The sequence below is a fragment of the Hesperophylax consimilis genome, chromosome 4 (genome assembly GCF_061612785.1).
Source record: "Hesperophylax consimilis isolate HC1 chromosome 4, BYU_Hcon_1.0, whole genome shotgun sequence".
Classification (NCBI taxonomy): domain Eukaryota; kingdom Metazoa; phylum Arthropoda; class Insecta; order Trichoptera; family Limnephilidae; genus Hesperophylax; species Hesperophylax consimilis.
The window spans coordinates 4,827,564-4,971,742 of NC_142839.1; the positions used below are offsets into that span (position 1 = coordinate 4,827,564).

General features: G+C 35.5%; 7 protein-coding genes across 9 annotated transcripts in view; 3 read left to right on the forward strand and 4 right to left on the reverse strand.

Annotated features, from left to right (window-relative positions):
- Positions 1 to 26,984: 26,984 nt before the first annotated feature.
- Positions 26,985 to 32,339, reverse strand: LOC149424067 (inactive peptidyl-prolyl cis-trans isomerase shutdown-like). The gene is made up of 4 exons (XM_089631150.1): positions 32,149 to 32,339; positions 31,746 to 32,076; positions 30,103 to 30,302; positions 26,985 to 28,571 (listed from the first exon to the last, which is right to left on the reverse strand). The coding sequence occupies exons 1-4, from the start codon at positions 32,211 to 32,213 to the stop codon at positions 27,803 to 27,805; spliced, it is 1,365 nt and encodes a 454-aa protein (XP_089487276.1). The 5' UTR covers positions 32,214 to 32,339; the 3' UTR covers positions 26,985 to 27,802.
- Positions 32,340 to 33,694: 1,355 nt separating this feature from the next.
- On the forward strand, positions 33,695 to 40,061 carry Phb1 (prohibitin 1). Its single transcript, XM_089631151.1, has 5 exons — positions 33,695 to 33,807; positions 34,417 to 34,514; positions 35,875 to 36,036; positions 37,863 to 38,044; positions 39,287 to 40,061. The coding sequence occupies exons 2-5, from the start codon at positions 34,427 to 34,429 to the stop codon at positions 39,677 to 39,679; spliced, it is 825 nt and encodes a 274-aa protein (XP_089487277.1). The 5' UTR covers positions 33,695 to 33,807; positions 34,417 to 34,426; the 3' UTR covers positions 39,680 to 40,061.
- Positions 40,062 to 44,427: 4,366 nt separating this feature from the next.
- On the forward strand, positions 44,428 to 54,838 carry LOC149424069 (uncharacterized). Its single transcript, XM_089651241.1, has 4 exons — positions 44,428 to 44,557; positions 49,955 to 52,737; positions 52,869 to 54,062; positions 54,384 to 54,838. The coding sequence occupies exons 1-4, from the start codon at positions 44,542 to 44,544 to the stop codon at positions 54,672 to 54,674; spliced, it is 4,284 nt and encodes a 1,427-aa protein (XP_089507367.1). The 5' UTR covers positions 44,428 to 44,541; the 3' UTR covers positions 54,675 to 54,838.
- Positions 54,839 to 54,993: 155 nt separating this feature from the next.
- Positions 54,994 to 81,247, reverse strand: LOC149424070 (myosin-VIIa-like). Its single transcript, XM_089651240.1, has 10 exons — positions 81,166 to 81,247; positions 77,138 to 77,398; positions 75,311 to 75,495; positions 73,773 to 75,222; positions 72,829 to 73,677; positions 72,343 to 72,678; positions 70,356 to 70,582; positions 67,947 to 70,270; positions 67,359 to 67,855; positions 54,994 to 56,076 (listed from the first exon to the last, which is right to left on the reverse strand). Exons 1-10 carry the CDS (start codon positions 81,187 to 81,189, stop codon positions 55,888 to 55,890), a joined length of 6,342 nt encoding a protein of 2,113 aa, XP_089507366.1. The 5' UTR covers positions 81,190 to 81,247; the 3' UTR covers positions 54,994 to 55,887.
- An 851-nt stretch (positions 81,248 to 82,098) lies between these two features.
- Positions 82,099 to 83,278, reverse strand: LOC149424071 (inosine triphosphate pyrophosphatase). The gene has a single exon (XM_089631153.1). The coding sequence runs from the start codon at positions 83,100 to 83,102 to the stop codon at positions 82,512 to 82,514; it is 591 nt and encodes a 196-aa protein (XP_089487279.1). The 5' UTR covers positions 83,103 to 83,278; the 3' UTR covers positions 82,099 to 82,511.
- Positions 83,279 to 93,937: 10,659 nt separating this feature from the next.
- Positions 93,938 to 95,870, forward strand: Rpn8 (regulatory particle non-ATPase 8). The gene is made up of 2 exons (XM_089651245.1): positions 93,938 to 94,211; positions 94,380 to 95,870. Exons 1-2 carry the CDS (start codon positions 94,037 to 94,039, stop codon positions 95,198 to 95,200), a joined length of 996 nt encoding a protein of 331 aa, XP_089507371.1. The 5' UTR covers positions 93,938 to 94,036; the 3' UTR covers positions 95,201 to 95,870.
- A 12-nt stretch (positions 95,871 to 95,882) lies between these two features.
- atk (artichoke) overlaps positions 95,883 to 144,179 on the reverse strand; it is a 63,329-nt gene continuing 15,032 nt past the window's right edge. The window contains exons 1-4 of one of the 3 annotated variants that reach the window (XM_089651242.1): positions 143,248 to 143,387; positions 104,840 to 105,089; positions 99,168 to 101,791; positions 95,883 to 97,801 (exon numbers count right to left, since the gene is read on the reverse strand). In XM_089651242.1, the coding sequence (XP_089507368.1) occupies positions 96,036 to 97,801; positions 99,168 to 101,791; positions 104,840 to 104,985 (4,536 nt within the window). In that variant the 5' untranslated portion in view covers positions 104,986 to 105,089; positions 143,248 to 143,387 and the 3' untranslated portion in view covers positions 95,883 to 96,035. Of the gene's footprint in view, positions 97,802 to 99,167; positions 101,792 to 104,839; positions 105,093 to 143,247; positions 143,388 to 144,179 lie in introns of those variants that run through there. The other 2 variants (XM_089651243.1, XM_089651244.1) reach the window with 2 other exon arrangements.

Sequence of the window (144,179 nt, forward strand, 5' to 3'; positions counted from 1 at the left end):
GAAATGATATTTATGGGTTCTTTCTAGGCTGCTCTTGGACGACTAATTTTTAAGCTTTGTATAAAAAAATAATGATATTGTTTTGATGTATCTTTTGTCAGAAGATTTTTCAATGTGGATGAGTGTTTCAGGCTAATAATTATTGCTTGTAAAAATAATTGTTACCCTTTGTGCTATGCATAAAAAATCTTGTCTTAAACATTAGTTTACCAATAAAAAAATAATAATAATTAATATTTGACAAGTTCTAGTGTCTTCACCAAAAAAATGTAGACAATTTGTCTCGACGCCATCTAGTGAGATAGTTAGCACTTACAATGCCTTTCTCATATAAAATAAAGTCGGCTGTTTTCAGGTGAAAAAATGTAGCAAGCAGTAATTGTTGAATGAAGCACTAGTATATATTGAATTATTTCGCGGATAAGAGATAAGCCGCCATAGCTCAGTGGTCAGAGCTGTCAACCGGAAATCGAAAGTCCCGTTGGCGTCATGTATCTTTTATCAGGAGATTTTTCAATGTGGATGAGTGTTTCAGGCTAATAATTATTGCTTCTAAAAATAATTGTTACATTTATATATGTAATTTTTTTATTTATTTTATACTAGGTATACATGAATGTACTTTAAATGTCCTGTTTGTGTCTCAAATAATAAAAAAATATCTATCTAATATTCCTAATACCCAATACTTCATCGATAAAACGTGTTGTGGTCGTGTCCGTGTGCCTAATTAGTATCAACTTCCCCTTAGTTCGGTTGAAACTGATCAAACATCTTCAAGTAACGAAATTCTTTCTTGAACCTATTATCAATTTCTTTAGCCTGTCGCCCCGGACAGGTCCCCAATTATGAAAGATCTTAACTTAAGAGGAAGCTACAAGACAAAAATGTTTATATTCTTGGTATTCCTTATATTGTAGGTAAAAGGCATTAAAATCGCTTGACAAACGGAGTCTAGAAGCGTTCGATTTCAAGCACAAAACTGGTTTTTATTTATTTTGTAAATAATTTTATAAGAAAACAAAAATTTTATTCAAGTGAAACTGTTAAAGATAATCTTAGCTGTAATAATGTATTTTTTTTAAGTTGTTTCCTTTACGCGTTCATACATTTATATTGAAAAAATATTTACAGATGTTTACATTTATATTTCTATAGTAATTTATTTTACGATATTTTTACGATAGGAAAACCTTCAATTTATCTAAAGTATATTTTTTGGTTTTCATAATGTACACCAATTTGTTATAAAGATGAATCAAAATAGTGATTTAGCACTAAGCTTCGCCTTAATTGGCGACAGTAATTTTCGTTAAAATTGACATACATCTCACTTCTGTTGTTTTATCTTTTCAGTGACTTCACCAAAAAAAATCAAAACATTACGGACAGGCGGATCTGAATTGGACCGTAATTTAAAAGTTGAGGAAATCATGATGTAACACCCATACAACAACCTACAGTCCGCCTGAAATCATTAAATATGAAAATACTTATAAAGCGAAACAGAAGACAAAATTTATTAAATTTGCCGATGGAAAATTCAGTGGTTTAGGAAAGGTTCATAATAAATATATGGGTAGATGTCAATTTAGGAGGCGGGTATAGGTACCTACGCCCGGGCAACCTTTAATGGATAACCAACACCTCCGCCATAGGCCACCCCAAGTGACTTAGCAGGGATGTCCGGGTTAGTTTGGTGAAGTTTGTCCCGGTCTTGGCGGTAGATAAACATGCCTGTCCACCAGCTGCGTGGTTTCATTCCCTTTTCCTTCCAGAACTTACTCTCCCTTCTTTCCTTAATACCTCGACTCCGGTGATGGGTCTGATTTGACCCAGTGTTTTTTAAATAAAAGATTTTGCCGCAAATATCTCGTTTAGGTTAATTTCCTTTTGTATATTTTTTCATCAAATATTTACCCACATTTCGACTCAAAAATGATTAAAATCGGACACGTTTTAAAAAAGTTATTAGAATAATTGTGTATAAAAACACGCGAAAATTCCATTTCTTCTCAGTTGAATTCGAGCAGCCGACGAAACAGCATATCTCTTGCTCTGTCCTTCCGTCTTTGTCTCTCACAGTCCCGCGCAGATGTTGTCAAATATTCGGGCACATTTCTAGTATTGTGATTTTTGTTTGTGACTTTGTTTAAAAGGCATTTTAATTTCATCATTTCAGCTGGGTCAATCTGGACCCACCATCGCCGCATGTGTTTTATTTTGAACCTCCGGGTATTACGTGTTAAAAAGGCCCGATAGAAAAAAATTTCTCCGTACCTCCTGTGTATGTCGATTTCATTTAAAAACAAGGTCAAACCACAATCTGACTGCTTTCCAGTAAAATCTTATTATATTCCCTCGTTCATCCTTCACTTCATATATTTTCTTCTGTCCATTATTTAATTTGAGGAGGAACGTCTTCCCCCTTGCATATATGGATGGTAATCACTAATCACATTATATATTACACTTCCTTCACAAAACTCGTTGCATTTTCACATACGCCACCTGCTTGAAAAAAACGTTTTTTTACAGAGTAATCCCCGCTTAGCGGCAAAGATCAGAGCACAGCATTCGCAACAAACAGAGAGATATTACCACAGCAAGCCAAACACTGTTTTGTGGTCCAGTGAGAGATCTGCCGCTATCAGCCATTGTTATCCGCAACTTAACAATAGATGACTGCACGAAGTTCAACCGGCACGCGCGAGAACACCTGTCGCGTTGCTTAATTTGATAAAAACTTGGTTGTTATTATTAAACGTTCTACAAAATTTACTTATAGTATGGAATATGGCCAACATATTGAACTGCCTTAAATTGAAATTTAAATATTTTAAATTGTTTTCCAGACTCTCAGACATGATAATTTAGTTACGACTTTGCAACAAATTCTTGTGTAGTTCAGTCAATCATTCAAACATTTTGATTATTGGTACAGCGACGATTTTGTGAATAGTCACATCAAGGGCGCTATAGAATTTATTTTCTAATGCTTTATTCTACTAGATGAAACTTGCAGCAGATTATATCAACCGCTCATCAGGCAATAACAAAAAAATATATTATGTGCGTACCTACATTTGCACAGTGTAGATACGTAAATGTTTTTGACTGTCTCCGTAGTCGAAAGGTAAGTAAAGGTCAAGTAAATTTTATTCGATTTATTTGTGTTACACCAGAATTTATTAATTTGAAATAATAAATAGTATATTTGCGGTAAGTTCTGGAGTGGAAGATACTCTCAGTAACGCCCTTGTGTTATACCACCATTCAGAGTTGAAACGTTGCTTTAAATGGCTTAAGAAGTGTTTGGTGATCATTTGGTGAATAACTAGATGCTTAGCCACCTTCCTTCCCCCGTACTCTTCACTTCTCCTTACCCTCCACCACCTTCAGCATCACAACATACCGCAATTGAGTATGCCACAGTCTCACTGGCTCCAGACGGTTATGATGTAGACACATATTTTTTATATTATTTACAGGTAGATAATAGTACTATACAAGCTTACATATCACTTTAGTATTTGTTACTTTCACTGTTTATTACAGAATTTTAGATTATAGTTTTGCACACAGAACACATAATATTGAAAACACTGCGCACTGCAATTTATTGGTGATTCTATTTTTTAATCCTTTTACAAAACCCCGTTTAATTTATTGGTGATTCTTATTTTTAATCCTTTTAGGAAACCACGTTTAATTTATTGGTGATTCTTATTTTTAATCCTTTTAGGAAACCACGTTTAATTTATTGGTGATTCTAATTTTTAATCCTTTTAGGAAACCACGTTTAATTTATTCGTGATTCTAATTTTCAATCCTTTTAGGAAACCACTTTTAATTTATTTGTGATTCTATTTTTTAATCCTTTTAGAAAACCACATTTAATTTTTTCGTGATTCTAATTTTCAATCCTTTTAGGAAACCTCGTTTAATTTATTGGTGATTCTATTTTTCAGTCGTTTTAGGAATGTACGGATGAAAATTGATTATTGCTGATTTATTAAAATACCTTTAAATTATCGGTAATCCGTTTAAAACGGGACTGCAGGCCGCTTCCTGATAAACTCTTATTAAATTCGTAATAATATCGGAAGACGTGTTCATTCACCTGAATTTACCTTAATAATATACAATGACGGAACGCGAAAACTTTAGGAAATTTATGAACACGTGTTCCGATATCGTGACAAAACATTGGTATTTTACTAAAATTTTATCCAGGATACCTACCAATTCATTCGTTAATGGCCTGAAATCCTATATTTAACCGGATTATTAATAATTTGAAGAGATTCTTAATAAATTAGCAATGTTTTTTATCAGGAGTTAATTTTAAAATTTTCATACTCGATGCGTTTACGTAATATACATAGGTATATGATATATTATTAGCTTCCAAAACAATTTAATAATCAAAGATTACATTTTTTAATTGCTTTATCGTACTAACATTCTCTAGATACTAATGACATCGAAATTCGCGATTCTTTTAAATATTGTCGAGTTTTCATAATATGTAAAACATAAATATTGATTTATAATATTTAATGACCATTAATTTATCATTTGATTGTTCATAGCAATTCCGGAAGTGATTCCGGGCAATCTGTCATAGGGTCAGGTGGTTAATTTTTTGTAAAAATAGTACGTCTGCGGTATTTCTACGACTTTCTAGAGACGAAATTATGAAAAACGCGGAAGCGAAAGCTCCGGAAATCAAAGTATTGTAGAAAATTACTGTGGACTTTCTCAACCCTTATTATGTGTGATGTTTACCTGGGATTCCAGACTGTTTCGAAACCTTTCGATTAGATACTAATTCATTGAAAGTGTATCAAAATTCAATGTTCCTTTATGCCCATCGTCACCTCGATAAGATAATAAAATAATGATGAAGAAAAAATATGATTTCATCACAAAATTATTATGATAAATTAAAATTTGAGTGGGTTAGAAAGAAACACCTCAACATCAAAACATGACTATGTTCTTATGGGCCCACGGTCTAACCGGGGGTCTATTCGGACCCCCACGAAGCCAGAGGCTATTTATTTATTTCCTATTGATTTGTTTCCTTCGGCGTCGCATCCAATAAAGAAGCCTTTTTGTTCTTTAATCGTAAATTACCCAAAAGGCGTCGAAACCCACGTTCAAATATTTAATTTATTTTAATTGTCCGTTTGACGATGTAACCTATACCTCTCATTAACAAATGTTTACAGGCGAGAACGGACCGGCGATAAATTACATTTTATTGGAGAGTGGTTATAACTCTCCGGGTGCCTATTGACTGTGGCCCATACTGCCTGTGGCCGGAAATATTACATTGAAAGTTATATTGCATTTCATTGATTTACCTATCATTTTAAGTCTATTTAACACATTGACGGACGCTTGCCGGAAAATGCCGAAAAACAGAGGTTCGTGAAATAAAACATTTTATCACAAGACACGTCATATAGGTATGCTGTACTTGTTCCACCGGTATTACAGTGGAAGATGCTCCGAGGAACTAGCGTCATTGATCCTTTCAGCAGCGCTGTATACTCGGGAAACAAACCAATCGCGTGCCTAACATATGTACACGGTTGATAATTGTCACATGAGAACGGATCGCATCTAAGACTCGTTCTTGAGTTCCACGAAATGATTTGCCGGCTTCTGTGTTTACGACACTGTCCTACAACATGAGTCTCTTCAAGACCCGTGTTCTTTCCTTCCTCTCCTCAAAAATATCCTCCACATGGTATAATTATTTTCCTCGGGGCACCTGTATAGAGATTATGTAAAATTAATTGTTTTGTGAAGTTGATGAAAATGTATTTATAAAAAGAAGATTGTCTGTGGCGGGCGGCGTTTATTTGATTTTATGCAAACCTAGTTTTATTCCGAGATTATATTAAATATTCTGTGTGCCTGGACAAAGCTGGGGACTTCGGCAGGTCAGTAATAAAAAAAATCGGCTTTTGGTGTTTTTTGACACTAATAGACAGGCAACAAACTATTGCAAAACAAAACTTGACTTTACGGTACGTTGTGACTTGTGACCATAGACATCTACAATTGTGATGTATCGCGTTCTTGATAAAAGACGTGTGTTCATTGCATTATATCACATCTCTATAACGACGTTAATAGACGTTGTGTCCATGAATGTGTTAATTATCACATTAAAAATATCCTATAGGTTGTTTGTTAATGGAAGTGTGCGCGTTGTTGACAAATTATTATCACACTCAATAAATGTACATAGGTAGGTACTATAAGATTTACTGTGTAACCTCTTGGGCGATTTTGAGAGATATTCTTCATAGACAAAAACACTCGTAGAGTCTTTCTGGTAGATTTACCTCCCAGCCTGACACTGTCTCATAAAAGTTATGCAATCTTATTTTGTATTATGGTGAGATATATGATTTAACAGTCTTAGAAAGAGAGAATACCACGCTTTCAGTTTGCATACAAAAATTTACCATAAACGCTCCCGAAATTTGTTAAATAATTCCATGTATGCATACCATGCATTTAAAAAATATTTGTCAAAGTTTTCAATTTTTTTTTTCAAATGAGCCGAACAAAAGTAAAGTGACAGTGAATTTTATAATACCTTACGTGTAAAGTGACAATTACAGTTTACATGATATAAACAATCATTACGAGATTTTAAAAACATTTTCTACGTTTGCATTCAAAATTTTTAATTTCATGCGACGGTTTGCAATACTTTTTTTTAAATTTCTTGCTAGAGCAATCCCGATGAGTTACAAAACTCATTGTAGGACGAGAGGAACTTACAAAACATATGTGGGAGTTAATAGGCACAATTTTACATTGGTATTTTTATATCAAAATTATATGTTTCACATACGAAACAGTACAAAAATAGAAAAATATCATAATTATACAATGTTACAATCTGTACCTATATCCTACTCACTTTTTTAAGTCGCAATGTCACGAGTGGAGTATATATATAAATATAGATATTTGTGGTGGTAGATGAAAATAAATATAAAAACCAAAAAATTACAAAACAAACAAAAAAATATCGTACGTTGGATTTATGGATTTGTATGGACTCAATTTACCTGGGAAAAAGTACGAAAGCTAGTTATTTATTATTATAAGCAATAATTATTAGCCTGAAACACAAATATAAATTGAAAAAACTTCCGGGAAAAGATAAATGCAGCTAACGGGAATTGAACCCGCAGCTTCTGATTGCCGGTCAGGTGCATGGAACCACTGAGCTACGCCGGCTTATTTTTAACCGCCAAATAATTCAGTAAATACTAGTATTTCATTCAACAATTATTGCTTTTGATTTTTTCAATCTGAAAACAAGATTTTTTCAATTTATATTTGTGTTTCAGGCTAATAATTATTGCTTATAATAATTTGTTATCCTTTGTGCTTTGCATAAATCCCTGTCTTGTAAACATATGTTTACATTTGATAAAAAAATAATAATACTATTTATTACTATCGTACCGTTATTTTTGTGAGGGGTGCCCAGTAAAGTACACTTGGTAAAATGATAGGTTAATATTGGTGTGGGACATGTCCGTTAACTGGAGGTCATGGGTCATCCAAAAAGGATCAGCACAAATTGATTTTTAAATTGGACTTTCCTCATTAAGTTTGGTGCACCTATACAGTGCTGTGCCATGGCAGAACTACAGACATATTTTCAGAATAAGGAGAAAGAATGTATACTAGCAGTTAAAAACCCGCTCCGCGGGTTTTTTTCTGCTAGGCCCTGCGGGCGGCACTTGATTGGGCTTCGCCCAGTTTAAGTGATACTAACAACAGTTACATTTAATAGGTAGATATTAGGTCATTCACAGAGAGAGGGTGAGTATATATTGTTAAAACACGGAACAGGAAGGCGTTTAGGCATAATAATAATGACAGTTGTTCGGGTAAAACTTTACCTTTCCCGAATAATTGCCTAAATGGCTAAAGGTAAATTAATATAGGTAAATATTCGGAATCGCTGGACACGGAAAATAGGAAATATTTTTAAATAATACCTTCTGATTTACCTTAATTACTATAAAAGGAATCGAACAGCATTTGGGAAAATTTTAATTTTAGCTTTTTAATTTTTAATTACGTAAAATGAAAATTCGCTTTCGCTGTATGGGATGACAGCCTGAATAATTTCTGTTGATAACATTTTCTTTTGTCGGTATTCCTGAAATGAGCGGCTAGAGACAATTGAAAAACGTAAATTAAAAAAATATAATGTAATACAATATTCCGGCAAAATAGTGCCTACTTAGCACAAATGATTTATTTGACTATTATTTTATTTAACCTCACCTATAATAACCTAACCTAACCTATAATAATCCAGCCTAACCTATAATAATCCAACCTAACCTAAAATAATCCAACCTAACCTATAATAATCTAACCTGACCTAAGCTTACCTCACCTATAATAATCCAACCTAACCTAACCTATATCCTAACCTAACCTATAATAATCCAATCTAGCCTAACCTAACCTAACCTAACCGAACCAATCCTAACCTAACCTATCCTAACCTAACCTAACCTATACAAATCCAACCTAACCTATAATAACCCAACCTAACCTAACCCATAATAACCCAAACTAACGTTACCTAACCTAACATAACCTGACTTATCCTAACCCATAATAATCCAACTTAATCTAACCTTACCTATAAACTAACTTGATAAATAATATAATAATAACATAGAATTTATATAGCGCAGTTTTGTGTTGTTTCACTTCAAGTGCGCTTAACTATAATAAACTTAAAAATAAAATTTCCTATTGTGTTCCTTTAAAAAAAAATTAATTACATAAAATGAAATAAAGAATAAACGGTTTACACAAAAAGAACTATACTAATCCAACCTAATCTAACCTAATCTAGCATAACCCAACCTAACCTATCCTAACCTATAATAACCTTTTTTTAAATATTTCCTTACTTGTAAAAGAAACCAAAATACCAAAATAATATTTGCATAGAGTAAATTATGGTAAAAATTCTAGACACTCATATCAGGAATACCAAAAAAAGAAAATGTCATCAATAGAAATTATTCCGGCTGTCATCCAATACAACGAAAGCAAATTTTAATTTTACGTGATTAAAAATTAAAATGCTAAAATTCAAAAATTCCCGAATGCATTCAGATTCCTTCTATATTAATTAAGGTAAATCCAAAGGTTTTACTTAAAAATATTTCGTATTATCCTTGTCCAGCGTTTCCGAATAATACCTTAATATATATTATATAAATATTTATACCTGGCAAAATGATTGTTTTATTATACATATAAGTACATGTCAGATAAGAGATTTGTTGGCTAATTTTACAATCAACGAAGCGTTTCTATCTTCCGATTGTCTTTCATGTTATTTTATTGGGTTGGCAGTGCCTATACTTTCGCGTATATCATATCGGTGTTCTGTCAAAATAATGCGAAATTATTATTTACGTAAATAATATTAAATATCAATATTTTTCAAAATCGTACATGCAAAGAGTTGTTGTTTATTGTCATTAAGTTGAATCAAATGTTTGTTTTAGAAACGATGACATTGCAAAGTTTAAATAAACTTCCAGAAGAAATCTTTTTATTTTGCATATTTAAATATTCGCGCCAGCCCCTTGGTTCGTTCTTTCACCGCCAGAGGAGCGCTCTGTCGGCTATCTTTGACGCGGTGGCCATGCGTATATATCGGCCATGTTGAATGAACGCGTGCTTTTTCGTCAAACGTCAAACGTAATCACGTAATTGTGGATAATTTTCACTGTAATGTAATTAATCCAATGGATCATGAACTATCTAAAACATATTTTCTTCGATATTATCCAAAAATTGTATGAGCAGAAACGATATATTTGAATAAATATCGTATTACATGTGGCGATTCTATTTCAGTATGAAATCGTGTCTTAATCTTTAAAGTCTTATTTAAACACAATTTGAATTTGACCAATCACAGGGCCTACATCGTCCAGACGCTGGGACAATAATACTATTAGATGACCGGTCAGTGGATGAATTGGTATCAGTTCTGATGTTCACGATCCATGGCGTCGTGAATTCAATTCCCATTCAATTCTCCATCACGACATAAGCACAATTTTTCGCTTAATGTGACGGTAGTAGGAGATTTTTAAATAATTGTCAGCTTATTCGCAACACGGGAATTTTGTTCTGTCTTTTTGAAAAACAACCAGAAAAATATTTTTATTGAATATGTCTATTTGAATTTTGATTTTGTTTTCTCAAGAAAATGGAATGAATTAATGAAATGGAATCTTGAAAGTAGATGTAATCCCACTTCCCGACATCCGATCGAGCTGAAACTCGACAGGTGGACTCGTTTTCGCTATCAACTTTTGGTGGCACTTACGCACAAACATGCGCACACATACGCATTTCTCTGACATCGCAAGAAATAAAAATGTACAACAGTTATACGGAGAAAACTTACAGGTACCTATAAAATATTGCTAATTTATTAAGAATCTCTTCAAAGTTTTCGTAATCCACTTAAAAACCGGATTGCAGGACCTTAAAGAATGAATTTAAAGGTTTCCTGATAAACATTTAGTATAATACGAATGTATTATCACGATGTCGGAACACGTGTTCATAAAAAATCGCATTAAAATTTTCTAATTACGTCATTGTAATAATATTATGAAGACAAATGTAAGTGCATGAATACGTGTTCCGATATATTAGAAACTTACTAAAAGTTACGGAAAACTTCCTGCAACTTCGTTTTTAACAGGATTATCAATAATTTGAAGAGATTTTTAATAAATTAACATCATGTCTTGGCCTATTTACAGCGGATCTTCAGATAAGCTTATCTAAGATATTTAATAAATTGGCAATATTCAATATTAGTAATTTTTCTCCGTGCAGGTTACAAATAAATTCTTTATAAATATATAATCATTCAAAAAGATAGCAGCCTGCATGGGAAAAATTAGTTGAAGATAATATTGTTAATAGATCGACAAAACTTACGTAAAATAATTAGGTCCCAATGGTCGAGTGGTTAGAGGCATTGTCCCTGTAAGACAGAGATCCTGGGTTCAATTCCCAGTTGAGAGAGTTGTTTTTTTTTTAATTTTTCTGTGTCTCGTTCTGTTTCATGTTTTGTTTAGAATTATCTTCTTCAATAATATTACTTGTGTTTGTTTATTAAAAAATCAATTTTATTTCTACCATGGCACGGCTTTGGTCAGAATGGCAGACGATAATAATTGAAGAATGATAATTGCGGGCGCAGACGGCATTAGTAATTAGTAATTATGAATGTGATTAAACTGGATATTAAAACAATGGTGGCCCGTGACGTGACCCGCGCTCGTGAGTGGTGCGTGGAGCGTGGTGCGTGGTGCTTGCTGCTAGCAGCGTGGGGCGGATAGTTTCATCTGGGTGCAGCATCCGAGTGGCAGATTTTACCAAGCTTTCTCAACCGCATACTGAAATATTCAGTAATTCAAAAGGGTTTTAATTTGGTTAGAAAATTAGAGAATAAAGAACCGCTGAACAGAAAGTGTGATCTATACCGATAAGAAAGAAAAATGATGTCTACAATTCACATAATCCCTCCATAACGCTTCCCCACAGATGACATGAAGTTTTTAAAATTAGAATTTTGACTCCTAGGCCCCAGACAGGTGAGTAAAATTGTTTGTTTTTTTTTAAGATTAAAAATAATGTTTTGATATTTTTTGCACCGGTGCCGTGATGCCAGTTCCTAGGAGCATCTTCCATTGAAATACCTGTAGAATAACGACAGATTTACACTTTCGTATGTGCTCCAAAGACTTCAATCTGATCAAAAGTTGATTGACTCTGCCCGGCTGTTTATGGGCAGAGTCAAGTTTGCAAATTAGATATGATAGAGCTCCAGACCAGAGGTGGCCGCCAAACTAAATAATACGTTATGAAGTATCTGACCCTTCTGATGTTGTCACTAAACAGAGCCATTTAAAGCATAGTTTCCATTTAAAATTATTATGATATCTTATCGGGGCAATTCTGCCGTGGTAACTAAAAAAACATTATCTTCCTTAAGAGTATCAAGGCAAACACTGCGTTTTTAGTTACCACAGCAGAATAGGTGTAAATATTCTGTAAATTTTGATTTCTTTCGAATCGATGATTTTAAACTCACTAATTCTCCAGATCCTGAGCTGAAGACAAAATCGCGGGGGTATTTAAATATACATAATACGCTTAAAAATAACACACAGTACAAGACAACATCCTAATATTAATTTATTTTATCATTGATGTTAATTTTTGTGTGAGAGATTCCTGTATAATTATTTGATATCTTAACTTTGCATATTATCCAATAAACCCATCCCACGAACAATCTTTTAAACACGTGTTTTAAGCTTTTAATTAACTTGTTCCTCGGTGGGTACCTACTCGTATCCGCCTAACCGCCGCGGTTGATGCGATGGGAGCGAATATTTATTAGCGGAGAACCGACCCCGCCCTCGGCTTCTCTGGCGACGAACGGCAGAACTTCTTCCCAGGGGCATACCAGGAACAAAGTTTTACCAATAAATATTTTTGGCCGTTTGTAAAGTACTAATTACATCTCATTCTAATAAAATAATATGTGTGTAGCATATTACAGTGATTTCTAGATATTTTTCATCCTATTCTACGCATATTTTTAAACAGGGAAGTGATACAAAAAATGTGATTTTTAGTGAAGTGTAACCTTTAAACATTTTTTTAATTTATTTTTACAGTACCTACTCTACTTTGGAATAATTAGTGATCTCACCACTATCTGACAATCGGCCAGGCTGAAAGAGGATCATTTTTAAGCATTTTGTTTTTTATTCTGGTTTTATTTCGTTGAAATGAAAATATTACGTACATCGTCTTCTTCTACTGCGTCTTCTAAAAATCTTCACTAGAATATAAATTTCGTACTCATGCATTTGTCGCACCTAATCGCGTGATCATAATTTTGGAGTTTTTTATTTGTGGTGACCCGATTTTTGATCCCCCTACAGTTGATCCCCTGGACACTTGATCCCTCTGACACTTGATCCCTTGGACACTTAATCCCTCGGACACTTGATCCCTCTGACACTTGATCCCTTGGACACTTAATCCCTCGGACACTTGATCCCTCTGACACTTGATCCCTTGGACACTTAATCCCTCGGACACTTGATCCCTCTGTCACTTGATCCCTTGGACACTTAATCCCTCGGACACTTGATCCCTCTGTCACTTGATCCCTTGGACACTTAATCCCTCGGACAGTTGATCCCTTGGACACTTAATCCCTCGGACACTTGATCCCTTGGACACTTAATCCCTCGGACACTTGATCCCTCTGACACTTGATCCCTTGGACACTTAATCCCTCGGACACTTGATCCCTCGGACACTTGATCCCTCTGACACTTGATCCCTCTGACACTTGATCCCTAGGACACTTGTAATACAATATATAAACAGTACGTAACGAATAGAAATGATTTGAGGTTTCCCATAACCTGCCTGACTAGGCTAGCAGCCAGCGGTTAGCCTATAATGAGGCAGTCATTTTACAAGTTAATAATACTATATATGAATATATATACAATTATATTACAATGATTTGTTAAATCAATAATTTCGAATTTGGGCGAGTGCACCGGTGCTCGTGATCCAAATTATTATATTTTTTAATGTTACAATTTAATGCTATCTGGAAGAATATTGTAGAATCTTGTCGCCGGGTAGGTACCAAGTTTCGTTGACCGAAAGTAGTCCGCATTACCAGAATTTAAAATAAATCTTTGTTCATTCGTTAGTTCCTCTTTTGGCCACATGCACAGACGATTTTTAAAGATTGGTACAAACTATTGACATGGACATCCCTCAGTCCTTGGCCGAGAAGGATAATCACTTACACGGCACGTATCATCTGATAGCGCCTCCAGATTGGTTTTACGCATTATTAATTATTGCCTACAAGTCCACACGACTAACTGACGATTAACAACTGCACCAGGTATCGCATGTACCCTGTACGGGGGTTAATTAATCAACCAATAAAAAATACTGTTTAAATTAAAATCTTGGAGGTCTTGATTATCCTTTCGATTTTAAATGTTCGGCGTATTTCTATCTTCTAACGATTTTATACCAGTTGTTCTGTGAACATTTGTTTTGTGAACTGTTGTTCTGTGAACATTTGTTCTGTGAACATTTGTTCTGTGAACATTTATTCTGAGAACATTTGTTCTGTGAACAGTAGATCTCGTGTCCAAAAAAAAGCCTCTTTCTAACATTCTCTTATTTAATAAATCAAAACAAAAAAATCATCTCAAATCGTAAGACTGTAATTGGGTTTTTAAATATCTTTGAAAAAGAAAATAACACGAATAAATCTAAATGAAACATTAAACAGAATAAGACACAGAAAAATAAAAATATAACGGTCTTAACTGGAAATCGAACCCAGGATGTCTATCTTGCCGGGACAACGTTCTTACTGGATTCGATTCCCAGTTGAGACCGTTATAGTTTTATTTTTTCTGTATCTTGTTCTGTTTCGTGTTTCGTTTAAATTTATTAGAATTATCTCCTTCTTCAATGATATATTACATAGACGAGTAAACAACGCCGGGTACACCTCAGCTATTGCAAATTATAATGAACCATGAACTAGATAAACTAATTTTATTGTGCCAAAGGCTGCGATGGGCTGGGCAGGTTTAAATAATGCTAGCTGTTCTATTTTCAACATTCTAGTTAGTTTTTAAAATAATGGTGGATATTACAGCCCCCCCAATGAACAAACACAAATTTCTATACCTACGTTGCGTACATTTTCCACTAAAGACTAAGGCGGTTTTCTTTGTTCACCACCACCAAGCGTGAGAATGATTGACGTCTCACGATTCTTGGCTTGCAAATTTGGGAAAAAAAAGTATAGTATTGCATTACAAAGTAGTACGCGTATTCTTCATACCCGTAAGATCCGGAAAAAATCACAATATTTATTTTAATTTAAGATAGATGTTTTCTTTTCTAAACGTAAGTCCGTCACTCCTGAACACACTGACCGTCAGATTCCTTACCCAACCCTCATACTTTTTTTCCTTTCCTGAACTTCCTCCCCTTTGTTTCCTAAAAAAACCCTCCACACAGCATCCCCAAAGATGACATAGGCCCTAAGGGGAATCATTTGGCCACCTGTGGTGGAGCTAAAATCAAAAATAAAAATAAAAGTGGCCTTAGAAGACAAAACCGGCACGCCTAATAATAATTACACAGCAGAACTTTTTTAACCTTTGAACGTTTTTTTTTAATTGAATAGTAAAATTATTGAATATATAAAAGAAAACCCTGAATTGAAATAAAATCCAAAAATAAAACAAAACATTTTTTTCTGAGAATATAAAATAGTTTTTTTTTTTTGCTTTTTTGTCTAGATTGAATAGTTGTCAATAAGCGAGGAAGCAAACTCGTTTGGAAAAAGGAAATCTTTAGAGAAATCTGTTAACATAACTGTAAGAATGTGACAGGTTAAATATTTACACAACTAGCGTGATCTCCACTTCCTTGCGGGAGTATACCGTTCAAGCCAAAATACATGAATGGAAAACATAATTAAACATGTTTACTTTCCCAGGGTGGACAATTCGGTTAAACAACAGTCTCGTTTTCACGGATACGAAAACTCCCGTTGCAGATAATAACACGATTCTCGCCACCGGATAACGATTCACTTCCTCTCCAGTCTCCGAAATTGGTCCATATCCTCTGGGACTGAATGGGTATAGACCGCAAGGAACCCTCGACAAAGAAGTAAATGCCGAATATCTGGACAGCCTCATTTTATGAATTACCGCTGCCTGGAACACACGCGAGCTTTGGACTTGTTCTAATTACCATCGAGAAACTACTTGGATCTACTTAGCGACCACTAACTGAACGGTACCAGGGGACACGCATGCTTGCTTAATGCTCCCGGCTAAACCTCTGCATAAACGATACACGCGACACGCAAGAGAAGATGAGAAGGGAGGAGAGGGAGGTCTGGCGACTAGTCTCTAATCTCAGCAGAATATTCAATCTGTGAAGTCTTTTGGAAAAAAATTATGGTTGATGTGATACCGCACAACAGTTCCAACTGCCAAGAAATTGTGGAATTATGGCACCTCCATTGTTATGAGAAATGCTGTTAGGCTGAAAATGGTAAAAGAAGGAGAAAATGAAAGGAAATGTCACCCAACATTACTGATGTCAGGTGCATGTTGTCATTCAGCGTAGCTAAAAATATTACAAATTTCAAGCAACGTTTCATTTCGGACTGTGGTTTCTCTCCAGAGCAATATTCAATTATTCAATAGATCTATATGCGAAGTAACCCACGTTATTACCTCTGGCCGTGTTTTGACCACGCAACTTTGAGTTCTCAGCCAAAGAGCAAAAAATTTACGAAACCTTACGAGTATAATTTTAAAAAACATTAAAAATATGTAAGTTTTTCTTGTAATTACAACGAATCCTAACAAGTATAATGTTAAATGAATAACCATCATTCGAAACCATAATATGCATAAATATGTTAGTCGATGTTTGAAACTCTTTTCTTCCACGTAATTTTAAGTAATTTTTCATGCGTCACTCTCCAGCCGTACCTACACTTAATGTGTCCATGAAACTAATAATTGTCAGCCTTATTTAACATGGCTTCCTTTGCCAGGACACGCACGGTGGAGTTTTTTTTTTTTGTTTTAGCCAGCATTCTGCCAATATTGACGGAAATGCTGAACTAGTTTAATTAATTTTCCAAATTGCAGTGAGAAATTGAGGTAGAAACTACCATTCAAATCCTGGTAAGCAAGACACTGTGTAAGTACATATTTAAGGTTATCGCAATAATAGAACATAGGTTACAGTTTATTTAGATCAAAGATTATGAATGTAACATATAAATGTTCGAGAGGGCCAAGAATTGATCCCTGCGGTACACCCAGAAGTCTAGAATATAGGAGATGAAAATAATATGTGTATGATGCCTAGTAAACATTATTTGTGTTCTATTATATTTAAACCCAGATTTAAAAATTTCATAGTGTTTTTTTGATAACCATAATTTTTGTTTTGTTAATTTCTTCTTGGCATCACATTAAAATTACTTTCTTGGTACGTAATTGACTGTTTCATTATTTGTCACGTGACCGAGTACCTTATAATGATCTTTTTCAAATCCTGTTAACTTTTAATGTACCTATAGTTTGCCGCAACAGTGAAATTCATCTCCCTTATCATATCTCTTGTGGTATGAAACTTATAACTCGTTAGGTACTCTCTTTAACTGAATGAAAAAATCTTTGGATATTAGTTTGCGAGTTGCCAGTTTGAAGCAACTGATCTAGTTCATCTGCTTTCCACTTTGCGTACTATTCAGATGCTTGGTTACATTGACATTATATTTGATTTCCTCGTGATGACAGCTTTGTGACGTCCGTTGGCCGTTGCACACGGCTGCTGAATACCAAGGTATTTTACTCTTGACCCTTGAGCCCTTGAACATGACCATGCAAGTCATTATTTTCTACTATGGTGAACTCGGCACCCAACATGCATTGCATTCCAACCATGGCAGTCTGAAAGTCGAATTCGAATGTTTTATCAACCGGAACGCCAATACCCTGATAAAGTTTTCAAGAGCAGTTTTAGGATATTAGGATATCAAAAACATAAAGCATTTTTTTTCTATCGTGTCAGAAATAGTCGCCATTGTCAGTCCCGGCCGTGAAGTTTGACGCATTTGACGCAAGTCTAAAATATAAGGTATTTACATGATATTACCGAAGAAACCAACAACCATTATCATCTTCTTTCTATTTTAAATTATTGTATCGTGTAGCTATCTAAATTTGCACTATGACTGCACAGTTTTTCCGCATTCGCTTTTTTTCTGCGTTGCATGGTTTCATACAGAATATTGGGTATATAGCTATTCTATCCTCGCTTGTGCAATCAATATAAATAGAAGGATTTGAGGCGTGTCCCCACCTAGGCTACTGTTGTCACCTCTTCAATTATTACCTCCATAGCGTAGCAATCAACGCATTTGAATTTCAGTAATTTGCTGGCTTATTGGCAATGTTCATCCCAATATGATCATAATCTTAGCTGACTAAATTCATGAATATGAGCGAAGTTCCAGTTAACTCCGGTCGCATTTGATTTTGAGATATTTAGCTCAAAGCGTGATCATAACATTACTGAATAATAACAGGAGCGTAGTTCCGGATTGCTCCGGTCAAATCAGTGCACTGGATTCCAAGAGACCCGCGTGATTCAAAAAGCGTTTCGCCAATATTGCTACAATTTACTAAGACAATTTATTTATACAATAAAATTGTTTGTTATCATTATTACGGGGTACTGGTTTCTACGGCGGATGTGACAGAGACACGTGGGAACTTTGGGAACACCGCTGTCACTCCCTTCAGCCGTAAAACAATGCTAGTTTCACTAAACGAAAGGTTCCGTAATAAATAAATATAATTATTGTGTGTACCTATTTTAATACAATAAAATTGAATCTTAAATGCATACTTACATACCTATTTCATTATTCATTCGTACGTGGGAGTACAATTTACCATAATATTATATTTATTGGAAAGTAGGTACTTACATTTCTTAACATATAAGATATTACCTATGTACTAAATGTCGAGTGAAAAATATAAATATTTCCGGGATATCTTTTTTCAGTTTCGATCTGCAAAATTGTCAGAATCGAGACGTTTTCACAGTTTCAAACTTAAAACCTATTATTTTTTAACTCCATAACGGAGTATCAGTTTTTGGCTTTATTTATCTCTCAGGCCTCTGGCACGTTCTGTCAGAAGGTCGGATTATTTTCGCTTTGCAATAAAATCCAAATAAATGAAATTCTGGACTTACCCGGAAACTAAATCTGATTTTGAAAGTTGATTCAAACGCATTGAAAATTTATTGTTGGAAATAAATCTGTAAATTATAAAATATCAAATATTTTAATACAAACATTAAATAAAGTTTAAGAATATTACTATATACGAGCTGTTCCTAAATGCGGACAAATTAGCTTGAGGGGTTTAAGAGGAAGCTACAAGCCAAAAATGTGTATATTCTTGGTATACCTTATATTGTAGGTAATAGGCATTAAAATCGCTTGATAAACGGAGTCTAGAATCGTTCGATTTCAAGCACAAAACTGTTTTTTATTTATTTTGTAAATAATATTATAAGAAAGCAAAAAACTTAATCAAGTGAAACTGTCACAGATAATCTTAGCTATAATACTGTATTTTTTAAAGTTGTTCCCTTTACGCGTTCATACATTTCTATCGAAAAAATATTTTTTAGTAGTTTATTTTTTTTTTATTGAGTAATTTTTATTTTATTTGTATTCTACTCAAGCGAAACTGTAGGAAAACCTTCAATTTATCTAAAGCATAATTTTTGGTATTCATAGTGTACACCAATTCGTTATAAAGATTAATAAAAATAGTGATTTAGCATTAAGCTTCGTCTTACGTAAAAAATAGTAGTAATCAGTACTTGCATAATATAATTTAGTGATTTCTGGTGAGAAAACATATTTAAGAAACGATTTTTTTAGCTTAATACAAAATAAGTGGTTATGTTATGGCAAAAATCTTTAAAAAATGTTTAACCAGACATGTTTGGTAGGTACATCCCAACCTTTCTCTCTCCCTTCCCCTTACTAGGAATTCTCTCATCTCAATTATTTTATTTGTTTACTAGTTGCACCCCGCCACGCATTACTGTGGTTCAGCCTGTCTGTCCAGATAGAGAAATAATCATATTTTATCTGTCACAGTTGACATAATAAGATAGGTAAAAAACACACACACGATTATTCGAATGCATCGTTGTGTCAAAATTTCAAAGCAATCGATGAAAAATTTTCGGAGATTTATAATTTTGAACAAACGAACATTTACATAGATAGATTTGGATAGCGCACAAGAGTAACAACTTTTCCCAACCATCTGGAGCCAGTGATACTATGGCATCCCAAATTGGGGTATGAGTGAGGCTGAAGGTTGTGGTGAGGAGAAGGGGATAGGGAAAAAGTACCTCACTATTCAGATCTGGTCACCAATAACGACTAAAGCCACTTCATGCAACGTTTCAATTCTGAATGGTGATCTTTCATCAGGACTACACTTAGAGTATGTATCTTTTTTTTTTTATTTGCTACAATATTTTTTACATTTCAAGTTTTCCAGTAATGTAGGCCTCACTGGGTGGCTTGCTAGTTTTTTTTACTTTGCAATGCGATATTCCGCTGTTTTCTGATACTGTAACTTGGGCAGATATTCACAAAAAATGTTTTAAAAAAGAATACTTTTTTCAGTTGTTTTTTTTCTAATGTATTGTTATTTTTATATAGGACTTACAAAACATAGAAATATTCAGTGGGCTTACAAGAAATCTTTAATTTGTTTAAGTACATATTTATTTGTTCAAATAATAGGTATTATCAGTAAGTTATTTAATTTAATTCCCACCAGTGAACCACTATAATTTAACATGATGTATCTTCGTAAAAATACCACATATTAACGATAACCACTTTATCAGAAAGGTAGGTACCTACCTACAACATAATTTACCAATCATTTCACTGATTGGGAAAGTACTTAACTTAGTGCTCTTCTTAATTCGTTAAAGGCTCGTTTTAGACTATGTTTCTAATTAGTGAGCACCTCCTTACGGCTGAAACGCGAGCGGACAAACACGCCACGTCCATTTGTTCCTTTTAATTCGTGATAATGATGATGCATTAAAAATCCCCCACCACGCGTACAGTCAATCACGGGCCCTTTGCCAAATTACGGCCAACAATGCCGAACGAATTGCGGCCAGAGAAGATCTTTCAGACTGACGACTGCACATATGAACAATGGATTGGAAGATGCCCATATTCTCTCACTGCCGCGGCGCAGCTTCCGCCTCTGAACAATAAAACAATCTGATCAATATTTGGGGGGCAGGACTGGAGCAAACTATTTTATCGCCTTTCCAGGAACCAAGAAAAATTGTACATTTGAGCATGACTGCTGATCTTCAACGAACAAACAACAGTTCGTAACGACTAAGTGTTCTCAATTTAGACGACGTGAACTGTTGTTTGTACATTAGAGATCTGCAGTCGTGCTCGGGAACGATGACAAGTTATCAACGTTATCGATAAATCCTTTATCGATCGACCGTGCTAGGTACCCTGGTGTAGATTATTTCCTATTCTTTCAACCGGCTATCTAGTAAGTAGTAAAGTTAGATTGAAGATTTACTGAATGTGTCCACAATAGACATGATTTCCTTTTCCTCCTTTTCTATCATAGCAGCATTAGAGTCCATCATCGGGGCAGAAACTTTGGCTGAAGAAGAAGGTAGCGCAACACAGCATGATACCCCAAAAACAAATCACTATAGTGTACCTATATTTTACGACAAACGGTTTTTTTAGGTTTAGACAACGCTGACAAGAGTATTTATTTATTTTAATATCAACGGTATAAAATATACCATATACAGTAAATTATAAACAGTGACATCAGAAAATATACATTATTTTTTTCTGGGCTTATAAAAAGACTTATCTAAAAACTACTTGATTATTTCAAAGGCCAAGATGTATTTTACTCGCAGTATTTAATTAAAGCACCTGAAACATTTCTAGGCGACCAAATTTTCAAACCAAAAACCACGTGATTTTGCATTACTACGTATGGCATCGCCTTAAAGCCTTTTTGTACCTAGCTAGATCCGCTACATCTGCGTACCTATTACTAATTTCATGTAATCTAGGTACAAGCGAGTGTTTGAAATGTTCAGTCTTAGAATTGTTACAATTAAAGAGGGTTTTAGAACGAGTAGCTCTTATGGGTACATGAAATTCAATTAGGTTAATTAAATCAAGGCTGTCTACACTACCATTTACAATTTTGAACATAAATATATAATTATATAATATATAATTCTTCGATCTGAGAGTTTTAATAAATTTAATTTTTTCATTAAGTAATTATAGTTTATACTTTCAATGGGAATACTGAGTTTAAAGTTAATGTGTCTTAGGAATTTGTGTTGAATTTTTTCTATTGAATTTGAATGTATTTTATAATGTGGGGACCAGATCGAGAAGTTATATTCGACTTGACTTCGAACTAAAGATGTATACAAAATTTTCACTGTTGAAATATTTTTGAAGCCTCTGGAGTTTCGAAGAATGAATCCAAGCATTTTCATTCCCTTATTGTGTTAATTGAGTTTATGTGAGATATAAAGTTTAGTAAAGTTTAGTAGTTACAGACCTCGGTGCGGGACCGTCAAATCACGATGTCGGTGCTGTCACTAATAATAATTAATAATAGCTATATATTTCTATATTGAAAAGACAATTAAAATTATTTTCTGCGGTTTGGCACAGCGGAGTCGGTGGAAGTTAAAGTAGGATTTTGTATAGTTAAATAAGGGTTGTTTTTTAAGTTGTTACAAACAAAATATGAGTAAAAAGAGGGATTCATTTTTTCTCTCTGATCCCTCCCTCTCGCGATATACATTTGGCAAGTCTCGGGTGCGTGCAGTGCGTTGTACGTCAGTTCCCATATTTACCAGGTAACTTGCCGCCACCCTTTGTCGGGCGGCCGACAAAATGAAATTTACGGCTAACAGCCCGACTAAACACCCCTAATGACGTCACGCTAGGCCCGGCCGATGGAGCCCGCGGCGAGGCAAAGGCCTGAACCTCTTACGCAAAGAATCATGTTATAAATCACTAATAAGCTCACGAATTACACGAAAACAGTGGCGTTTCTGACGCGTTAATGCGCTATTTCGGCTTGCAAATGCAATTCATTCCGATAAGTAGGTAATTGTGTGTAATAAGAAAGTAGTTAGTAGTTACTAGTGGGTGGTAGGTTCTTTAGGTGAATTACAATAATTTTACAGTTTGGGGTTATACCTATAATTTAGATATAATAGAATGGATCGGTTTCAATTCCTACAAAGATTGTAGGAAGTTTAGCATGGTTTCAAACCACCTCGATCCTAAACTTAAGATATAGGGTGTAGGTACCAACCTGCGCACTTACCATGTAACTTAAGAATGTATGTAGCTAGGTAGGTACTGCAATCTTTTTAACCATTCGAGCTATTTTTAGCATATGATCGCTTACCATAATGTGCCAAATTTATAGAACCTGAAAATATGGGATAAACTGTGAAATCTAGGTGGATTAATTGAATTTAAACCACAGTAAGGAGTTTCATATATGTATATATCCCTCACACATGAGATAATATTTTCCCTCAGGGCCTATTTCATCTTTGGGAATGCTGTATGGAGGGTCTTTTAAAGGAGAGGAAGTTCTGGGAAGGAAAAAAGTATGAGGGGTGGGTAGAATCTAGAGTTCGGTGTGTTCATGAGTGACGTAGGTATAAATATATCCCTCTCGCTGCGGCGCAAGGCGATAGGTCGCGAGACCAGTTTGAGAGGTCAAAGGGTTTTGAAAACGCGTTTTCTACACAACTCTACTGCAGAGATCTGGAAATTAATAAATAAAAACACGTCTCTTATTGGATAATTCATGATAATATTAATTAATCAAATAATAACCCTAAATCAATACTATTTTTTCTCGAACTGTTCAACGATCCATCCGATTTCATTTCGTGCACATTTCCCGCCAATAATTTGACAGATAAACATTCTCACAAATTTGCGGATAAATTATTGTTTTGGTGAGTTTAAATTATTGTTTTGGTGAGTTTAAATACATGTTTTATTTTTGTTGCCGATGGCTAAACCAGGAGGGCAACAACAGTTTGCCGCCATTTATTAAAAGATAAATCACGCCATCCTGCCTCAGGCAATATCCCTCATCAAAGATTCAATTATTGATATTTATTTCCGAAAAAATATCAAATTTGATTTGAGACTAGAAAACTAGACAGGCACCCACTTAAAATCAATTTTCTTCACTTTTTAATTTTTGTGATGTAGGAATTTAGGGTAGGTGATAATAATAGTAATAGTAGGACATCTTTTTTATATTTGCACCTTGGAGGTAAGTTTCCTACATGGTTTGCACTAAAGTAGGTAAGTACTTACTAAAATATTTTGTATTCATTGTTTCAATTTATATGCAATAAATAAACCAACCAATGCATAATGCAACGAGCGAAGTGATTTACCGCGTATTTCAATGGTTTTTCAATGTTGTTTAGCAGAATTTTGAGCAAGAAAGCTCGTGTCAATGTAGGGCCGGTTATCACTAGGCTTATGTTAACATGGCCCCTACCAAAGTGCAACTTGACAGATAAAAACATCTCTCTTAGCTGGCATAAAGAGCAAAACTGGTGTACTGGTAACCGTGGGTGGATTATTTAAGAACGAACCGTTGAAGTTACTGGTACGATATTAATGATAAGCAAAAATTATTAATTTAAACAATGTTTTTGTAGATTTATGCCGATTTTGAAATTATTCGTCGCTCTTAATGCAAAATGCTATTCCATATTTAGAATTTCTTTAAGGCTAGCTTTAGACTTGTAAGTTTTTTCGTAAATTTACGACTTCTAGCCAATGGGCATATTGGATTTTCAAAATGCAATATGCCCATTGGCTAGATGTCGTAAATTTACGAAAAAACTTACAAGTCTAAAGCTAGCCTAAGAGTGTCAAAAAACTTGTTTTCTTATCAGAATCTTTTACATTTTTTATATGTTCCGGTAAGGGGGTAAAAAATGCATAATTAAAACCCTGTTAGTGAAAGAGCAGTTCCCTCCGGGTGCCGACTTGCCAAGGCGCAGTTTGGCTCAGGCTGTAAGTCACTTAAGTATAAAAACTTTCTCAAAAGCAATGACCCTAGTGTTCTAATCTCCCAATCATACCACTGAATAATCCCCACATTCCAAATCCAAATTTTATTTGAAATGATAACGTTTAGGACGGGTTGTTTTGGAGAATTTGAACAATTCATCAAATTTCAACGTTCATTTTCAAGCTCTGTGAAAGATTTTTTCAAGTTCTGTTTTTATTTCAGTTTTGTCAAGCAACTAGCCTACAATGATATAGTAACAGAACTTGAATAGGACTTTCACAGAACCCGAAAATGAACGTTGAAATTTGATGAATTGTTCAAATTCTCCGAAACAACCCGTCCAATAATTAGTGAATAGATTTCAAGATTGATACTGCTTGGCTTAGTTCTTCATATTCTCCTACCCTAGCACAGTTCAGCCTCACAAAATTGAGACAGAGGCGAACATTGAGCATAAAATGTAACATGCTTTTATAGAAGAATTCCACTCTGCAGTCCACAGGTGTACCTTGTAGACATGTGAGCTCTGAGCCAATTTCAAAAAGAGAACCATGAAAAGGCTTTGAGTGCAATACAACAATGTTGTATGTAATAATGCAATACCATATGATGTTCGGACTTCCCAGGCACAGCAGTGACTCCTCGATGTTCACGGAAGGACGAGTTCCTGGGCAACTCTAATAAGAACCAGGTTGGCGAAGGATCAACAACTCTAGAAATGTCTCTAGAAATCGAAGAACAATGGAGAAAGATATTGTCCCCTACAATCATCGATCCAATTGACCAATAACGCCCATAAACAATCATTAAGTGATTTCATGTCATTATTAATATACACGTGCAAGGTGTAACAGCACGAACCTGGAGGATTTTAACCAGCGATTCCTGAGCATATTTGAAGTAAAAAACGTAGATTTCATTTTCCTCCCCAATTATTTTTTTCAATCAGAAATAAAAATTAATTTTTTCTGTCACACGTCGCCACTGATGACACTGCTTCGCATGGCGACGGGATCACGTGATACATTACCGTGCTGCTGGAACAAGACGAAGTACATATCACATGACCCATGCTGGCACTACTCAATTGCGACATACGATATAAAAAAATTAGTGTTTTAATTTTTTTTAAATCATAGGATAACAAAATGCCATCTACATTTTTTACTACAAATATGCTCGGGAATCGTGTATCTATATATATATATATTTTTTTTATTTGTTTATATTTACAATATTCCCATAATTATTCTCTTAAAATGCTACTTACTTTTCTTTGTTAAAATTGTTTTATTTTTATTCTTATTTATAAATATGTTATTAATCCCTGTATGTATATGTATATAGCTGTGTATTTAAGATAATCTCTATGGGATGTGTGGGATTGCACTTACTTCCTCACATTCTGAAATAAAAAGAAGAATAATCCCAAATCTGCCATAGTTCCACTCATTCTGGGCAGTTAGGACTATCGTGCAGCATCACTTCCTTTTTTAAATATTGCCCACCCAGCATCTTTTGTTAATGGTTTGTGTTAATAACTCCAAATCTTTTTTTGCCTTAAATCTTTTTCCATATGGGAGGAAAATAATTTCCCTCGGGGCCTATGTCATCTATGGGAATGCGGTGTGGAGGGTTTTGTCAGGGAAAGGAAGGAGAGGAACATTTGGAAAGGAAAAAGGTATGAGAGGTGGGTAGGAATCAGGGTCAGTATATCCAGTGGGATTTATAACACTCATGCACACTGCGGTGCAAGGCGATAGACTGAGTCCTGCTGGAGAAATCAAATGATCTCCATCAACCACACTCTCCCAATTCGGCCTACCCGCCAAGACCTAGACAAACCTCACCCCCGCTAAGACACCGAACCACCTGGAATGACCCAGAGGTGTTGGTTATCCTATACATAAATGGTTCTAATAAATAATTGATCATTCATTAAATGTTAAATGTATAAAATAATCACTAGATTACTGATCAAAATATTGTATTTAAAACATAACTTTTGGAACAAAAAATTAAACATTTTTTACAATAAAGTGCAGAATTCAGTCACAGATCTGTATTTCCCTAGATTTCAGAATGAGTTTGTATAAGGTACTCAAGTGCTCAATTTTCCTGAATATTTGTTTATATCATAGGGGTGGTTAGTTTTATGTTCTAAATAATTATAAGTTTCCTAAATTTTTTCCAAATTGACTTGAGAATTTTGACAACAAAATAAAAAAATTATAATTTTCCTAATTATATATTTTGCTTTTTCCCTTTTCCCTAAAAAAAGTTGCTTCCTAGATGTAGGGAAATTTCCCTAGACATAGCATCAACGTATGAGATGCTCACCACTCGAATGTCAGAATGTATGAGTGTGTGAATTCTGCACTTAATGAATTATTATCAAAAATATTTATAAACCTTAGAGGAATAATAATAATAATGATGTACAAAGTAACATTCAAAGGGATTTTTAAACAAAAATGGAAGGTGAGTCCTCAAACATCCATAAAACTGGTTCATAACCATTGGCTAGTGAAAACATTTTTCTAACAAAATATAATAATAAAAATAAAAACGTAAACACAAAAACAGGTTAAAAAAAAACATCTTAGTGATTACATATTTATTTGTAATGGGATTTTATGTGTTTGTGAAATTATTTTCTTTAATATAAATTGCGTGGATTTAATTTAATAGAATAAAAATATTAAAAAGTCTATTAAAGATGGTGATATACGTAGGAGGACTCGCGATTTGAGCATTGTTGAGGCAAAATTTCTGTTGAATAGTTGCAAAGTAGGATTGGAAACAATAATGGCCGTAAGGTCTGTACTATAAAACTTAAGGAATAGAGCGTCTTTTTTAATTGAATTATAAATAAAAAATTACTGATTGTCAATAACTTCCTCTTCTTCGGGGTCTTCCAACTTAATTTTTGAAAGGTAAGTAACAATGCTGTTTTCATCAAAGAACAATTGATGTTTTATAGCAACTCTTCTTACTTCTTCAGATTCTAGCTGGGTGAGGCCTTCAGGCAGACTCGCCTTCATTACATCTTCTTCATTCAAGAAAGAAGCGCAAAAATTTTCTATAGACTCTGTGAATTCTTTCGACAATGTTTCGACATTACGGCATTTTCTGTATTCCTTAAATGTGTGCTCGAATGTATTTCTAAGATTCTCTTCATTCTTAATGCGTAAATCCCATTTCTCTTGCAGCAGTGCCAACTCGGCCTTGATGTTGGGACAATTCCTGTCAAGTTTGGCCGCAGCTTGAAGTTTCCTTAAAGCTGCTTTATAATCTCCTATCATCATCAGCGCTCTGCCATTGTGAAAGAGCGCCTTACTATTACTATTCAACAAACTCAAATATTTCAAGTTATTGCACATGCAGCAGGCTTTGAGTGGCAATTTAGTCATATTATAACAAATAGCTAAATTTAAATATAATTTTCCGAGGAATTTAGTCTGCTTTTTTTCTTCCTCCTCGTCTCGTAATCTGCATACTTCTAAATAGTGAACGGCAGATTTAAAAGATCTTATCGCATAATTATATTGTTTTTTACCAAAGAACATTTTGCCAGTGAGATGGAGAGCAACGGCTTTCTCATATATGCCCTTAAAGCATGTGCTTTCTTCGTCTTTCAAGTCAGTTCTGAAATATTAAACACAAAAATTAAGAATAAAAATGCGTAAAACATAATACATGTAATAATAGATTGGTTGACTTGATTTTAGCTACTAGCTGACATGATTTGTTTAGAGCAAAGTTTTGAGGTTGTATTCTACTGTACCTGAAAACTGGGTGCATTTTTCCAGTGGAAATATATCATTTAAAGAATGGAAAAGTTAACTTCTTTAAAAAGGTACTTTTGTCCCCAACTTTTTCTACCATTCTCTTCCACGTCATACATCTCCTTACACCTCTTTCTTCGTCCATCACATATGCCTCACAAATAATGATTTGATTCATGTCTTTCTCGAGCCAACTCTTTCTACCATTCAAATCACTCTCTTAACACTCTCTGGCACTAATGAGAATGAACTTTGAAATTTTCAGTGAAATCGGTCCAATAGTTATGGGGGGGACACTCGGACAGTGCCTTTTATCTATATAGATAGAAGATAGATAAAGTTTTCCACACTCTGGAATTCACCACCGTTTATCTTCACCACCCACGGTGTCGAACAACGGCCTGGAGGATTCGCCACCGTTCATCTCCACCTCCCACGGTGTCGAGCATCTCACTGGTGGACAAGGATCGGTGATCTTCACCACCAGCTGACCACAAAATCACTGAACACAGATCCTGACGTGATGTGAACTCTTACTCTCTCTCGCGGATATGCATCCTAACATGGTAATATAATACTGTCTACGTAATAAACTCTCTACCTACCATAACTTATACCAAGTTTAATACTCCTTTATACCAAGCCCATATCGAAAGAATAGAAAGAATTCAAAAAAAAATTTTTAAACACATAACTTATAAACTAAACTTACACTTCTCAAATTATACCGAATCCATTAAATTTCATAATTTTAACTCTCTCCAAACACGACGTCTAATTTTTGATCATATCCTATTATTTAAAATCCTAAATAATGGTCTGGACTCACCAGAACTTACCAATTTTATAAATTTTCATATTCCGTCTAGATCAACCCGACAATCTGATTTATTTTATCTACCCTCGTGTAGAACAAACATTCGAAAAAATTCCCCAATTCCTCGCATATGTGCACAATATAATAAAAAATTTTACAGCATTGACATTTTTGGTAATAACCTAAAGAAATATCGATATGAAGTAATTCGTACGATCGATTATTAATATGAGAGTATGGAATGTATCGGCAGCATCTCCTATCCTCTTCCTATTTTCCTCTTCCTCTCCCCTTCCTTTAACACTAAATTAATTTTAAGAAACTAAAACTTCATTTCTAATGCACTTTAACATAAGAAACTTCTGTGGCTTGACTACAATTAACTTGTATATTTATATCTAGCACGGCATATTATATAAAAGCTGTTTGTTTCTTACAAAATAAATAAATAAATAACCCACAGTACTATGAATACCTCCTCAAAACGAGTGATCGCCGTTAAGTATAAAAGCTTCAATTCTTCTCATCAGTACTCATTGCCGCAATATAATAGTAATGTATTGAATAAGCTTGCCTATCTTCAACGGCGGGAACGACTTCCAGCACCAATATATTGAAGAGACAGTTGGCCCGGGCGGGTATGAGTGGTGGACATCCCAACTCCCCATACATGACTTTGTAGGAAAGTAAAAAGCGGGAATATTCTCCGATCCTCATGGTCTTCAGCGCCATGTCCAGGCCTTCCAGCTGACCGCCGTCGTCAATGTGTAAAACCTACAAACCATATTGTTATTCTTCAACTTGGCAAACTGATAAAAATTACAAATTATCTAACTATCTAAAAATCTAATTTTCAGAAAAGTAAAATATTTTTTTAAAAATTGAAAAAAAAAATTTTCACCACATTTGATCTACAACAACATCGCTATTTTTTAATCATTGACATTTGAACGGTCCCCCGTTAAATGCTGATAATCGATGAACTTCAACTTTTGGAAAATTGGAATCAGTTTACAAGAATGTAACAAAATTGTCGAAAATTCAAAATGGTGATGAATGAAAAATGAATTTGATGATTTGACGAATGAAATGTGAATTTGATGGACAAAAGTTTGAAACATTTAAACTAAAGTAGTTTGAGACTGTGAAATATAAGAATATTTATTAATCTCAACAAAGGAAACCCCCTATTATGATGCAAATACTGAAATAAACAAATGGGTATATCTGGTAATTGTTTCATACTGTCTTAAATATAAAATTTTGAGAAAACATCTTCATATTATTTTTAAAAAATGACTAAAGTTCCCTTACTCCATTTACTTGTTAATTCTAGGTACGCTTTTGGTAGAATATAATCTACAAAAACACAAACGAAACGAATATTCGGCGACTTGAAATATGTGCGAAGAGATCAACATGAAATAGAATACTAACAACTGACACTAAAAGACAGTGACCAATCAATGTACAGATCAAGTTTGAATGATATGCGATACCGAATGAAAGAGATTAGTACTATCATTTTGCAATGTGGAATGGGTGTGTTGTAAACTTGAGGTTGTAAACAAACTCAGCTCAGTAGCCCGAACAGTCACACTGGCGACGGAAGTCTTTGTATGTATAAATCATTATATTTCAAAAATTAAATTAGATACGTACCTGTTTTTTCACCATAGGAATCATTAAAAGCAAAAAAAATCAAATGAATACAATAAACTTCAAGCAAAATATGGTCACATTACATCAGGCGGAAGTCAAAAGGATGTCTACGGTCTTTTTAGTGTTAATATGCACAAATTATTTAAAACCACTTCGTTTCAACTTAATGAATACAAGATACAACTATTTATGTTGGAGGTGATGGTAAAAGATACATAAAAGTTCCTTTTTGTTTCAATTAAAGTTCAAAATTTCCCTGTCAAAAGATGATTTGCCGCCATGTTGGATTTACTTAGTAAATGTTTGCCGAAATGTTCTACTTCAATCAACATATATGCACAAATTATTTAAATAACTTAAAATGAGAACCTATTTTGCGCATATTTTTCCATCTCCCCGACATAAATAGTTGTTTATTGTACTAAATAAGTTGAAACGAAGTGTTAATATAATTTAGGCATATTTAGCAGTAAGCGGAGTAAGGAAACTTTACCATAAAATGTTGTAAGAAAAATATATAAAGGTATAGTTTTATTCTAAAAGTATTTAACTTACCATAAATTTCTTGTCAATAGTGCAAGTGAAAGGCTCATCAGATCCCTCACAAAACCCGCTGAGTCTCACTTTAATGGTGGCTTTGCTTTCCACCAATGGACCATCACTTGCGGTAATCACAGTTTTTCTCATGAGCTCCTTATTATCAATAGGGGTCATTTGAGACCATAACTTGCCAAACGACTCTTTTTTCCAATCATCTATGTCTTTGTAACCAAAAAATTGACATTCGTTTTCGTCACCTGAGAGTTCACATTCTTGAGTATCTAACTCAAGTTGGTGAAGAAATTCTGTGTCGGTTTCAAATGTCACCATACCCTTTTCCAATTTCCTACGAACAAAAGCAGTGTTAAGTGCTATTCTTTGCAAAAACATTTTCGAATTGTAGGTGTTAGTTACTTACTGCACGTCGATACCATCGATAAGAAGAACGCTAGGTTTAAAATCGAAATCATCGCCTGCTTTCATGGTAGATAAATTTAACACAATCAGGCAAGAAAGCTACAAAATATAAGTCAGCAACTGCGAAATGATAACAGATTACTTTTTCAAATTCAAAACATAAATAATCCACAACCATACGTCAAAAGAAACATAGACAAATTCAAATAAATAAAAAATGAAAACATTCTTCTGTGGTCTTTCGGTTATTGTAGGTTGTGGGTACTGTCCTTGCCACTGTTGGCAGGAAGAGCACTTATTTTGAGAACATTTAGGGCCGGCAATAGCTTGTTAGGCCTCCAACCATTTATTTATGGCTCCAACCAGACAAAAACTTGAACGTAAATATAGCTCATAGCTAGCATACACAATAATTGAAATTTCAGGCATTACAAATTTTATACTACGGTTTTATTAGCAAATATTTTTCATGCAAGGGGCAAGCGCAATCGAATACAAGTCTGTTAGAATAATGGAGCTTATTTTTCGCTTGTAGTTTATCATTATAACAATAGTCAAATAATTACAAATATAATAATTTTGTGGTCGCAAGATCAACTTCAGTGTTTAATCAACCATGAAAATGCCAATTTTTAACTTTTCAAAGTGTTCTCAGGGTTTAAAAAAAATGCTTGTAAATTATTTCAAAATTGAGTACCAATAAAGTAAAATTCTTTTAAAAAATATTGCTTCCGAAACGAATTTCACTATTTTTTCTTATTCAGAATTCACATTTTTTAAACCTTTATATTTCTTCTTAAAGAATCGCAAATTATATTAAATTTATTTTTCTACTTTTCCCAATTTTAATTTAAACTATTATTGTAAACACCAGCGTGCTGTCAAAACTGTTTAAAGATTTAAAAAATTATCTTCCGAAATATTTCATTATATTTCTCGAGTTGTCGCCATGAATTGTATTTGAGTACTAGAGTTGTAATTTTTTATCTCAGATTTCTGGGTTGTTGCGAAATTTTTTTTTACTGAAAATTAGGAATAATATAAAAAGTTGTTGAATAGCTAATTTGTTCAATGGAAAGCAAACTTGGTAAAAAAATGTAACTATTTACCCCGCACTTTTCATAGGCACAGAGTATGAAATTACATTCGTTTCAACCCAATTATTTTAAAAAACAACTGATAACGATTGGAGAGATGGTAAACGATGCATTAAAGTTACATTTTTACTATATCAAAGTTCAAAATTTTTTATTTAAAATGATCCCTTTGCCGCCATTTTGGATTTCTTTAAAATGGGAGTGACATTTGCGAAAGTTTCGTTCAATCTAAATAAAAATAAATTACAATGTACCCAAACTAACCTACTTTGTGCATGTAAATAGTTATTTCTTTTAGTAATTGTTGAAACGTAGTGTAATTTCCAAATTCTATAAACCTAAAAATGCGGCGGTCAAGTAAATAATTAGTACCAAAACAGGTGACCAATATATTTCTCTTTTGAATTAAGCGCGTCGGCGCAATTTGTACAATTACTCTGTGATATTACGCAATTTTATTGTTTATGCTTCCGCCATTTTACACATTCGCCGGGCGTGTGACGGATTTATAAGTTTCAAGATTATAAATTTACTTTCTTCCCCGTTTCAGTTGTTAATTAAAGGTACCAAATTTATGAAAATTAGATTCCATTTAAATTCTATTAGATAATTTAATTAATACATTTTAATAACTTGCCTGTAAATTAGTTTTTTAGGTTATGTCATGGTAGAGAAGCTATTTCTCGGCTTTTACACCAATAATAAACTTCTTATTTTTGTTAAAAAGTCGTGTTTCATTGCGAATAGTGTTAAAACGTCGTATATTTTGTCATTTAACGGCTATCCTAAGGACGTGTAGGCAACTTAACTAAAATATTGTGCAATATTTCCTAGATCTGTCAAAGGTTTTCTTTTGGTTTATAACTTATCGAACGTCTATTTTAGTACGTTTTCAACATATTGAGTATATAATATTAAAAATTTGAGCCTTTTAACAATAAATAGCCGTCGTTCAAGAAATAATTTGTTTGCTGTCCTTTGAACCACTTCCATACATAGTAATAGGTTTCAGTACATAGTTTGACCTATGAAACTGCACACACATTATTGCAGAATCCTTATCTTACTGAACACATAGAATCCGTAGTATTTAGAGAAAAAAAATAATGCAACAATCTATTACTTTTTACCGAGATAGTGGATGCAATTTATGTTGAATGTTTTCTTTTTAGGAAAAGGAAGATGACAACTCAATTCTTCAACCGAATCGGGCAGCTCGGCCTTGGAGTGGCTCTAGTTGGGGGTGTTATTAATTCTGCCCTATATAATGGTAAATATTGCTGTCTAACCGAATGTTGGTAATTATACAGAAAATAGGGACGCACTTAATGCGCATATTTTATTTTGAAAACACTTTATGAGAAGTAGGTATCTCAGTTTCCAGAAATGGAAAATAATGTATTTTAGTAGTTATTTTGTTAAAAACACGGATATTTTGATGTTTGTTCTTCACGCCATGTTTTGACATTATAATATTAAAATAGTTATATTTCTTAATTAAACCCAAACTAAGAACGTATTTTATTATCACAGGATCATGTTTTGGGTGAATAAGACAAGAAAAAAAAAAAACTTTCGCATAATAATAAGGGCCTGTGCCTAGTATTGTAGTTGAGAAAATGCACTAAAATTGTAATCTTTTAAAATATAAAAAAATAACAAGTCAAGGCCGCCAAGTGAACAATCCATTTTAATTTTGACGAAGTAACTATTAAAATGCATTATTTTCCATTTCCTGAAACTTACTTCTTATTATTATCTAACTACTGCAAACCGATTTTTATTTTTAAAAAACTATTAACACACTTCCAGCGGGAAGGGTAGTTTTACCTTTTACACCGGTCCTACTTGGATAGTGAAAAAGGCATTGCCTTTCAATAATTCTATATACATATTTTATATCAATCTCTTTGTAAAGGTCCCAACTACATGTTTATGTACTAAAAAATGCTAACCAAGTGTTCCCCTTCTTCAAATTCTTGTATTTTGTGTGGAAGGATATTTTATCAAAAGGAAACTATGTTTAAACCTGTTGAATGGGTAATACATCCTTACACTTATTGCACCAGAGATGCATTGTTTTTGTTTTCATTTATAATGATTCGAAAAAAAATAAATTTATACATACATTTTTCACAAATAAAACTTCACTAAATGGTCCAACACTGTCTTTAACTTCAGTTTATGGAGTCGTATTGCAATAGTAGGCTTTAATTTCAGACAATATATGCATTTGGTGTGTGTTGTGTAAAAAAATTCAGAAGATATATTTGAAACTAAATCCCTTTTCTCGAATGGTACCTTTGTTTTCACCCGCATATTGTAGTAGTCATAGAAAATAATATATTAGGTATAAGATGTAAAATTTTACAACTAAATAAAATATACATTAGAAAAATAAAAAATAAAAAAAGTGTGTTAAGCATGTCCCTTTTTTCTGTGTGTTAACTAAAAAAATAATTAAGTTCCTGAAATACGCTTACAATCCTTATTTTGTTCTTATACGCAAATACCTTTGTACATATTGGGATCTAATGTAACTGTAAATCGTAAAACTTGTTCAAGTTCAGACATATCACTTTGTGTTTATCAAAGAATTACCAATACTAATATTGTATTTGTGTTTGCAGTTGATGGAGGGCACAGAGCGGTAATCTTCGACAGATTTGCGGGAATCAAGCAAGAAGTCACAGGAGAAGGAACCCATTTCTTCATCCCGTGGGTTCAGAGACCTATCACATTCGATATCAGGTCCAGACCCAGAAATATTCCCGTCATCACCGGCAGCAAAGGTTAGAAATTCCTTTTCATAATCTCACTACTAATATATATTTTTTAAAACCCACTTTAATTTGATAAAATAGATGAGGATTTTTTTTAAATATCCTTTGTACCGAATATGGTTTATGTATACCTATCTAATCCATAGTACAAAAAATATATCACCAGAAGGGCCGTCCATACAAATTTGAAAGGAAACAAATGTTCCATTTAGCCCAACCTCCCAGTGTTCCATCTCACTTACACTCGCCTGAAATTTTAGATCTCCATTCCATTTGAATTTCGAAAACACAGTTAAATATATTTTATTTGCTGTGCAAGAAAAAGAAATATAGCTCGTCATTTTGTCAATATATTTGTTTTATCTGAAAAACACCTTGCAAAATTCCGTGTCAAATGTCGTAATTTCGATTTTCAAACGTCATATTACTGTATTATATGTTTACAGGAATGCCTCGTATATGACTTATTTTCACCACGAAGAACGCTTATTTAGCTGGAAAATACTATAATAAAACTTAAGAATGTTTTCGTACTTCTTCATTACATAAATATATATTTATTTATTTATTTATTTAGATTAGAGAGAAAAGTAAACATTTCTCTGAATAAGTAGCCATTCTGGGGAAACTATATAGAATAGATATTATAAAACAATTTTTATAAATATACATACACATTATCTGGTAAGACAAGGTACAATTTACAAAAGCCTAATTTTGCAAAAATGAGTTATTACTAAAATAGTGTCAGTCAGCGCACGGTGGGTCGCTCTGTATATGTATACATATATATTGTAGAGGTCAAAGAGTCTTCCAAAACCAACCTCTCTCGATCTGGCATGCCACCCAGTTAGTGGGAAGACGCATCCTGAACACACCTCACCCAATGAACCCGGGCACCCCTGTTAAATCACTAAACCTAGCGAACAACTTAGGGTGAACTAAAGTAAATAAAGTCAGTTTCAAAAAAACAAAGTTAAAGACAGAGAAAAAACGTAGCATGTAAAACTTGTATATACACATTTGTACAAGTGTGGAAAATTTCATCAATCAGAATAAAACTGTAGATTTGTATAAAAAACAAAACCACCCACCCACAAAAAGATCCTTCATACACAGAGATACTTACAATCCGTGTGACTGCAATGCAACCACAAGTCGCCTACTCTTCAATGCTGGTTTCAAGTTTTAAATTATACTGAATTTGATAATTCGTGGAGTTAAAACAATGTCAAGTGACTCTAGCGATGAAGACAAAATTGTTCTTCTTTATCTTTTTTAAAAACATTAAAAAAAGATTTTGGGTTCACCCATACTTCGAAATAAATATTAATTGTAGAGCAAACGCCAAGGAACTATTTGAAATTATGTCATATTGACTTTTTTCCAACCTCAATCCACATCTTCTCTGCTAAATCCTTTCTTACGTACTCCGATAAATTATAGTTATATAAACATGGCTATTTTCCCACTTCCAGAACAAATTTAACATTGATATCATGCTTGGATACCATTTCTGTCAAACGAGTAGTGTAAAAAAAAAAAGTTCGCTGTGTACGAACACTAAGTAAATAGTATGGTGTATACTCACGAGTGACGCGTATGCTATGCGTACAAAACTCAAGTAGCTTGTAAGTATCTCCGTATACGAATAGCCCAAGGGTTGTTATTTAATTATATTTTTTACGATTCTCGTGGCCTTTCTCTGTCCTTTCTCAATTTGTTCCTCCACACAATCTTTTCCTATCAATATTAGTTCTGCAATGAATCCAATGGTTTCAGCAGTAGAACATTAATTTTACAATATTTTAAAAATGACTTAATTTGATTTCCAGATCTCCAGAATGTGAACATCACCCTGCGTATCTTATTCCGACCCATCCCCGACCAGCTGCCGAGGATCTACACCATCCTCGGAGTGGACTACGATGAGAGAGTCCTCCCCTCCATCACCACCGAGGTCCTGAAGGCGGTGGTGGCACAGTTTGATGCCGGAGAACTTATCACGCAGAGAGAGGTACAAACCAATTCTTTTTTAAATTTAATCATGACACTAATTATTTATCTGATCCTGCAATGAACCGTGAAATCAGGAAAAGAAGAGAATTTATTCGATAATTTCTAAAAACCCAATGTTAATTTTTCTTATGTTTCAATAAATAATTCAAAATTTCTTATAATTTATGACTTTTTCTCCCTGAAGGCAGTTGAAATATAAAAAGTATTTGTCTTAAATTAAAATTCGGTGAGTAATCTATGCCCCATGATCAATTTCCAAATGTCGGATATGAAGATAAAATCTGAAATTATAAAGGTATTTTGAAACTTGTTTTCTGTGACCACTGTTTGCTGTCATGGCGCACTCTACATTTAAATTTTCAAAAGCATTAATTTATAAATATTCACAATTTTTGTAGCTGCCGTGAGCCAAATACTACATACTATAATGTTCAATAAATTTTCACAACTGGATTTAGTATTAACACAAAGAATATTCCTAGAAAATCCATTCATAATTTGATCCAGATTTGCATAATTTGATGGTAATCAATTAAATTGACTTTGAAATGTATTTGGGAGGCGGGTTTGGGTACCTCCGCCCTGGGAACTTTTTATTGGATAACCAACACATCTCCCATAGGTCACTCCAAGTGGTTCACTATGTGTGGTGATTTAGCAAAGGTGCCAGGGTTCATCGTGTGAGGTGTGTTCAGGATACGCCTGTGCAGCATCTGCATGTCGTGCCAAATCCCTTTGACCTCTCCAACTGGTCTGTCTTGATCCATCGTCTTGCGCTGCAGCGGGAGGGATAGATCATACGTCTGTCACTCCTGAACACACTGAACCCTAGATTCCTAGTGTTGGGTTAATTTAAAACAAACAAAAAATACTTCTTGATTTTTTCATGGCCATTCTGATAATGTGACTATGTGTCAGAAACTGTGGAGTTGAGAGCTGCAGTGCCACAAAAATATTTTACTTATATTAGTTTTATGTGGCAAAGTGTGAACAATACGAAAAAAATTGGACAAAGGTCAAAAGTCATTTGTTCATTCTGGAGTTCTACAAAGCCACTGCCGCACTTCACTTTCTACCTAATCGCACTACTGAGAAATAACAAAATACAATCGGGAAATGCGCAAGCAGCTCTAAACAAGTGTGCATTAACATGGCGTTGCAAGAATAACATCAAAAACAGTGGATTTGTCGCCAGTTTTTGACAGCAACATTCCAATAATACTTTATTATTTCCTTCCAGATCGTCTCCCAGAAAGTAAACGAAAGTTTAACAGAGAGAGCACAGCAATTCGGAGTCATCCTGGACGACATCTCCATCACGCATCTTACCTTTGGCAAGGAGTTCACACAGGCTGTAGAGCTGAAGCAGGTTGCGCAGCAGGATGCGGAAAAGGCCCGATTCCTTGTAGAGAAGGCTGAGCAGAGCAAGAAGGCCGCAATCATCACGGCAGAGGGAGACGCCCAGGCTGCTATCCTTCTCGCCAAGTCCTTTGGTATCGCTGGAGAGGGTCTGGTAGAACTCAGACGTATCGAAGCTGCCGAAGACATTGCTTACCAACTATCCAAGTCCAGGAATATCACATACCTCCCCAGTGGACAGAATGTTCTCCTGAACCTCCCGGCGCAGCAATAAACAGTGAACAGTGTTGTATATTATAAACAATATTTGAAGTGAAGCTCTATAAGAAAGTTGATAGCATTTATTTTTTGTCGATGGTTTACACTGTTGCGTACTGCGTGGCAAACAATATTACATAATAATTTAAGCATTTCATTAAATATTGATGCTTCATCGATGCAGGTCGTTTTACTTCTGTAAGTTTTTTTTACATGCACACATTTTTCAGTTTACTCTTAATTTTGGAACATTTGTACTACTGGAAAATACCGAATATGTATGCTGTTATGGAATCCACGGTCGAATGGTCTTTCTTAATTGAATAGATGTAGATTTTATGTTTTTTTTTTTTTTATTTACATTTATACTAGTCTGTTAATAAATATTATGGTTAAAACATGTTTTTTAATGATTCAATGTTAATTCTTTAATTAATTTTATTAAGAGCTAAAATCCGCACGACTTCGGTGCAAAGTTTAGACGATTTCTATTTTGTTTATCATAAAATATAATTAGGTTTTAAATAAATAATATGTTTTTCGATACCTCGGTGGTACCGTTTCGATAAACAAACAGTATTTCAATACATCAAAGGAATTCATGAAGAATTTCACTTAGTGAGTGGGTGTCAAGCCGAAAGGACATCTATTTTGTTCACAAAAACTTTACATGAACATGTAGGCACATCAGAAAAAATAATCATAAAAATTTAAAAAATGAGATTAAAGCAGAGTAGCACGGGAATCCATCGGATGTGGGAGCAAGTATCTTTCTCCAATGGTCTTCAATGCTCGATCCTGAAGTCAGACGGGATTCTATGATAAGAATATGTATTTCTGGAATGGTTTATCCTTCCCCTCAGTCCTGCAATCCTGGGACATGTCATCAAGATAATAATCTATTAAGATAGAGCTGTAAATCCTGGAACTCGCCCTTCTGTAAACATAGAGGAGGCACTGCAGGGCCTGGGGAGTCCGAACATCAATCGGTAAGCGTTGTTATATTGCACCCGAAGCATTTCCATTGTTCTTTTTTTGAAATTTCCAGAGCTCCCATGTGTACAGGGTGGTGCAAAAGGCTATGAAGAACGTCCTTTTCACTCGTGGACTACAGAGCCGAAATCTTCTACTGAGCATGTTGCATTTTATACTCAATACACTCCTCTGCCTGTCAATATCTTCATCATCCGTTAACTTATTGTTGATGACATGTCCTAGATATTTTGTGGTTTCTAATATTTTCAGAAGCTCACCATTCAAAAAGGCGGGGGGAATGTTTGAATAAGTAAACTGCCTTTGAAATGAAAAACAAACCCTAGACAAACCAGGCAACTACTCAATATGAACAGTACACTCACTGAGGGAACTGGTAGGACTAATAATGGGACAAGGCCACCTCAGGAGACACGTGCAGCTGTTGGGAGTGGTAAACACCAATACATCCATGCAGGAAATGTGAAAAGGATCTAGATACTTCAATTCACCTATGATGCCAATGTTCCGCCATGATGAGAACAAGGCTCAACTACCTGGGGTTGTGGGACAGAAAGGAACCGGGTTACTGTCATGCCTGAGAGCTCACGGGTACTGTAAACCATCTCCAATTGATTAAAAAAATATGAAATCAAATACTGCATCTTCACAATATTTGCGCAAACAAATTATCATATTCAAATTTGCACATCATTTGAGTTCTATAAAATATATTAACTGCGGGTCAATGGCTTATATAAAATGGGGTTGCGACCCGAAAGAAGTCGGTTACCACCAAACAAACAATAGAGGATTAAGTCAAACTTTTCAATGTTGTGTTGTTTTTGTTTTCTCGATTACTCGCTCTGCTGTCTGCCAACAATAAGATAAGAATAAAACAATAACAATATGCTTCAAGTTCAAGTTTGTGATTACTTTATTTTAGAAGCTGACATCAACCTTTGCAAATAATGTTGTTTATCCATTATTATTTTATTCCAGAAAGCGCTTTGTTGGATCTGTTGCAAGTGCAACACAACTTCTGGTAGTAATCACTGTTGATAGGTAACCTTTTGAAGACAAAATAAATATGTACATAAATATTTATTTATTAAAAGATAAGTGAAGATACATACTTTCATATTGACATATTATAAAGCACGGCGTTCTAAAAATACACCATAGACTCGCTCCAGTTAATATTTAAAATATATGTATATACATATAAATTTCCATTTTTAATTTATATCCGGAGAAGATAGGTTATTGTCGCTACTGATTTTTGAACCCTGGAATCTTCTGCTAACCGGGCGACTGCTCTAAACCTTCCCCTCCATCACATTCCCCTCCCTACTCCCTTCAGCCTTACTCCAGGGCCTCCTCCTTTGACGGCCGGCATAGTCCAGTGGTAACGCATTGGACTGCCATTCCGAAGGTCGCGGGTTCGAACCCGGCATGCGCAAATAAATTTTATTTGATTAATTTGTGTTATTTCACAATTAATTAATTAAAATAATTAATTAAAATAATATATAGTATATTTGCGGCACGTTCCAGAGTGGAAGATACTACCAGTATCGCCCTGGTGTAAGACCACCATTCAGAATTGAAACGTTGCTCCAAATGGCTTTAACCGTGTTTAGTGACTAGATCTGAATAGCCAGGTACTTCCCCACCTTCCTCTTTCCCTTCCCCACTTACCTTCAGCCTCACAACATCCCCCAATTGGGGATGCCATAGTCTCACTGGCTCCAGACGGGAGCAGTTGGGACTCTTGTGAGGTATTCACTATAAAAAAAAAAAAAAACAGTTTTAATAATTAAATGTTACAAAACTGTTTATATTTGAAGATCATAGTGAACCTGGTTGATTTCTTAGAGGCTAAAGCACTCGGGCTGTTTATAATGTCCTAATATTATTATTTTGCAAGTTTGTCTTATTTTCTCGTATTTTTAACTGGGGTTCACTGCACAAACGCACTTTAGAGAAAACCGCCACTGCTCTGCGGCACTCTGACACTCATTTACTATACCGCCGTCTAGTTTTGTCTTGCTGACCATTTTACCACTTTACATTAGGGTTCATTATTGTTGCTTTAGGACAAGGCTGCCCAACCTTTTTAACAGTTGGGCCAAATTGACGATTTTGAATCACTGGCGGGCCACTGAATACCTGACGGTTCCTATTTCCATGGGGGGGGGGTTGTTAGAGAATTTCTATAAAACATAATTCCTGAGTGCTCCCCACCAAATATTTGAAATCCATGGGGGGGGGGGGGTTGTTACGGAACTTCGCTGAGAAAAAATTATGTGATTCCCCACAACAATTTTTCGAATTCCATGGGGGGGGGGTGACTACAAGATTCTATTTCGGACGCAATAAATTATATCAAAACCGGTGTATTTTTGTATAAAAAGTAAGTTCAACAGGTTAGATTTTTTCGTCGCGGATTCTCGGTCTGAGTAGCCCAAATAGCGATAAATCGCCTGGCAACACTGGTGACCGCGCGCAAGCGGCATTGTTTGTTTTACCGCAGGCCCGCGACACTTTTTCAAATTGGCGGATTGGCGGGTTTTTTGAAAATGGTTCACGCGGGCCACTTATAATTCGTTCGCGGGCCACATTATGGCCCGCGGGCCTGGGGTTGGGCAGCCTTGCTTTAGGATATCTCAGTTACTCCTCTATACTATTGCACTATTATTTTTATGCCACTTTTAAAACTGATTTATTTATTTTTTATGTACATTTAAATGGAAAATTATGTGTACCAAGTGTAAATGTTAAGTTTTTGGTTATTTATTTTGCCGTTATTATCTTTTGTAGTTGTTTTAAAAATAAAAAACCTTCTGTTGTCGCTGTACTATGCAGTAAATCTTGTAAAATATGTTTCATGTAAAAGCCCATCAGGGCTTTTAAATTAATAAATAAAATAGAGTCTTCTCTCAAGCATAAACATAAAGCCTTAACTAACAAAAACAAAAAAATTCTAAAGATTGATAGTGGTGTTTGTTTTTATGAAATGTTTTAATTTTTGCATATTTTGTATGTGTGCACCGTAATCCACCGCAGTCACTGATTAACTGGTGACTTTGAAAAAGCATCATTGACCTCTTCGATGCCAGTGTAAAGTTAGACATGCTCTAATGCTGCGTATACATTTACTAACCGAAACGCGAGCCGAGCCTCAAATTATGGGAAAGGAATGAAGCAACCACAATTTGCTGTTTCGGTTCCAAATGTATACGCAACATAACATGACTAGTTGAGTCATGCCATGCTAATGCTGAATGTCTAGGCTTAGAAATTAAATATCTGTAAGCAAGGATTGCTTTAATACTCTTCATCTTCCCTCTTCTCCTAAAATGCCCTCCGCACAGCATTCCTAGAGAAGTCATTGCTTGCATACCATGTTTAGACACAATATGAGATACGACTTAAGATTTTTATGTGTATCCAATTATGTGTTATTAAATTATGTTATTTTTATAATATCCACTTGAACGATCTGAGAACCCATCGCTCTAGTGGATATACTCGTATGTACGCATTTTATTTTATACTAATATGTGCTGCTCTTTCTCTTCCTTCTTGAGCCAACGTTTCCAACATCAGGTCAGATAATAATCCATCTGCCCCAACGCTGCGGCTGTCATAAACTTTGCCTTAAGAAAGAAGAGGAAACACAGTATAACTAAATACCCCGAAATTCAAGCAGCTAAAAAATGCAATTTATTTTCATGCACTCCGATAGAATAATTCTTTTATTTTAGTTTTGAATATTATCGTATTGTTATCTTTTTTGATGAATATTTGCACCTCTAAGGTCATCAGTCATTTGATAATACCGAGACTTTAAAGAGAGGAATCAAGAGTGTAGCTTCAGTTGCAGCGTGGCTCCAGGTCACCATGGCTGTCTTATATGGTGAGTTTCTCTTTAACTTTTATTGCATTGTTTTTTATGTCCAACCTTTTGTTTATTATCTCCGCAACGGAATATCTTTATGCAGTTTTAAGCAAGGTTATTTTAAAGTTAATAATTCATCAACTTTGGTCTTTGGTCTAACTTAAATTCAGAATTAATAAATTGAATTCTCTTATAATACTGGAAACCGCAGCGGCAGACTGCTGACTTAAGACGAGACAATACCCTAAAATAAAGCCTGAAACTTAACGTATTAACTTAAGTGAGGCAGCCGTGCACAAAAAAGATGCAAGTCCCTGGTGTATTGGACAGACCTGCGGTTGAATTCGCCCTATCCAATCTCTAAAATAAAGTGGGAATCTTAACGTGATGAAGTCCTGTAAAAACAATAATTTACGCGCAGCCCGGCATTATGGAAAGATCTACGGTCTACTTTGCCCAAGCAGGGTTAGATAGAAAGGCGATCTTTCCGTGGGGTTTATTTTAATTATTTCTGATGAACGTATTACTAAAATCTCAAATGTTTCTAGAAGGATCCCTCGGGTAGTTACTAATTTATTGTCTAGAAAAATAAAATATGGTGCTTACCGCTAATTTTATATTTCAAACCATTTTACATAAAATATTTTAATGGTAAGGCCCTGTTTTTATTAATCTTAAAAATAAATAACTTACATATGTAGAGATCCCTCTAGAAACAGTTGAGATTTTAGTAATATGTTCATCAGAAATAATTAAAATGTCAGCATTGAGCACACCACAGATATTAAAGTCTTATGTCGCTAAATGTTTTAATTATCGGTGTTATTAGGATTATCGTAGGCGTAAAATAGGGGTATCAGTTTGTTTTTATGTATTACCTGAATTTTTTATTTTTTATTTATTATTGATTTTTTTTTAATCATACATGGATAGTTACATAAAATATTGAAAAACGTATAAAAAATATTGTAATAAATGTACATAATTTAAAAAAAATCCCATGAAGGCGAAGCCTGAGTGTGGGTATTATAAGTATTTTTATCTTATTTCAAATATAAATTTAAGTTATTTTAAAAGAGTTGTTACTGTAGAGATGCAATCAGAGATGTGCAAAATGGGTACGAGAGTGGTATATTTATGATGGGTACCCAAAACCATTTGAAATGCAAAATGGAAATGGGTCAAAACTTTTCCATTTGAAAATGCAAAATGCAAAATGGGTTTTAGAAAAGCATTTCAAATGCAAAATGCAAAATACCTATTTTCAAAATGGTTTCTCATGTCAAATAATTAAAATAATTATAGAATTTTTTGAACAGTTTTGTCATTTAATAATGGACATTAATGTAGAACAAACATATTACATGATGGTAAATCAAAAATGCCACGACTACGGATTATGAACCACAAAAAATTTGCGCGGGACAAATTTTGCCAAAGTAAAAACATAGAAACTGCTATCTAACATTTAATATTACAGCGTCATGGCCCCATGTTCAGTATTTGAATCAATGTTTTTTGTCAATTGCCAGGGCTCCTACCAGGGAGCAACTTGACAAATGTAAATTATCTCTCATAGCGAGGTTGAGGATCGACTGATATTTGGGGCTTATGAAAAAAAGATGAATGGAGATAGTAGGAAGAATATTGCAAAAAAGCATTTAAAATGGAAAATGCATTGAAAAAAGCATTTAAAATGCAAAATGGTTTTTAGAAAAGCATTTAAAATGCAAAATGGAAAATACCCATTTTGCATTTTGCATTTCCATTTGAAATGGATTTATTTGAAATAAAGTACATCTCTGGATGCAATACAAGAAACTAAATCATGAAATACAAACAAATACATACAAAAAATAAGGTAAATACTAGTTTTTAAAGAAGACATCTTAAAAAGTGAATTAGCAGACAAAGCATTACAAACAATAAAATATATCCGCTGTTTTGTATGTATGTGAAAAAATAAAAAATAATCTCTCCATGGATATAAATGTTACAGATAGCTTTTCTGAAACTTACAAGAAAAAAATATCTAGTTCAGTGTTTTTTAGCCAAGATTTGATGTACTTTTTAAAAAATTGAAGGTTTACACACGTGTCCCTTTTAAAGGTTGTATATAAAAGAATTATACATTTTTGGAGCAATAAAACTAATATGCCTTTGGGCCAACCTGGTTTTGCAGTGAGGCACAGCATAATCACAAGCGCCATGTCGTTGGCTGGCACGATTTGAATTTTTAATAAAGTTGTTTGGTCGCGTGTAAATAAATTTAAGACATTGAGCACCATAGGTCTGCTTAAGGTCCAAAATTTCAGTTTCTTGGAACAATTGTTTAGAGGGATAGGATTTAGTTTTTTGGTACATTATCTTAATAATTGATTTTTGGGCAATTTCTAGTGGTTTTACATGATTGTTGAAAGTTCCGCCCCAGCCAATTATTCCATAGGAAAGAGATGAATGAACTAGTGAGTCATAAACTAGTTTCATGGTTTTTATTACATTACTACATTACTCATTCTTTTAAAAATATATTTTAGGTATCTCAATTTGTTAACAGTTTTTTCAATATGGCTGGTCCATTTAAGTTGACAATCTATAGTTACACCTAAATACTTAATAAGTTCTCCAGATTTCATCTCCTCACAGTTACAGAATGTGTTTGGGTTACAATTTACGTTATGAAACTTCAAATTAAGATTGGTTTTAGGAGCCGACTTCTGTGTGTTATAGAAAGGAATACAAATAGTTTTATCATAATTTAGGGTAAGTAGGTTTCTATCCAGCCACTCTTTGACAATAGTAATACATTTGTTAGCTTCATTAGTAGTATCTTCCCATGATTTTCCTTGGACTGTTATTGCAGTATCGTCAGCAAATGAGAAAATTTTACCAGGTATATTAATATTACATAAGTCATTTATTATCTTTTCTGTATGCACTATTATCCGCCACTTTCACTAACTGGACACTACCGATTTTTAGGGAGGCAGATTAGTGACAGAGTATTGAATGTGCAATAAATAAATAATTGTATTCTACGCCTTTCTTCTCCCGGTGAGACAAACATATTAAAAACCATTGTAGACATCTAAATTGATAGACTTGCCCTAATATGCAATACGGGTTTCATTGCGACGAGCATTACGATTCGAGAATTTATGGCAAAAGTTTGCAGCACAGTACATTGTGGGACATTTCTACGCAGGATCTGAATGTTCATTTTTAAACAAACCGCCTGGCGTAGAGACGCTAAAAATGAGTGAGGTAGGTAAATTATACCACATTTTTTAAAGTATAACTGTCTTACTAATTAGATTCTTACACGCCCGTTCAACATTGGTGTGGTATAGCCGGCCTTGAGTCTGGTTTAAGACAGTTTTAACCAAACAAATGCCATGGTAATATGTCAAGTTTTTCACTGTTCTGACCTTACGCGCGGCATAATATTTACACTGCGTTTTTTAGTAAGGTCGTTACTAATTAATATAACAAAATATTTACTTTCATAAACAAGCTTGAACTTTAACCCGATTTGTGATTTGCAGTAAGTTTTTTACGCAACCAGCAATTTGCACGCCATTGTAAAAAGAACTAGTAGAGTGTAAGCAGATTTAACTGAATAGTGATATTAAAATGCGAGTTGCTTGTATACTGTCATATTTAGTTATTGACAAATCTCAGAAAGGGGGACGGTCACACCGCCTCCCGCGCTCCACGCACTTGGTTTTCCCCTTCCCCTGATTGGCTGGTCTATCAATTTGAATGTTTGTGGTTGCACCCTTTTTTTACATTTGCTATAAACCTTAAGATTTATTTATAGTACAGACCTATAAGAATAACTTGTGCAGAAAAAGGAAAGTCGTTTATGAATATAAATATTTATAAACAGGATTTTTTCAGTTCTGGAAAGATTTCAGGCATTCAATTAAATTTCATAAAGTATTAAAGTAGGTCTCCATCATTTATGAATTTGATGCAAATGTTAAATTACTATCTTTTTAAAAAGGTAAAATTGTTCACAATCCATATTTTATTTTGTTGAATTTAAATGTTATATAATTTTTTATCGCCAAGATTATTTCAAGTGTATCTTGTTTTTATTTTGTTTTATCTACTGACAATTACATTATATTTTATGTGCGAATATTAGCATGGTTGTTCTGTCATCACCAACATTCCTTCAAATTTGCGAGATTAATTTTATTTATGGTCTTTTTATCAGTACATTATCAGTACATTATTATTGCATAGTTTTTACCAAATTACTATGGTAATGTTGATATAGAACAGTATTTCCCAAAGTTTTTACCAAATTACTGTTACTATGGTAATGTTGATATAGAACAGTATTTCCCAAAGTTTTTACCAAATTACTGTTACTATTGTAATGTTGATATAGAACAGTATTTCCCAAAGTTTTATGGAGTGAGGTTTGTCCAGGTCTTGGCAGCGGATGCGTGGGAGGGATACATTCATACGTCTGTCACTCTTGGACACACTGACCCCCAGATTCACCCACCACTCATTACTTTTTCCTTCCCAGAAATTCCTCACTCGCGGCGTTTACTTGTGGTCCGCGTAGCATATGCACACTTTTTTTTCTTTTAGTGTAGGTACATAAAACCACCAAAAAAACATTCCAACGTTCGTAGTTCGTATCATATCTCGTATATGGAAATATCTCAGTACATTGATTCAACTATCCGTTTTGCTCGTCTTGCGAGGCTTTCGAGTATTGCATGTTTTGCGCTTCCTGCGAGTCTTCAATGTCTTTTGCGGCCCGTATACGCAATACTCGGCAACCGCAAGATGCTGAGAAGAATGTTCCTCTAACCGAAATACGGTTTATCCGCAAAGCAAATGCACTAGAAGACATGAAAAAAATGTGGAGAATTTTTTGACAGGGAATTCTCTAGTTACCCCTCCCCATAGATTTTTGAGAAAATCATTGCGGGGAATTACCCTTCACAGAAATTCTCTAATAACCCCCCATGGATTCGAAAAAATATTGTGGGGAATCCGAGTGAGCAATACCCCAAACAATAATTCTTTTCGGCATATCATTACTTGTTAAAATAAGTAGAAGTGCGAAATACTAGGGAACAGGTATTTGGACTAGGTATTTATTCATACTTTTACCAGTTGTTCCAAGTATCAAAACGAGCTAGTACGACTCACCTCTAGTACGGCCCGGTAAGAAATCTCATTTCTAAATTCTGGCCCGGCTGCTGAAAAGGTTGGCCAACCATGCTTTAAGCTATTACTTGGGCGAAGTTAATAAGAATGTGAGTTCAATTATATCAAAAAAATTGAACTTCGCCTTCCTAAATCGCAGAGTTAGCTATCGAGTATTTACCCAGTGTACTTCTGAAAATATTTTTAGATAATAACTGATTCTTGTTTTATGTTCAACAGCGTTGCTACTTGCACTATTAGCAGTGGCTCAGGCACAACTCTTCCAAAGCGGTCAAGAAATAGTCTACAGTTACCATGGACACGTTCGGAACTCCATAGAAGATCCTACACTCTTCACATCTGAGTACTTTATCAATGCTAATATTCACATCAAGGGATTCAACAATGGCAGTCTGTTTTCTCTGCAAGATCTAACATACTCCACATATCTTGGAAAGGGTAAACTTGTGGATGAGACAAACACTCATCCCATTCCTCCAGAGACTGAATGTCTCCAACTTCCTTTCTTCGTTCAGTACACCCTGGATGGGAAAGTACTCAATGTTCTTACAGATAAAGATGATCAACAATGGTCGATTAACATGAAGCAAGCCATAGCTTCCCTTCTTCAGCTCGACTACTTGCAAATGGACTTGACTAAAACAAAACCATACTCGTTCAACTCGGATGAACAATTAGTGTATGGTCATTGTAAAATTCAGTATGACATCGTACCACATAATAAGACCAGCAGCACAATAAAAAAATGGGTTTCCTCATGCAAGGATCATAAGTGGCAGATGAACTTCAATGTTGTGTCCCCAGGCCATTGTGAGGCTAGTTTCGATAACTCCATCCAGCAAAATAGCTATCGCACTTATGATGTAGAATGGACAAACAAAGCATTTATGATCAACCGCCTTGAGAGCGATGGAAGCACCCTTTTCTACCCGGTGAGCGGCAAGGGGGGGGCTCATTCTGTTCACGTTAAGCAGATTATGAAGAAACTGAATGTCTCACCTATGACTGATGTAGGCAGCTTCGAACATCTGTTGCCACATGGTGTTAGGATCCAACTCTACAAACCTAATGCTATTTCCGGCAGCTTCCCTGACATGACTTTAGGAAGGTCCAAGGTTGACCTCCAGGATGTGATGCCAAAAATGAGAATTTCTCTGCAAAAAGTAGTAGAATACCTGAAAACCAGCCATGTTACCTTGAAGGAACCGGATTGGACCAAGGGACAAACAATTCAAGAGCTTCTAATCTATCTCCGCCTTTTCGATGTTGAGAGTTTGAACCATTGTTACAGAATTATTTCTGGTACTACAGATAAAAATGACCAAGCGATGCTGGATGTGTTTTACCAAATCTTACCATTTGTTGGAACGCACGCCTCAAATATCTTCATCAGGGACATTATTAAAAGCAAAAGTGTCAACGGTGAAATAGCTGTAAAAATGCTACAGCAACTAGCCTTCCATACACAATTTCCTGATGAAGTATTACTGAAGGAACTGGTTGAATTTTCTACTTGGGGAAGTGATGTCAAACAGGAAGTAAGGGGTGCTGCCGTTCTCTGCTTCTCCACCTTGGTTTCCAGAGTTTTGAAGGCTCATCCAGACAATGCAGAAGTCAATGGTTACATTAATCATTTCATTGAAGAATTCAAAACAGCTAAAGACTACTATAACCAAATGTTGTATGTTAGCGCTTTACAGAATCTCGAGTCATTGAAAGTGACCAAATTCCTGGAACCGTTGATTATGAATCATAAAAGTGCAATTTACAAAGTAACACCACACTTACGTAACCTGGCTATATGGGCAGCCAAGAGTGTTCACCTAAAACATCCTGACATGGTTCACGGAATCTACTGGCCCATCCTCGTGAATGATAAAGAAACATTAGAGGTTCGCACAAGTGCTCTGTCTGTACTAATGGCCAATCCTTCCATGAATAGCCAAATGAAGATTTACTGGTTCATGATGACAGAAAGTGACAAACATCTTTACAATGTATATTATACTACTCTAAAAACTCTAGCTGCTTCTGTGAGCCCGTGCTACCAAGCGTCATCTTCGAACTCTAAGCGCATTCTGCACTACATTCGTAGACCGGCCAATGTTACAACTGAAAGTTCTGTTTACCAATATGATTATTATGACTCGGGATTTAACATGGGCTCCATGATAAGAGCTTCACAAGTGGGAAACCTCATGACACACCTGTCTACAGCTCTCTACTTCCAGTTATCATCGCATGTTTCAAATCTAATGGTCAATCGACATTCAACATACATAAAGCTGAGTATCAGCAAACATCTCCGAGAAATCGTGCAGTCCAAGATGAGTACCGGCTTTACAAGTAATAGTATTCCAAGTACTGACTTTTACACAGCCATCTTAGAACCAGACAGTCAGGTGACGGCTGGAGATTTCCACCTTGAATATATTACTCTGCACCGCAACCACGTTGTGTCTGTTGAATATTATAATGAGCCAGGAAAATTGAGAAAACTCCTTGACGATTTCTTTGATGCAGACAAAAACTCTATCAATTATGATATTGCCCAGGCGGTTGAAGGGAGAGTTCTGTTAGCCACAGATATTGGAATACCAACTTATATTTATGTCAGTACTCCAACAGTACAAAAATTAAGTTGGTTCTACAAGCCCGAGACCCTTAATAACATGCAGAATTTGAAAATTAGACTTGATATGGTTGAATGGAACTACCAAATGTATGGTATGAATGTATTTGATCCTATTACCAATAGTTGGCATGGCAGCAGGAGGTTCCTGACAGTTGACCAGTATCTTCCTATCTCGCTTGATATCAGTATCAACAATCAGCAGAAAACAGCTAAGATATCTTTCAACACCATTCCTAGCAAGGATATGGTGACTGATCATTTTGGGTTCCAAGCTTTTGTTCAATCGCAAGTTTACCAATATGACATGGACAAACTGAAGTTTATTCACTATGAAAGGGTCTCTGAAGGGATGGAACATCGCAAAGAGGTAATGCATGTTTACATTATTATAATAATGAAGACAAAATTGAATGAATTCATACATATTATACAGATTCATACAGATTATTATTATGTTGTTTTTTTGAACTATGTATTATTTAAACCGTGATATTTCAGCATGTTGTGATGGATAGGGAACTGGAAGACATAGGCCTCCATCTGAAAGTTGCAATCTTCGACTGTGAACGTCCAATAACACCCTCCAGGCTCATTCACCTGCAGAGGGAATTCTTAAGCAACTACAATAAGAATTGGGGCAACCTACCAATGTTGAAGATGCTCCTGGCACTAAGGCATTGGTGGGCTTACGTCACGTTGTCAGCTAATCCAGGGATGTGTGGAATGGGAATACGCTTTTCCCCGAGTATCGATTCTCCCGCAACTCATGCTGATCTCACTGTTCGCTTGGTAACGGAGAATGAGAATGTCAACACAACAACAATTAACATCAGATCTACATATAATTTGAAGAATGTTGACAAAGTTGTAAAGGGTTGGGATACTAATATAATTGCTGATTTGACTAAAAATCTAATAACAAACACTGCTATCACCGTGACTAGAATGAAGCCTGGTTTACCCGATTACAAGTTATGCATAAATGGACGCAATGAAAAGAACGAAGAATCAATGTCCAGCTTTTGGAACTTGCTGGGCGGAGATGCAGTCAATAATAAATGTCCTCACAATGAAATGAAGATGGATATAACTGCAAAGAATGAACTGTCATCAGAGCAGCTTCAACATTCCAAATTGCCCATTTACCCTCAATGTCGTCCTGATACCTATAACCCCCTCCAGTGTATGATGGTGCAATCCTCATTACGTCATTATGAGTACGATGCCAAGTATACCAATTTGCCCAAGGAGTATCTCCACGCATGGATCCACTTCAAGGACTGGCTAAGGGCAGAATACGGCCACCACTTTGTGCGTGTGTTTGATGAAGATAAAACAACCAAAGCTGGTAACATTAAAATGGTGCTTGATTATCCAGTGGCTACTGATGATCTAAACCTGGCCATATACACCCCTAACGGATGCCACAAGTACGAAGGTATTCCGCTCAGCAATTGGTTCTGGACTGGAATGGTTCACCCCTACAGTACACTGGTGCCAGACGTACACCCAATGCTCGAAGTCTTAGGAATGACGTTCATTTGCCAAATTACACCTAATTCTGTTGTGAATCAATTCGGTATACAAGTGGAGAACCATATTCCAAAGGAATGGACTCTTTTTGCTTCAGAAAGGAGCGACAATTCAAAGTGGAAAATTTATGTCAAGAAGGTGGATGAAACCTATCCATTGGTAAGATTTTATCATTAATTATTTAACATAAAATTATAATGACATTTATCAACAATTTTTGCCAAAAATTATCTGTTCAAAATTGGTTCACCTAACCATTTATAAATCAGCGTTCTCATTCCCAAAATTCCTATATTCTTTCAGAGTTACCGTCTGTATCTGAGTGATTAATTAAAAATATAAATGAATTACCAAAACTTCTCAGAAACGCATATTTCATTCTAGTTTTAATTACGTTCATGTCAGGTTAGGATTATAATTTGTTTTAATAAGGTTTCAACAATTTTTTTTGCTCAAATTCTAATACTATAACTTTTTTAGGCTCTACGTGTCGTGGCATTTAACGACCATCTTGACATTCACACCCACGGAGACTTCCAGTTCAGCCTCAATGACGAGAAGCTCCCAGCCCTGCAGTACGGGTACCGCTCCAACTCCTGGTTTGATTACAAAGTTCATCGTCAAGAACACAAGGTGACTCTCCTCCTGCGGGAAGTTGGAATAGGAATCAACCTGGAGTATGATGGAAACAAAGTTAATATCAATTTGATCAAGGGAAGGAAATTCATCGGTCTGTGCTACGTATCTCAAATTACCAATTCAGAAGTTTAAACATAGAATGTATTTTTGATTGGTCTTTTCCTTTTCTATCAGCCTTTCTTACTTTCACATTTAGACAAAGGCCATCCTAAGCAACTTTTTTGTAATAAAATAAGCGTATTCAAGTGAAGAAAAATAAATATATAAAAAAATAAGCAACCGTATTAAACTACAAATTTGTTTTATTGTTGTAATTCATATTTTGTGACTACCTAATACATATACAAATAAGATAATATTATTTACAAAAAATGTTATGCAGATATTACTCAAGTTATTAAATAAATCTGAGAGCGCACCATTGGTTTTAAACAGCGCAAAACCTTCAAATAAATATACATACATAATAATGATTTTAACGCTTTTGTTTGCTCTCTGACCTATACTTGTCAATTTAAAAACTTTGGACACATGTCTGTAACCGTCATTTTCCGACACCCAGAAGTGCCGCTACAATAATTAAAATGATTTTCAAAGGATAACGTCTTAAAAACTGTATTTTGTGTCAATTTAAGCCTGTCGTCCCATGGGTTGGTAAGCAATCGACATAAACCGAATGCTGCAAAACCCTGTGCAGAAAATTAAGTTCGCTATATCGGCAACGATCTGCAGTGCAGTTCAGTGTGAAACTTTTCTACGCAGGGTCTAACAGCATTTGGTTTATGACAATTTCTTACCGACCCGTTTGACGAAAGGTTTAATATCGTACTGTCACCACATAAATCACTAAAACATGCACAATCACAAACGCACTCAAGGGCTATTATTACGTATTCTGAAGAAGTTGTGCACAAGAGACATGTTCATTGTGACTTTGTGTCTATCATATTTTGTTGTATGGAGTTTTTGCATGCTGAAGAAAAATTGACTAATTAAGCTTATCTCACAGCTCAGGCATAAAAGATGATTGCACAATAAGTGTAGATAGATAGTTAGTTAAAGATAATTTTTTCAAATATTAGATCTTGTGGGTTCGGAAGACAGCGATTGGCTAGCCATGTAGAATGAATACCAAAAATCAATACTTGAAGTGACCCAGAGGAAAAGGTAGGTTGACTGTTGGAAAAATATTGGAACAGAATGGGAAGACTTGAGAATTGGAGGTAAATGGCGATTCGAAGGAGAACATTTATGGAGAAGGCCAAATCCCACCTTGGGACATAGCACCATGATGTTATCAATAAATACTTGAGATAATAGCTGTTCGAAAGACATTGGTTGTTCACTATTTCTTTTCGGCCGCAATCTTCATGTGATCAATGTATGAAGAAATGAGGTCATCCATCTTGTATCCGAGAGATGTTTCACAGAGTAGTTTGGATCCCCTCATGAAGTTGCCAAGCGTCATGTGGAAGTAGGTATTACCAGAAGACCAGTTGGCCAACTCCGAGAATGGATAAGTCACCAATATGTTCTGAAACAGGAAATTTCAAATTAACTATTATGGTCAACTTCAAATTATTCTAGTATATAAAATTAACTCCCAAGTAGGTTAACTAAATTATTGTGATTTGTAAATATGTACTATAATCTCTTATTTTTATCACCAAAAAAATCTGTACATCTCTGTTGAATAATATATAAATAATTTAGTCTTATCAAAAGTAAAGTTACGGTAAATGGCAAATGGATTGATTTCATCTCAATAAATAATTATCACAATCGATCGATTGCAATCTAATAAATTTGTCATTATGTTTGCATTCTTGATGCCAAATTAAGATTAATGATTTTTCAACCTACATATATCTGTATGTGAAAGGAAAAAGAGGATAAGTAAAAAGTACTCAAAATTTCGACCTTGTTGTGTTCTTCACTTATATCCTTTGGTTCAAGAAAATTCCATATTATTTTATATATAAAAAAAGAGTGTCTGTGGCGGGCGGCATATCTTAGCTTTTTATACAAATCTACTATTTAATGATTGACGAAATTTTGCACACTTTGCATTCAAAACAGGAGGAAGTTCACTGTCTACATGAAATTTCAAAAATCACCCCCACCGTTGACGTTCAAAATAAGAGGAAAATTACTGTCTACAGCAGATTTTGAAAAACTTAGTATAAAGTCCGGGCAACGCCGGGAACTACAGCTAGTTAACTGACAATATTTTACATCGCTAGAAACATAACTAAGGAGCGACTTTGCCTACTCAACTCAAAACTCTTTTTTTTGCCATTTACTGATTTACCTTATGCTACATGTATATATATTATTACAATAAAAAAAGTCTCAGCTGTCATTAGTGAAATAGTGAGTTCAAACCCGAAGAACTTAAAATTTACAGGCTTGGTAGTAAAATTTCAAACAAAACCAGGCCCACGAAAGTATAATTTGAAGACCCTAAGCTGGCAAAACTTATACTTTTTAATAAAAATATTTTGCCTAACGGAATAAAAATGAAACCGGATAGGACCAACAACAACCCTCCAATAAAGAGAACATTTAACTGACCTCTGGAAGGAAATGGAGGAGAGAAAAAAAAGGGTGATATTGATTTGCGAATCAAATATTTTAATGGAATTTCTATAATTATCAAAAGCCATGCAAAAAACTGATAAACAAACATAACATACTCTTAAAAATAAAAATGTTTTAGAAATGCGTACAAATTTTAAATTTTTTTTTTACATTAACCCCACATTAGGCCCTGGGGAAAATAATTTCCCTCAGGGCATATGTCATCTTTGCAGATGACATATACCCTGAGGGATGGAAGTTCAGGGTAGGAAAAAGATTCATACCTTTTTCCTTCCCTTAACTTGGGATGGGTAGGAATCTAGGGATCAGTATGTGCAGGAGTGACGTATAAATATATCCCTCTCACTGCAGCGCAAGGCGTATGGTCGAGAGATCAATTGGAGAGGTTAAAGGGTCCACCCAAACCAGCCCCTCTCAGACCACGTAGGTCACCACCACACATCCTGAACACACCTCACCCGATGAAACCGGGCACCCCTGCAAAATCACCAAACGTAGCGAACCACTTGGGGTGACCTATGGCAGAGGTGTTGGTTATCCAGTAAATGGTACCCGGGGCAGCAGTACCCAAACCCGCCTCACAAATTGCAGCAAGTTAAAATTAATTCACCCACCTTCTCATATGACATTTTATTATTAACTGACATGGTTATATGCGGATATCAGAATTAGGCCTAAATCAATATACCATAGGGTGCTTAGCGTAAAGATTAATTCTGTGCAATCTTATACATTTAAGGCCACAAGTGGGGTTCCTCAAGGGTCCCATCTCAGCCCAATATTTTTCGAATTATTCATCAATGACATTGTTGACCAATTTAAAGATGTTGAAGTCCTACTATTTGCAGACGACTTAAAAAATATATAAAAGAATACGAAATGTATACGATTGCCAAATTTTACAGACTAACTTAGATCAACTTCATCAAAGGTGTTAACAAAATGCTTTATTTTTTAACATACTGAAATTTCAAGTAATACTATTTCTAATTTAATATATATATATTTTTTTTCTTGTTTATTCCAGATCTCGGGGAGGAAGGTGCAATCCCACGAGCTCCATATTATACAAAGAATATATAAATTAAATATAAAAAATATTGTAAGGTACCACAGTAAACGAAAAAAAAACAAATAATAATACAAAAAAAAAACATAATGAGACTTAAGTTTTTTTTAAAAAGAAAAAATATTAAAAAAATATATATGTTTATATTTTTTTAATCTATGACTTCGGGAATTGGCTCCATCGCTTGTAAATAAGTCCCTCCCAGAAGTTCGCTTGTGGCTAGTGGCGTTCGAAAGCTGGTGATCCGTTGTTTCATTAGTGCTCGGAATCCGGGAGCACGTTCTACAAACATCTCAGTGGCACTGCAGTACCAGGAAAGCCCAAAAAGTATTCGGTAGGAATTGTTGTACTGTACTTCCATTCTTTTTAGAGATGTTTTGTTGAAGTTAGTCCACAGCTCCGAGGTATATAGGCTCGTGCAGTATGCGTTAAAAAGTTGCCTTTTTGCTTTTGGGCTACACTTATTAAATCGTCGAGAAATCATAATTGCTCTGAGGCACAGTGATCTTCTCTGTCGCCCAATATCCATATTATCATCGAGCTCCACTGTTACGATGTGTCCTAAGTATTTGATCTCCGGTTTTTCAGTTATTTTTGTGCCGTTTAGACTTACAGGTAGGTGCAGTATGCGTTAAAAAGTTGCCTTTTTGCTTTTGGGCTACACTTATTAAATCATCGAGAAATCATAATTGCTCTGAGGCACAGTGATCTTCTCTGTCGCCCAATATCCATATTATCATCGAGCTCCACTGTTACGATGTGTCCTAAGTATTTGATCTCCGGTTTTTCAGTTATTTTTGTGCCGTTTAGACTTACAGGTAGGTGCAGTATGCGTTAAAAAGTTGCCTTTTTGCTTTTGGGCTACACTTATTAAATCGTCGAGAAATCATAATTGCTCTGAGGCACAGTGATCTTCTCTGTCGCCCAATATCCATATTATCATCGAGCTCCACTGTTACGATGTGTCCTAAGTATTTGATCTCCGGTTTTTCAGTTATTTTTGTGCCGTTTAGGCATACGGGTAGTACTTTTGTAGGGCCTGCGCCCGACTTCAATACTAGTAACACAGATTTAGTTGGGTTGTAGACCATGCTATGTTCAGCGGCATATTCTTCGAATATCTTTAACAGCTTTCTCAATGCTTTAATGCTTGGAGACAAAATAACCATGTCATCTGCGTACGCAATGTTATTTATGCAAATGTTTCCCAGGTACAACCTACATTTGCCGAGGTGAGTTTATAGCTTAAATCATTCATATAGACGTTAAATAAAATCGGTGATCAGCTTCCACCTTATCTGACGCCGCATTCAGTTTTCACTGGTGCTGACATTTTATTTTTCCAGATAACTTGGTTTCTCTTGTTGGTGAATATGGGTGGATATCTGTGTTTTAGCTTTTAAAACATTGCCTGTATTTGCCAAAAATTCTCTGTTCTCAATTGCACCTGATATTTTGTCCATGCCAGACTACCAGAATGTTAATTATTGAACTGGGCATCTTCCTTCCTTTTAGTTTTTTCCAAAGCAGTGCATGAGATACTCGGTCGAAAGCTTTACTTAAGTCTAGAAAGCAAGCATACACTGTTGTTTTTCTTGCCTTGTAATATTCAATACTTTGTTTCAAACTGAATATTGCCAATCTGTTGACAATTTAGATTTAAAACCAAATTGATTGTCGGACGTAAATAACCTTAAACTTGTCTGGATTTAACTAACGGTACTATAATTGTACGTGAGAAGTTCCTTGGCATATGCATATGTTGAAGTATCTGTGTGAATAGCGTTGCTAGAAGCGTGTTTATTTTTTCACCAGCATTTTTTTTTATTTTTTTTTTTTTATTACATTTATTACATACAAGATATACAAATATAAAAGGAAGCTTTGACTGTCCAACTAGGAAGTTTCCCGTTTTAGGACAGTCAAATTGGCAGGTTGCGTGTACATAATTCCAGGTAGGTACATGTAAAATATAAAATAAAATTAAAATATAACATATAAATGTAAGAAAGAAAAATAGAAAGAAAATATTTTTTTAGGAAAATACAATTTAGCAGTAATGAACAATAAAATCCAGATAGGTACATGTAAAATATAAAATAAAAATATAATATATCAATGTAAGAAAGAAAAATAAAAAAAATATTTTTTAGGTAAATACAAAATACAAAATCGAGGAAATCAACTCAGACTACGTTTTTTAATAATTTTTCGGAATCTGTCCTACCTAAGTCTAATAACCATTTAGTAATTTTAGTACCGAAGGCTGATAATTCACATAGTTTAAATTGAGAGGGGATTTTGTTGTATATTTTTGGTCCCAGGTATGAGAAAACTTTTTGATAAGCCGCAGTATTGCTAGTTGGAATAGAAAGGTCGTTTCTGCTCTTACTTCTGGTGTGATGATTATGATCGACTGTTATCGTTTTGTTTTTGTTTTTGTGGACGCAGATTGTTATTTTTTTTATGTAACACTGTCGAACATCAAGCACATTAAACTCCTTGAAGAGAGCGTCGCTCGAGTATCTGAAGGGTTTCTTCATAATGACGCGTAGACGAATTATCCTTATCAAGTAAGAATTTATAATAACGCTCTTTACATTTGCGAATAACGGTTTTGCAAATATTACGGTAACGGTAATAGTTTTGCTGTTTAGTATCGTTCAATGGGTCTCGTTTAGCTATTTTATGAAGGTGATTTCTTTTGTGTATAGATTTAACAATGCCGTTGGTAATCCATGGTGTGAGATGTATTTTACTATATGGAATGCGTTTAGTTATTGTGTGTTTTGTTATGAATGTATTGATTTCATTAATAAAATAGTTTAGAGCATTGTTAACTTCAGTCTCTTTATAAACATATTCCCAATTTTTATTATTAAGATCATTTAATAAAGCCTCATAATCGATAATCTGTTTGTGATTAATTTTATGTTTTTTGGGTGTTGAGTTTGGGATACTGATTGCAGTGGTGTAATGATCAGTGATTGTATTATGTATTACAAATGCATTTGAATTTGTTATATTTCTGGTATATATATGATCCAAACATGAGCTAGAGCTACCTTGTACCCTAGTTGGAGAATTAATATTGGAAATAAAGTTACTTTCAGCCATAGCACATAAGTAGTCGTCGGACTGCCTATGCAATACTTCTCCTATAGTATTTATATTCATGTCCCCGATCAGTACATATTGTGCATAATCCTTAGTTTTTTTTGACTCACCAATAAGATTTTCCAGGAAATCTTGGATGTCATTGAACGATGGTGATCGGTAGATAGCTAGGATACCTAAAGTTTCATTAATGTTGATTTTTAAACAATTACACTGATTTATGTTTATTTCTTGTACTAAGGAATTTAATGTGTTGTCGATATATACTACTACTCCGCTATTTTGGTTAATATGCGATGTTGTATGGTATTCGTTATAGCCTGAAATTTGTTTGGCTATGTATGAATCATTTAACCTGCATTCAGTGAGAATTAGTACATGGAACTTTACCACAGCTTTTATTTTTTCCAAAAATATAAGAAAATCATCCAAGTTTCCCATCGTTCTAATATTTTGATGAACAATATTAATCCTATTAGATTCCCAATTAAATTGCATAATTTTGTTAATGTTTTCAAAAATTATTTCAGTATTTGGCACTAAGATACTATCGATTTCATGTTGAAGATCGTTTATTACCATTAGAATTCAAAAATTAATTGTTGTTTTCTGGGTAAAGTTATAAAACAGTATTTTATTATCATATAAATACTTGTAGTACGAAATATGTAGCGACAAAACTGTAAACAAAATGATGTAATTAGGAAAATTAAAATATATATGAGTAAGAAATAATATCTGAAATAAAATCCAGGAAATAAATAACGTATGTAGTTGGTGTGTGGCATTTTCTCTTTCAAAAGACAGTAAAAAGTAGTATAAGTATGAAAAATAAGTAATATCTGGGTTATATAAAATATGTTGATTAGAGTTCTCTTTTGCCGAATTATTAGTAATATTACTAATAAATCAAATAATAATCTTATAATAAGTGTAGTTACCATTCTAGAGAGAATAAAGATTAAAATTAAAGTTAAAATTAAAATTAGGATTAAAATTGTTCCAGTACAAATTGGAGTTATGCAAAAACCTAGGTGTTCATATAATATAGTGCTGTTATGTAATAGAGTATGAAATGGCGATATAAAGCGGTAGTCAGTAGTTTTATCACGATAATCAGAATAAAGAGCAGGTAGTCAGAGCTTCGGTATAGCTTGTTCTGAGTCTATTAATATAGGTCGAGAAGAGTCATCTTTTTTCATGTAGATTAGACCTGCTTTCGTCCAGACGAACCTATATTTACATTCCGTCGCACGTTGGCGAGCTAGATACCAAAGCCGTTTGCCTTTAGACGTGAGGAGTTCTGAGACGTATATGGGTGTAATTGGGCCAGACAATCCGATTGTTCCCGTGTTTAGTTTGTCCCCAATATTTTCGCAAGACCTATTATATTTTTTTATAGCATTAAGGAGTTCCTCTTTTAACGGTATTGAATTAAAGTTAATTACCACTGACCTAGGTTTAACTGTTGGAGGAATATTTTTGTTTCTTTGTGATACTCTATATATATTATAAATATCATTTGTATTTAGTTGGCAGTCTACTATTTTACTGGTGTTGAATATAATGTCTTTTAAGGTTTGTGATGTTTCCTCTTTGAATTCTGGAAGTCCTCGAAGTTCCAAACAAGTATTGTTGATTCGTCTGTTCCTGTTTTCTTGGTCAATCTCGATCGCTATTATTCTTTTTTCTAGGTCTTCATTTCGTTCAGTCAAGAGACAAATTTTTATTTCATTTTCTTTATTTTTTTCGCTTTTTTTTTCTAAGACCTCAAGTCTTGAATTTAAGGCTGAGTTTACTTGTTCATGTAGTTTTTCCAAATTATTTATTCGATATTTTAAATCTTCTTGCTGTTGAGATATGTTTTGAATGGTTTTTAATATTTCATTATTTTGGAGCAGGATTGCATCGTATTTTTTTCCAACAGATTCATTAACTGAGTCTTTGAAATTTGCGAATTCAGTTAAAAATAGATCGATTGTCAGATTACTAGTGCCATCTGTGGTTGTTGGTGGTAAGTTCACACTGGCGTATGATGAGGCGGCAATTGTAGATTTTGGTGTTGATGAAGGTTGTTTATTAGGTTTCTCGATAGATGTCAGTTCTAGATTTTTTTCAAACGTATTTTTTTTGGAGTTTTTTTGTGTTTTTGTGCAAAGTTTGCAGCGCCACTGTAAAATCTTAGTTCCTCGCCGTGAGGTCTCTGCGATATCGGCACAAATGAAGTGGTAATTATCGTCGCAGATACAACATGAGATGAAGTCTGACGGGGTGTCAATGTTTTTTTTACAGATGGAGCATAGTGTATTCATTTTAAAGGTAGTTTTTCAAAGTTTCACACAAAAAGAAAAAAACGACACAATGCTTGTTTCTTGTATGAGAGATGGCAGAGCCTTTGTGACGCTAAAAACGCCTTTGGGATAGGTTATTTGTGTTTATATAATGATCGAGTCACTTTTGCACTGAATTGTATTTTGTGGGACAAACACCAGAATAATGACGAGTATTCCGCCTTAGCGAGATAATTTGTGGGATAAAAAATTCACTGTCCCAACGCGCACTATCCTGATTAGACGAGTTAACCACTTTTTTAGTTTGATTTTCTAGTATTATGATTGTTAAAGCTAGGTAAGTTGAAGCAGCTGTCAAAATACGTCAACACTGGTAGACAATATGGCGGACGATTGACAATTTCTAACGTGTTTAATGCTCAGGCTATCATAACCGGGCGATTTTCCAGCTTTCATTGGTTTTACAGCTGTTTTGACCATATCTTTCGTAACGATTATGTTTTCGTCCTCATCTTTGCATGGTTTTTCTAAGATGGTGGGTTCGTTTCTTTCCGAAATTTTTGAAAAGTTGGTTATGAAAATATTAGCAATCTTTTCTGAGTCCGAGTCTCCTTCAATATGGGTGGATATCTGTGTTTTAGCTTTTAAAACGTTGCCTGTTTTTTGCCAAAATTTTTTAAAGTCTCTGTTCTCAATTGCACCTGATATTTTGTCCATTTTTATTTATTTCGCTGTTTTTTGACATTTTCTTAATTCACATTTAAACTTTCTTCTCAGTATTTTTCTATTTTCTGCCAAGGGACCCGACCGGGGTTTTCCATTTTCAATCCATTTCATAAGTGCATTTCGTGATGCTTCATAATGAATCGATACATTGTCATTCCATCCACGAATATGTTTGGATGTGGTTCTATTATGTTTGCGCCCACTTTCAAAGACGTTTTTAGCGGCAGTGCTCAGTGACTCTACAATCCTCCCATATAGTTCGTCGATGGCATCTTTATGAAAGTTATTTTTGCATTCTGACTTTTTACAGAGTTCGACCCCGCTGCTACATTTAATGCGGTTTGTTAAAAATGATGCTGTTGCAGAATAGGACATGATATTTGCTCTCCATTTTACTGGATCCAAAGCCATCGGGGAAATTTCCTCACTTGCGGTTGTACCTGTTGTTTCTAAGCAAATTGACATGGCCGGTGGTCTGTCCAGTCAACATCGTACTTTACAGAAATATTTATTGTCATCTTTTGAATTGTGGCCGTCCCTATGCAGTGATCTAACCAGCTCGTTGTGTTATGTGCATCACTAACATATGTGTAAGAATTTTCTGGCAGTTTTTCAATATCGATACAGTGATATTTGTTTTCTTTGCAGAATGAAAATAAATCTTCCCCAAATAATGTTCTTGGATCGGCATTAAAATCACCCATAATAAGGCAGTTCGTATATTGACGGTAGTTGTATCTATGGCAGATGTGCCCAAGCTTGAAAATTTTGGGTTTATTTCTGAAAGATAATTAATGTCAGTGGGTAATAGCCATGTTTCTTGTAATAAAATGACATCATATTCTTCACATATGTCGTGAATAAATTTCACCGTCCTTCTCACTGATCTGCAATTGGTAGTAATAATTTTAAGAGGATCCATTATGTGTATTGTTTGAACTTTTGTCTGAGCTGTGATTTATTTCTTTGAAGATTGGATACACTATTCCTTCGGGCCAAAAATCTTTCTCCATAAAAATACTGATTTTCTGCACGAGGATTGTTATTTTGAATGGGGTCGGTTTGAATGGTTTAATCCACTCTACGTCTATAAAAGATTGATTCTTGGAAGTAACATATTTTTTGAGGTCATCAGCACTCATTTCTGTTTGAATCTTGAGGCACAGATTGCCGTTCTTAGAGGAGCTGCCTTGATATTAGATATGGGCCCTGTTCCCTTGTCATTTTTATTTACTTTTCGTTTTTTCACAATCGTAAAACCGGTATTATCTTGTTTAAATAATTCTGAGATGTCCTTGTATCGGACCGCAGGCCGTTGTCTAACGGTTTCTGGGTTTCTAAGCTTGATTTATTAGCTAGTGCATTAGAATACGTCTTTTGTTTGGTGTGCGTACCAATACTGTCCTGCTCCGTGACCTTGACATTAACCAAGGGCATTTCTTCGATACGTTTAGAATTATCATTTTTTTTTATTAACATTTCTGCATATCATCTGCTCTCTTAGCTCTTCTACATCATTTTGTTTGCACATTTGTACCTTTATGGTAAAGAGCTCAGTTTTCAAAGACAAAATATCTTTTAAAAGTGAGGTTGTGTCAACTGAATCAAAACAAACTGGAGGTAATTTGTGCAGGTTTTTAGCCACAAAAGTTGGCTTATCGGTTTGCTCGGTTTCTTTTATTATTTTGATCAAATTGTAAAGGTTCTTTACCTTTTTTCCATCTCCCTTCCTGGTGATTCTTCTGTCGTCAACCTCTGAGTACAGAAGATCTTTCGATAGTTCCACCTCGTCTTCACTGAAGTGCGTGGAACAAATTTGTATGATTGACACTTCGTCTAACATATCTACTTTATTGAATAAAAACGTAAGAAGTTCATTAATAACGATTTTTTCACTTTTCTGTCATTGTGACGTTTCAACTGAACCATCCGTGATTGTTGTTGTTATCATTATAATATCTTACATGAATATGCATTAAATGATATTTAATTAATACCGGTGTCGGAAATTTGTGACTTGGTTGTAATATTCAATGAAAACTTGCCATTCATTGCACATATAAACAACATGACCAATAAGGCTTCAAAGATGCTTGGTTCCTTTGCAGAACTTTAATAGATTTTAAGTAATTAGATTGTATGAGAATGCTATATTCCATTAGTTAGAAGTCAAGTGGAATATAATTCACCTATTTGACCCCTTTGTATACAATTCACTCTAACAATATATGTAACGAGTTCAGCACAAATTTCTTAGGTAAATAAATTTTAAGCTCAAAATTATTCCAATTGAATACATTCATTATGTCAGTTTGATTAATCAATTACACCTAATAACGCTGTCTGACAGCACAATTATGTCAGACCTGGTTGTATTACACAGACTCATTAATAACTTAATTGACAGCCCTGCCATCGTCGTCACTATAAAATTCCATGTACCGACATGTAGAAACACAAGACAAAATGTAACATTCTTCTGTAATACATACGCAACCAACTCAGACACATTCACTAAACAATAGGATGCATCTTCTAGGCAACAAGTTTGGAGGTTCTATTGGTATATTTAATGACATCATTTATAGAACTAAGCGTAATCTATACCAGCACTTTGTTGAATCCTGCAAATTATGGTAGTTTTTGTAATGTAGTTTTAGTGATTTGTCTAATATGGAGTATTGTTCTAATTTCTATTTTATTTTATGTTACTGTTACGATTTACTATTATTGTTTCATCATTAGTTCATTATATTCTCATTTTACTTGTAATCACAATTTTATATTTGTGTATTCATAGATCTATTTTGTACCTGCTTTATAATGGATTACATCTAAATACTATTACATATTATTCTCTATATAATACAGATATTCTCCTATGTACACTGCATCATATATCATTTTTATGTAAAAGCCTTTTTAGGTGTATAAATAAATTATTTTCATAATATGTGCGTGTTACTAATATGAACGGTATTTGTTGAACCAGTAATAATTGATTAATCTTACCTTGTTTTGAGGGTGAATGATGCTGACTCCGTTCTTGTTGATGCCAATAATAACCACTTCAGGGTAGCTGGCATCTGTCGTCTGCTTGACTTCAAAGAAGGCCGTGCCAAATGTTGGCCATTGGTAAAGAATATTGAGGAAGGCTTCCTTGGCTTGCTCCGGAGTCTTTTCGCTATCCCTCATGTAGGCAGTTCCTATCTGCTTGCGCCACTCGGATTGCGGCTGCAGTTTCAAGAAGTCCACTGGCAAAAGGCTCTGCAGTTGGAAAGCAGCGCCGGCCATTTGGGAAATATCTTCTCCATATCTCGCCCGGTATATCAAAGCAGCCAGCATGACTGCATCAGATTTACCGCACTTGTGATATCCGCGCAGATACTTGGGCAACTCTTGAGGATAATAGAATATCTGATCGGCATTGACATCCTTCCCAGGGATAGTGTTAATCCACAGCTTCTTCATGAAGAATATCTGATATTGGAATTGTATTGGAGCACCAGCTGTAATAAATAAGTGAGTATTTATTAGGTACTCCTCATATGTACAAAAATAACTTTGACTAAGATACGAATTGATGTAAATATGACTTACTATTACGTCCCGGTCGCGATTGTTTAATCCAGTCTATGAGCTCGTGTATGAAGTCAAAGAAGAAGTAGTTCTCTGGTACTGAGAATACCTTGTCGGCAATCTTAACGAACAAATTGAATCCATCACTATTTCTGAGGTCCAGTCTCTCAGCTATTTGAAGGCATAAATCTCTAGCTTTTGTAGTGGAATCAACTTCGAAAGCCTCGTCAGTATCATCTGGGAAGTAAACCTTGTGGTAAATCTGCAAGCTGCGATGTTGTATGGCTTCCACTTCCACCAAGTATGGTGGATACTGTCGTTGTCCGCTCTTCTGAGACTTATATGACCGTTGGAGGCATTCCTTGGCAATAGGATGAGGACGTGTTTTCAAAAACTCTACCAATTCTTTGGCAAGGGTCTGACTGCACGAGAACAAACCGGTAGCTAGCCACATCAATTCCCAGCCACGCTCTTCACTCAACTGGATGCGATTGTTCGTCAACTGTTTCATGATTTGGCAATAAACTTCATCCTTGAGAACTTCATGTTTCAAAGCGGGACCAAATATCTCGTCTGTGTATTCCGAGGCGATACGCGGTCTGGGGGCGGGCATATCACCCATGTACTTCAGCACGCTGACGAATATGGAACAGGCTTCTTTACAAAGCATTGCGTTGCCTTGCAACTTTTGCAGAAGTGGCAGTTTGATTGGTTCTCGCCCGTGTCTCCACAACTCTTCCGATGCTCCCTTTCTAACTGTCATGATTGCCGAGGCTTTGGATATTGTGGCCGTGGCATTATAGTTTTCTCTGAAGTGTTCCTGGGCGTATTTCTGTAAGGTGTGCATTTTCTTGCGCTGCATTGTATTGTACTTGGATTTCTCTTGTTTATATTTGTCCATTGCACCATCTTTCTTAAACAGATTCAAAATATCTTGCGGAGGTTTACTCATTGTTGGTAATACATATACATGCTCTGTTGAAAATATTCCTGAGCGACCATTGCACTCTCCATTGCCAAAGGTTGACGTCATGATCGTATCACCCACATCATTTACCAAAGTAATCAGATCGCCCTTCTTGAACTCCAGGAAGGACGAAGTGTCTGCTGATTCCTTGACGTCTTTCTGGGCAATGACATACAGTGATCGCTTTTTGAGACCATCTATCAAGAAGATGACCAAGTTACTCAGATCTTCTGCGTCCAGACAATCAAATACGATTTCTTCTTTTTGAATAGTCATTAGCGTGAACTTACCGAATTTGGAGTTTTTGTCTCTATTGAAGCCGACATAAGTAATTTCCACAAACGAAAGTTCTAGAAGAATTTGCTCTTGGTCGTCAACAATATATATTCCTGTCCAATTGACGGCGATAATAACATTATCCTTTGTTACCGACGCTCCCTTTGTTCTGATTGCCTCGAAGAATCTGGAGAAGAGAATTGGCCAGTTGAGTTTAGCAAAGATAACCACGTCTTCTTTACAATGAATAGGATCAACACGTTGTTTAATGGAGCTACTGCTTTCAAAAGCAGTCTTAATCAAGGCTTCCCATTTAACAACAGCTTTGTCTCCAGCTTGCAAGAATTGGTTTGGAATATAATTGTTTACCACTTTTTGTAATACTACAGGATCCAGTTTATGACCATATTCTACGTAATATTGATGAGCGGCCAACACGGCTATATCATTCTCAGTTGTACATCTGTATTCGCCAAATTTAACACCTCTTGTTATTTGATGGTATATGAGATTAGTGGCGATGGGGTCTTCAACCGGGTTGTGCCACGGGGAGAAGAGTTCCTTGCGGAAGAATAATTTCCAGGGGGCATTCTTCTCCGTGCCTCCTTGTTCCTTGGCATACTGCTCACATTGGGAAACAGCGTCCATCACATGATCACCTTCGCTGCCCAGTGAAAGCACTTTATCAAACAGACTGATGAATAGTGAAAAGCCGAACATGTCTTTAAGGTCGATGGCCTCCGCAATTTGGTTCCCAACCTCTTCAGCTGTAGAAGCCGAGTCTGCTTGTACAGTTTTAGTAGTTCCATCCATAAAGGTGACAGTAAGCACAATGGGTGTTTTAGATTTGGTTGACTGGAGTTCTATCCAGCTAGGAGGCTGTGTTCGCGGGCCATTCTTGAGAGTCCTGTTAAGGCGACCATCACAGTAGGGTGCATATCCGGGAGGACCTTCCCGTATGAATGCGCGAAGGTAGTTGGCGAACCGCTCGCTGGGGGCGAAGCAGCCCACACAAAGAGACATCAAAATCCAACCCCTGGCGTGCGAAGCTTTAGTTGGATTATTGCAAAGTTGCTTGCACAACTGGCAGTAAATCTCATCACTAAAATCATACAGAAACATCAAATAAACAATAAAATACAAAAGTGTTCATAAAAGTTCAATTTAAATGTGTGAATTAAATTTACCTCAATTCCGGTCTTAGAATACCGTGACCGATAATGAAGTGAAGCTTTTCTAAGTTAGAAGTTCTTCCACTGAGCCACAATTCATAGAAGTCGTTTGTTTGCTTATCTTCTAAAAGTCCTCTGTGAAGTTCATCCCGTATTTTGGTTTGTCTTTTCAATGTCATGTTTATCATCTTTTTGCGTTGTTTTTCACTAGTGTATGCGCTCTCATTATTAGATATCACATTCTAAAACAAAACTAGGTTTAGAAAGTAGAAAGCACATTAGTACATAATGATAAAATTTATCAGTCTATGCATTTCTAGGCATAACCTAACTTTAATAATTTATTGTAATATTCAACCACCACATCCAAAAATTGTAAAAAACCAAAAAAAACACTAAATAAAGAAAAATTAAAAAAAAATTAATTTCATGTAAATTTTTCACTCTTTTTTGAGCAGTACAAGCAGGAAAAATAATTAACCGGATTACCAATAAATTGATTTTTTTTTTATAAATTTGCAATTTAACTCCTATGAGACGGGTTGAATTTTGTAAATATCTCAGAGCCAAATTTAATATTGAAAATTAGATTTGAAATAATAGAAAAGACTATATAAAATCAATTTTTTTACTTTGGTATTTTCATGCACAGTAATGAAATGCGTTAAAAACTCTAAAACACTGCAATGCACCAAGGTAATGCTAATTTCACAGTTAAGGTAGTTTTTAGGTAAAAAACGTTGAATTGTTTGTTTGGGATACAACACAGATAACCTTGCAAAAGTTGACAATCATTTCATAATCCTTTTTTTGTAAATTAATTTGTATTGATAGCAATGCTAAAAATTTTGTGTAAATCAAATTTAATAATTTTATTATTAAGTTCTGCAAGTATTTTAGTTTTTTATTATTGCGACAGATGTTAGCTGACTGGCCATGTTCAAACTGCAAATTGCCTACAATGTAGCATAGCTCAAAATACTGATAAAGCAACCTGTAAATTTATTATTATAAACCAAGCTATTTCTTTTACTTTTTTAGGAATTCAATTCAGCATATGACATATTGTGTGCACCTTGTATTATAGAAAAGCATTACTTTTTAGGAATTCAATTCAGCATGAATATGACATATTGTGTGCACCTTGTATTATAGAAAAGCATTACTTTTTAGGAATTCAATTCAGCATGAATATGACATATTGTGTGCACCTTGTATTATAGAAAAGCATTACTTTTTTAGGAATTCAATTATTTTTTTATTTATTTATTTATTTATATATACGCCTAAAAAGGCTTTTACAGCATGAATATGACAAATATTGTGTGCACCTTGTATTATAGAAAAGCATTACTTTTTTAGGAATTCAATTCAGCATGAATATGACATATTGTTTGCACCTTGTATAATAAAAAAGCATTACTTTTTGAGGAGCTCAATACCTACAGCATGAACATGACACATTGTTTGAGAATTTATTTTCGTTTTCCTCTTTTTTTGCCATAAGGGTTAAATAAATTAAACACATTTTAAAAGACAATAAATAGCTGACAGTCAGGGCTGGCATAGACTTGTCAAGGGCCAAGGAACCAAGGTTCCAAGGCGCTGATGATACCTAACACAGCGCCCTTGAAGTTTTTACTAGCGCCAGGCGCCGTTTGGCTCAGGGTCGACCCTTCTGATTCATTGAGTAAATTTTAATTTCAAACTTAATTTACTGGAAAACTAAAGCTCAAATCAAAGAAAGTTTTAACGCAATTTCGACTCCAAATGTAGGGTAGTTTCACCAATTTCTGGACACCATGTATTTCATCAGAAGAGTATGTATGCCTATAATGTAGCTGAATGAAAGATTTGCCTATCAGAAAATTGATATTTTAATCAGAAAGTTGATAAGATTGCTATTTACACCTACCTGATTGCAAAACCTTAGATTTGATACCAGAAATTTAAATTTAAACAAGATAAAAATTGTTACAGCATAAAATTTGAGGTTATGCACCTGATATTCTTCTGAATTCTGGAAAGCCCTGCCCAGGGTTTCCGTCAGTTTGCTCATGACCGGAATAGCATCTGCATCACCGGCATCTCTGGGCTCGGGTAGGTCTCCCATGAACCTCAGCAGGGCAACCCACAGGGCTCGGGCCGCGGCCCAGCCCTCGTCTCCGCACTCCAGCAGCGGGCGGCGGAGGGCGCGCCGGCTGTGCTGGTAGCTGCTGTTGCCCGTGAAGTACGTAGCTGCAAACTTCCTGAAGTCATAGGCGGACAGGTCTTCTTCGGGCTCCTCCACTTCCGGCATATCTATATCTGCCTGCTGGTGCTCACTCTGCTGTCGCACCTGGAATTTAATTACATTTACTTTAACTTTGATTTTATTACAAAGCAGAAATACACCCAAATTTTCCAACCTTCTGAAACCGTCTTTAAAAGGGGTCAACATAAATAATAATGGGTGATACAAATAATAAGAAAAAGAGAGTAGTATTACCATAACACTTCCCTTCAGTTGGTTGTCTGCAGAGCCATCTTGGAGGAACTCAAACATGTCATCAACATAGCTGTCATCGACGTGGGCATTCTTCTTGGTGGGTGTGATATTCTCACCAATCCTCTCTACCCAAATATTCTGGAACAGGGTGTTAACTCTCTTGTCAAGGGTATCATTCGCCTTTTGTTCATAGTTTTGTGTTCCCTTCTTCTTCATCTCTTCCAGCTCTTCATCCCTCTTCTTTCTCAGCAGGACGAGCTGTTGTTTGATATATTTACCCTTTTCTCTTACCACTTTTCTAACCATGAACCCTCTGGCAAGAGCTTGCCCTTGTATCATTGCCTTTCTTGTTCTGGTGTGCATGGCCGTTAGCTGGCGAGACATGATACACGCTTGTAAGCGTAGATATCCTCTGCGCATAGCCAAGTATCTCTGTCTGTACCCTCGTGCCCTCCAGTGCTTCTGAATAACCAGAGCTGCAGCCTTCATCTGCAAGAATCGCCTTCTCGCTATCCAGCGCCTTATGTTCCTTTGAAGCACCAGTATATACTTCTCCAATATCTTTTCTCGCATCTCTTCCAAGTACACATCGTGAGAGTCTTTCAGGAATACTTTGGTAGTTCCGAGTTGAAACTCAGTGTGCTCCGAGAGCACCTCCTTGCAGATTTTCCCGGCTGCTACTCGGCAATCAGTCTTGTGAGGCGGTGGGATGTTGTGAACGAGGAATCGATAACGGTTCACAAAGTCGAAGTAAGAATGGCGAATTGGGAATCCCGCACGTCGAATGCGAGCTGTTTCCATCAAACCTGCGTAGCGGAGCTGCCGAACAATGAGGCCGCGATCGAATATCTAATATGGCAGAAAAGGGTTAAAACCTATTTAGAGATAATAGAATTTATTTATAAAATATGTGAATATGTACGAACATGAAAAGTTCTCCTTACCAAGGGTTTCTTCAGCTCATTGGGTTTGATGCACCTGACGAAGAATGGATGGCACGAGTAAAGGGATTTCATCAGATTTTCCAGTGATGATCGGAACTGGATGGACAGGGTAATCTGTTTCCTTCCACCATCCATATCAGTTAAACTATCACCAAAGAGTCCCTTCAAGAAATTGTTGGTGGATTGCCTGACTAGCTCACGAACATCAGGACTGAATGTATCCCTGTTTTTATCCAGAAAACCTACAACTTCATATGACACGTTCCCAGCAAAATGTTGAACTCCGAAATGATGCATGTGATCAGATTTTGGCTTTAAGTAAATGGACTTTGATCCGTGCGTGGAATGCAGTTTTATCAACAAAGTCAGGTCCGTCCCTTTTGGAAACTTGGCTTCTTCATCAATTAGAGACATGATATTTAAACTTTTTATGCCGATCATTTCAAGAATATTTTGATTGTCAACGTAATTAATATTTTCCCATTTAATGCTTTCTTTTGCATACTCTTCTTGCTCCATTTTAAAAATATGTTTTACGAAGAACTGTTGCAGATTTTCATTAGCATAATTAATACACAACTGTTCAAAGCTGTTAACTGTAAAGTTTTCAAATCCGAAAATATCCAATACTCCAATGGAGTTCACACTATTGCTAGATGGTTTGAAAATTGTTTGGTTAATTTTTTCCACAATCATAACAAAGATTTGTCCATAAATAGCTTTGACGAAGGAATCCCTTGATTCCATGGCGCTTTGTTTGGAAATAGAAGAGACAACTCTGTCTCCCTGTATTTGTATTGTCTTTCTCGTTAAAGCGTCGCAAAGGGAAGACTTGTTCAGCCCTAACATGGAAGCCACTCTGCCTGCGTTTGCTCCATCAGTTATCTCGGAACCTTCCAGATTATTGACGATGGTAGATTTATACTTAAAATTTCCCATGTGCAAAATTGCAGCTAGTAATTTGAAGATGTTCCACATTTCTTCATCGGAGAAGTTGAGAACTTTCATGGCAGCTCGAATGTCAGCGAATTGCACGGCATCATTTCTCCCGTCGCAAGTCAGTGTCTTCCCTCCTTTTAAGTATTCGTAATTAGAGGCATCAGATAGTTCTAGCTTTTTCTTTTCCTCGCTGTTCAGTCCCGCTATCAAACTATAAAATATGTGATAATTGCGCTCTCCTTGGTTTTGTGACACGATACGGGACTTTTCTAATAAGTATTGTTCGATATTAGCGCCCTCAATGAATCCTTTAATATTAAAGTTAATGTGGATGTATTTTCCAAACCTAGATGAATTATCATTGCGCACAGTTTTAGCATTACCAAAAGCTTCCAAAATAGGATTAGTTTCTTGAATCTGTTGCTCTATCCAGGAGTGCTTTCCGCTGACTGCTGCCAGATATTGCAAAATCAGTTTGGTACTTTCTGTTTTTCCTGCTCCACTCTCACCACTAAAACAAAACTCAAATAGATAGAAAACAATACAGGTGTTAACATTCTGAAAACTTTCTAAAAAAGGTTTATAATGTATTATTTTACCTTATAACTATACACTGATCTTGAAGTTTCTCTTTCATCTCTCTATAGCAAGAATCTCCGACAGCAAATATGTGAGGTGGAATTTCACCAATTTTCTTTCCTCGGTAAAGAGCTATTTGCTCCCCAGTATAAATTGGTAGAATTTCATATGGATTTATAGCTATGAGCATGGAACCAGTGTATGTCTGTAACAAACAAGTACGTTATTGTACAATAAAGATAGATTGCCATTAAGTTCTGGTGCCTAGAGGTGGTGACTTGCAGCGTAACCATTTTATGAAATGCTGTAATTATTAAAACATTGTGCGACATTGTACAACAAAGAGTGATTGCCATTAAGTTCTGATGCCTAGAGGTGGTTACTTGCAGCATAACCATTTTGTGCGAGATTGTACAATAAAGATAGATTGCCATTAAGTTCTGGTGCCTAGAGGTGGTGACTTGCAGCGTAACCATTTTATGAAATGCTGTAATTATTAAAACATTGTGCGACATTGTACAACAAAGAGTGATTGCCATTAAGTTCTGATGCCTAGAGGTGGTTACTTGCAGCATAACCATTTTGTGTGAGATTGTACAATAAAGAGAGATTGCCATTAAGTTCTGGTGCCTAGAGGTGGTGACTTGCAGCGTAACCATTTTATGAAATGCTGTAATTATTAAAACATTGTACAACAAAGAGTGATTGCCATTAAGTTCTGATGCCTAGAGGTGGTTACTTGCAGCATAACCATTTTGTGCGAGATTGTACAATAAAGATAGATTGCCATTAAGTTCTGGTGCCTAGAGGTGGTGACTTGCAGCGTAACCATTTTATGAAATGCTGTAATTATTAAAACATTGTGCGACATTGTACAACAAAGAGTGATTGCCATTAAGTTCTGATGCCTAGAGGTGGTTACTTGTAGCATAACCATTTTGTGCGAGATTGTACAATAAAGAGAGATTGCCATTAAGTTCTGGTGCCTAGAGGTGGTAACTTACAGCATAACCATTTTATGAAATGCTGCAATTATTAAAACATTGTGCGACATTGTACAACAAAGAGTGATTGCCGTTAAGTTCTGATGCCTAGAGGTGGTTACTTGCAGCATAACCATTTTGTGCGAGATTGAACAATAAAGATAGATTGCCATTAAGTTCTGGTGCCTAGAGGTGGTAACTTACAGCATAACCATTTTATGAAATGCTGCAATTATTAAAACATTGTGCGACATTGTACAACAAAGAGTGATTGCCGTTAAGTTCTGATGCCTAGAGGTGGTTACTTGCAGCATAACCATTTTGTGCGAGATTGAACAATAAAGATAGATTGCCATTAAGTTCTGGTGCCTAGAGGTGGTAACTTACAGCATAACCATTTTATGAAATGCTGCAATTATTAAAACATTGTGCGACATTGTACAACAAAGAGTGATTGCCATTAAGTTCTGATGCCTAGAGGTGGTTACTTGCAGCATAACCATTTTGTGCGAGATTGTACAATAAAGAGAGATTGCCATTAAGTTCTGGTGCCTAGAGGTGGTGACTTACAGCATAACCATTTTATGAAATGCTGCAATTATTAAAACATTGTGTGAGATTGTACAATAAAGAGAGATTGCCATTAAGCTCTGGTACCTAGAGGTGGTGACTTGCAGCATAACCATTTTGTGCAAGATTGTACAATAAAGAGAGATTGCCATTAAGTTCTCAATAAAGTAGTATCCAAACAAAGTTATTCATTCTAATTATAAGTTGATGATAATTTTATATATTTAATGTGTACATACAGCTATTTTAAGATGATAATCAGATTAAAAAAAATTACACAAAAAAGTTACTCACATAAATAAGCTTATCCTTGTATCTCATATGTAGATTCTTGAGTATAGCATATTCCTGTAAGTCTCCGAGTGTGATCATGTCTTCGACTCCTCGCACGGAAGTGAGGTGCATAGACTTGAGCACCTGCTCAAAGGCCACGGAGAACTCCTTTCCATCATCATCTCGAGCCGTGATCTTCTTCCCCTCGGACTTAACGATCTTGCAGCCGATGGGGATCTCGAATTCCCCCTGACTGAATGGCTTAACCCAAATGTGGTCACCCTAGTAAAAAATATATAATCTTTATCAAAGTGCATCTATTTTAAATAGGCTACCATTTATAAACATGGATTCCATGACGATACAGAACATTGAAGAAAATATATATTATGTTTACCAAATTGCATATATTCTAAACAGGCTATCACCATTTATAAACATGGGTTCCTTGAAGATACAGAACATTGAAGAAAATATATATAATGTTTACCAAATTGCATATATTCTAAACAGGCTATCACCGTTTATAAACATGGGTTCCGTGAAGATACAGAACATTGAAGAAAATATATATATTATCTTTACCAAATTGCATCTATTCTAAAAAGGCTACATTTTATAAACATGGGTTCCACGAGGATATAGAACATTGAAGAAAATATATATTATCTTTACCAAATTGCATGTATTCTAAACAGGCTATCACCATTTATAAACATGGGTTCCTTGAAGATACAGAACATTGAAGAAAATATATATATTATCTTTACCAAATTGCATCTATTCTAAAAAGGTTACAATTTATAAACATGGGTTCCATGAGGATACAGAACATTGAAGAAAAAAGAATAAAAATAACAAACAAAGAACATACTTAATTCGTAGGCAGGTAGCGCCCCTGGGGTGATTTTTCACGAAAACGGCTGTATATAAATTAGCCAAATATTATTATGGGTACCGCTGCCCCAGGAAACACTAATTTGATAACAAATACCTCTGCCATAGGTCAATCCGTTTGGTGACCTTGCAAGGGTGGCCGGGTTCGGGGCTCTCTCAACCCAAGGCCTTACACCGATGGATTTATATGTCGTTACACACTACCTACCACTCATACCTTTTTCCTTTCCAGAACTTCTTCTCGTCCCTATCCTTAAAAATACCATCCACACAGCATCCATAAAGATGACATAGGTCCTGAGGGAAATTATTTTCCTGATGGCCTCCTACGTGGATAATGTAAAAAAAACTTAATCTAACCTATTATTTTTAAATGTTGTTTTGTCAGTGTTAATTTTATTTTTTACTGTCTGTTCAGTGACCATAAACAAGAAATACAGTGTTTTTTATACTGTGAAACTTGTTCTTAAATTATTCACCATAATCTAAGGACGGGTTGTTTCGGAGAATTTGAACAATTCATCAAATTTCAACGTTCATTTTCAAGTTCTGAAAAGATTTTTTCAAGTTCTGTTTTTATTTCAGTTTTGTCAAGCAACTAGCCTATAATGATATGATAACAGAACTTGAATAGGACTTTCACAGAACCCGAAAATGAACGTTGAAATTTGATGAATTGTTCAAATTCTCTGAAACAACCCGTCCTAAGAGAATGTGTGTCATTCATTTTACCTTCTTGCAAACAAGTCTATATGTATTGCTATACTTGTTTGCATCACACTTAAACCTTCTCAAGACAAGCAAAATTTATCAATAGAAGGTAAAAACACTAAATACTAAACAACTTTTAGACCGCCATTCAGAATCGAAATGTCGCTTGAAATGGCTTCAGCCGTGTTTAGCGACCAGATCTAAATAGCCAGGTACTTCCCAACCATCCCATTGCGGCAGTGCGTGGTATCAAAAGATTAAAAAAAATCATTTTTGCATCATAAATAAAAGTTAGGTTTTATTAAATATTATTCAAAATCAGATTAATTCTTTATTAAATATTATTCAAAATCAGATTAATTCTTGAATGTCTAGAAATTTTTACATAGTGAATGCCAAAGAAATACAAAAAACAGATTAATTTTGTCAAAGGATTAAATAAAAAATATGTATTTTAAAAATATACTAAAATAGATAGACTTCTTTATGGTAAATGTATGTTGAAAATAGTTTATATGCGAATCATTGGATAATTTCTGATAAAAGTCATAAAATTCAAGATAGGAAAATGGATTCCAACAACAAATCCACTGATAAAATATGGCCCATTCTTATAGCGAGATAACGGATTACTACGTTCATTATTTTTTGCTTCAGTTGATCTGACAGGAGATTAAGGCATGCAAATAAAAAAATTCTTGCCGATAACCTACCTTCTAAAAAGTAAAATCCGTTCCGACAAATAAAACAATAAGAGAGAAAAAAAGGAATTTCTAATAGTGCTCTGTAAGATGAAATAAAATCTTATCTTTATTTTAGACACACAAACATAAAAAAAACTAACATTCGTAACCTAACGTAGACAAAGATGGTGGATTGGCACATATTCCTCGCTTCATTCACATTCATGCATTGTCTCATTTATATCTGACTTCTTCTAACATCAATGCATCTAACACTTTCTATATATTATTTACAGAAACATATTGTTTAAATATCCTTTTAAAAAAAAATTATTACGTTCCAATAATAATTTAAGGTTTTCCTAATTTGTACCCACCATGAATACAAAAAAATTCATGAAAATGAAGGGGCAAGTCATGAAAAAATGATTTATTACATTAACTTGATAATTTCATATTTTCCCATTTTGTAACCAACCTGAATGCAAAGATAATTCATGAAAATCAAGGGCAAGTCATGAAAAAATTATTGGCAAAACAAATTATTTCTAATTTATATTTCAAGAATTCAACTAACTAACTAACTAACCATCACGCCGTTTCCCCGCAGGGGTAGGCAGAGAGGACGGACCGCCAAACAACTCGGTCTTGGCACACACTCCTTGCCTCATTCACATTCATACATCGTCTCATACATACTCTTCTATTATTCTGACTCTTGACATGGCCCGACTCGAGTATCTGATTCACTTGATCGTGCCATGTCTTCCTCGGGCGTCCCCGACTTCTGCTACCATTCACATTTGCATCATATATCCTCCTTACACTCCTATCTTCGCTCATTCGCTCTACATGCCCAAACCATCTAAGCGTCCCTTTCTTAATCTTACTCATTACGCTTACATCAGCCTTGCACTCTTTGCGGATCTCCACATTCCTCACACGATCAAACATGGTTTTACCACACATACGCCTCAGGGATCTCATTTCAACAGCATTTAATCTACTTTCATCCTTTCTTTGCCAGTTCCATGCCTCACTTCCATACATCAAGGTAGGTACCAGCACTCCGTTGTGGACTGCTAACTTCGCTTCTTTGGACAAGAATTCAAGGTTTTTTATATCCAAATTGATTTGAATTATCTATGAACCCAGAGTTGATTACAGATGGTTTGGAGTAAATTTTTGAGGTTGTGAATTCTAGAGTACCTCAAAACTGGGTATAGTTTTAAGGTGGAAATAATATTATTGTAAAGAATTGAAAAAGGTTAAGTTTTTAAATATTTATTTCACTTGATCGGGTCGTGTCTTCCTCGACTTATTCTACCATTCACTTCCACATTATGCTTTCTCCTTACACTCTTCTTCAATCATCATATACGCCACATTGTATAATACATAAGTATTTGATTCATTTGATTGTGTAAAGCCATTGCCTTTTATTTATATAGATAAAAGATTAAAAAATACTTTCACTGCCATCAAATTAAGCATTTAATATTTTTTGACTTGAGATGGAGGACTATCTCAAAGACAATCACCATGGAAATCTGGTGCTCTAGCATGGTGAGATCACTCTTTTACCTTTTGCACATTCTTTTCACTTTCATTTTTGTATATCCCATTTCTTCACAAAATGTCTTGCTTATCTAAATCTGTTAAAACCTACTTGAATAACCACTCGTCAATTCAATATTTTTGTTAAAATCAGCGTTTAGTGTTTATTTATTTTTTTAAATAATTAAATATTCTATTTACCAAAACCACTCTGGACTCCGCCATTTTTATTTTTGCAATTTAATCACATAAAGGTGAATTCTGTATATCGGACAGACAACACTCTCAATCAGTTAAATATTATGACTGTTAGAACATTCAATATGGTTACTTATCTGCCCCGCACTATCATTAGGAGATATGATAAAACGTGGCAGAAATTAATTTTACCCTATCTTGTGAGTCATACATAAGTATTTGTTTAATCTAGTGTAGAAATTAAAACAAGGTATTGTTTGTCATGTTAAAAATGAATAATCCTGATTCCCATTATTGAATTAAGTTACTTACTTGCTCTGTCCGTACAATTCTTTTTGTTTTTGCACTTGTGAAGACGTCATTCTGCTTTAAATGATTCAATGTTATTTTTGCTGCCAGCAATTCAATTCTCCCAGCCTCTGGAGGTCATAATCTGGTCATCCTGACCAGGATGTGTTAGTTTGGTCCATATTTCGCTGTAAGCAAAGGAATCAGAGTGACCCCATTGTCATGTAACTCTTATGTGCAAGCTCTGACCCAAAAGCGTCTCGGAAGATAATTATTTTTTTGCAAAAAAGTCTAATTCAAATTTCTAATGCCAAATCGCGCCATTTTTTTTTCATGACAAAGCATAAGAATGGCATATTCTTATGGTTTTGGGGATTTTCCTCGACACTGTGGCAGGCCAGTTCCAATAAGTGACATACTTGTTAACTCATGCTCAACTATCCAGCCAGGATGAATCGAACGACCCCACAGTATCTACATAAAAGAAAATAATATGCCTCGTCTACCCACAGCATCAACAGATTGTGATAGCTACAGACATGGATGATGTAAATGAAAAGTAAGGAAAGGAAACTTCGAAAAATCGTTGGAATTCAACCCAACTTTTAGGTTTCAAGGAAAAAATTATTTAAGCCAACTATAACATTTTATTTTTAATTAGATAAATTTTATATATAAAAATTTGAAAGGTAAACACAACAGGAAATGAAAAATCATTTGAGCGAACTATGACAGTTTATTTTTCAATAGATAAATTTTCAAATAAAGATTTGAAAGGTTAACACTAAATAGGAAAACAGTTAAATGATATTAAACAAGGAGAATATTATTATAGCTTCATGCCTTCCCCTGTAAGCTCGCTCACATTTTCTTCAATTTTTCAAACATCATTATAATAAACAAGTTTGGGTTGGAAACCTGCTTATTGATATTGAAACATCAATTAACTGCTGTACAATGTTGCATTCTATCATACGATCTTAGGTTTGATATTTTAGCACATTCTCAAATATGTGAAAATAAAAATATCACAAGTTTCAAGTAAACCTTCTGTCGAGAAATCAACTCTCATTTTTCAAGCCCTCCTTCAACAGAACAAGAGCTTTGTACCTGTGTGAGATAGTATTTTTAACTTCTTTCGGCAACTCAGCGTAAGTCTTATCATAACCATCGGGCTGAAAGCACGCATCCCATCCAAAATCCTGGGTTCCTCGTGGATAGACTATTTCACCTTTAGTTATTCCTTGAAACAATGTCACCTCTTGACCTGAACCTGGTGAGTAGGCAAAAGTGCAAACAGCTTCTGCAGTTTTATCTTCCCAGCCTGCTAGCAATTGGTGCAAGCCTTCGGGTTTTAGTTTATCGAGAAACCATTTGATATAAGGCCCAGGTAATCCTCCCAAGGCATTGAAACGTAAACATGTATCTTCGACTATAACGGGACAGTCAAGTCCATCGGGCGCAATGCTCTTCAGCTGTTTTGCTGCTTCCGCACACTTCATTTTGCAAATATCGTCCAGTTCTCCTTGCAACTCCGGCAGATCCAACATTTTGCTGATAATTTCTCTAGGAAAAGATTTTCCTAATATGGCTACTACTTCCTCTAGTTTCTTTGCATTGCCAGTCACAAACGTTATAGGCTTTAGCGACATTGTCGACGTTTTTTCCAATCTTTCAGTTTGGTTCAGTTTGAAATAAACCACATACAAATAATGGAAGAAATTTCGGAAACGTCAAAAAGTTAGCAATGTTACCATAGATTGCCATAGAGTTGCATAGAGTAAAAACAACCTATTTTATTTCCATATACCCCTTTAGAAACGACGATTTTAGTTTATCTACTCTCTGTTGAATGATACTTGAAAGCTAATCGACAAGGCGTTACAGCACCCTCTCAACAGAGTTGATCAAGCTTTTACTTGAGCGACTAAAGTTGAAAGCCCGTCTACTTTTACTGTTCAAGCTTGAGTCATCGTTCGAGTTTTATACCGAATCGACACGTCGAACACATGTTTCATGTGTTTCATGTGTTTCACGTGAGTGGTTCATTTATGACATGTTTCAAATCGCTCGCGATTTTTAGTTCCTTGTGAGTGGTTTATTTATGGTTCTTTGCGTCCTCTAGGGAAAGAAGACGTTTATAATATTTAGCAATATTTAGGAACATGGCATCTTCGCATTGACTAATTACTACTAGACACGGCCTATTCACCTAGAAATAACCCCAAAATATTTTGATTTGGTTCACGTGCACATGTATGAAAAGGCCCGCGCATTGTGTCGCAATGTGAAATGGACACTATGCATTGGGTTTTGCCTTTTGTTGGTCTAGAGTTAACCTATTTTGTTTCCCAGCTATGCTGGGCAAGTTAATTTTTTTAAGCACAAAAATAACCCAGTTTCAAATATTTTAGAGTGTATATATCGCGGACTTTATTTTAGAAAATTGCTGCCTTAGTGCTTTTATGTTCAACAGACCATTTAGAAAATTTTAGAGGAGACTTCTTTTTTTGTTTTTACAGGCAAATTCTAAAAAAATCTCGATTTTGGTCATTTCGTTTTATACATATGTGTAACAGGAAATGTTTAAAGATCATTTTTCGAAGAATAAAGCTATAATATGCCCATATTATGAATTTAAAGGTGGACGTTAAACATGGCTTGAAAATAATGAATGATTATTTTAGATATTGAACATATCGTCTGGAGATTCAACAATTCGGCTCCCATAAGTTTGAGGTATTATTCGTTCAATTAGCCAATTAGTGGTAAATTGAATTTACAGGGTGATTTTCAGATTTCAAACACTTTACTTTTAGTAGTAGTTGACTTAAAGTTTTACTTTCAAAGATATAAACAGTGTCCTTGAGTTGATTTTTCACAAAAACTGCTCTATATAAATCATCCAAATATTATGTAAGTTTGAAAATAACGTACAAGTACAAAGGTACCTACCGCTAATATACTACTATCGGTTGTTGGTGCGTGCGTGATGTGAAATATTCTTACATCGTACGTATTACGGCCTCCGTAGTCTAGGGGTAACGCTTTTGACTAGAGATCCGGAGGTCGCGGATTCAAATGACAGCGTGCATAAGTAAATTTTATTTGATAATTTTTTTTTTGTTTCGTTACCTACATTTGACAAATGTAATTTTTAAAGTTTACTTACATTAGAAAGATAATTTTCTTCTTTTGAAAGAGCTTATTTGCCGTGAGCTTATTATTTATGTTGATTATCGTGAGTAAAATATTATTTTTTAAATACTTTCAGCTCTTAAATTCCTAAAATTATAATATCCCGCGATTTGGGTATATACAGACTTGGTGGTACTCAATAATAGAACACGTGTTCGGATTTAATGTTTATTAACAATTTAGTACGGATTGACTACTTCCATCTTCTTAGCTGTCGATTGGGAAAAGAGAGCGAGCAGATGCATCCGTCATCTTTTATACCTCGATCTGTCATCTCGCTCTTACATATTCAAAAATCAGGCGTACCACCTAAAACCTTTCTTACATCCTCCCCTACTAAAATTGAATATCCCTAACTACATATAGTATACCCTATTTCTACATATTTCATATTACAATTTTATTTCATATATTTCATTTTCTAAAAAATTAACACAACAGTTTTTTTTAAATTAACTATCATATGCCGCGTTCTTTCTGCTTCCCTTCTCTTTGTCTCGTCGTCCGTCCACTCCTCCTCCTGGACTGCGAAGTACCCTCATCTTGGACGAAGTCTTCCCTGCCACGGGTTAGACCTGAAACATGAAGGAACAGTATTAGAGACACTTCTATTACGTAACATACCTGAGAGATTTACTTCATCCGTCGACAGTTCCATTGTGTCAGACGTACCGAATTCCGGCTTATCTCCCTCCTGCTATGAAACATGTAATTTTTTAATCTGGTCTAAATGTCTTTTCCACACCATATTAGACTTGTTAATTTTTATGAAATATATTTTGCTACCTTTTTTTTCAACAATAACCCCAGGGACCCATAACCTATTACCCTGAGCTCTGAAATCTCTAGTCATCACTTTCTGACCTACATTAAAATCTGACTTATTTCTACCCTTATATTGTCTTTTCTGATTGACTTGACTCTGAATAACCTTTTGCATTACTTCGTGTTGTCGAGTAGAACCTGAACTATTCGTTCTTTCATCAACCTTGCTAGGAATCAGAGAGTCAAATACTGTTCTAATTTTCCTTCCCAATAATAATACAGATGGTTCACACCCTGTTGTTGCATGAACGGTATTTCTATAGTCTGTTAAAAAGTTACCTAACTTTTCTTTATAATCTGAAGGAAATCTATTATTTTAACAATTTTTTTTAAGAAAATTTTTACAGGTTTTAACAGCATTCTCAGCTTGCCCATTGCTACTCGGGTGGTTAACTGGACTAGTGATATGTTCTATCCCATTTTTCTTACAAAAATTTTCAAAATCCTCAGAACAAAAACATGTACCATTATCACTAACTAGAGTTGCTGGAAAACCAAATTGTAAAAATAACCTATGAAGTACTTCAATATTTTCTTTTGAAGACAGACTGTTTACTTCCAGACACTCGATCCACTTCGAAGAAGAGTCTACCACAACTAAAAAGCTTTTATTATGTAAGCTACCATGATCAATATGCACCCTGAACCATACTTCAGGTTCATAAGGCCATACTGCTAATGAACTCTTTTGTGATTCTGGATTAATTTCTAAACAATCTCTACAATTTTCTGTTATTTTCTCCAAATCTTGATTAATTTTTGGCCACCAGACAAAGCTTTTTGCAATTCCTTTAGTCTTAAAAACCCCTAAATGAGATCTGTGTAACATCTTTAAAACTTCTTGTCTTAAAGACTCAGGAATAACAACTCTATGTTGATATAAAATACACCCATTTATCAATGACAATTCTAACCTTTTTTCCCAGAAAACTCTAATAAAATTACCATTTTGTGCCTTTTTTACTGATGCTGGCCAACCCTCGATAAGAAATTGTTTTACTTGACTTAACATTTCGTCCTTTTCGGTCTCACTTCTTATCACGTCTAAAGACAAATTAAACCCGTTATTTTCAAAATAATTAATGTAACCAGACTCTATATTATCTTCACAGCTAACCTTTTCAATCGGACACCTGCTCAGAAAGTCTGAACAATTATTTTTCGACTTTACGTATTCAATCGTAAAATTGAACGATCCTAACATAACTGCATAACGCTGTAATCTTGACGCAGCAATTTTAGGAATTTCTCTATTCTGACCGAAAATTCTGACCAAAGGCTGGTTATCTACAGCTAAAATAAATTCTCTGCCGTACAAATATTGATAAAACTTCTTAATCCCAAAAATTATAGCTGTTGCTTCAATATCCAAAATCGAATAATTCTTTTCCGCTTTATTTAACCCTTTCAGTACCCATGTCCATGATCGTGGACATCGACTTTCATCTTTAGTTATTACGCTATTTGCTAGGTTTTGATCATTACAACAACTTGTCCATGATCATGGACATTAGTAGAGCAGTGTGGTGCTGCCATCATACGGAGTTTCAAGAACTAAAATGATAAACAAGCCATGGAGAAAACAGACCATCCCTTGCCTGGTAAGACACACTACAATTTAATTAGTTTTCTTTATTATTTGTAGCAACTAATTTATCCGAGCATTTTTTTTCATGGAAATTAAATGTTTACGATGGTTCTTAAATGTTTAGTTACGAAGTTCTGTTGAGTTATATGATTACAAGTTACGTTTGAAAAGCGATGTCCATATTCATGGACAAATGCATTTGACGGTTGCGAAGAAATATGGTCAGGGGACCATTGTAACCATTTGTCCATGAACATGGACACTCTGTACAACAATAAACATAACAATTATCAAAAAAGTTTTCAAACAAAATATTTTTGAAATTATTTCATTAGTCTAGACACCAATTTTCAATTTTTTATGACTTACAAGGTTCAATATACAAAAGTACCATAATAAAATTTTATACCTTTGTAACCATTTGTCCATGAACATGGACACTCTGTACAACAATAAACATAACAATTATCAAAAAAGTTTTCAAACAAAATATTTTTGAAATTATTTCACACCAATTTTCAATTTTTTATGACTTGTGCCTGAAATTCAGTACTGAAAGGGTTAAAGTTCTGCTTGCGAACCCTATTGGTCTTTCTACGCCATTTTTAAAGACGTTGATTAACGTTGCTCCGACCCCATTCATACTTCCATCCGTGACAAGTTTCACAGGAATATTCTCGTCGAAATGCGTTAAAATCCTATCCGAAGTTAATATTTTTTGTATTATCGCAAAACTGTTTTCTTGTTCCGTACCCCATTGAAACTTAACATCTTTTTTAAGTAAATCGTATAATGGTGACAATATATTTGCCATGTTTGGAATAAAATTACGATAATAACTAACCATACCTAACAAACTTCTCAATTTATTTAAATCACTAGGCGCTGATGCGTTTAAAATGGCTTCTTTATTCCGCTGACACGGTTAAATCCCCTGTTCACTTATTTTATAACCTAAAAACTCAATAACTTTTAAATTGAATTCACACTTTTCACTATTCACCGTTAAATTACAACTTTTTAACCTCTCTAAAACGAGACACACGTTTTTTTCTAAGTCGACTTCATCTTTTCCTATCACAATAATATCATCCAAGTAGAACGTCATGTTCCGTAATCCTGATAAAGAATTTGCCATTGCTTTAGCAAAAACCGCTGGCGCTGGCGACAACCCGAACACTAACCGTTTATACTGAAATAACCCCAAGTGGGTATTGATTGTTGTGAAACGTCTACACTCCTTTTTCAAAACAAACTGGTTATTTGCGGATTTTATATCAATTTTATCAAAAACTTTGCCTCCATTCACTTTGATCAATAATTCTAGGTAACGGATACTTGTCAACTAATAACTGATTATTTACTGTCGATTTATAATCACCACATAACCTAATGGTACCATTTTTCTTGATCACCGGCACGATCGGACTCGCAAAATCACTATAATGAACTTGCTCTATAATACCGTTTGAAAGTAAATTATTTAATTCGTTTTCAACTTTTTCCTTCAAAGCGAACGGCATTATTCTGTGATTACGAAATATCGGAGTGGCAGAATCTTTTAACGTTAAATTCACTTCGTACTTAAACTTGCCTAATTTATCCGTAAAAACTTCTGGAATTTTTTTTACTAATCGCTCCTTTAATGTATTTTGTTTTACACAATTAACGATCCCAGTTATTCCCACGTTAAAGAGATTCATGAAATCACGTCCTAAAATAGAAAGAGACGAGCTACTGACGACAATAATTTTGATTCGGTGGCTTAAGCCGTTAAACTCTAGTATCGGTGTAAACGTACCTACCACACCAATGAGCGTATTGTCAAAACTCCGTAAGCTCACGTTTTCGTGCATTAACTCAATACTGTTGAATTTATTGAAATAACACTCTTCGGGAATTACGCTACAAGATGCTCCAGAATCTAACATGAATTTATTATTTATTCCATCGAGTGAAACTTCTATATAATATGGCTCAATACTTAGTACATCACCAACCTCTCCATCCGATAACACAGTATTTACGTTTTTACGTGTTGTCACATGCTTACATTGTTTTGCTAAATGACCCTTAGTACCACAAATTTTACATACATAATTTTGAATCTACATTCTACCGCCGTGTGGTTATGATATCCACAAACCGTACAATTACGTTTTGTAACTTGATGAGACGGTGAACGTGCCCGAATATTGCAACCGTTTCGCTTGAAACTATATCCATCTCTGTTTTTCACATGCGTATTAGGTGAGACACGACCTCCGCTGACTTTTACATTAGCTAAGACACTGTTATCAGTTGATTGAGATTGAGTTGAAGCTACAAGTTCAATACACTCTGCTACTTGCACACATTTTTCGAAAGTATATGACTCACTATCGAGAAATAATTTTTCTCTAATCTTACCGGGTTTACAACCTAATACAAAGAAATCCCTTAATTTCTCTGATAAACTATTCCCGAATTTGCAATTGTTAGAAAGAGATTTTAAACGAACAGCAAAATCGCGAACTGATTCGTCATTCCTTTGTTTAGCTGAATAGAACTGTGATCTTTCTTCAAAAAAACATTTTGTCGTACAACAATATTCATTGAGCTTAGATATCAAATCTTTTAAATCAACCTCTGTTACTTTTTTGGAATGCACAAATTTACCAGTAGAGAAAAACAATCATCTTGCAAAGCATTTAGGAAAATAGCTCTTTTTTATCATCCGATGCGTACTTATCATCATTCACAAGGAGGTACTGCTCGAGACGGACCTTGAAGTTCTCCCAGTTACCGTCACGCAAACTGGAGGACCCCAATCCTGACTCCATGCTTCCTCTGCCCAGATGGTACACACAAGACAAGAAAAGAAAAACAGAAAAAAACTTCCCAATGAGATTTCTCCGCTCTCCAATCTGCTCCCTGGACCCTCTCAGGAAACCGCTCCTTGACCCTTGTTGGCTGGATGGCTCTTCCCAGACCTCTCCTAAGACCTGGTAACACCGATCCTTGACCCTCGGTGCTGCTGATGGCTGCCCCAGACCACTCTTGTGGCCCGGACCCCTCCGATCCTTTGACCCTCGGAGATGCTGCCGCTTGACGCCCTGGACCCTCCCGTGCTTCCCCCTTCCGAGAAACTGGCTGGCTCCAGTGGCTTCTTCTTCTTCTTCACTCCTTCCAGTGAAGAACAATAATTTCGGTCCGGCCTTTTTTTACCGACCCGAACAATATGTTGCAATCCAATGTTTCCGACAGTATCGCGTATTTTTTTGTGCGAAATCTCGCTCGTCGATTCTTTTAATCGATGTTTTTACGATTTCCGTAGGCTGCGCCACTGTTGTATACAGACTTGGTGGTACTCAATAATAGAACGCGTGTTCGGATTTAATGTTTATTAACAATTTAGTACGGATTGACTACTTCTATCTTCTTAGCTGTCGATTGGGAAAAGAGAGCGAGCAGATGCATCCGTCATCTTTTATACCTCGATCTGTCATCTCGCTCTTACACATTCAAAAAACAGGCGTACCACCTAAAACCTTTCTTACAGGTCTGCGCTAGTATAACAATAAATTTATTATTGTTAGTCATGTGCCTAGTTGGTTTTATTGTAGTTCCTACATAAGAATTTATTTATTGTTTTTTATGTGACTACTCACAAGAGTGCTGCTTTCCGTACGGTGCACGCCTCAAAAAGGGGAACTATATCGCCACCCGGCTGGGCAACGTTGTGAGATGGGTTAAGGAGGGGGCTGTTTTGAGATTTGTTAATGCGAGCGTTGAAGAGGCCCGACTAAAATTAAGGAGAAAAGACGGATACCTTATCTTAGCTCGTTCCGCATACGATCAGACTTGGGTTTGCAAATCCAAATCATTACATTACATTCCTCAATCCCGCGGGATTTGAAGAATGTTCGGGATTTAAAAACCCTAGAGCCGACCTACATCATGATGCCAAAATAAATAGATTTTTTGTATTTATAATTAAGACAATTTAAAAAAAATATATTTTTACTAAAAGAAAAGTGAAAAGGGAAAAAACACAAAAGTAAACAAGCACATTTTATTTATTAGAGAAGTAACATTTAATTTGTTACCCTGTTGGACCTATATAATTAGGGAAAACTAAGTTACTTTTTTTGAAAATTAATTACTTATTATTTGTGGGTACTCTTTTTTTCTTCGTTTTTTATATCGCCTATTTTATTTTTCGAAATAGAATTGCTAGGAGGTTTAAGTTGAATATTGGACAAAATTTTGATAGAATTTTTTGGTCAAGTGTATCCCTTGAAGTAGGCTCTCCAGGAAAGCGTGTTTTATAAGAGATAATATTCCAAGAGCTTTTATTGTAATTTAGTTTTGGAGTAAGGAATTTGGGAAAAGGAAAATTTCATTGCTTCTTCGTGAAAAGACAAAAAATCGGAACCTTTTTATTGAATGAATTCAAAATTGAACGATTTGTTCGTTTTTATCAGCGATCTCAGCAGTGATAACGGACTAAATATGTGTCGTTAATGTCTTTCAATCAAACTATGAGGACAGTCAACTTCTTGCACATTTCCATGTCCTATATTTCTTGAATAAAAATAATGTTTAATGCACTAATATAATTTATTAAGACTTACTTAAGGTAAAAGCTCTAAAGGTGTAAATAAATAATTGAATAAATAAATAATAAATTTATTTTTTCTACTTCAAAAGAAAAACAAAGCATTTGACGGTGAAGGTCTGGGTGGGCGTCACCGAAGATCTAAAACTTATAATTTTGATATCAAAATACTGATATAAAATTTTACCCATTAACTCCCACCTACGTATTGTAAGTTCCTCTCGTCCTATAACTCATCGGGATTGCTCTAGCAAGAAAAAAAATAATAACCAAAAAAGGATTTGTGATTTATGATTATTTGGGATCCCATACATGCTGCAGATATATATTTATATATTTTATTATTATTATTATTTTATTATTTATTATATATTTTACGTAGATACCACGAATTTCAACACACCATGCAAATTATGCAATTCATTAACTAATGCCAAAAATAATGATAATTATAATTATCGTTTGAAATTTATATTTATAAAAATTGTCCGTGTGAAATCCAGAGATGTGCTTTATTTCAAATAAATCCATTTCAAATGGAAATGCAAAATGCAAAATGGGTATTTTCCATTTTGCATTTTAAATGCTTTTCTAAAAACCATTTTGCATTTTGCATTTTAAATGCTTTTCTCAATGCATTTTCCATTTTAAATGCTTTTTTGAAACATTCTTCCTACTATCTCCACTCATCTTTTTTTCATAAGCCCCAAATATCAGTCGGTCCTCAACCTCGCTATGAGAGATAATTTACATTTTTTGTCAAGTTGCTCCCTGGTAGGAGCCCTGGCAATTGAGTGATACCATTACAAAAAATACTGATTCAAATACTGAACATGGGGCCATGACGCTGTAATATCAAATGTTAGATAGCAGTTTCTATGTTTTTACGTTGGCAACATTAGTCCCGCGCAAATTTTTTGTGGTTTCATAATCTGTAGTTGTGGTGTTTTTGGATTTACCATCATATAATATGTTTGTTCTACATTGATGTCCATTATTAAATGACAAAATTGTTTAAAAATTCTATAATTATTTTAATTGTTTGACCTGAGAAACCATTTTGCATTTTCAATGCATTTTGAAAATAGGTATTTTGCATTTTACATTTGAAATGCTTTTCTAAAAACCATTTTGCATTTTGCATTTTCAAATGGAAAAGTTTTGACCCATTTCCATTTTGCATTTCAAATGGTTTTGGGTACCCATTTTGCACATCTCTGGTGAAATCAAACCACGTCACACTGTGCGATAATGGCGCGTAAATGAAATGTTTTGGTCTCTAGCTTCTCCCACTGGAAGGGCGTCAACTCTTAAAAACAATGGTCGGAAACGCCCATAACTGATATTTTTTTGAAGTCTTATTTCGCCTTAAGTTGAAATCAAATACAGTTATTTATATACAAATGTGTATTATGCGTGCAGCGGAATTCGGCAACTTCACCAAATTGTTCTCCTGAATATCATAAATGATTTCGATACCCTTCAGTATCTTTTTACTATGTGATGCTATCTCTCTCAAAATAGTATTACATACACCTAATTCAATTCTTCTTAGAATCCATTTTCTAACCCAATATGACGTTTTTGTGCTTTTTCAATGACATGTTCTCAAGTTCGTTCCGCAAAATGTCATAAATTATAGAGACACACGCACTAATAACTTCAATTGACGCCATCTCGATTATCAATATCGGTTCGAGTTAAACTGAAACGTCTGAAGTAAATCTTGTTTAATTTTTGTTGTTCAATAAAAGTCGTTCAACTAAAATCTAGTAAATCAATAAAACCTAGCATTATTTTTTGCAAGCTAAACGTGCAGCGGAATTTGACAACTTTACCCTAATGAAAAACTTTATTTAAAAAAAAAAACTAAATTTGAAATAACGTTGAGATATCTGACACTGGCATTTTCAGTTTCAAGTCTCCACCCTTTTTTGATTTCATTACTTTTTTATTATCTTATGTGAAGAAGAATTCGGTGATGACTCACAGTTGAACAGCAAAAGTAGACTGGTTTTCAATTTTAGTCGCTCAACAAAATACTTTATCAACTTTGTTGAAAGGGTGTTCACACGCCTTGTCGATTAGCTTTCAAGTGTTTTCAACAAAGAGTTGATCAACAAAAATCGCCACGTCTGAAATGGGCATTAACGAAATTACATAATTTTATGGTCATAAAGAAATGAGTGGTTGTAGTTGCCGGCAGTCGCTGATCGTGAGAACGAAAGGTTTGTTTATGGTGAGAACGCTTCGTGACGCATCTGTTTTGAATTTGTCTCTGTCATCCAACTCCAACTAAATCAAAATTGTCTATGGTGAATCTGGCTCGGTGACTTGACAAACTGAAACTAGAACTGGGAAAATATAAAACAAAAATGCCGACTCAAGATATAACTGCGACTAAAGTGGTGGTTCATCCACTTGTTTTATTGAGTGTGGTAGACCATTTCAATCGCATGGGGAAAATCGGTAATCAGAAACGTGTTGTTGGTGTTCTCCTCGGTTGCTGGCGTTCCAAAGGAGTTCTTGATGTTTCCAACAGTTTTGCAGGTACTGTTCGATCTATATTCTAAAAAATACTATAACATATTTTTAAACCCAAACTCTGATAATTATATCGTTGATAATTTTTTTGCTTTTGTCACTTCGGTCAAAAATTTCCAAGAAAAATTATATCCAATAGTATCACTAACTATAGTATGTGTTTTTATGTTTTAGTTCCTTTTGATGAGGATGACAAAGACAAGTCAGTTTGGTTCCTCGACCATGACTACTTGGAGAACATGTACGGAATGTTTAAGAAAGTGAATGCTCGCGAGAGAGTAGTGGGCTGGTACCACACGGGACCCAAACTTTACCAAAACGATATTGCGATCAATGAACTTGTCCGAAGGTATTGTCCAAATTCTGTCCTAGTCATCATCGATGCCAAACCTAAGGATCTCGGCCTTCCCACTGAGGCATATCAAGCTGTGGAGGAAGTCCACGATGATGGCTCCCCCACTTCAAAGACGTTCGATCATGTCCCTAGTGAAATTGGTGCGGAGGAAGCTGAGGAAGTAGGAGTAGAACATTTACTGAGAGACATCAAGGACACGACTGTGGGAAGTCTGTCACAACGGATCACCAATCAGCTCCTTGGCCTGCGTGGGCTCTACACGCAGTTGAGAGAGATACAAGACTACCTCTTCCAAGTGGCTCAAGGCAAGCTCCCCATCAACCACCAAATCGTGTACCAATGGCAAGACATATTCAACCTTCTGCCTGACATCACCCAGGACAACTTCACGGACAACCTGTACGTGAAGACCAACGACCAGATGCTGGTGGTGTATCTGGCCGCGCTAGTCCGCTCCATCATCGCCCTCCACAACCTTATCAACAATAAGCTCACTAACAAAGACGCCGAGGAAGGCAAGAAGGAAGAAGCTAAGGATAAGAAAGAAAAGGAAGATAAGAACAAGGAAGAGAAGGCGAAAGGAGACAAGAAAGACTCCTCGAAAGACAAAGACAGCAAGGAAGATAAGAAGAAGTCATAATCTTACTATACTTGCTTCTTTAAATAGAAATTTCATACGTCTCATAAGCCACTATTTTATAATATAAAAATAAAACATTGTGAAAATGTGTTTGTTCATCTTTAACCCGTTCGGTATCCAGAGTCCATGCTTTACTAAAACATAACTATACCGGGCTGGTGCTGCACTCTAACCTCAATTTCCAAATTCAGTGTTACGATTTTTTTGCTTTTACGTGTGAATATTTGTCCAGGACAAGGAGAGAACCCTATTAGTTGAGTATCATTTCATTCTGTATTTGGAAAATTTATAAATTATAATGTTTTCTCTCTGTGAGAACTGTTCTAGTTAAAGTAATACAAGCTCACTAAAGTGAAAATTGAAAAATTACATAAATTTTTATTTTTCAAAGTCATTTGTGGCGCTATGAGTGTGTATCAGTAATAATAGCCATATGTATCTAATAAACATTTGGTTTAATGTATTGGAATGGTCATTAGGCGTATGTGGCTACAACTGATCTACGCACAAACCGTTACTAAAGACACTATGCGAACAGTCCCTAAGTGGTTCCTTTGTGGATCTCCAGGTTTCCAAACCATTTTTGCAGAACTTAAATTCAGTGTTATGATATTTTTTGAATATACATAAATAATTATATTTATTAATAAAACATTTTTCTTTTACTGGAGACATTTTATTTTTATTTACAATATTATAATAAAATCTCCATGCTAAAATTATTAACAAAGCTTTCTATCTAACATGAATCAACAAACATTATAAATTACGGTTTCTTTATTATTTATAGTATGTTTAAAAAATTTTTTGCTGTCCTTTCCTTAAATCTTTAACTCTAATACATTGTCTTAAAAAATACAAGAAATACAGCACTAAACCCTAAAATATCACATCTCAAAATGCCTGCCCCGTTAGTGCCAAACATCTCCACTCCGGGGCCCACGTAGGGCTCCAGCCCACTCTGGTTATAGTTCTTATAATACCAACTGAGAGATGAATTGAACGGGTTAGATTTGGTTGTTGGCTCATTTTCTGAGTTGAAAGAGGTTTTGCCACCTCGACTGTTCACCCTGTAAGGTTCTATCGATGAAGGAATTTGCATATTGTCAGTGTGCGCATTGGGATGCTCCACTTTAGTGATTGTTGCCGACTTTCTTCCTATCGGTACATTGTACTGACTCTGGTTTCCTCCGGGAACAGCCAGAATGGCAGTGGGTGATGCTGAAGGCTCTTCGTAATCCTTGCCGTACAAGGACAGCTGATGATTTATATAAGCCGTTGGAAAAGTGACTGCTTCTTCAGTGCTACTCTCGTTCTTTTTTTCAGTTGGTTTATCTTTGAAAGCATTATTCATGAAACTTATCCTAGTAGAATTATTGATTCCAGGAGAAAAGAATGACGGGCTGTTTAGCGCACCTAATGAGAAAGTGCCCTTTATTGATTTATCAGGATTCAATAGAGGATTGATTATACTTTTCAAGCTTAGTCCTTCTTCTGATCCAGGTGAATCTCTATTTGTTATTGTTTCCCCGAAAGCCGGTGGGAATTGATCGTTTTTCACAGTTATCGATCTGTTAAAGAACATGGTGCGTTTCGGGAAGCCTGGACTCGCAAAAGCAAATGAATCTTTGAATCCGTCGATGCTGACACTTTCATTGAGGTTCGAATTAAGAGGAGAGTTGAACAGAGCTCCTTTATCGGATTCCCCTGCTGAAGGAGTGCCACCCAGGCCAGGATCTAATAGAATCTTATCAGATTTTTGATTGACCCCGATTACGGATGGGAAATCTGACGGCCAGGATGACTGATTAACTTTGATGTTACTCTTTTCCCTCTCAAATTGATAGTAAGTCATATTAGAACTTGGATCTGATATTGGTTGAAAGCCGCCTGATGCTCCGGGTGTAAGAGGCACAAAGCCTCCCGATTGAACGTCTGGTTGTGATGGAGGGAACGCCTGTAATCTTCCTGAATCTCTCGGCCTCCCATCTTGCATCTTTCTTTCAGTTTTGCGCTGTGAGCCCCAAAGTTTTCCAATGTTCAAGGAAGGCAACGGCATCCCGAAGAATGTGAATCCTGTTCCGGGATTAATGTTGTTGATCTGAGCATTGGCGTGTGTTTTGTTTGGATTGGGTCCAGCGTATAATGTGGGTGTATCTCCAGGTATAAAATGATATGCCGGTGTAGAATTAAATCCGTGAGTTCGGTTGAAAAACAGGTATTTTGTTGAGTTACCTAATTCCATATTTGTGTCATTGAATGGGTAATCAACATATTCGTCATAGAAATATTCTGACTCTTCAGGCGACGGCGCCATCTGGACATTGTTTCCAATTTGTGGAACTGGTTGAGATTGCTCTCTTATTTTTTCCATCCACGGAGAGAACACTTCAGATGTTCCATATTGCGATGTATCAATGATCTCACTCTCACACCCTGGCAGGACGGGTTCCTCCTTCAGCTTGTCTGTGTCGCAGTCCTGCCGGTAGAGCTTCCTCTCTTTAAGCAGGACCCCATCAGCACAGCGTGGCCCCATGAGGGAAGCTTCTTGGAGCCAAGCTCTGAACCAGACTAAACTGCAACCGCAAACAAGTGGATTACCTGAAAAAGAAGATTCCTATTACTATGTATACCAATTTAAATAGGTACTTACATATTAGAATTTCCAGGGGACTGGAACAAAAACTTGTCAGAAATTTCGTTATGTGGGTTCCAAATGAGGGGAGATTTTAATTTTAGTTCTGGGATGGAAAACGAAACTTTTTCCATAAATTTCCATAATCCTGTCTGATTACGTCTAAAAGGGATCTAAATGATAACCTAGTCTCCTTCAACGGAAGCAATCTTCCGAACAGGCCTTCCATTGATATGCTTGGTGTAACTATAAGTGACCAGCTCAGGTATGGGGGCTCCATCGAAGCCAGAGTAAAGCTGGCCTCTCAGAAGCTGGGCGTACTGTACAGGGCCCGCAGATACTTTAATAGTACACAACTGCTGACCCTGTACAAATCGCAAGTGCGCAAGTGCGAATTTGGCAGCCATCTCTGGTCCGGAGCCCCTAAATACCTGAAAAAAACCCTTGACTCTGTGCAAAAAAGGGCGGTCCGTTTGATAGATTCCCCAATCTTAACAAACGGACTGCAATCTTTAGAGCACAGGCGTCAGGTAGGTATGCTGTCCTTGTTCTATCGGTATTACAATGGAAGATGCTCTGAGGAACTAGCGTCATTGATCCCTTCGGCACCGGTGCGTAGTCGGGATACACGCCAAACGCGCACCCAACATTTGTACACGGTTGACATTTGTCACATGAGAACGGGTCGCTTCTACGATTCGTTCTTAAGTTCAACAGCTCGGCTGTGGAACGAACTGCCGGCCTCTGTGTTTCCTCCCTCCTACAACATGGGACTCTTCAAGACCCATGTTCACTCCTTCCTCTCCACAAAAAGACCCTCCACACAGCATCCCCAAAGATGACATAGGCCCTGAGGGAAATTATTTTCTTCAGGGCCTCCTGTGTGGAGTTAATATAAAAAAAAAAAAAAAGTAAAACACCGCCATATGTAAGACGTAAAAGCAGCACGCACTATTGTTTCTATATCTGCAAAGACAGACTAAGCCACATCAATGCGTGGCGGGGTACAGCTAGTCTACATAAATGTTCGTAATTTCAAAATCTTAATCTCCGGAAGTTCTTCACGGTTTGCTTTGAAATTTTGACACAATATTGCATTCGAATACGTATGTGTTTTTATATACCTATATTATATAGATATCACCTGTCACAGGTAAAAAATATTTTTTTATAAAACAGCACCATCTGTTGGACAAACATGCTTTTTATGAAAAACAGCGCCATCTGTTGGACGTAAAACCAACATGAACTATTGTTTCTCTCTCTGCACAGACAGACTGAGCTACAGCAACGTGTGGTGGGGTTGAGCTAGTTTAACATAAAAATACAAACCGTCTATATCTAAAACAGCAATGTTACTGCGGAGAGTTTTCACTGCTTCCTCAGGGAGCGATGTCATCTTATTATTCCTCAGACTGAGCACCTTCAATCTCGGCATGTTGTTGAAAGGAACCCCTTGAACAGCACATATCTTATTATTGTCCATCTTGAGTTCCACCATCCATTCCATATTTTCAAAAGCCATAGTGCCTACTCTTGTTATCTTGTTATTAGTCAAGTCTAATACTTCAAGTGACTTCACATTCCTCAGTCCTGCCGAGTCTAGACCTCCTATTTCATTATTACTTAAGTTCATGAACTGTAGAGTTGGCACCTTGTAAAAGGCGTTATTTGAAATGCGGTGTAAGTTGTTATTTTGAAGTTCCAAGTTTTTCAGTAAAGGCAACTCGGCAAACGCAGCATCGGGAATTTCAATAATTCGATTTTCACTCATTAGTATAGTTGTTATTTCTGGCAATGTTCGAATTCCACCGGCATGAACCATTTCCAATTCATTACTCCTCAAGTCCAATAACTCGAGGCTCCGTAAATCTTGGAAGGCTCCTTCTTTAAGCTCCAGTAATTTATTATTGGACATTCTTAGTTCTTTCAGAGCAGACAGGGTTCCCAATATTGAGGGAGAAATAATTTTCATTTGATTGTTACTCAAGTCCAATATTTCTAATTTTGTTAACCCTGAAAATGTTTCCGGGAGTGACGTCAAATAGTTTGAAGATAGATTCACCATTTCCAAATTCCTTGCTTTTTCTAGAGCGTTAACTACAACCTCTTGCAATCTATTTCTACTAAGATCTAGCGATCTCAAGTGAGGCGCATCACGTAATATGTCTTGCTTTAGACTCTCTAATGTGTTTCCGTGCAGATCTAAATGAGTGAGACCAATCATGTCTTTGAATACGTTGGGGCTTATAGAAGCAATCATGTTATTATGAAGGTCTAGCATTTCAAGCCGAGCTAACCCATTTAGTGATCCTTCCTCTATTTGCTGAAGCCCATTTAAAGAAATATCTAGTCTCCTTAGCTGGGGCAATGAAGTCATAACTCCAGACGGAATACTGCGCAGTGTATTGGCACTAAGGTCCAGCATTCTCAATGATGGAAGATCTAGGTCTGGTGAGGGTGGAATTGGTAAAGCAGTCATTTGATTGCGTGACATGTGCAAATATTCAATTCCTCTGGGTAGGCCAGGAACAAATTCCAACAATCGATTTCTACTAACGTCCAACTCATACAAGCCCATCAGATGCCTAAATGTAGCAGGGTGGATGGAAGCTAGAGCATTCACTGACATATTGACGTGTTCAAGTAGTGGAGTCTCAAGGAAAGTCATTGGATCAATTATGGCAATATTGTTACTACTTATGTCCACCCTTCGGAGTGATGGTAGATTAGTAATAAGGCGAGGTTCCAGCCTTCTGAAGAAGTTCATAGACAAATCTAAACCCTTCAATTCGGGTAAATTCCAAAATGGTCCATCTATGTGATTTGAGAGGGAGTTATTTTTCAATCTGAGCTCTCTGAGGGCCGGCATTGCCATGAATGCTTCTCTTTCAATGGTTCTTATCTTATTACTATCCAAGTGTAGCCTTTCTAATGTGGGATGTCCTCGAAGGGCTCCATATGGAATATCTTCTAATAAATTATTGCTCATATCCAAGAATTTCAACCTCGGTAATGCATCGAGTATGGCTCTTAATTCCGTAACATGGTTAATTTCATTACCAACCAACCACAATTCTTCTACTCCACTTCCTGATGACTGCAAAAATGATTCTGGGTGAACCCTTTGTACAAAATTATAATTTAAATCTAACGTCTTCAATGCCGGTACTTTGTGAAAGGCTCCATGAAAAATTTCTTCAATTTTATTTTTGGATATTGTCAGTTCTTTTAATGCCGGCAGATCAACAAAGGACGCTTCATTGAGTCTATCGATGCGATTCGAGTCAAGTCTTAGAGTGGCGAGTGCCGGGAGCTCTCTACAGACTCGCCCCACCATTCCAGCATCGGTTAACATATTGTTTTCAAAAGATATTTCTACTAGCGACGGCAGTAGAGACATAGCTCTAAGATGAATCCACGTCAATCCGCAGTCTGAAATGTTGACCATTGAGAGTCTCGGCAGATCATGCAAAAGATTTGATTCAAGCCGGAGAAGTCTGGGACTGCCGGTAACCTCCAGTTTCTCCAAGGATGGAAGGTGCTTAAAACTTCGCCCGTTGAGTTCAATCAGCGAGGAAGATTGCACTTTCAAATACTTCAAGTTACTTAGTCTTGAAAAGCTGGGCAACCTCTTGAGTTGATCACTTTCTATAGTAATTGCTTGTAGCTTCTTCATGTGAGCTACGCTGTCCACAGGCAAACTGCGAAGGTCATCTTCTACGATGAAGAGTTCCATGAGGGAGTCTTCTAGGCCAGATAGCCATCCCGGAGCAACTCTCTCCAGGTTATTGTGGCGCAGCATAAGGCGCAGAGCTCTCAAGGTGCGGAATGCCCTCCCGGGGAGTGCCGGAAGGTGGTTATGCTCTATTATGAGCTCATCGATGGGTCGAGATATGTACTCGCCAATTGTTTTTAATCCCTCTACAACTTTTGGTAGATCGCTGTGTGTACACCTGCAACGAAATTGAACAATATTATTACACATTGAGCCACTTTTTATGAATAATAAGGAATAAGGAAGTTGAGTCCATTTTTAAAATTTTTTTTTATCAATGTTCGCATTCAAACTTAAATACTGGTATTTTTTTTTTTTTTTTTAAAGTTTGTTTTCATAATTAAATTAATTCTCAAAGTTTAAATTTTATTAAGCCCGCCAAAATGAGCGGAATCCGAGCGGTAAGAGGCGGGGTGTGGGTGTGACGTCATTCGAACTGTGAAAACCACGTCGCTTAAGCATTTTGTATGGAAAAATTTTTAATTCTTCAACAAGGAATTCCAGTAATTTTTTTACCAATGTTAACCATCTATTAGAATTGAAGATTTCATAGTTAAATTAATATTTTAAGTTAGAATATTTGCTTTTCCCGCCTGGTACGGTATTCCCGTCGCTATTTGTTGAGGTGCCCCGCGCGAATTCAGGACCACCGCGCAGAAAAGTAAAGACCAAAAGTAAAATAACGGTTTACAGCCCAGTTCACTGTGAGACTTTTCTGGGCAGCCGGCGGCCTGAAGTGTATCACATGTTATGTGACATGTATAATAATGAAAACTTCTAAGTTATTCAATAAACAACATATTATTATAAAGCACTATACGAATATGTATCTTTAGAAATCCATTTCATATAATAATAACAACAAATACGTACATATATTTGACAAACCCAAATAAACGTTTGGCCTATACACCTCTCTCATCTAAACCGACCATCTCTCATGTAATAGAAAGAGATGCACCATAGGTGATCCGTTGTACGTACAAGTCACGACACATGTGACGTCAGAATTCTTTCGACCAATCGTGGAGCGTATACAGTCTATTGCTATTGAATGCTTTTTCAAGAACGTTTAACTAATTCTAAGAATAATAATATAGAAATATATTTATATATTTAGAATCGATATTTTTTGATCTACATGAACATATTTTTTATAAGTCAAAATATTTTTCACTCAACTTCCTTATTGTAGTAAAATGCAAATGAATGTAAAAAAAAATTAATCCACAATATTTATGTACACTTGCGACAAAGTTAACGTGTCACTCTGTACCTACTCATATTAAGATTGAATAAACAATTAATTATAGTAGGTAAAATACTTTTATTCTGTGAGTTTTCAGATAATTCACCCTCCGGCCGCCACAAATGTCGGAACGGTACTTTTTGAAATAATGGCATACAGAGCTTCGGGCCAAAAAGGCCCCTTTCTCTTACATCATGAGTTTAAATTGGTTGTAGGAAGATAATTTTTAGTTTTTTGTGGAAAAATTTTTGCAATAAAAGATGGGTGCAATTTGGGTGGTAATTTATGTAGGATTTGTTTTGGTTTTTTATACTGGGTTTTGGCATTTGCGTCATACTGGGCGAAACAATTAATGGAAGGGTTTGTATGGGTTGGAATGCCCGAATAAAAAGATTCCGCGAGACTTATGATGTGGTCAATAATGAGGGGGACTTCGGAGTCACGGTGGATTTGGGAGACCCTCATTCACGTGGAGGCTCCCAGGGCTGTGCGAATGACTTTATTTTGGAATAATTGTAATCTATTTAATTGTGATTTTGAAGCGTGGGCCCAGATTGGTCTTGCGTATGTTAATTTTGGTCTTATCGTGGATTTGTATATTAAAAGTTTATTTCTTGTTTTTTTATCATTGGGTAAAGGGATGCAAAGGTTTTGTTGGCTGAGTTTAATGTTTCGGTGATGTGCTTTGCCCAGGTTAATTTACTGTCAAGGGTGATTCCGAGGTATTTAATGTTTTTTTTGCCAGGGGACGTTTTCTCCGAATAAGTGGATGTTGGGTTGTCTTATGGGGCGTTTACGGGAGAAAACGCAAGCGGCACTTTTGGAGGGATTTATACTGATTCGCCATTTTTTGAAAAATGATTCTAGTTCTGAGGCATGGGCTTGGACGCATCGTGCTGCGGTTATTTCGCTTACTGAAGTCGATGACTTCAGTATCGTCTGCAAATTTGCCTATTTTGGTTTTTTTTTAGTCGTAGATACTGGGGCTGGGGATATCGCTTAAGTAGATGTTGAAGAGAGCTGGCGAGAGAATAGAGCCTTGAGGGAAACCAGCTCTTAGCAATCTCACGGTGGAAAAAATTCCATCTAGTTTGATTTTAAATTTACGGTTTTTAATGAAATTGGCTATGAGTTGAAGCATTGGGAGGGGGATACTGAGGAGGTACATTTTATAAATGAGACCTCTGTGCCAGACTTTGTCGAATAATTTGCAGACGTCTAGGGAGAGGATTACTGTGTGTTGGCGATCATTAAAACCGTTAGTAATTTGTTCGACCACCCGCAGAAGTTGGTGGAGAGTGGAATGGCCCGATCGAAAGCCGTGTTGAAAATCAGGGATGAGTTTGAGTTCGTCTACTATTGATTTGAATCTGGTGAAGATGAGTTTTTTTTAGTATTTTTCCTGCACAGGGAAGGAGGCTGATTGTTCTGTGGTTTTGGGCCTGAAGGGGATCTTTGCCGGGTTTGGGGATGAGAATGACGTCAGTGATTTTATAGTCTTTTGGGAATAAGCGAAGTCTAAAAGACGCGTTGCTGATGGCTGTGAAGGTGCAGATGGCTTTGGAGGGGAGGCATTTTAGTATTTTGTTTGAGATTAAGTCGGGGCCGGGTGATTTTTGATTTTGAGTGATTTTATAATTTTTGTGATTTCCTGAGGGGTTGTGAAAAGGGTTGGATTTTCTGTCAAAAGGGATGAGACTTAAGGGATCGAGTCTACAGTTGAAACGAATTGAGGGTCATCGTAGGTCGTGGTCGGGAGAATTTTTCTTCGAGATTGTCTGCAAAGGAACGGTACTGGCACATACTTTCATCATGCTTTCATCATTCCCATCACTCTTCTTTAATACTTTTTTCTTATTTTAAACATAAAAGTAAATAAAAGAAAGGCATTTATTGATTTTTTATTTTATTTAACATTACGCTATAAATATAGAAAACTCATGGAGATTGACTTTCAAATTATTGTTTAGTGCTTACCATACTTGTAGCTCCTCGTTGCGAGTCGCGCAAACGCAGGGCAGGATGGAGTCGGGCGGGGGGCACGGGGCCCGCTGCGCGCGCGCGCACGCCAGCAGCAGCAGAAGCAGCGCACAGCACGCGACGTGCAGCCCAACACTCCGCATCGTGCTCAGGCGTGCTCGGCGTGCTCGAATTGTTCAGATTGCTCGCCGGGGAGCATGGCTCGCGCGCACAGTGCAGGCGCGCGTTCACTCGCAGGGGCACATTACTGGAACAAAAACAGGAAGAAAATAATTAGAAGTACTTAGTTTGTACCTACGTTTATTTGTTTGAACATTTTTTCTAAAGAACTTAAAAAAATCTAGTTTTTTACCTTCTAAAATATAATTTCTGTTATCATTTTTGTATTATTAAATCCTATGCTCATAATCTAAGAAGGAAAATCAGTTTTGCCTAAACTTTTCAAAATTATTTTTTAAGTAGGTACCTACATAATAAATTATTGGCACCTGATTAGTACCTGTCTTTGAAATAAAGGGCTCCATCACATTATCAGCTTTTTTTTATTTTTATTTTTATTTTTTTTTATTTATTCACATTTAAACCCGCTAAACTACTTGTGTAGTTTGTCAGCAGGGACATAGAGACAACATTTATACACTCATAAGATACAATTTGAACGGTACATAATAGATTAGATATAGATTAATTAATTACGTAATAAATATACCTGATTACAACATGCTTTTAACCGTCGGATTTTCTACTCACGCACGTGTAATTATATTTTGCTAAATTTTATTAAACAGATACCTACTTATCTAACACGCTATATTTTGCTCTTCAATTTCTGAAATAAGTAAACAAAATAAAACTTCGGCTATTTTTGGATTACCTACGTTTTTAACAAAATATTGCCCTGGTATTGCATTGCACTGATAGAAAACAATAAAAAAATATAGCATAGATTTATAGACTAATCTGTGAGGGTGGTAAATTTGTAAAAAGAGGAATGAAATTAAATATTTCTTTGCTCCAGTAATCACATTTTTTCCTTATTTTACCTACCTACATTAATTTATAAATGAATGATTATATTATTATGATTATTTATTTATTTTGTAAGAAACAAACAGCTTTTATATAATATGCAGTGATAGATATAAATATAAAAGTTAATTGTAGTCAAGCCACAGAAGTTTCTTATGTTAAAGTGCATTAGAATTTTTTTTTTTTTTTTTTTTATATTTACTCCACACAGGAGGCCCTGAAGAAAATAATTTCCCTCAGGGCCTATGTCATCTTTGGGGATGCTGTGTGGAGGGTCTTTTTGTGGAGAGGAAGGAGTGAACATGGGTCTTGAAGAGTCCCATGTTGACAGCCGAGCTGTTGAACTTAAGAACGAATTCGTAGAAGCGACCCGTTCTCATGTGACAAGTGTCAACTGTGTACAAATGTTGGGCGCGCGTTTGGCGTGTATCCCGACTACGCACCGGTGCCGAAGGGATCAATGACGCTAGTTCCTCAGAGCATCTTCCATTGTAATACCGATAGAACAAGGACAGCATACCTACCTGACGCCTGTGCTCTAAAGATTGCAGTCCGTTTGTTAAGATTGGGGAATCTATCAAACGGACCGCCCGTTTCTGCACAGAGTCAAGGGTTTTTTTCAGGTATTTAGGGGCTTCAGACCAGAGATGGCTGCCAAATTCGACCGTAGGGCGCACTTGCGATTTGTACAGGGTGAGCAGTTGTGTACTATTAAAGTATCTGCGGGCCCTGTACAGTACGCCCAGCTTCTGAGAGGCCAACTTTACTCTGGCTTCGATGGAGCCCCCGTACCTGAGCTGGTCACTTATAGTTACACCAAGCATATCAATGGAAGGCCTGTTCGGAAGATTGCTTCCGTTGAAGGAGACTAGATTATCATTTGGATCCCTTTTAGACGTAATCAGACAGGATTGGGTCTTTGAAACATTAAATTCGACGAAAATCTTAAATCATATTTAAATTCGACGAGATTATTTTTACCCCAGGAGGAAATACTCTCGAGATAACCGTCCATTCTCTGCTTCAAAGCCCTCCGAGCCGTTGGAGTTTGTGTGCCCTTTGGGGGCTTGTCAAACAAAAAGCTATCATGAACTGTACTGTCATCCGCGTAACAGTGATTCGGTGAACATGTCAAAAGGTCATTGATGTGCAACAAAAACAAAGTCGGAGACAGAACCGATCCCTGTGGGACGCCAGCATTTATGGAGTGCGAGGAAGAGGTGAAACCGTCAGCAACCGCCTGAATCGACCTATCCCTTAAAAAGTCAGCAATCCACGTACACAGGGATGCGGGAAGTCCGTAAGAATGCAATTTGTTGACAAGTCCTCGGTGCCAGACCCGGTCAAAGGCCTTGGATATGTCTAGTGCGACCGTTTGGGTCTCACCGTGACGTTCCAGGCACCGCCCCCAAACATGCGTCACATACGCGAGAAGATCACCGCACGAGCGGTTCCGCCGGAATCTGTATTGACGGTCGTTGATAATTTTGTTCTTCTCGAGGTATGTGAGCAGTTTGTCGTTGATCACACGTTCCATCACTTTGGACAGAACTGATGTGATCGCTATGGGGCGGTAGTTGGCCGGGTTGGAGCGGTCACCTTTCTTGGGAATAGGGTGAATTACCGCTTTTTTCCAACCAGAGGGCACAGTACCACACTTCAGGGACATTTTGAAGAGCTTTGTCAAAACCGGAACTATTTCCGCAGCACACCTCTGCAATACCAGGGCAGGTATTCCATCAGGTCCACTAGCTTTGTTAACATCGAGCCCCCGTATGACGTGGAGTACATCCCGATGCCGGATCCTCAGCTTTTTCATATAGAAGCCGCAGTGAGGAACCGACGGCGGAACAGCACCCCCGTCGTCGAGGGTCGAGTTTTCCGCAAACATTTTCCCTGATAAGTTAGCCTTTTCGGTGGCGGTGTTTGCTAGTGAGCCGTCAGGTCTGGTAAGAGGTGGCAAACTGGGTTTGCAAAAATTTCGACCTATTGAGCCCGCAAGCGACCAGAATGCTCTGCTGCCATGCGGGCAGGCAGACAGCTTTTTGCTGATCTGCAGGTCGTGTTCGAATTTTGACCTATTAATGATTCTCTTGCATTCCTTTGCCGATTTGTTGTATGCTGATATGCTTTCGGGCGTTCGAGATGTGTTGTAGGCTCGGTAAGCCGCGTTTTTTCGTCGAACTGCTTCGGAGCATTGTCGACTGAACCACGGCTTTGAGCCCACACCAGTTTCTTTAGTAGTCGATTGTATGAAGCCATCCATCGCCGATTTGATGACTTCACCAATCTCCTGGGCACATCTTGAAGGGTCCGAAGTCCGAAAACAAACAGCTGACCACGGAAAAGCGTTGAAATGGGCCCGCATACCGAACCAATCTGCTGACCTATAGTGCCACACTTTTCTCCTCAGTCTCTCATTGGTTGGTCTGAGGCTAACAGGGATTGATTTCGTCACTAGGCAGTGGTCAGATGATCCCAGAGGCGCTGTGACGTCAATCTTATAACCGTGTGGCACAGTAGTTAAGAATAGGTCTAACAGATTGGAGCGGTGAGTCTGGACATCAGGAACCCTTGTAGGCTCCTGAACTAATTGCTCTAATCCGTAGCAAATGGCAAAGGATTCCGCCTGTCGGCCAGCCGAGTCCGTTGGGCCTGAGAACTTCAACCATGGTTCGTTATGAACATTGAAGTCCCCCAGAACAACAAACTCGGCCGAAGGGTAGCGGGGCAAAGATCATCAATAGTATCGCTCAAATGTTTGAAGAGCTCGGAAGTGTCTAATTCGCTATGGTTCGGTGAGCGGTATAGACATGCGTAGAATCTTGCCGTACTGGCAAGATTGACGCGCACCCACATTACGTCGAATCTGGAGTTTTCCAGACTCAATAGTCGTACACAGTTGACGTCAGCTCGACTATAGAGGCAGACTCCTCCTTTGAGTCGAAATTTGCTTGCGAGGGTAAAGCCCGGGCAGTCCAGATAGGAGGAGTCTGGCGGCTCGGCTATCTGAGTTTCGGATAGGAAAAGAAGGTTGGGACGTTGGGACAAAAGATGGTGATGGACGGAATTTAAATTTGTGTGCAGGCCGCGAATGTTGGCAAAATTTACCAACAGTTTTGGCCCGCACCGGGGACGCCTGCTACTCGCCGCTGTAATGATGTTAAAATTGTTATGTTGTATGTTCATGAATTTAAAGTTTTTTTTTTTTTTTTGTAAGGGTAGGAGGTGAAAGGAAAGGTCTGGAAAGGAAAGGTATGAGGGGTGGGTAGGAATCTGGGGTTCAGGCTGTCCAGGAGTGATGAGCGTTTTTTTTTTTTGATGAAGTTTTAGTTTCTTAAAATTAATTTGGTGTTAAAGGAAGGGGAGAGGAAGAGGAAAATAGGAAGAGGATAGGAAGAGGAAAATAGGAAGAGGATAGGAGATGCTGCCGATACATTCCATACTCTCATATTAATAATCGATCGTACGCATTACTTCATATCGATATTTCTTTAGGTTATTACCAAAAATGTCAATGCTGTAAAATTTTTATTATATTGTGCACATATGCGAGGAATTGGGGAATTTTTTCGAATGTTTGTTCTACACGAGGGTAGATAAAATAAATCAGATTGTCGGGTTGATCTAGACGGAATATGAAAATTTATTAAATTGGTAAGTTCTGGTGAGTCCAGACCATTATTTAGAATTTTAAATAATAGGATTTGATCAAAAATTAGACGTCGTGTTTGGAGGGAGTTAAAATTATGAAATTTAATGGATTCGGTATAATTTGAGAAGTGTAAGTTTAGTTTATAATTTATGTGTTTAAAATTTTTTTGAATTCTTTCGATATGGGCTTGGTATAAAGGAGTCCAGATCGGTTTACAGTGTTCCAGGTGCGGGCGAATATATGAGGTGTAAAGGGAATATAGAGTGTTTATGTTGTGGAAGGGTTCTGCTGTGCGAATTATAAATCCCAGCATTTTATTGGCTTTGTTAATGATGTCATCAGTGTGTTGGATAAAGTTTAATTTAACATCCAGTGTTACCATTATATAACTGATATTCAGTTATTAAAAATCAATGTCATGTGATTATTGGCCAACGTATGTGTCGTCATATTATTTGATTTGTACGAACGTTTAATCGCCCTATTTGGCTCGCAAATGGGTCAGGTACTTTCTCGTTCTGCGGAAAATCTAGAGTGAGAATATTCAATAGCAAATAGCATGGCGAATAGCAGTGACGCAGCAGTCGGTAGAAGGAATTATAGTTTATAGTGAGCAGAAGTTTACTTGTTCTTCGCGGCACAAGGAAATTACTAGACCACAAATCCGGTACAGAATGCTGTTCTAATCTACGTAAGCCGCCCAGATTGCTGACACCTCGATTCATACGGACTGACACCATTATTGGGGAAACTTACCTAGTTTCTAAGTAAACAATATATACACTATACAGTATCCGCGCTATAGTAGTTCCAGAGAGAGGTAGTACGTTCTTTGAATTAAAATCTCACATGTCTTGTATGAAAACATAAAAGACAGAAGATACAGAACGATACGATCTCTCTCTGGGTCTAACATACCGGCATATACTTATATGGATTACAATTTCAATGATTTAATCGAAGATTTATGCAATAATTGTAAAAAAAATCAATTATTGAAAGAGCTCATTAATAGAAGTTTTTCTTTGTAAATAGTATCTAAATATGTATAAATAACGCCGTTTTACAACTGTCCCCGTTACCCGGGAAAAAAAAAACCATTTTCGGCTGACCTATTTTATGCCATAATCTCATGATTAGGTACCTACTTCATGTTTCTGTAATGTAATTATTTGATCAAAATGTCTGTAAAGAATACACAAATTGAGATTTCATTTTGACAATAATTTCCAATTAAATTTCTAAAAATCAAAAACCTTATTTGTTACTTACACTTGAACCTTACTTTTATAGAAAAGCTGTAATATAAAAATACTAATTTCGGCAACGACTCCGTCAGTCTGGAACTCCGGTTCAATGAGTTCTAGAATTTTTTCTTTTAATTTTAATGTCATTTTTAAGATTGAAAGTGTTTGTTTGGAGAATTATTTAGTAATGCAATATGTATTTGGTAAAATTGGTACTGATTTATCGAGAATTCAGACTATCCTTGATTTTCCACGGGTCTGCGGCATAGACTAAATTAAACACATCAATGGTCTGCGGTAGTAATATAATATTATCAATAGATAATGCAAAGCTTATTGAACTTTCTTGTGAATAATGATGCATGCAATTATTCTTCATACATCTTTTTATTAGGTAAATTTCAAATCGTTTCTGTTAAAAAGTTTTGCATCTACGATTATTTTCGACACTAGGGAATAGAAAACATCAAATGACTGCATTTGCACAAATTGGAAAAGCATTTTTTCTCGTTGGTACTTACGAATATATGTTTCATACGTTTCTAAAGAAAGGTCATATTTTTATATCTAATTTAGTCCACAAAACATAAAAAACGGCTGGTAAATATATAAATATTATCGTATCAAATACAATTATAAAATATTAGTAGTTCTGTGAACATTAAGACCTCGTGTACAAAAAAAGTATGTTTCAAATTTTCTTTTACTTTTTTTTTTTCTTATTATTTCTGGCTTTCACCCTTCAAGGGTGTTCTTGGCCATCATTTAAAATTATTGAGAAATGAAAGGTGAATTTAAATATTAATTTTATTTAAATTGGCAAATTTCAAAATTATAATGAAAATTGGAGTCGAGTTCAGACTTAGAAGAGATGAGATGTTGAATGGAGGGGAGGCAATTTTAGATAAGGCTTGATAGAAGAGAGGATATTTGTTTAGAGAGGGACAACCAAAAAATATGTGATCTAAAGTTCCCACTTCTAGACCACAGAATGTACTCAAAAATCTCCACTGAAACCACAAGATTTGTAAGTAGGTACTTAAATACCTCCCAATTTAATTACTAACCATTTAATATTGTGTGTAACATTTAAAAAAATTCGAATAATGAATTGTACGATCTGTCCAAATAAACTCATTGATAATTCTTTTTTCAAACATTCTTCAGACAGGAACCAAAGGATCGTAGAAAATATATGTTTTCTACAAACCTTGGTAGCTATCATAATTTAAAAAAAAAACGAAAAAGAAAGTCCAAATGAACATGACGATTTCATCATATTTGAAAAAAATAATCTTTTCTGAACGATGGACGGAGGCCGAAGTTAATGGCCGAAGTCAGCCGAAGTATCACAGAGCCACACAGGTGAGTGGTTTATTTATGCACACAGGTCAGAAGAGATTGGAAGAAATTCCTGGAGTTGCCTTGTCAAGGTGATGTGGTGAGTTGTTTATTTGTGATGTGTCCCCGAATCGCTTAGGAGACATTTTGAATTTTGTTTTTCATTATTATTTTTATTATTCATCCAATTACAGTACAATCTTCTCATTCCGATACTCTTCACTTCTCGTTCAACGTCTGGGAAGATATTTATACAAAAAAGGAAAAATTCTATTTAAAGAGGAAATAAATACATTCACTGTTTCCGAAATTTTATTCAACAGCACCATTCCTCCTGTCATGTTGTGCTAGAACATCTGTTCCTGTTGTGTGGTATCTTGAACAAGTCGTGGCAACGACTACAGCTGAAGTTTTCTGGCACGTATAAGCCATAGCATTCCAAGAGGAATGGGCTATTAATAAAGATATGAATTACATTAAAACTAAGTTTTGCAATATTTGCAGAACATTTGATTTCTAGGCTAAATCTATTCTTTAGTTGCCTCAAGTAAGTCTATTTATGGTGCATGAATAAGTTCCATGCACCTGAGGATATTTTTTCCTGGATTTCCACACACCACTAGCATACTCCTGCATACTTCTGCATACTTTTTATAACGCCATCGAACATGGCTATCATTGCATCTGGGTCATTAAACTGTTTAGATGGTGTGATGATAAAACCCAGGAGTTTGTAGCTGGCTTGAGTGGGCCGTGATATATGGTCCGAGAACGGTAGTCTGGGATCAAAGATGATACTGAGATATATACTGTAAAAATTGCGCTATATAAATGTAATTTTATTAGAATTACTATTCGAACTAGCGCAGACCTTTGAAAAATCACTTTTTCGCAACAGAAAAACCTTCGTGGTCGAGAGGTAAGGCTCTCAACTAGCAATTCGAAATGCGGGTTCAAATACTGGCGTGCCCAAGTAAATTGAATTTGATGAATTTGTTTATATATATTTATTTGAATATATATAGTTCGAGAGTGGAAGACACTCTCAACATCGCCCTGATGTAAGAAGACCACCATTCAGAATTGGGACAATTCGAGCAGTTAGAACTCCGGGGTATTCACATAAAAATAACACTTTAGAATTCTTGACAAATCACTTCGAATTTTGAAAATGACGGTAAATTTTCTGCTACAAATATTATATTATATTCTTACATAGATACTTTATCGCTTGTCTTAATTCTTCATACAATCAGTTCCAAATTTGAAAATTACACTAACATTTAAAGCAAATCCGAGATCAAGAATGGTTTATTTATGCCGAGATCATAGAACCAGAGTAACACGGACAGATATACAATTTAAACATAATATTTTTGATAATATCAGTCATTGTTAAGCGGTTGTTATCTTAATACAGAAGAGTTGACGATATACAAAGTTAATTTATAACCTATAATTATCATAAGAAACCACTGAAAAACTGGCGATTGTTAAAATGAATGAACATTTTTTAAAACATTTCAAGGTTATGAGCGCAAGTTTTCCACTTTTTATAGCACATTCGTTCCCTTATCACTATCAAATTATAGAACACGATAAAGGTTTATTGTGATTTTAAAAAATTTAAAGTTTTTCAGGGTGTACAGCATATCCTAAATGTGGTATTTTACAAAAACTTGCATAACTTCTTGTAATGGGCATTTTAAACAAACGATTGTGACTTCTTTTGTGAAAATGTAGACAATACCTTGTTTCAAAACAATCAGTTTTATTCGTTTCAATGGTGCATTGGCCGAAGAGAGTGAGTCGGTAGTTAGTTTGTTGGTACGTTCATCGTACTCCAAAATGTTAGTTGCATTGTTCAGTTCCTCCAAGGTTCCAAGCTCCTTGAAGATGGTCTCAGATTATAGTTCCTTTTGTATTTAAATCAAATAATTGTTAACAGTCAAGCCGAAAATTGTTATTGTTTTACATTCTTCAATCCAGCTCAAGGTCTAACTATTTTGAATAATTCATCTGAAATAAACGTATGTACAATATTTTGCAGCGTTACTCTAATTGTTGCAGCCGGAGGTTGCGGATTCAAATCCCATGGTACGCAAATAATTTTAATTTAATTATAATATAAATCACATTTAATTAATGTAAAATAATATATAGTAGGTACTAGCTAAAGCACCCTGCGTTTCCTGGGCTTTATTCTGCAGTAAGGGGTGGGAAAATAGGATGGGGGAGGTTAAAAAATCCTAGTCACCTTACTCATATTTTGCAGGCCAAGTGTGCAAAATTTCATCGATCTCAATGTAAAAAAACTAACCACAGACACTCTTCTTTACATACTTGGTGTCCGGAAACTCGTAATAAAGCGGGAAACTGGTGAATCTATTTCACATTTGGAGTCGATTCTGTGGTATAACTTTTTTGATTACAGCTTTCGTTTTCGAGCTCATGGAGTCCAAAGCTGGAATTTATGGTAAAAATTGGTCGCTTGGGGGTTAATTTCGGTTAATGTCTTTTAAAATGCGTCGACGCGTAGGCCTGACTCAACATGTATTCTTAACCCTTTAGTTGTAGAGAAAATTAAAAAACAAGTTAAATTTTTTTTTGGTTTCTCTATTTGATGATTCGCCAGTTTTTGTACGGTGTTTGGAAACTAGTAACACAAGTTTCCGGACACCATGTATACGATAGTAAATAATATAGATTGTTCCAGAGTGGTAGATATTCTCTGTATCCAATGTGAATATCCAGGTCGGTAATTCCCATTCTTCCGTCCCACTGGCTCCGAACAGTTGGGAGCAGTTGGGACTCTTGTGCAGTATTCATATTATTTTTTTGTTTAATTGTGCATTTGGTGAAAAAGCCTATTGTTTGTTCGTTTATTACTTGTTGGGAATATTTTTTCTTTAAGGCGATGCACTACGTCGTGTAATATTTTAAATTGAGCCGCTATCAATAACAACCCTTACGTAGATGGCGATAAGGTTTAAATTCCCGCTTAACACCATCCGCCTGTTTTGATTTATGCAAGAAAAAAACATAGCCAAAAAGTGCCTTTTATTTTATGTTTAGGCATAAATATTTAATTATTTTTCGATCATTTTATAAATAACTTAATTTGCTACATTATACAATAAAATCATAACCGAAAATGGGTTCGTGAGTAGGAGATTTTGAACTTTAAAGCAGTTTTCATAGACCTTTTTTTTCTGGGCTATAAAAAGACTTATCTAAAAAATACTCGATTATTTCAAAAGCCAAGATGTATTCTACTCGCAGTATTTAATTAAAGCATCTGAAACATTTCTAGGCGACCAAATTTTCAAACCAAAAACACATGATTTTGCATTACTACGTATGGCATCGCCTTAATTAGGCGTGCCTTATTTTATGCCCAATGGAACTTGCCTTTATTTGCACGAAGCTTCCGAAAACAAAAAGATAGATTTGTTCACCATCTTCAACGTGTTTAGTAGATTTGACAGCCCGGAATGAATGCCACGTTCTGGTTATTCAACTCCACTATCCATCGCGAAATCTAAATTAGTTAAATTATGCCATCTTTAAGCTCCGCCAAACATAAATTCATTCGAATCATTGCATGAAAATGTGTTTTCTTTTTTATTTGGCTCTTTTATTAATGGTTAGTATTTTCTTTTCAAAAACATCCAGTTTAATTTCACTTTTGTTTTCGGTAATGAATGAATGCAAATCTTGGAAGTGGAAATTAACCCACTTTCCGATATCCGATCGAGCTGAAGCTTAGCGGATAGACTCGTTGTCGATGACAATGCATTTTATCTTATTCTTGCCAACTCTTGGTAGCTATCACGTGTACATAAGCGGATGTATACGCATTTCTCTAAAATCGGATGCCATTAGAGCAGTTAATATTCTGAATAAATGTCAGTCCTACCCGACTGATATTCGGCAAGGTTGTTAGCACAGTTAGCCCCTGGGAAGGAAGGTACAATCCTAAATCAAACCATTTTTTAATGTTTAAAAGACATTTTAAAATAGATGTAACAAAACTTTGTTTTTACGGATTAATTTGTTTACATTAAATCCACTCAGGAGGCTCCGAAGAAAAGATTTTACTTCATTATTTGGGGATGGTGTGCATATTTGGGGAGGGGTATGAATCCAGCCCTCCCACTACGGTGCAAGAGTCTAAAGTGTCCGGCTGAAGAGGTGGAAGAGCCTTCATCAATCGTCCTCTTTCCATCAGGCACGCATCTGGTGGGCAGATGCATCTGCCTCCAAGACCTGGACAAACCACATCCCATTAACCCAGGCACCCATGATAAATCACATAGCGAACCATTCAGTGTGACCTACAGCATAGTTGTTAGTTTTCCGATTAATGGTACGAGATAGTTGACGTTTTTACGTGCCTGAGCATGACTTGAACATGTTAAATGTGACTCTCTCTCTCTGGTTTCAATCCTGGGATTGGTTTGCAGCAATTTCATCTAATCTCCTCTTCCATTCTTCCCTGTCTTGTGCGGCTCTTTTGACTTCTGCATATGATGAGCAACGCACATCCACCAGCAGGTCCTCCAGGTACTCTCGGATGTGAAATGTGACTATTAGACGTAAATTGATGAGCTAAAACTCGCCTTATAGTTGAAAACAGTTGATTACTGCTGCTATGACTGATTGAACATTAAAAAGAAAACTTTATTGAACAAGAAACAATCGTAAGTTTCTGTAAATTGCGAATCGACTAGCCACGTTGAAAGAAAATAAATGAAATCATTATCGATTATCTATCTATACGAATAAAAATGTTAATGTTCGTTTATTCAAAATCATAAATCTCCAAAATTTCTTCACCGATTGCTTTGAAATGTAGACCCAACTTTGCATTCGAATACGTATGTGTTTTTATATACCTATATTATATAGGTAGATGTCATCTGTGACAGGAAAAAACATGTTTTTTAAACAGTGCCATCTGTTGGACGTGGATGTAAAACGTACTATTCTCTATCTGAACAGATATACTGAGCCACAGCAGCGCGTGACGGGGTAATGACTAGCTGTAAGTCACAAATAAAGTTGCGACAAAAATAACAACCACATAAAGAGCCATTAGATGTCTCTTTGCTAAGGAGGAAGACGAATGATTAGGAGCAGTGCAATGGTTGATGACATTACAGTCACAATATATATATATATATATATATATATATATAGGTCGCGGGTTCAAATCCTGGCGTGTGCATTCTTTCTTTCACAAGGGCATGTCATACTTGGTTTTACCGGTATACCATGAATGTCCGTGTAGTGCTTCACTGAAAATGCTGGGCTTAAGAAAATGCTTGGGCACTAAGAACAAAGGACGGGTTGTTTCGGAGAATTTGAACAATTCTGCAAATTTCATAGTTAATTTTCAAGTTCTGTGAAAGATTATTTCAAGTTCTGTTATTGTTTCAGTTCTATCAAGCAACTTGCCTATAATGATATAATAACAGAAATTGAATAGAACTTTCACAGAACCCGAAAATGAACGTTGAAATTTGATGAATTGTTCAAATTCTCCGAAACAACCCGTCCTATTTGTTCTTGATGTATTTTATTAATTTGCAGTCGTGCTCGGAAATAATGACAAGTTATCGTCATTAACGATAAATCCTTTATCGATCAACCGTTCTAGAATATCCAGAAGTTTCCCACCTTTATCTTTCCCATTTCCTTCTCCCCACACCATTTTCAGCCTCACAACATGCCGGAATCTCACTGGCTCCAGGCGGTTGTGATTAGCTGGGACTTGGCTGTATGTTGTGCGGTATTCACACAATAAAGTATCTTCAAACCCAAGTCGACCTATTCTGGGCAAGTAGCACAAAATCCAATATCATCAAAAATGGCTCCCTTGTTTGGAAAAATTAACAGAAGTCGGCTAGAGAAGGAGGGGGCTGACCTAAAGAAGGCAGTAGACTCTAATCTGATGGCGATATACCCGTGATTGCTTATCCAATAGCCAAATTAGGGTAGGTGATTTTTTATCAATGATTAAAATAAATATACCTTTTATGAATTATAAATTGGGCAATTTAAAAAAAAAAAACCTAAAATTATGGGACAAGTAATAAATAATATATTTATAATTTCCATTCGGTTACATTTACATTTTATTTATAAGTCGGGATTTATTTATTATATATTAGGGGAGACTAACTAACATAATATGTACTCCTCATTGCCCCGAATTCTAATTGAGGGTGGATTCTTCAGTCGATATTTTCAATTTATTACGTCAATACATACTAAATATTTGAACCTCTTGCAGCACTTCAGTTATGTATATTTTTTAAACCTCTTGGGGCACTTCAGATATTAATATTTTTTTGCGTATAATTTTATAAACTATTCCTATGTAAAAACCACTAAAAGGGGTGTTAATATATAAATAAAAATGGTCACGGAATGAAAATAATAGTTTCCAAACTAGAAATATTAAACATGATTTTTATCCATGTTGGTCCAAATTTAAAGTAAATTTTTTTCTAAAATTATTATGCTATTTAAAACAACACAAAATAAATCTCACATAATACCTGATATTAAATACGATTTTAGACTTTATTTAATTGAATGAAAATATGGGACATGGTAAACACGTATTTCTTTTCTTGTCTAAATAATTAATTTAAAATATATACATGTTCAACAATTGTATTTAACTGACTAAATAAAGAGAAATAATAAATTTACATGATAAGAATATATAATTTTCAAATATTTTAAAACACGTAACAATGAAAAAAAACAATCAAAATCGTGGTACACTCCAAAAACCAGAAGTACAAACTTTAAAGAAAATGCACAGTAATGGTGAAATCTAGGAGGATTCATTGACTTTAAACCGCAGTAAGAAGTTTATAAATATTTCCGTATTAATATTTGGAGGTACCTATGATATTAATCAAATCGAATGGCCAGATCAAAAACCGAATACGCGGAAATCTCTATCGCTCGAGTAGCCTAGCTATGCGGAGGAAGACAATTGACTGAGCGTAGCGAAATCCTTTTTTAACTCGACCGTTTTGAATTTATTAGTTTCCGTTTCAAGATGGTGGCCGTTTCAATGGTTCAGTAAAGATTCGTCGTGTTTAATTGTATCTTCTAAATCGGATTTATTTCAATATTATGGTACCTACCTGCCCGAAGAAAGTTTGAAAAAAGAACTGTTATTGAAAGTGACGTTTTATGGACAAATTGTATAATTACTTACTTGAAATGTTACATTCAATATATAGTTTATAATTAAGTAGGTAGGTATATAAGTACCTACTTAAAAAAAACAATGATTTCACAGACAATTTGCTTTTGATTTATTAAATAAGAGAGAATTAGAAACATATTTTTTAGACACTAGATCTATTGTTTACAGAACTGCTAGAAATATATATTTTAGAAAAGAATCTGGCCGCACAAATAGGGGTCTAGACATGTTTTTTTTATGAAACTTTGTTACAGAATATCGGACATGGTTAGTGAACGCATCGCAATGAAGAAATGTGCATTTGCGTTCTCATTTCGGGCGAAAATATTGTTTTATTTTTGAATAATTTCATACATGAGGCGTTACAAGAATAATCTAATTAAAATTGCTAAAACCAAGGCCGGAATAATCTAACTTTCAATACAAATAATATAATACACAGTTTTTAAACCAAAACTTTTTTTCTGAAGAATAAATTATTCAATCTTCTTAATCTTTAGAATTTTTGTACATATTTACACGATAGTAAATATACATACATAACAAGAATATTAATTAGGTTTTATACGTAGGTATAGCTAAGTGTAAATAATTACATAAATATGGGTGCGTTACTATATAACCAGGAAATATATCATTAATATTATTGGTTTATATTTTAATATATTTTTTAAAAATATTAATTTTAAAAAAAAAGTTAAATAATTTTCAGAAAATAAAATAACTATTTCACCCTACTTACCACCATACTAAAGCTAGGTTTGTGTCATTTTGTTCGTTACTTTTTATGTAGTATGCCAAAGTATTCAGTTTATATTTTGTGTGTGTGTTTTTAACGTATAGTTAAAACATTTGTTGTTATTTATATATCGGATTCTTTCTTAAGGGGTGGGTAGGTTGGCATTTAAATGTAATTCTCAAACATAGTTTTTGTACTGTAATAACTGGATTGATAATAGATTCAGTACATCCACCCCATCCCACAATACCATATTATGTCAATATGACACAACAATGAATATTAAAAACAATTATATTTAAACCATGTACATATTCATCAGAACTTCTGTTTAAAGAATTTAAAGTCAGAAAAATAAATACATTATACTTCTATCATTTATTTAGTTTTATCTTTATTTCTATTTCTAATATGGCTTCTATAATGATGTTCATTTTTTTTTAATTTTATTTTATCATAACAATTTCCTTTTCCGTTATATTTCATTACGTGAATCATGTGCGATTGCCATAATACGGGCATGAGCCCAGTGTTGGAGTTAAGAAAGTCAACAAAATTGTATTTTTTTAACTATTTATAAAGATAAAAAATAAATATTTTCATTTAAGTGCCAATGATGTGATATAATCACAATACGGCCATATAAAAAGTTGACCATTATATAATATTTCAATTGTGTTTGAAATGATGACTTCAGAAACTCGATGCAAATACTGCGAATGATGCAGACAATTCTCTCGAACGATAACTATTATGTCATTAAATTGTCATAGCTTTTTCTGTCTTTCATTTCTAGGTTAACACAAATACTTTGAGCTCACAAAGTCATTTCCATCATGACTTACTTAAATATCTGAACAAGTTTCAATAAGTTTCGTTAAAATTAGACAAGACACCACATTGTTTATTTGATTTTTTTAAATAATGTTCTACTTATAAAATGAGTGTTGCCACTGTTGGAAGAAGCCGGATAGTATAAATATTAATTAATATTTTTTGACATCTCACTTCCCCAACTCTAGGTGGACAATCAAGATATTTAGAACCATCTCCAGATATTAAAAAAAACGCACAAATAATAGACTTTAAGATCCACAAAGCATGACGATGTGTTGGCAAACAATGAAGAATTCGAGTACCTACCTAACCTTTCACCACCGTAATGTGTTTTACGCGAAGTCAGCCATCTTTTATGATTGTTCAGAAAAACTCAAAGATCTATTGTCTGGCGTAATCTATCGTACGTGAAAAACATTTATGTTTTCATAATAAAAACTACTAGGTACTTCAATTCTATAGGCTCTGAAATCAATATAATGTCAGTACCTTCTAATTTTGGGAAGCAGGTATGGGTACCGCCGCTGAGAGAACCATTTATTGGATAACCAACACCCCTGCCATAAGTCACCACAAGTGGTTCGCTACGTTTGATGACTTAGCAGGGGTGAGGTTTGTATTCGTCTCGGCAGTGGATGCGTTTGCCGGATCGAGTTATGACTTCTCCAGCCGGACTCTTGCCCCATCGCCTTGCACCGCAGTGGGGGCTGACTTATACGTCCGTCACTCCTGGACACACTGATCCCTAGATTCCTACCCATTCCTCATCCATTTTTCCTTCCCAAAACTTCCTCTCCTTCCATTCCCTAAAAAGAACCCAAGTTGACATAGGCACTGAGGGATTTTTTCCCTCAAGGTCTTCTGTGCGGAACTAAAGTAAAAATATCTTGTTACTATCGTGTGATCGTCTTACACACTTAACAAATTACAATTATACCTACATAGCTAAAAAATAATTATAAACGTTGGTTTCAATCATCAATTAATTTTTAATACAATTAAAGAAAGACAAACATTTTCAATTTATGAATAAAATTGATAATATTTGATGGGATTCTTTTTTGGGTTAATTACGCTTTGCTGCGCTTCCTTCTTCTTTAGCCATTTTATTTTATTTATCCTTTCGTAATCCTACTAGTAACTAACTAGGGCTTATAACAATACCCTTTCATGTGTCTATCTAACTAGTACTGCTGCTTATTTGGCCTTATTACTATTACCATCAGATCTGATAGATGTGCTTACTTAAGACGATGCACTACGTCGTGTAATATTTTAAATTGAGCCACTATCAATAACAACCCTCACGTAGATGGCAATAAGGCTTAAATTCCCGTATAACACCATCCAGCTGTTTTGATTTAGGCAAGAAAAAAACATGGCCAAAAAGTGCCTTTTATTTTATTTTGTTCGATGTTCAGGCACAAATATTTAAATGTTTTTCGATCATTTTATAAAAAAACTTAATTTGCCACATTATACAATAAAACCATAACCGAAAATGGGTTTGTGAGTTAGAGATTTTTAACTTTAAAGCAGTTTTCATAGGCCTTATACATTATTGTTTTCTTGGCTTATAAAAAGACTTATCTAAAAAATACTCGATTATTTCAAAGGCAAACATGTATTATACTCGCAGTATTTAATTAAAGCATCTGAAAAATTTCTAAGCTACCAAATTTTCAAACCAAAAACACATGATTTTGCATTACTACGTATGGCATCGCCTTAACTGATTGTAATTTACATTAATGTTTTTTTTGGGGAAAATTTTTTAATTGGTAGAAAAATCCTGTACAAATGACAAACAAAAAAATAAAACAATAAGTTCTGAACTTTTTACTCAATTTTAGCATTTTGATTTGGTGAATATAAATATTTAATTATTTCATCTTTGGGCGGATATGGTGAAATGTGGGTAGTAGAACGGAGCGCGGACAAGGTCTCAAGATGGCGGCAGACGTGGATTTATCTAAGCCCTATTTATTATTTATTTTATTTATTGGACAATTTATATAGCGCCGCTTTTGTGAGATATCACCTCAGGGGCGCTTTACAGTTGATGCAGGTATTACAAAAAAAAAATATTAAAAAGGTGAAGTTTAGTTAAGTAAAATGAAGTAAAGGAACAGGTGACAAGAAGATAGATGGAGACTCTGCTGCAAGAATCCTAGGTGGTGAAGAAACTGGGCCAGCTGTTGCAGCGAGAGAGTCTACCGCGTCCCACAATAGTGCCAGCACGAGGTTCGTCATCAGTCCAGGTAAAATATCCACACATAGATAAGAGACCTTAGCAGCACCCCTGTGACGTTTGGCGAGTCCATCATCATCTTCATATAATCCTGTTCCTGGTGATTGTTGAATTGGTGCACTCTGCCCGCAATAAAAGGCGACGGTCGGGATAATAAATTACCCTGGGCTTCAGAGTTGCCGAAAATTCCGTTGAAAACATCTGGGGTGCCTTTACCGATCCATTTTCGTTCATCGCCGTCGAATGTAGAATATTTTTGAGCAAAATTTCCGAAGGTGATATTTTACTGGGGGTTTGTCGAATGAGGTTTTATAAAATTGAATTAAATAGGCTTGTATGTGTATCATTTGGACCTAAACCTATCCGAATTGGGGGCTTAGGAAATGTGTTGAAATATTTGTCACCGAGTAAAAGCTAGTTCATTCATTCTTCATGATTTTTTTACAGCAAGAAGTTTAAAAGTTACAATTCAGAGTTGAACTGTAGCTTGAAGTTGGTTTAGCTACCTCATAATAAGTAAGTAGTAAGGCTAGAGAATAACAGAACCTAACTATGAAAACCTAAATAACCATAACATTGGATTGTAGGTAGATACCCACCGATCATTGAATTTTTAGAGCGGAAAATAAGATACATGTAACAAGTTAAAATACTTAATATGTAGGTATCTACCAAATATAGCGTACTTTTATTTAGATATTTATTACTGACTATAAATTTGATCTCACTGTTTATTACGAATTTGATGAAAATTCAACAAGAGGTGTGTTATGTGAACATTCAGAGTACCGCACTGTTAGAGGCCTGTGGACTGTGGAATATGGCGTCCCCCGTTGGGGTATGTTGTCAGGAAGAAGATATTGAAAAATGGAAGGAGATGGGAAAGAGGAAGTGTGGTTATTTAAATCTAGTCACCAAACACGGCTATTGCCATTTCATGCAACGTTTTGATTCTGAATGATGGTCTTACACAAGGGCGGTACTTGTAATAGGTTCCTACTCATTACTATATTGGCGGTGAAGATCTTCCAAAGAAATACCGACCAATATTTAAGAAGAAAAAAATATTTTAAATTTAAAAAAAGAACATTTAATTCTTGTAATTTTTATTGCTATATTATATTATTTGATTTTTATATTGTCTTATCTTCGTACACAGTTGATGTTGGCTTCTTGAGAACGGCTCGTTTCTTCGACTTTTTTTGTGAAAGTCGGCTCGTATAAAGAACTAGCTACCGGCATTTTTTTTTACTCCTTCGTCATAAATCGCATCAATAAATCCATTCCTGAAGCCCCTACCTTAACCCACTTCACAATTCTACCCAACCGGGTGGCGATATACAGGGTTTTCCAATAAGAGGTGTTATTTTGATATTCAATCGTAAAATATCAATGGTTTCGTTACTTGTGTGGCACGTAGCACCGTCTTGATCAATACCATCTAATTCCGGCCATAAAAAATCATTAATTATCTCTCGATAGCGCAATCCATTCACCGTAACTGTTGCTCCAACCTCATTTTCGAAAAAGTAAGGTCCAATGACTCCGCCGGAACATAAACCGCTCCAAACAGTCACACGTTGAGGATAGAGAGGCTTTTCAACAATAACTCTTGGGTTTTCTGAGCCCCAGATGCGACAATTTTGCTTGTTGACGAAGCCACCGAGGTGGAAATGGGCCTCATAACTCAAGATGATTTGCATTGGATTCATTCAAGTGAATTTTAATAATTTAAATGCATTATAGAAGCGTGTATCGTTACATTTGTATTAATGACGTAGTTTCTACTTGTCAAATGTCAAAAAATGACAGCTTCAAAAGTAATATCTACCGAAATAGCGGGCTATTCAAAATAACACCTCTTATTGGAAAACCCTGTGGTACCCCTGACTTCACACTGTACAGACAGGGGCGCTGTTGTGAGGTGACTTAAAAAAGAATATACCACATGTACATTTATTATGAACTATTGTAAGTTAAATAAATAATATCTACCACTCACGACATACCCCAATTATTATTTATTGGGTTATTTTTTCAAACCATGAATACCGTTAAAAATGTGTGGAAGATTTAAAGTTTCCTTTTCTGATTCTGATCATTGTACTAAAAATGCGTAATTTTAATATTTTCATTCATAATTATTTGTTTTCGGGTAATCGACAATGTATATTGTATCAATTTGTACATGTATAGCATAGCCAAAATAAAACCAATTATGGATTTCGCCTCCGGAACTGTACCTCTGATAACTAACCTAACCAAGCTAACCACTACGATATAGAGACTGTGGTCGTCAAAATGCAAGCATAAATTAATTAAATAAAAAATAACAAAATCATTCATTTTAATTGAATTCTTAACGATAACAAAAAGTGTTGTTGGGTACCTACATTAGCCAATGTTTTCTGATGAAACAAATAATTACTTCATCCACCTTCGAAGGACATCAGATTATGCCTTATTATACACCTTTATAATAGTGGTAAAGTGACACAACGAACATAATTTATATTTTGCATTATTCTATACACTACAGTTTGTTAGACACCTTTTTCCTATTTAGAAAAGTAACGGAGGTACAAATTCAACGCATAAGTAATAACTTGCAATATTAATTAAACCGTTCACATTCTTTTGTCGAGTCACCTATAAATTACCGGCGGTTCTTGCAATTTCCAAAAAGTCAGCCATGCTTGCACAAAAGTACAACACATTATTTCATAATCATTCATTATGCCAGTTCGTCTCTAAAAGACAAGAGACTTAACTACGTATCTACGGTCTGTGATTTATCTATGGTGGAAAATTTTGTTCTAGCAGCGTCTTCTTTATTTACTCTAGTCTTTCATATTTATATTAAATGCTGGAACAAATGCATTATATATAATATTCGAATTCATAGAACTTATCCGAGGTTCATACGCCATGTATGGATTTACTTCAAGCAATCATTAGATTTATCTTAGAAAACAGACACATAAAAAAATTGCATGTAATAAGTACCTACATGTATATTAATTATATTAAAAAACTTTTCTGTTTTTAGGCGTGACGTTTTCCGTTCTTATACCGAACTATTATCGGTAAGTAAGGTAACTATCGCTTTTTGTGGATAAAAAGGACATGAAATCATATTTTTAAATTAACCTCCATTATGCCAAGAAATCCACCGTGTCATTTCTGAAGTTTGTACCCGTCGTGTGCCGGCGAATCTACCATGCTAGGAGCTCACCACACTTGCCTCGATTTGATGGTATTTTGAAACAATATGTTATATTCGCTTGGCGAGGAAATTATGTATCCTACTATTATTCTAGCATGTCGTTTTGTCACTTGCAAATATGTTTATTTTATCTGTGTAAAAGCGCGTGGAAAAAATTCATATCGTTTCCGATTTCTGAAAGTCATAGTACTATATTTATTTACGGGAAGAACACTTATTTAGCTGGAAACTATAATAAAACACGAGAATTTTTACCCCTTCATTATATTATTTTTTTTAAAGAGAACAAAAATTTCTCTGTATAAAATTGGCTCTTGGTACCTATCTGAAAACTTTTTCTGCGCGTTCCACGACAAAAGGCATTGGGTATCACTAAAATGTACTAAAAATAGGATAATGTTCCTTATAGTAATAGGTGGCCAAAAGCCTTCAAGAAGTAGTTAAAAACTCTATTAACTTGAGGGAAAACAGGAGGCCTTGAGAAACACCGGAAACTTATTATATCTCTAGGGATGGTATGCTGAGGAAAACAGAATAACGTAATACTTTAAAATTGACAATTGTAATACCTCAGCTTAATTATCGCTAAAAACATGTTTCAGGATTATTCCAGTCTGCGATTCTCAACACACCAGTACATTCAGGAAAACAGGAAACCTTTAGGGAAACTAAAGATATAATCTTTCTCTGGTGCTGAGGGTTACATAATCTAGAATTACATGATATTATCTGGACTATTTTAAAAATAAGTTTCTGAAATGTTCAGCCTTCAATTAAAAAAAACGAATCCCGTTGAAGTTACCAATTTTAAGATACAAATAATGAACTAGTTTCTATGTGTGTGTATAAAGCCAAATCAAATGTAATTACATAACTGTTATAAGAAGCCTTTGTAAAAGAAAATTGTCACGGAGCATAATTATTCTAATAACATACGTTTGAAATGAAATACAGTTATGATACACAAAGTGTGACGATGCCTTTCGAGTACATCGCAATTTATGGTATTTCGTTATCTGATATTCTCAAATTTAAAAGACACTCGTGTCACAGGTGAAGTAATAAAAATAAGTCAATATTAAAAATATAAATAAGCCAAAACTTACTTATTAAAAAAAAAGTTAAAATAATTGTTCGCGCAGTACATATTCGCACATTTCAGAACACCTTCGTAACCTTCACTGGCTCAAGTGCCCTGAAAGAATCCAGTACAAATTGTGTTGGATAGTGTTTAAATTCATCAATGAAATGGCCCCACCCTACATCTCTAAATTATGCGTTCCGGAAACACTGGTCTGAGGCAGTCAACTCTTAGATCAGCAACATCAGCAGCTCTAGGCAGACTGATGGAACCTAAGCGCAAGCCAAATATTAAGTTTGGTGATCGCACTTTCGGAGCATCTGGGCCGAAGGCTTGGAATAAACTCCCTCCAGAACTAAGGATCCATAACAAGTCCAACAGAATTCAGGTCTAACTAAAAACTTACATTTTTAAGCTGTCATACCCTTCAATTAAATGTACCATTGAGAGAAAAAGAGAGAAAGTCCAATTATATCCAATTTTACAATTATGTCCTAAACCTGTATCTAAATTTCGCTAATAAACAATTAGTTAATGTTAATTAAGTGTTAATCTCAAGTGACCTACCAGGTTAGTATGGTACTGTATATTAGTTAGTAAATCATTGTAAAAGTGTATTATATATTTGTAGAGCGCCCTTGAGGTGATTTTGCAAAAAGGCGTTATATAAATCATCCAATTATTATTATTATATGAGAGTAGGTAAGTCTGGTGTGGTCTGGTCTGTATTAGCGAATACTTAATAAATAGGAAGCCTCAGCCCTAACATCCTTAATTGTCACCATGGCCAGAATAATTGTTGTAAGAAGAAGAAGATGTCAAAAACTACCTTTCCTATTCACAGAATGAGTGGTTCATTTATGCATAGTGTGCTCAGTGTAAATCGTGTAAACGGGGTAATTTAATACCTCAGACAGGAAGGATTGATGTGTGATATAAAAGAGACTACGGAATATAATTTGTAAATTTACTATTTTAACATTCATTTTCCTAGTGAAGCATCCAGAAGCTAGCAATCTTTGTGGCCCCAACTACGACGGGTGAGTCCTTTATTCCTATACTCCAGTCTGGGTTATCTTATGTTCCAGAAGCCCAGATTTAAAATATTGAGGAATACCGTCCATCGAGTTTAGCGTATACGTAGAATTTAATTGTCCCATGTAATATAATAATAGTTAGACAGATCCTTCGAGTATGTTGCGGGATTACCCCACAGCGGTGAGCGGATAACTCATCAAATTGACTGTTCGCGCAATATATATGGGATTGTTAGGTATGCATCCACAGGCTTAAAGGACAAGTGTAATGTCAATACCAAATCCTGCAAATGTCCTACCTACCCTCTTACCCATCCCAAAATGTCACCATATTAAAAATATTGTTGCAACACATGTAAAATCTGACAAGTGGTGTCAGTTGCTTATCAGAGTTCGGAGTGATAATTAATATCAGACAGGGCGAATATACATATAAATTGTGAAGTGAAATCAACTAATACTCCTGGAGACGTGTGATAGTCATCAACGGGTGAGTCCATCTTTCCTGCATTCCAATCTGGGCTTATCTTGTGCTCCAGAAGCCCAGATTTATACCTTTGATTATTGCACTGTCCATCGGGTTTGTCGGATGCATATATCGTCCCATACCTATCATTCGGAGTAGTTTGGGACTGGTCCTTTGGGCGTGTGGCATATCACACCACCTCTAAAATATATAGTGGAGTCGCAGCTTCGCGACACCATTTTTGGTTCTTTCGAGCCGGATTACCAACGGGGTATTTAAAATTAACATATTTAAAGTTATAAATAAATATTATTTCCTCTTTATACTTTGTTAATTTGTATGTACTAGGTTGCATTTGTAATTATTGTTGTGTTTAAATTCCTACATACAATTAATCATGGCGACTAGCGATAGTACTCAGGATATTAAAATCAAGTTAGTAGAATCGAAGATTAATTTGATGCATAATCGTGTTAATGAATTATACGAGAAAGCGAAAAGTATTGCGGACAGGGAGACGAGAAGTTCGGAGGATTTTCTTAAACAAACAGTTAATATAGCTACATATTATGCACAATTTAACACATTTTGTGATGAATTTCATACACTTCAGTTGAAAAAGGATTCAAATTACAATATGAATTTCGATTTATGGAGTAAATTCGAAAATAAGTACTGTTTTGTAGTTTCTATACGCGAAAGCATTATAGCAAAGCAAGATTCATCACGTGATCGACAGAAGTTAAATAATTCACCATTAATTAAACTCCCACCGATCGAGATGCCATCGTTCGATGGTAATCAAGAGAATTGGTCGATATTTTATGAAGCTTTTAAATTAAACATTCACTCAAATGAAAATTTGAATACGTCGCAAAAGATGCAATATCTGATAGGGAAACTCCAAGGAAAGGCGTTATCAGTTTTTGCGGGAATACTTCCGAACGAACAAAATTATTTTTTAATTTGGGAAGCTCTCGAAAAGAAATATCAGGACAAACGCGTGCTAGGTACCTTTTATCTGAACAATATTTTGAATTTAAAATTATTGGCACCTAGTAACCCAAATGAGTTAAATAATTTTATCGAAAGGTTTGCGTCTTCCATAGCTGCACTCAAGGAATTAGGTATTGATGACTTAACCGATTTTATAATATTACATGTTGCACTGAAAAAATTAGATATACAGTTGGTGCAAAATTTCGAAATGTCTATACGGGAGAAAGCTATACCTACATATACCGATTTAATAGAATACATTCGGTCGCATGTTAAAATCCTAGAACGAACTGGGCAAAATGATAATAAAGTTGTTAATAATAAAAACAAAGTTACGCATTCATTCGCTGTGGTCGAACCGAAGTCAAGTAATAATAATCGTAACAGGTGTCGGAAATGTAATCATTCTGATCATGTTGAATTGTTTAAATGTGAACAATTTAACGAATTAAGACCAAATGCTCGCTTTCAGTTTGTGAAATTAAATAATTTATGTGTAAACTGCTTAAGCGATAAACATAAAACTGTGAAATGTCCATCTAAATCGGATTGTAGAATTTGTAAAAAACGACATCACACCGCTCTGCATTTTGAGAGCACGGTGAATACTGAAAGTCAATCGAAAAACGAAGCCATTACATTAATAGCGCGTAATCATAAACATCATAATAATTTTTCTTCGGGTAATATAGCTACGAATGTACTACTGTCAACCGCGCAGTTATTTGCTTATGACAATAAAAATAATCAAGTAACCGTAAGGTGTTTAATTGATTGCGCCTCGCAACAAAATTTAATCAGTTTAAACACTTGTAATGAATTAAATCTTAAAATAATTCCTTTAAATAATTCAGTAGTTAAAAGTGTTGGTTCAGTAGAGACACCAATATTGGGACACGTTGCGTTAAAAATTAAATCCCGCGTTTCAGAAGATACTTATAAAATTAGTCTATTAGTTGTCGATAAAATAACTGATAAGCTTCCTACACAACATGTTGACACAAAGTCATGTGAGCATTTAGTGGGTTTAAACTTAGCGGATGAATCCTGGAACGTTCCATCCGATGTTGATATCTTATTAGGTGCACAGTTATTTCCATATATTCTGCTGGGGAATAAGGTTTTATCTAAACATAATACGAATGCACCACCGGCTATACAGACAGTATTCGGGTATATTGTAATGGGTGAAATACCTACGTGTACGCCGGAGGTTTCGTGGACGTTCGGCCCCATAACCAATGTAGATTTATATAATGCGTTATCCAAGTTTTGGACGATGGAAGACATGCCTATTAAGTCGTTGATGAGTGCTGAAGATGCAGAATGTGAGAAAATGTACCTCGAGTCAGTCCAACGGGATGAATCGGGAAGGTATATTGTATCTTTACCGTTTAAGATAGATCCTAATAATTTAGGTGATTCGCGCCGTGTCGCGCAGCGTCGATATGAATATTTAGAACGGAAATTTAATACTTCGCCAGAATTGCATTGCAGTTATAATGAAGTAGTTTCTGAATATCTGGAAAAGGGATATATGAGGGTTGAAGTTCCGTCTTCATCTAATATTGATGAGGGATATTTCATTCCTCATCACGCAGTAATTCGTAAAGATAAATCAACAACTAAAACTCGTGTTGTATTAGATGCAAGTACAAAGACCAGTTCAGGGTTTTCACTTAATGATACTTTGTATACAGGTCCAAATTTGCAATCTAATTTATTTACACTTTTAATTAAATTTCGCTTATTCGCTGTAGCATTAACCGCAGATGTTAAGCAAATGTATCTACGTATAATGGTAACGGAAAGCCATCGTAAATATCAAAAAATTCTTTATAGATTTCACGAAGATGAACAAATTGGAGTTTATCAATTTAATTCACTCGCGTTTGGTTTGAACTGTTCACCATTTCTAGCAATGCGAACTATACGGCAGCTAGCGAGCGATGAAAGAAATCGTTATCCGAAAGCGGCGGAAGTTGCAATTAATGATTTATATATGGACGATTTTGTATATTCTGTAAATACTATAAGTGAAGGCATCACTTTGGCTACAGATTTAATGGCGATGTTCAAGTGTGGAGGATTTGAATTAGTCAAATGGTCGAGTAATTCTCCTCATTTACTGGCCCAATTACCAGAGTCGCACCGCGCGACAATGGATTTTTCGGATAAATGTAGCATTTTAGGATTAAAATGGGATCCGATATCTGATTGTTTTCGATTTATGATATGTCCGACGGAGGAAAAAACTATATGTAAAAGATCAATTCTTTCCACAATAGCTCGTTTATTCGATGTATTAGGTTTGGTTGCTCCGGTAATTTTATATGCCAAATTACTTTTACAAGAGCTGTGGTTAGAGAAAGTAGGATGGGACGAGGAACTACCCCAAAGTATTGTTAATAGATATGTCAAATTCAAGGAAGAATTACCGATGCTTTCTAATTTAAATTTACCTCGATATTTGGGAGTAAAGGAGGACTGCACGATAAATATTATCGCCTTCGCAGATGCGAGTATGAAAGCATACGGTTGTGTAATATATCTTCATGTCACGGATAAGGGTGGCAACACTACAATGAATTTGATATGTTCTAAATCCAAGGTGGCCCCTCTGAAAACAGTGTCACTCGCTCGATTGGAATTATGCGCTGTGCTTATTTTATCTAGACTCGTTAGATCTATTATAGATACTTATAGAAATCGCGTTTCGATAAACGATATATTTGCTTTTTCAGATTCAAAAATAGCACTTTCTTGGATTCACTCGTCCCCTCACCGGTGGCAAACTTTTGTAGCTAATCGAGTCAGTGAAATTCAGGAAAATTTACCCGCGAAACATTTTTATCACATAGATGGCGTTACCAATCCTAGTGATTGTTTATCACGAGGACTACTGCCTGCTCAGCTGGTCGATCATTCTCTTTGGTGGCACGGTCCGCCCTGGGCTGTGAACCCAGTATCCGAGTGGCCTGTCGAAAGATTTTCCCCCTCACGAGAGGAGGAGAATACTTTGGAATTGAAAAAATCGCATACATTTACGATAACGTCAATAGAGGAAAATTCTCCGATATATAATCTCGCTTTAAAAATTTCCTCATGGCCAAAACTGCTGAGAATTGTGGTATATATTTTACGATTTATGCGAAAGTTATCACGCTCAACAGTTATAAGTTCCACGGAATTAAACATTGCTGAAATGAATGTATTAAAAGCTTTACAGAATAGGTATTTTAGTGCCGATATACAATTAATACAGAGGGATAAATTATGCTCACCTTCAATCCGAAAACTAAACCCGTTCTTAGATCATAATGGCTTGTTACGTATAGGTGGTAGATTAACAAACGCGAATATACCTTTTGAAAACAAACATCCAGTACTTCTGCCAAGACAGGATCATATTGTCGATATAATTATAGACTTTCACCATCGTGTGAATTGTCATACTGGTGCACATCTCCTTATGTCAATAATTAGACAGCGTTATTGGATCTTATCGGGGAGAAATCTAATACGCAAAAGAGTACATGCTTGTAATTTCTGTTTTAAAACTGCACCTTCTAATATTATACCGCTAATGGCAGATTTACCTACAGCTAGAGTTCAGGAAGCAAAGGCATTTACACATACGGGTGTAGATTTTGCCGGACCAATAAATATAACCCTTTCTAGGCGTCGTGGGGTAAAAAGTCAAAGGCATATATATGTCTATTTATTTGTTTAACAACGAAGGCTATACATATGGAAGTGGTATCAGATCTAAGCACGGACAATTTTTTAAACGCATTTAAGCGTTTTCTATCCAGACGCGGACCGGTTTCGTGTATGTACAGTGACAATGCGACAAATTTCATAGGCGCAAAGAATTGTCTGGATGACTTATATAATTTTTTAGAGGCAAATTCAACTAAAGAAGTTCTTCGCAATGAATTTAACAATCGGAGAATTGAATGGAAGACGATTCCACCCCGCGCTCCTCACTTTGGAGGATTATGGGAGTCAAATATTAAATGCATTAAATCGCATCTGTATAGGGTTGTGGGTACTCAACTTTTATGTTATGAAGAGCTTCTCACAGTTCTGACACAAATAGAGGCTGTACTTAATTCACGGCCATTATGTTTATTAAGCAGTTCTCATTATCCAGAAGCTCTTACTCCGGCTCATTTTCTGATGTCTACCCCGATTCAGCATCTACCTGCTTATGATTTGACTAATGAACGCATTAGTCTACTGAAAAGGAAAGAGCTTTTGGACCACCTCGTTCAATCTTATTGGAAGAAGTGGCATATAGAGTATCTTCACTCTCTGCAGATGAGAAAAAAATGGAATAGTCCCGCGAATAACATTCTAGTAGGTACCATAGTATTGGTGCATCAAGAGGATGCGCCTCCACTTTATTGGCCGGTGGGCGTTGTTGAGGAGGTGTTCCCTGGTAAAGACGGAGTGGTTCGTGTCGCACGCGTAAGGACCCCTTCCGGGAACTTTAAACGACCAGTCGTAAAATTGTGTCCTTTGCCTACACAATAATTATTATTTCTTTATTTCATTATTTTATAAATTTTCGTTTTAACTTTGCAATATTAATAGCGTATTGATAAGAATATTTATATTTCATCTTTCGTTTTACATTTAACTTTTTACTTTATTTGAAAGTACTTAAAATTTCGGAAGGTACTTTCAACGCCGGGAGAATGTTCGCGCAATATATATGGGATTGTTAGGTATGCATCCACAGGCTTAAAGGACAAGTGTAATGTCAATACCAAATCCTGCAAATGTCCTACCTACCCTCTTACCCATCCCAAAATGTCACCATATTAAAAATATTGTTGCAACACATGTAAAATCTGACAAGTGGTGTCAGTTGCTTATCAGAGTTCGGAGTGATAATTAATATCAGACAGGGCGAATATACATATAAATTGTGAAGTGAAATCAACTAATACTCCTGGAGACGTGTGATAGTCATCAACGGGTGAGTCCATCTTTCCTGCATTCCAATCTGGGCTTATCTTGTGCTCCAGAAGCCCAGATTTATACCTTTGATTATTGCACTGTCCATCGGGTTTGTCGGATGCATATATCGTCCCATACCTATCATTCGGAGTAGTTTGGGACTGGTCCTTTGGGCGTGTGGCATATCACACCACCTCTAAAATATATAGTGGAGTCGCAGCTTCGCGACACCATTGACAATTTAACACACCTTTAAAAAGTGGTATAAAGTCATGAAAAGGTATGAAACAAAAACTATAGTAAATAGGTTACGTAGGTTAGATTTATATGTTAGTTAAAGGTGTGTTGAATTGTCATTGAGTTATCATGGAACCGTTTATACAATAAGTATTATCAGTAAATATTTTTTCTAATACTAAAAATAATTATTTTACTTGGTACGTAGTGTGATCTAAACATTAGGTTTTATTTCCAACAACTTTTTAAAATTAGTAATCAGGGGAAATCGAAGATATGGGTAAAAATTGAGTTCTAGGAGGGATATCGCATTAATGTTTATCCCTACTAAAATAGCCTTCTATGTCAATTTTTAAGTGATTTTCAAAATCGCTACTTCACCTTTGAACAGATATTCTAAAGAGAAATCATTAATTTCTTCTGAATGCATCTCCCATCGGTTAGAACTTTTACGATTGGCATCGGATCATACTACAAGTTCTATGAACAGTAGACCTCGCGAACAAAAAAGTATGTCAAATATGATTTAAGATTTTCACGGCCAAAAGTATTTTTGTTATTTGTTTTTGGGGTATTATGCCGTGTTGCGCTAACTCCTTCTTTAGCCAACGTTTCGGACAGCATTGCAGTGTCCATCATCAGGGCAGATGTCTTATTTGAGGTTGTGTTAAAATGTGAGCTTAAGTATGAGGTTGTGATACCGTGTTGCCAGCTCCAACCCTCTGAGCTAACATTAACGTATCATTTTTTTATTTAAAGTGGTTTTCTTCGTTTAGCTCTGGTGTATCCGTCAATTACCGGATACCAAGAACTATTAAGCTTAGCTCCATCGTCTCTATTGATGTTTACGGGATTTTTATGAATTTCAATGGCCTCCGTAATCATCCGTGCTCTATAAGTTTTCGGTCTCCCCAGGATTTCAGGAACAAATCCAAAGTAATGCCCGGTGTCAATCAAATGCTCGGCAATTGCCGATTTGTCAGGGTGGCCGAGTTTACAAGCTCTGAAGTGTTCCGAAATTCTTTTGGAGATAGTCCGCTCTGTCTGGCCTACATAGACCTTGTCACATCCGGAACAGCTGAGTTTATACACTCCATCTGTTTCCAGAGGAAACTTAGTCTTTGCAGACCTCAGTAAGTCCTGTATCTTTGTTGTTGTTCCGAAGACAGTCTTGATATTTTCCTTTCTCAAAAGCTTGGCAATTTTGTCTGTCACATTGTGCACATAAGGCAGGAAGGAAGAAAGGCTGTGCCTTCCTGCCTTATGTGCACAATGTGACAGACAAAATTGCCAAGCTTTTGAGAAAGGAAAATATCAAGACTGTCTTCGGAACAACAACAAAGATACAGGACTTACTGAGGTCTGCAAAGACTAAGTTTCCTCTGGAAACAGATGGAGTGTATAAACTCAGCTGTTCCGGATGTGACAAGGTCTATGTAGGCCAGACAGAGCGGACTATCTCCAAAAGAATTTCGGAACACTTCAGAGCTTGTAAACTCGGCCACCCTGACAAATCGGCAATTGCCGAGCATTTGATTGACACCGGGCATTACTTTGGATTTGTTCCTGAAATCCTGGGGAGACCGAAAACTTATAGAGCACGGCTGATTACGGAGGCCATTGAAATTCATAAAAATCCCGTAAACATCAATAGAGACGATGGAGCTAAGCTTAATAGTTCTTGGTATCCGGTAATTGACGGATACACCAGAGCTAAACGAAGAAAACCACTTTAAATAAAAAAATGATACGTTAATGTTAGCTCAGAGGGTTGGAGCTGGCAACACGGTATCACAACCTCATACTTAAGCTCACATTTTAACACAACCTCAAATAAGACATCTGCCCTGATGATGGACACTGCAATGCTGTCCGAAACGTTGGCTAAAGAAGGAGTTAGCGCAACACGGCATAATACCCCAAAAACAAATAACAAAAAAAAAAAAAAAAAGTATGTCACTTATTTAATAAATCAAATGAAAATTTCCTCCGAAATCATAAGACTTGTAAGTAGTTACATTAATATCTATAACCCCTTAACCTATAACCTATAGCGCCCTTGAGGTGATTTTTCACAAAAACGGCGCTCTACAAATTACCCAATTATTATTATTATTATTATTTACCTACCTACTTAATTTTAAACTATATTTTATATTGTATGTAACACTTAAAAAAATCAAATAAGGAATTGTTTAATGTGTCCAATGAAACGTCACTATCTCACTGACAATTATATTTTCAAATCTTTCTTGAGGCATTTAGGTATTATTGAAAAAAATACGAATAAGAATGTCCAAATAAACATGAAGATTTCACATTTGAAAAAAGAATCTTTAATGAACCATTAAAACGTCCACCATCTTGAACCGGAACCGGAACGTAACATAAATCCATTTACAGACAAATGAAATGCAAAATGGTCGAGCTAAAATAAGACTTCCATAAGCTCAGCCAAAAATATTATGTTCATTCGGTGACCGGATAAATAATCACAATGATTATTCATCACATCTATAAAAAGTTATATAAAGTCACGGAAATTGATGAAACCAAGGTTAGGTTAGGTTAAAAAAAAAATTTTCATCGTTTCTAATGACTTTATATCACTTTCTAAAAGTGTTTTGAATTGTCACTGTGTTGAGTTATCAAGGAACCGTTCATTCGTATTGAACATTACTCTGCCTGTAGTAACCGGGAATGACCGTGTTCGTCGGAGGGCCAATCACTAATCACCCTACACGGTAAAAAAAAACCCTCGGTTGTGAACACCAAAACAACTGCCATTTGTGGAGAATACCAAATCATTAATCATCAAAAATTAATGACGTATTCAACATAATTTTTAAAAATTATAATACATATTTATTACTAATATAAATAGTGTCTATTAATAAAAATAGGAGTAATTATAATTTTTTGGTTACACTGAGGATTGAACCTTCTTTTAAAATGCCTTTTAAATATTAAAATAAAATATTGGTTCAACTGAGGATTGAACCTTCACCAGGGAAGAACTAAACTTAAAAAAATTCTAATTGGATAATTTCAAAATTTATTACGTTTATTAACTGCTGTAAACTTTTATAATGTTACAGAAAAATATGCTAGTGCCACCAAAATATGATGGAATTCACTATCATCGACAACAAGTCCATTTGCAGAGTTTCAGCTCTATCGGATGTCGGGACGTGGGTTAATTTCCACTTCTATTTTCTTTCATTCATTTATACAGTTTTCATTAATTTATTCAGTCGTTCATTCAAGAAAATAAATTCTAAATTCAAACATAACTTAACGTACCTTTTCGACATTTTACGGGTCTTACCATAGAGTGTCGAAAAGGCAAGTGAAGTTATGTATTGTTCGAAATTCAAACATGAATTTACGTGCCTTTTCGACATTTTACTGGTCTTACCAAAGCCGGTTTGAAGATGCTCTTATTCGTATATGACATTTTGTCTCAATTTTGACAAATTGAAATTTAAATATTTATTTTAAAGCTCGCTAAAGGTTCTTGATAGAATAACTATGCGAATTAAAAACAGTTTATTTGACATAGATGTATCAGAAATTACAGAAAACGCCGCGGAAGCTTCATGAAGTGAAAGCTCACATTTTGAAATTTTTTAATTTTTCATAAAACATCACATAGACAGATAAATAGTCAAGGTTTCTTTTTAGGTAATGTGAGAAAATCTTTATGTTTAACGTTTTGACTTGAATATTAATACGCCATTTGCCCTCTGAAATAACGGTCCTATGATAACTCAACACTGACAATTCAACACACTTTTAAAAAGTGATATAAAGTCATTAGAAACGATGAAATTTTTTTTTTTAACCTAACCTAACCTTCTGAACCCAGTTAATAAAGTTTTTGTTTCATCACTTTCCAGACTTTATATAACTTTTTAAAGATGTGATGAATTATCATTGTGATGATTTATCCGGTCACCGAAATAACATATAACATTCTCACTTTTACCATAAATTACAATCAAACATTTAAAAAAAAATCCCCAACCGTCTGGAGCCAGTGAGACTATGGCATCCTCAATTGGGATATATTGTGAGGCTGAAGATAACGGGAGGGTAAGGAGATCGGTAAGAGTGGGAAGTACCTGGCTATCTGGTAACCAAACACGGCCAAGTCCATTTCAAGCAACTTTTCAATTCTGAATCGTGGTCTTACACCAGGGCGATACGGATAGTGTCTTCCATACTGAAACGTGCTGCAAATATACTATGTATTAGTTTTAATTAATAAATTGTGAAATAACACAAACAAATCAAATAAAATTTGATTTTAACCCCCGACCTCTGGCTTGATAGTCGAGAGCCTTACCCCTCGACCAAGGAGGCCGTCAATACTACATAATTTCGGTGACTTCAAATTTGTTTTTAATCATTTTATGAAATTGTACGAAGAATAATTCAGAAGATCGATAAAGTAGGTACCTACTTATTAATAAACTCCTTTAAGGCGATGCACTACGTCGTGTAAAACTTTGAATCGAGCCGCTATCAATAACACGCCTTACGTAGATGGCGATAAGGCTTAAATTCCCGCTTAACACCATCCACCTTCGACTTACGCAAGAAAAAAAACATGGTTAAAAAGTGCCTTTTATTTTATTTTGTGGATGTTCTGGCACAAATATTTAATGTTTTTTCGATCATTTTATAAATAACTTAATTTGCCACATTATAAAACCATAACCGAAAATAGGAGATTTTGAACTTTAAACAGTTTTCATAGGCCTTATACATTATTTTTTTCTGGGCTTATAAAAAGACTTATCTAAAAAATACTCGATTATTTCAAAGGCCATGACGTGTTCTACTCGCAGTATTTAATTAAAGCATCTGAAACATTTCTAGGCGACCAAATTTTCAAACCAAAAACACCTGATTTTGCATTACTACGTAGTGCATCGCCTTAACAGAAAATTATTTATATTGCCTTTATCATAATCAGAATTATAATATTCCGTGATTTTTTAAGGGTCCGCGCAAGTAAACTTACTAAAATCAACACCTTAAGCTATATGAATTAAATCGACGTATTACGTGTGTCATTTAAATACAAGAAAGCAAGCGATACACTGTTATTACATTATGTTACGTAAACAATTTGTTTTTTTCTAATCATCATTACATGTGCCATCGAAATAATTATATTAATTCAGAAGTTACATAAAACGAAATAATTATTATATATTCGAGCTCGGAAATATGATTTAATGAGTGCATACTTTCTTTCTGAGCTAATTACAATGGTATTTTTCCTTTGGTTCTTCGTGTACGGTCGTATTTGGTACACATATCCGGCAGTAATGTAGGTACGACATTTACGTGTTTGTGTATGACATTTAAACCCCCGCATACCCAATTTCTACCGATTTATAACAAGTTTCTCGTTAACTGTTTTATGTTAAGTTCCAAAAAAAGGTATTTTTGAAGATAATATTTATACATTTGTTATGCCAAAACGTTAATTATATGAAATTCCCTCGATAGAAAAAAATCGCAATATAAAAAAATTATTAAAAACACGTTTTTTTCTGTTATTTAATATGTTATCGGTATGAAAAAATTCACAGTGTACCTTTAACCCTTAAATGCATATTGTTGCAAAACTGCAACATACCGTTCAAACTACCTTTAACTCTTTGGTGTATACGTAATGTATGCCGTTTTAGAATTATCAAGTTCACGGTAATATATTTTATCGAGTGGCATCACCTTTTTTTTCTTTCGCGAATGTCAAATGTCACTTTTTCTTTAACAAAATGAAGATTCTCGAAAATTGGTTGGAGGTTAGAATTACAGTTTTGTTTTGCTGTTATTATTTTGATTTTCTTAGGTAAGTAGATACAATAATACAATACTTATATGTAATAACTCGTATTTTTCCGGTACACTTATTAGTTTTGAGAAATTTTTTTATATTTTTTTTTCATACGTAAATTGTTCATATTATTTTTTATTAAATACATGGTGTTGTAAACCTGCAACAATTTTTTTTTAAATCAAATATCATTAACAAATTACAAAAAAATTAAATTCTTTATATTTCCTTGCATATGCATGTAAATATCTACAAAATATATTTTTTTCCAGAAAAATAAATAAATCATGCATTTAAGGGTTAAATGTAACTTAAGCATTTGTCGTTAGATTTTTCCTCTATTTCAAACGAGTCGTGTTTTATTAAATATTTTCAAAATTTTCGCTGAATTATTATCGTTTTTATAACCTCTAACATTCGTATTTACGTATCTCCATTTCAAACCATCTTTGAACGCTTACTACGGGGCCTTAAGTTATTATGTTTTATCTCTTCTTCTGTATGGCATGGAACTTGGACACTAAACCAAGAATTAACACGGAGAATTGACGATTTACAAGGAATATTAAGTTTTAACACGTCATAGAAATGTGGATTGTACATATATATGAGTCCTCAACACAGCTTGTAAATTGGTCATAAAGGGTTTATTTAAAAGCTAACATAGAGATTACTTATTAAACAGCAATTTGCTAAATAGATATATTTAGAACATACGTATCCTGTGAAGCATACAATACAATATTGTTCAATACTACTTATGATCCCGGGAAATTTGGTGGAGGATTTTAGTACAGAAATACCTTGCCTGTCGTGATTTTTTTTATAAAGAAAGACAAAATTCCCTGGTTCTGGTTATAAGTGTTCTGACAAGATTCGATTTCCTACTACTACCATGTTGTGTGTGCGATGTGGAGGACTTGCAAAGGATTGAACTTGCAAAGCCTGGTTGAGAACTCGACGCTTTGAACCACTCACCTACAAACGTACGTCAGTGGTAACGAGTATTTGTTCTAACGTCTTTGTGCTAATGTTTTTGTGCTAACCGGGCTCCGATAGGTAAGGTTAATAGAATAAGTTTATAAATTAAAACGCTGTCTTGTATGTATTCAATATACAAAGTCCATCAAATGCAACATCGATTAACACCCTTAAGAGAGATGCTGACGCAGATATCAACCCTGAACTCAAAGTTGAGAATCTTGTACTTGAGAAACTCTGGGATGGCAACATCTAGCCCACAAAGATTACAGTCAATTCTAAGTGTGGTCTTCGCAAACAAGAATTATGTCTTCATTTACTATGTATTTGGTTCGCTCTGTATTGTCATGGGGTGTACGTTTTTTGTTTCATGTTTCAATCACTATTATCCATGATTTTTATTGTAATATTGCAACCTGCTATGTGAATAAATCAAGAATCAGTCAGCGTAAAAGGTAATGGAACAAGGAAATAAAAAAAGTTACAGTTCATTGATAACGTCCAAAGGCTTGGTAGCAAGACAAACACTCTGGAGCTGAAGCAACACGGAATAAGCATTTTGTGACCGAATAAATTCTCATCTTTAGCTTCAGCGAATGATCATTTGTATTAATAAAAATAAAAAATAAAACAATATGATTTATTTTTTGAATAACTTAATGAATAAATCCTCAAAATTTGAATATTGAATCATTAAAGATAATATTAATGAATCTCAAACGAAAAATTTAAACATAATAATCAGAAAAGGATTCGGTGACATTTAGGAATTGAACCCAAGACCTCAGCTTGTTTTTGTTTGAGAGTCTCTTATATTGTCTTCGATAATTAAATAAGCAGAAAGTGTTTGCTTATTCATTTAAAAAAATAATATAAGGTATAATAATTTAACAAGAAAACATGAAGATATATTTATGTACCCAATGAGCTTTCGGATTGGTGTAAAGTGAACTGTGAGAGAAACTTTTAGTAAATTAGTAACATATACAGGTTGAGAATTTTGCTTCGTTAGAATAAACTGTCACCAGGTCGAATAAAATATAAAGGTTTTATATTACATCGACCTCTGAACCCGATTGTTCTGTAACGGACTTCAAACAACTTTAATATTGAATAAGAAAGAAGTATAAATCATTTTCCGTTTCATGCGTGTTTCCTAGTGAACGTACGTGAATGATATTATTAAAGAAAAAATGTAGTGAAGATCGTAATATCATACATACCAAATATTATTCCAGTTAATTTGGACACTGCGTGATTCCAAACGGTCACTGCCTATCTCTTGATACACGCACGCCAATGGTAGATCACTTCACGACACAATAATAATTAAAGAAATTCAGCAGCGCGAATCAAAATAAATTATTATCAATGCGCTAACAAGGCAAAGAAACTCTTCAATAACTGACACAAATAAATGTTAATAAACTGGGAGAAAATCCGAGTGAAACCAGGTAAGAACTGCCTCAACTGAAATATATGATTATTTTCATTGGAATATTATTCAAAAATAATTCGAATCTTATTCTGGCAATGAATTAAAAAATATATTTTTTTGGTTAATGGGGTTCTTTTTTCTCTGTGGTTTTTAGTGAGATTTCTCTTAGGTTAGGTTCGGTATGATTCGATAAATTGGTATGGTTTCTTGTTGGTTAGTTTCGGTTTCGGCAAGTCTGGAAGGTTGGGGAACGTACGCTCTGCGTGTGGTAGACGGTTCGACTGTCGGCGGTGGCACGCGCCTCGGCGATTCTTCATAGTCCGATGAGCACCGCCCTCCTCTGCGATGTTACACCTGACGAGGCGGCTTCGTGACGGTGTTTAGCTTTTAGCATTACTGCATTCGAATTGTTACTATCGGCGCGAATAATCCGATTAAATCACATATTGCGGAAGGACAACTTAGGGTATTTGAAAAAAGGTGTAATGCAGTATAAGAACTCCAATTGCTCGGATCTAGGAGAACTATATCATACCCGTTTGAAGGATGTTGTGAGGCTGAATAAAGGGAATGATGAAGGTGAAGTAGAACAGGGTAAAATAAATAGTTTATTTTTTAAAGGGGACATGTCACCCATATCACATTGTTGGGAAATCGATAAAATCTTTATAATTTATTTAAATTAGTAATTTATTTTGGTTTTGATATTTTAGCACA

Coding starts and splice junctions, on each gene's coding strand:
- LOC149424071 (XM_089631153.1), bottom strand. CDS start 83,102: ATGTCGCTAAAGCCTATAACGTTTGTGACTGGCAATGCAAAGAAACTA.
- LOC149424069 (XM_089651241.1), top strand. Junction 52,738..52,868: donor GGATGGAACATCGCAAAGAG/GTAATGCATGTT, acceptor GTGATATTTCAG/CATGTTGTGATGGATAGGGA. Junction 54,063..54,383: donor TGGATGAAACCTATCCATTG/GTAAGATTTTAT, acceptor TAACTTTTTTAG/GCTCTACGTGTCGTGGCATT.
- Rpn8 (XM_089651245.1), top strand. CDS start 94,037: ATGCCGACTCAAGATATAACTGCGACTAAAGTGGTGGTTCATCCACTT. Junction 94,212..94,379: donor TGTTTCCAACAGTTTTGCAG/GTACTGTTCGAT, acceptor TTTATGTTTTAG/TTCCTTTTGATGAGGATGAC.
- LOC149424070 (XM_089651240.1), bottom strand. CDS start 81,189: ATGGCGGAGTCCAGAGTGGTTTTG. Junction 70,583..72,342: donor AGAATTCAGAAGAATATCAG/GTGCATAACCTC, acceptor GTTTTGTTTTAG/AATGTGATATCTAATAATGA. Junction 70,271..70,355: donor ATTCTAAGACCGGAATTGAG/GTAAATTTAATT, acceptor GTATGATTTTAG/TGATGAGATTTACTGCCAGT.
- Phb1 (XM_089631151.1), top strand. CDS start 34,427: ATGACAACTCAATTCTTCAACCGAATCGGGCAGCTCGGCCTTGGAGTG. Junction 36,037..37,862: donor CGTCATCACCGGCAGCAAAG/GTTAGAAATTCC, acceptor TTTGATTTCCAG/ATCTCCAGAATGTGAACATC. Junction 38,045..39,286: donor AACTTATCACGCAGAGAGAG/GTACAAACCAAT, acceptor ATTTCCTTCCAG/ATCGTCTCCCAGAAAGTAAA.
- LOC149424067 (XM_089631150.1), bottom strand. CDS start 32,213: ATGAAAGCAGGCGATGATTTCGATTTTAAACCTAGCGTTCTTCTTATC. Junction 32,077..32,148: donor ATCGATGGTATCGACGTGCA/GTAAGTAACTAA, acceptor TTTTGTTCGTAG/GAAATTGGAAAAGGGTATGG. Junction 28,572..30,102: donor GTTCCCGCCGTTGAAGATAG/GCAAGCTTATTC, acceptor TTAATATTTCAG/AACTGACTTGAAAGACGAAG.